Below are 144179 nucleotides of genomic sequence, written 5' to 3'. Positions count from 1 at the left end.
AAAAACAATAAAATAAAAACAAACAGACCAGAATAGGAAAAAAGAAACCCTGCAAAACAAGCAAACAAAAACACAAAAAACCTATAAGCACAGAGACACACACAATGGAAGGACAGACGTCTCCTAAAAACATAAAATTCCAGCCATATTACATGAGCAAAAACCCTGTAGGGTAACAAAAAAGAAAAATGGAAAAAAATCCACACAAAACATTATGATCCCTCCCATCCTCCCAAAAAATAACCCCCTAAAAATACTCTTGAGTTCATTTGTGCTGTTGGTATCCGCTGCTGACCATCAGACCTGGCGTTATGACTGTCTTGTTTACCCAGGGAGACTCTGTGGGTGAAAACTAATTTTTCGTTTGGAAGTGGTTATCGATTGGTGATAGCTTTTGTGTTCGGGCTGTTGGCTTGTGTCCACCTCTCTTCTGAGCCCTGCTGTGACCCGGTCTGGCACAGATCCCTGTGTGCTCTGTGCATGCTGCCTCTGTCTGAGTTCACAGGTGCATCAGTGTTCTGTGTTGACAAGGCTTTGTGTCCAATGTGTTCTTCATTCCCACCGGGTCCTCGTCTTTATGCCTCCTCTTCCACAGGGTTCCCTGAGTGAGGGGAGGGATTTGGTGGTGACAGACCATTTAGGACTGAGTGTTCTAAGGGCTCTCATTCTCTACATCATGTCCAGCTGTGGAGTTCCGTATTTATTCCACTCTATAGTAGAAAGATTCTGTATGATGGCTGAGTGAGACCTGATGTATGGGTATTGCAGGATCTCATTAGGAGTAATTTTGTTGCTATGTCCATTTAGAAAAACAGTAGCATTTTGTTTTACACTAGGTATCTGGCCTATCTAGTGTCAGGTTTCTCACTACCTGAGTGGTATCCAAAGTGAGTTTCATTTCATGGAGTACACCCTTGAGTAAAATCAGATATTGGTTGGTCAGTGCTACAGCCTTTGCACCACTATTGTATGAGTACATCTTGCATGCTGGTCTCCGTTGTAAATCGAAGGATCAGTAATTGGGCGGGTATTTACCATTTTCCTTTGGTATCCTGCAAAGTACCTTCCAGTAACATGAACACTGGTCAGTAGGCACCAGATCAGCTTCTCCATGTATAATAAAAGTTGCATAGATGTTGTCTTCAGCAATAGAGCCTTACCATTGGTTTTTTGTGGAGCAACCAATGGCCTTGGCAGCAGCCTGAGCTGTTGGGGGATTCCCATGTGACCCTTATGGCCAACTACTATATTGTATGCAATCCATAAAAACATAGGGAAATCTAAGTATAAAAATAGCAATTACAATATAACAAAAGCAATGCTAACATTCTGATATGCGTTTCCTGACCTTTGACACACAGTGGCAACATACCTAAATATTGTTGGTGGCTGGTATAGGTCTTGACATCTCCCCAAATTCCTGTGTGTTGAAATCTTGGACCACAATGGTGCTTTTGGAAGATGGTGGTGATCTTAGGAGGTAGACTCTAGTGAGACAAAGAGTGCTCTTGAAAGGATTGTGGGATCCCACTGCTTCCTTAGTTTTGCTCCATGGCTTGTGCTATAAGTGGTTTTATGACACCATATATCCCCACTTTTACCTCAGACCCAAGCTGTGATCAAAGCCTGAAATACTCAAAACTATGAGCCAGTTCTCTCCATCTAGAAGATGCTTATCTCAGATACTTGTTTATACTGAATGAGCTCTGACTAATAAACCTATAATCACCGGGTATATGTTCTCAGAAATGCCTCCTTCTGTAAATGAACAATTTTCCTAGAATGTTGTTCTTATGGATTCTTTGTAAATGCCACAAAAAGTTCCCTATGGCAAGGACTTTGTTTTCAGACTATGAGCACTGTGATTGTTATGAGATTTGATAGAATCAGTTAATTTTCATATTAATTTATTGCCCATAACCAAAACTCCTGGAAGGAAAATTTTAGGGTCAATTTTAATTTGCATTTTTGTAATTCCCACAGCAATCTCAGAGCTGCTTACGCAAGTTGCCTGTGCATTCACATCCAGCGCTCTACCCTGTAATGTGCAGCCACCCATGCTGTTCCAGGCTCATTTCCTTTGTGTCTTGTGATGGTGAACCTTCTCCCTAGATTATTCAGTCATATTTGTGAGTGTTGTATGATGTGCCTAAAATACATTAGCTTGGTACCTTAGTTCATTCTGTAAGAATACATCACTTTTTTCTTGAAATGATTTAAAGATTCTTGATGATGGGAAATTAATGCAAGATTTTGTTATATATCTATATAAAATGGACATATATTCATTCCATAATGGAAAATAATGAATATATTAATAATTATGCTATTAATGTTATTATCATTTTTGTCCTTATGATTTATTTTAGATTTTGTTTATTGAAAATAGATTACTTTAATACAATATATTCTGATTATGGTTGCCCCTCCCCCCAATTCCTCCCCAATCCTCCTCACAGCCCAGTCACCCAAACCCACATACTTTTTCTCCTTCATTTTCTTTCATTCCCATTTTATTTAAAATAGAATTTTTCTCATATAATATATCATTACTACAGTTGCCCTTCCTATATTCTTCCCAGTTCCCCCCAACATCCCCTCCCATCTGTGTCAGTTTACTTTCTGTCTCTCATTAGAAAACAATTATGCTTCCAAGGGATAAAAACAAAATAAAATAAACAAAATTCACACATCAGAACTGGACAAACCAACAGAAGGAAAAGAGCCCATGAGAAGGCACAAGAAACAGAGATCCACAGCTTTGCACATTCAGGAATCCTATAAAACACTAAATTGGGAGCCATAATATATCTATATCTATATATTGTGTGTGTAAAGGGTATATAGGAGAAAATGTGTATGGATAACATAAAATAAGAAACGATAAGATAAAATAAAATAAAAAACTAGAAAAGCCCTGATACATTGTGAGACAAGGAACCTCCAAAGATAAGTTTGAGTTTATTTTCTGTTGACCATCTACTGCTGGGCATGCAGCCCACCCTTAAGAGTAGTTCTGTTTTCCTCAGTGAGACTCCCTGGGAGAAAACTAAATTGTCAGTTACTAGTGGTTATCAACTGGAGATTGCATCTGGGTAATGCATGGAGACTTGTCTATCTGACGCAGACCCATGCAGTCCTTGTCTCAGTCTCTGTGTCGTCTTTGTCTTCTTGGTATAGTCCATCTCCTCTGGCTCTCACATTCTTTCCATCTCCTCTTACACAAAGTTCCCTGAGACTGTAGGGAGAGATTTGATGGATACTTTAAGGCTGGGTGTTCCAAGGTCTCTCACTGTCTGCGAGTTGACTGGCTGCGTGTCTTTGCATTTGTCCCATCTGCTGCAGCAGGAAGCTTCTCTGATGATGGCTGAAGAAGGCACTTGAACTATGAGTATAGCAGGATGTCATGAGTAGTCATCTTATTGCTACATTCTTTTAGAACGATAGTTTTTGGTTTTGCTTTAGGTCCATGGGCTATCTAGGATCAGGTTCTTGGTCACCCAAGCAGTGTCTAATATGGGTTCCATTATGTGGAATATTAAGTCTAATCATATTTTTGTTGGCCACTCCCACAAGTTTTGTGCCACCACCACACAAGCATATATTACAGGAAGGACTTCATTTCAGGTCAAAGGGTTTGTGGCTTCCTTGGTGTTTATATTTCTCATTAGGTAGCATGCAGAGTCCCTTCTTATAGTGAAGACACTGGAACATAGAGGTGAAGGCTCTATGTAAGCACCATCTCAGCTTCCCCATGTTCAGATAGTTGTCTTGGTGTCATCTTCCACAATGGAGCTGTATATTTGTAGAGAGCAACCTACAGTATGGTGACAGTCTTTTGTTAAAGGCTTTTTCTCTAATGGCATGATCCTGTGTGCTTTGTCTTTCAGTTTGTTTATATGGTGGGTTACATTTATCAATTTATGTATGTGAGTCATTCCTGCATCTCTGGGATGAAGACTCTTTTAGATGTTTTGAAAAGGTCTATCAAATTATCTATTTTCTCAGAGAACTAGCTGGTTTCATTGATTTAGTATTTTTGTTGTTGTTTCTGTTTTCGTCAATTTCAGCCCTGGGTTTGATTATTTCTTGCCCTCTATTCCTTAGATGTGATTTATTCTTTTTCTTCTAAAGCTTTCAGGTGTGGTGTTAAGTTACTAGTATGAGATCTCTACAATTTCTTTTTTTTTCCTTTCTTTTTTGGGGGGCGGTGGTTCAAGACAGGGTTTCTCTGTGTATCTCTGCTGTCCTGAAACTTGCTTTTGCAGACCAGGCTGGCTTGAACTCACTGAGATCCACTTGCCCTTGACTCCCCAGTGCTGGGATTAAAGGCTTGTGCCACCACACCTGGCCTACAATCTTTATGTAGGCATTTAATGTTATGAACTTGCTTCTTAGAACCAATTTTATTGTCTCATAAGTTTGAGTATGGTGTGGATTTACTTTCATTCAATTCTAGGAAAACTTTTTAAACTTTTTAAAATTTAATTTTACATTCCAATCACAGTTTTCTCTCCACCCTTCCTCCTGTATTCCTTCCCCTCCCCTCCAGCCCATCCCTATCTACTCTTCCCAAAGATTAAGGGCTCCTATGGAAAGTCAAGGCAGTCTGGCACATTAAATTGAGGCAGGACTAAGCCCTTCCCCACTGCGGGAAGGCTGAGCATGGCATCCCATCATAGGGAATGCACTCCCCAAGCTAGCTCATGCACCAGGGATAGATCCTGATCTTACTGTCAGGAGCCCCTCAGATAGTCCAAACTACACAACTGTCTCCCACAGGCAAAGGGCCTAGCTCAGTCCTATGTAGGCTCCAGAGCTGTTGATCTAGAGTTCCTGAGTTCCCACAAGATTGTTTTAGCTGTCACTAGAATTTTTTTCTTAATGATCTTGACCTCCATCACTCATATATTCCCTCCTCCCTCTCTTCAACTGGATTCCTGGAGGACAGCCTGATTGGTGCTTGTCTGTGGATCTCTGTACCTGGTTCCATCAGTAACTGGATAAAGGCTCTATGATGACAGTTGGGGTATTCACCAATCTGATTACAGGGGAAGGCCTGTTTAGGTACCCTTTCCACTATTGCCAGGAGTCTTAGTTGAGATAATCCTTGTGGATTCCTTGGAATTTCACTAGCATCAGGTTTCTCCCTAGCCCAATAATGACTCTCTCTATCAATATGTCTCTTTCATTGCGCTCCTACTCTGTCCCTCCCCAAACTCAATGGTCCCATTACCTCATGTTCTCATTCCCTATCCCCTCCCCTTTACCACCCCCAACATCCTTAATCATCAGGTAAATGATGCAAATCAAAAAGACTCTGAGATCTATCTTACACATACCAGAAAGGCTAAGATAAAAAATAATGACAGCTTATGTTGGAGAAGATGTGGAGTAAGGGGAACATTTCTCCACTGCTGGTGGGAATGCAAACTTGTACAGCCACTTTGGAAATCAGTATGGAGGTTCCTCAGAAAACTGGAAATCAACCTAATTCAAGATACAATGGCACATATCCAAAGGATGCTCAATCATACCACAAGGTCACTTGCTCAACTATGTTCATAGCAGCATTGTCTGTATTCACCAGGACCTGGAAACAACATAAATGCCCCTTCAGTGAAGAATGGATAAAGAAAATGTGATACATTACACAATGGAGTATGGCTCAGTAGTTAAAAAAACAATGACATTATAAAATTTGCAGGTAAATCTATGGAAGTAGAGACAACCATCCTGAGTGAGATAACCCAGACTCAGAAAGACAAATATGGTATGTACTCATCAGTGGATAGTAGATGTAAAGCAAAGGATAACCAGACTAAAATCCACAGCTCCAGAGAAGCCAGGTAACAAGGAGGACCCTAAGAGGGACAAATGGGCCGGGCGGTGGTGGCACACGCCTTTAATCCCAGCACTCGGGTGGCAGAGGTTAGGTGGATCTCTGTGAAAACATTCCAAGAATAGACTAGAATCTTGAGACCTCAGATTTTTAAAATATGAAATTGTACTTGAAATGTATTTTAGTGTTCCTACCATGTGTAGTAGATAGGAGCTTACTTCAGATTATTCATTACAACAGCTTTTTATTATTTCTTTATATGCTTTTATGCAAAAACATGTTTTTTTTTACTGCAAGTAGCTTTTCCTCCACATGAAGCTTGGGCTTGACGTCCATGTGTAGCTTTGCTACCACATGTGGCTTGCCTTTGTGGTTGTACACTCTCCTCATGGGACTCTTCTTCACGCTGAGAATATAAACTGATGCTCTGAATAAAGCTGGCTATTGAATGAGACCTTAGTCTGCCTCATTTATCATTTAAAGCTGGCTATTGAATGAGAACTTAGTCTGCCTCATTTATCATTTAAAGCTGGCTATTGAATGAGACCTTAGTCTGCCTCATTTATCATCTCCATTCCCCCAAGTCCCACTGTCCCTATAATGGTAAATAATTGGCGCTATGAATCAGGGACCTGAAGTTGGGGGCCCTCACAGAAAGTGGTCAGTGAGAATAACTGGACAGAGACCAGGGAAATCTTTGCATTATATGAAGCTTGAGTGTCATTTGTTTTAAAGAGAGGATGAGATCAAATGTTAAAATCACAATTCTTAAATTGCTTGCATGTTGTTTACGATTACAAATAATCACTGGTTTCCAGAAGGAACATTAGATGGAGAAGTATGGGACAGACTCTGAAAAATACTGAAATAGCATATAAACAAGGGGAAAAGAGCACCATTTTTGATAATTCAGATCATTATCAATCCTTACAGAAGATAATGAAGATATTAATCATGGGGAAAAGATGACTACTTTTTAAATAAATATAAACTGGATGGTCAAATCTTAAAACTGTTAAGAGGCATAAAAGGAGATTTTCCCCCATTCAGGCTAAATCAGATGTAAAAATAGCTCCAATAACTGTGCTGGTGATGACTCCCTCAGGTCCCTTCCTTTTGTTAAACACTATCCTTTATTGCCTGAAAATGACTCTGAAGCATGGGGTGAGGGATCTGATACACAATCTAAGCTTGAATTATCTCCACTTTTTGATGATGGTTTAGAAGAGCCTATGAAAACACTAACTTTACAACCTACGAAAGTTAGGGCACAGCAGGGCAAAAGGAATTAGTTTCCCAATTCTTCCCTGGCCTCATGAGCTGTACTTTGTATTTATAATTCACTAACCAATCTATTTAAACCTATAGAAAAAGGGGTGGCATTGGGTAATCCTCTTATACTATCTCTAGGGGCAAGAAAAGACTTACAGTGATTTGAATTCAGACTAAAAGCATTTGTGTATCATACAGATCCTTTACTTCCTTTAAACTTCTTTCCCCCACTAAATTGTCTCATATAGCTATTGTAGTACAAGAGGATAAACCTTTGGAATAGATTTAATTACATCATAAGGGCCATAAAGTACTAAGTACTTGCCTTCTTGCCCAATTAGTAAATCAGGAGAGGGCCTGATGTCAACAATTATATGGATTTGATGCTTGCCTTGTTACATTACCTTTAACAATCAATTTTTCAGAGAATAACAGAATTATGGATTTTCAAATTTCATTTTCAGATTACCATGGAAGATAAGAAATCATTATCCAGCTGGCAAGCTATCAGAGATTTTCTCATATGAACTGAATTTGTGATTACAAAAATTGTTTCACCTCCCATTCATCAATGCTTATAGGAGGACTCATGGTCCAAATATTCATCAGTGTATTAGTTCTTATTTTCCTCGGGTCAGCAAGTGGAAGTTGCTGTTGGGCTCAGAAACTTTTAAATACCATTTCAGATTCTCCTTACATTGTAGAATTATTTCCGGGAACAGATTCATATTCATGAAAACTCTAAATTCCCTGGTTTTATTGAAGAAGGAAATAAGCATTTACCTCCCTTACTTTTACTTTTCCAGAGGGAAGTTTGGAAGGAGTATGCATGTGACATTGCAGATGGACCACTGGATTCGTCTCCAGCCCTAAGCCATCAAGGACAATGGCAGAGTGTGAGGAGGCAATGGAACACATCAGAAAGAGAGCAAAACTACAGCTAAGGTCAAAAGTAGACGCTGACTATAAAATCAGAAGTCAACTCTGCCCACCTGGGACCAGTGCAGCAAGGGAGAAGTCATTCGATGAGACACACAGACAGCCCTATGTCACCTGAGAATATTTCTGGTGATGCTCGCTGCTTTGGCCTGTGCATCTACTGTGAGTGCCTCTGAGCAAATGTATTGGTGTTATGTTTCTCATCCTCCTCTGCTTCAGCTTGTAGACTGGATGGATCCGTCTCCTGATATCTTCACTAATGACTCTGTGTTTATGACTGGACCTTGGGAATGTAATAAACTCATTCATCCATATGAAGAAGGAACTGCATTTAATTGTTCCCTGGGATTTGAACCACTTCCTATTTGCATTGGCCATCATAACATCTGTGTTCTAATTAAAGGGGAAATAAGGGCTTATGTTCTAAAAGAGTCCAGGACTACTAATCCTATGAGTCTCTTTTCAACTATTCTCTAGATATTCCTGATCATTATCCCTGTTCTTAGTGGCAGAGCTTTTATGCACAGCTCTTTCACTGCTTTAATATTATGCTTATAATGGCTTGCTTATAGCATAGTCATGCATTAAATGACAATTAGATTTATCTACAACATCTCAGATCAAAGCCTCTCTGTAAGTCCTGTTATTGAAACATAAAGGTAGAAGATGTCGGGACACAGTCCAAGAATGAATCTGTGTGAGGAGAATTCTCAGTGCTTGTGAGAACACACCAAGAAGGAGACAAAAATCTTGTGACCTCAGTTTCCTCAAAACACAGAATTATTCCTAGAATATGTTTTAGTGTTCCTCCCAGGTGTAGCAGGTAGGAGTGAGTTTACCTCAGATTACTGCCTATATGGAAAAACATATTTTGCCATGAGTGGCTTGTCCTCTACATGCGGCTTGTCTGCCACATGTGGCTTTCCTTTGTGATTTTACACTTTTTACCCAAATGACTCATCTTAACCCTCCATATGTAAATTGTCAGGTGCTCTGAATTAAGCTGGCTATGCTATTTCACAAGACTTTAGTCTGCCTTATTTATCATCTCTATTATACTAGGTCCCACCTCCTCTAGAGCAGTAAACACACACACACACACACACACACACACACAGAGAGAGAGAGAGAGAGACTTAATTAGTTCTTGTGCGTGAGTATTTTGTCTATATGTGTGTCTGTGCACCGTATGTATTCAGTGCCCATGGAGGCCAGAAGAGGGCAGCAGATGCCCAGGAACTGGAGTTACAAATGTTTGTGAGCTGCCATGTGGCCACTGAGAACCAAACTCATATCTTTTGCAAGAGTAGCCATTGCTCTTCACCATTGAGCCATAGCTTCATCCCTGTGGGGGTGAAGTGTTCTATAAATATCTGTTAGGTCCACTTGGTTTATAACTTGTTACCTCCAGTATTTCTCTGTTCCGTTTCTTGTCTGGATGACTTGTCTATTGATAAAAATGAGACACCGAAATCTCCCACTGTCAGTGTGTGAAGGTCAATATGAAATTTAAGTTGCAGTAGTTGTTCTTTTATGAAAATTGGTGCTCCTGTGTTTGGGGCATAGGTGCTAAGAATTGCAATGTCCTCCTGATGGAGTTTTCCTTTGACGTGTATGTAGTGTCATTCCCTATCTCCTCTAATTAGTTTTGTTTTGAAGTTGGTTTTGTCAGATATTAAAATGACTACACCAGCTTGCTTCTTATATAATTTTTTCTTGGGAAACACTTTCCACCCTCCAGTTACCTTGAGGTGATGCCTACTCTTGATGTTAAGGTGCAAGAGAAGGATGGATCCTGTTTTCCCATTCATTCCATAAATCCGTGTCTTTTCACTGGGGAAATGAGACTGCTAATTTTGAGAGATAGCAATGTGCAGTGTTTGTTGATTCTTTTTATTTTGTTGTTGTGTTTGTTTTCCCTCTTTTGATTCACTGGTCTAGCAATATCTCTTCTCTGTATTTTTTGGGTGTGGCTAACCTCTTTAGGTTGGTTTTCCTTCTAGTGAAATCTGTAAGGCTGGATTTGTAGATAAATATTGCTTAAATTTGATTTAATTGTGATTTTTTTCCTCTTTTTTTGTGATGGAAAGTTTTGTTGTTTATAGTAATCTGGCTAGGCATCTGTTGTCTCTTAGAGTTTGTAGAACATCTGTTTAAATACTGGTTTTCTGGACTATTTATTGAGAAATCAAGCGTTATTCTAAATAGGCTGTCCTTGATATATTATTTGGTCTTTTCCACCTTGTATCTTTTAAGATATTTTCTTTGTTCTGTATATTTAGAGTTTTAATTATGTGCCAAATGGACTTTCTTTTCCTTCCCAGTCTGTTTGGTGTTCCATATGTTTCTTGTAACTTGATAGACATCTTTTTCTTTAGGTTAGGGAAGCTTCTAGTGTTTTGTTGAAATAGTGTTTATGCCTTTGACCTATGTTTCTTCTCCTTCCTCCATTCCTATTATTCTTAGAATTAATCTTTTCCTAGTGATAAAGATTTCCTGGATGTTTTATAACACAATTTCTTTAGATTTAACATTTACTTTGACTGAGCTATCCACTTCATCTGCCAGGTATTCAATGTCCGAGATTCTCTCTTCCATCTCTTGTATACTGTTGGCTTGTCTCTAAGGTTCCTGGTCAAGTTCCTAAAACTTTCATCTCCAGATTTACCTATATTTGGGTTTTCTTTATTGATTCTATTTTGACTTTTAGGTCTTGAACTGTTTTATTCATCTCCTTCCATTGTTTATATTTTCATAGATAAGTGGGGTATTCACCTCCTCTTTAAAGACCCTTATCATATTCATAAAGGCTAGCTATTTAAGGTTCTTTTCTTGTGTCTCAGCAATTTGCAATATTCGGGGCCCTGACTCCTTTGATTGGATCTTTATGCTGACAGCTAGGCATCTTGGTTTGGGAAAATTGTAATTCTGGGTGCTAGCATCTGGTCTTGTATTTGTTGGGTTGTTGTTTATTTTCACTTGGTTTTGGTTGCCCTCTTTAGTACTTAGTAGAGTGTTGGGGCTGTGTGTTGCTTGATAGAGAATTCTTCTGGTATCCTGAGAAGTGTGACCATTGGGGATTCCAGGTAAAATGTGTTTCTAGGAATTGGGAGCTGACACTTAGAAATGGGGATGAGCTGGATAGGTGTTGAGGGTGTCAACTGGAGGGAGGAAAGCTTGGTTTTCCACCAGGATCTACTTAGTTCCCTGGAACTGAGCATGGAGGGTGCATAGAGGCTGCATTATGTGGCTTGTTACAGAGTCGGGGAAGAGCCTGGGGACTGGACTTTTCTGTCAGGAGTACATGTTATTTTTTTAATTCTCTACTTTCTGGTTTTCTTGTTAATAGTTTATACATTTAAAAAATGAAATGCATATCATATTTTACTAAAAAGCATACTTTGGGGAAAAATTTAATTTTTATTTTTAATTGTGTCTAAATATACATATCTATGTATAGTTTGTGCATGTGACTGCAGTGTGCAGAGGCCATTGGATTCCCTAGAACTAGAGTTATTTCTATGGCATAGCAACAGGCATTCTGTCTTATAACTCTCTTTTCTACACAACTTTTTAAAAGTTACTTGAGAAAAGTGACTTAAGCCATAGTTACTTAACAGAGATCCAAGCTGGACACAGCCAACATATTGAGAATATGAGGAGAGATAACTAACACTAAGGGCCATATGAGGGAGCATATGGAAATCGACTACTGTAGAAACTTCTTAAAATATATGCATATATGAAAGAAGTATAAATGGAATCACCACGAAAAAGCTTCAATTGCCACCAAGTGGAACTTCCAATGCCAGGAATGGTTCACATCGAAATGAGTTGTTGGCAAAAGGAGCCTATGGAAGCACCCAAGTAACTCAGGCTATTGTTCCCTCTCCACACCCTGATGCTTAAGGTCCTATTGCTAAAGACGGCAGTTACATCTCTCATTGAACACAGAGAAGTGAGCTGGTGCCTACCTAGAGACATCACCCCTATTGGATTAGTGTTCATGGTACCTGGAGTACTCTTCATGTTACCAGAGGATAAAGGTAACCACCAACCTGACTATGTAACCACAAACAGACCCATGTTTGACACTGCGGGTGTAGCTAAGAAGCTGAGACTAGATAGGCCAGGGAACAAGAGGAAATCCACATGTTACTAGTATGCTAAGGGAATGGAGTGACAAGAGAAGCTTCCTCCTGCAATAGATGGGGACTAATACAGAGACCCACAACAGGACAATGTGCAGAGAGTGAGAGACTTTGGAGCACTCCATCCAAATGGAATGTCTTTGTCAAATCCCTCCCTTCAGGGCTATTCACAAGAGGAAGCAAAAAGATTCTAAGGGGATCCCAGCAGGAGTCATCCCACCCAGAGACTGCCAGTATTCTAGTCCCTTTTTCCTTCCACAGGACTAGGTAAGCCTGGACCTGTTTCCAGCCCTCCCTTCCATTGCCTTGTGTGCAACCAGTTGAGGTCTGGGGACTGTGAACAGTGGATCCCATCGTGATGGTTTCTAGCCCACCCTGAGACTGCCAAGGCCCTGATACTAGAACCGTCTCCATCCATGGGAAGAGGAGAGCCACCAGAGTAGAAGGGAACCCTGGTCCTGTACCCACCAGGAGATGAAGAGACTCCTTCTGTACCCACTGGAAGAAGGGATGGGAAGGAGACAATATAAAAATACACTCAGCAACAGAAAAACCAATATGATATGGCCAGAGTCTAGAGACTACACCAGCAAGACCTGAACATCCCAATGCAGATGAATAAATAGAGGCCCTCAAAGAGGATATGAGAAAATTCCTTAAAGAAACGGAAGAAAAACAAACAAAAATTCAAGAAATGGAGGAAAAAACAAAGCAAAATTTGCAAGAAACAATTCAAATAGTGCAAGGGCTGAAAGCTGAAAAACATAAAATAAAAAAAAAACAACACAGTCTGAGGGAATGCTGGAAATAGAAAAGCTAGGCAAACAGTCAGGGACTACAGATGCAAGCATAACCAACAGAATACACAAGATGGAAGACAGAGTATCAGGGAATGAAGACACACTAGGAGAAATAGATTCATCTACCAAAGAAAACCTTAGGTCCAACAAATCCCTAACACAAAATATCCAGGAAATGTGGGACACTGTGAAAAGACCAAACCTAAGAAAAATAGGTATAGTAGAAGGTCAAGAAACCCACCTCAAAGATGCAGAAAGCATATTCAACAAGACCATAGAGGAAAACTTACCCAACCTAAAGAAAGACATGCCAATGAAAGCACAAGAAGCACAGAGCAAGTCAGTCCCCTCCAGCCCCTGTCCTGTTCTTGAGGTGAGTGGGGGCTCTGTTCCAGGCCCCAACTCCTGACATCACCCTGCTTCCATCTCCCCGGGCCTGGTCCATACCTAGAGTGGTCCTGCCCCACCAAAAAGGACCACCCTGAGTCTGACCACACCTCAGTCTTCAGTCCCTTCCATCTCCTACCCTGTGTTTGAGGTGAGTGGGGGCTCTGTTCTGGGCCCCAACTCCCTACATCCCCCTTTTTCCTTCTTCCTGGGCCTGCTCAGGTGCTTAACTCTCAGAGTGGACCCGCCCCACCAGAAAGGACCACCCTTCAGTCTTCACTCCCCTCCTGTGCCTTCCCTGATCTTAAGTCTTCAGTACCCTCTGCCCTGTGCCTGAGAGTGTCTCAGACCCACCTGCACCCATTGTAAGACCCATCAGAGTATTGGACCTGCTTGAAAGCACCAGGAAAGAACCTTAGACCCGCACCCACCTGAAGAGGAAGAGACCCTACGAGCTCCCACTGAACAAAAGGGATGGGAGGACAACAATATAAAAACACAGTCAACAACAGAAAAACCAATATGACACCACAAGAGTCTACAGACTCTACACCAGCAAGACCTGAACATTCCAACCCAGATGAAACAGAAAAGAATGACCATCATAACAACTTCATGAAAAGGATAGAGGCTCTATAAAAGATATAATACCTTAAAGAAACAGAAGAAAAAACAAACCAAAAAATGCAAGAAATCATCAAATCCTTAAAAGAAAGCCAAGAACAATCAATTAAACAGATGAAGGAAGCAATTCAAACTGTTCAAGACATGAAAACTGAAATAGAGGCAATAAAAAAAACAAAAGCAGAAGAGCTGAGTGAACGATCAGGAACTACAGATGTAAGCATTACCAACAGAATACAAGAGATTGAAGACAGAATCTCAGGTGCTGAAGATAAACTAGAGGAAATGGATTCATCAACCAAAGATAATCTTAAATCCAAAAAATCCTTATCACAAAATATCCAGGAAATATGGGACACCGTGAAAAGACCAAACCTAAGAATAATAGGTGTAAAAGAAGGCAAAGAAGCCCAGCTCAATGGTGTAGAAAACATATTCAACAAAATCATAGAATAAAACTTCAGGTTCCAACCTGAAGAAGGAGATGCCTATGAAAGTACAGGAAGCCTATCGAATGCCAAATAGAGTGGATCAAAAACAAACAAACAAACAAAAACAAAAAACAAAGAAAAAACCCCTTGCCACATAATAATGAAAACACCAAACATACAGAAAAAAGAAGGAAAAAGGCCAAGTAACCTATACAAAGGCAAACCTATCAGAATTACACCTGACTTCTCCATGGAAACTCTGAAAGCCAGAAGGTACAGGATAGATGTTCGATGTTCTACAAACACTATGAGACCACAGAATCCAGCCCAGACTTCTGTACCCAGCAAAACTCTCAATCACTATAGATGGAGAAAGCAAGATATTCCATGACAAAATCAGATTTACACAATACATATCCACAAATCTAGCCCGACAGAAAGTTCTAGAAGGAAAACTTCAACCTAAGGAAACTAACTACACTCACAAAAGCATATGCAATAGGTAATCTCACTTAACCAAAAGCCAGAAATAGGGAAAAAAACTCACCCAATACCACCACCAAACACAAATCCAAAACAAACAAAAATCAACAATCTATGGTCATTAATATCCATCAATATCAATGGTCTTAACACACCTATAAAAAGACACAGGCTAACAGAATGGATATCAAGACAAAATCCATCCTTCTGCTGCATACAAGAAACACATCTCACCTTCAAAGACAGGCATTACCTCAAAGTTAAGGGCTGGGAAAAGATTTTCCAATCAAATGGACCTAAGAAGCAAGCAGGTGTAACTATCCTAATATCTAACAAAAGAGACTTCAAACCAAAGTTAATCAAAAGAGATGAAGAAGGTCATTTCATATTCATCACAGAAAAAAATAGATTAGGATAAAATCTCAATTCTAAATATCTATGCCCCAAATACAAATGCATCCACATTTGTGCTGGGCAGTGGTGGCACACACCTTTATTCCCAGCACTCAGGAGGCAGAGGCAGGCAGATCTCTGTGAGTTTGAGGCCAGGCTGGACGACAGCCTCCAAAACAATACAGAGAAACCCTGTCTCGTAAAACCAAAAAAAAAAAAAAGGCATCCACATTTGTAAAAGAAACATTACACACACTTATAGTGGTAGACTTCAACGCCCCACTCTCACCACTGGACAGGATCATCAGACAGAAACATGACAAAGAAACAAAGGAACTAACAGAAGTTATGAACCAATTGGGTATAAAAGACATTTATAGAACATTCTATCCAAACACAAAAGAATATACCTTCTTCTCAGCACCACATGGTGCCTTCTCTAAAACTGACCACATACTTGCCAATAAAGCAAACATCAATAGATACAAAATAATTGGAATAACCCCACATATCTTATCAGACCACCGTGGCTTAAAATTAGAATTCAACAACAACACAAATTGCAGAAACCCCACAAACTCATGGAAATTGAATAATGCTCAATTGCTTCACTCCTAGGTAAAGGAAGAAATAAAGAAAGAAGTAAAAGACTTCCTAGAATTCAATGAAAATTAAGGCACAACATACCCAAACCTATGGGACACTATGAAAGCAGTTCCAAGAGGAATGTTCATAGTACTAAATGCTCACTTGAAGAATAGCCACACTAGAGAATTAACAGAACACCTGAAAGCTCTAAAACAAAAGTATGCAAGCTCACCCAGTAGGAGTAGGCACCAGGAAATAATCAAAATTGATATCTGAAAACAATAAAATAGAAACAACAACAAAAACAAAAACAATTCAAAGAATCAATGAAGCCAAGAGTTGCTTCTTTGAGAAAATCAACAAGATAGACAAACCTTTATCCAACCTAATCAAAAGGCAGAGAGAGAACATGCAAATTAACAAAATCAGAAATGAAAAGGGGAACATAACAACAGACACTGCAAAAATCCTGAGACTTTGAAAACCTGTACTCCACAAAAGTGGAAAATTTTAAAGGAAATGGATGATTTTCTGGATAGATATCACTTACCAAAATTCATTCAAGAACAGATAAACAATTGAATAGACCTATAACCCCTAAAGAAATAGAAGCAGCTATCAAAAGTTTCCCAACTAAAAACAGTTCAGGGCCAGATGGTTTCAGGGCAGAAGTCTACCAGAAATTCAAAGCAGAGCTAATATCAATAATCTTAAAATTGTTCCACACAATAGAAGCAGAATGATCACTGCCAAACTCTTTTTATGAGGCTACAATCACGTTAGTACTCAAACCACACAAAGACACAGCTAAGCTAGGGAACTACTGACCAATCTACCTCATGAACATTGATGCAAAAATACTAAATAAAATACTGGCAAGTCAAATTCAAGAACACATCAGAAAAATCATTCATCATGATCAAGTAGGTTTCATCCCAGGCATACAGGGATATTTCAGAATACAAAAATCCATCATTGTAATCCACCATATAAACAATCTAAAAATTAAAAACAACATGATCAACTCCCTAGATGCTGAGAAAGCCTTTGACAAAATCCCCTTCATAATAAAGGTCTTGGAGAGATCAGGGATAACAGGAACATACCTAAACATAAAAAAGGCAATATACAGTCAACATCAAACTAAATGGAAAGGAAACTCAAGGCGATTCCTCTAAAGATCAGGGATAACAGGAACATACCTAAACATAAAAAAGGCAATATACACTCAACATCAAACTAAATGGAAAGGAAACTCAAGGCAATTCCTCTAAAGTCAGTAACAAGACAAGGTTGCCCACTCTCTCCATATCTCTTCAATATAGTACTCGAAGTTCTTGCTGGAGCAATAAGACAACACAAGTAGATCAAGGGGATACACACTGGAAAGTAAGAAGTCAAACATTCACTATTTGCTGATGATATGATCATCTAAGTAAGCAACATGAAGAATTACACCAGGGAACTCCTACAGTTCATACACACCTTCAGCATAGTGGCAGGATACAAGATTAACTAAAAGAAATCAGTAGCCCTAATATATCTAGACAAAGCTGTGCAGAGAAAGAAATCAGAGAAACATCACACTCTACAATAGCCACAAACAACATAAAATATCTTGGGGTAACTCTAACCAAACAAGGGAAAGACATGTATGACAAGAACTTTGAATCTTTAAAGAAAGAAATTAAAGAAGATACCAGAAAATGGAAAGAGCTCCCATGCTCTTGGATAGGTAGGATCAACATAGCAAAAATTACAGTCTTGCATAAAGCAATCTACAGATTCAATGCAATCCCAGAACAATTCTTCACAGACCTTGAAAGAACAATTTTCAACCTTACGTGGAATAACAAAAGACTCAGGATAGCCAAAACAAGCCTGTTCAACAAAGGACCGTCCGGAGGCATCACCATCCCTGACTTCAAGCTCTAATATAGAGTTATAGTTCTGAAAACAGCTTGGTATTGGCACAAAAATAGACAGGTAGACCAACGGAATAGAATTGAACATCCTAATATTAATCCACACATCTATAAACACCTGATTTTTGACAAAGAAGCTAAAATTATACAATGGAAAAAATAAAGTATCTTCAACAAATGGTGCTGGCATAACTGGATGCTAGCATGTAGAAGACTGCAGATAGATCCATGTCGATTGCCATGCACAAAACATAAGTGCAAATGGATCATAGATCAACATAAATCCAGCCACACTGAACCACTTAGTAGAGAAAGTGGGAGGTAGCCTTAAACAAATTGGTACAGGAGACTGCTTCCTGTACACAAGACCAGTAGCACAGACATTGAGATCAACAATTAATAAATGGGACCTCCTGAACCTGATTAGCTTTTGTAAGGCAACAAGACAAAAAGGCAGTCCACAGAATGGAAAAAGATCAGACCACCATGCATTAACATTAGAATTCAACAATAACACAAATCGCAGAAACCCTACAAACTCATGGAGATTGAACAATGCACAATTGCACCATCCCTGGGTAAAGGAACAAATAAAAAAAGAAATTAAAGACTTCCTCGATTTCAATGAGAATGAAGACACAACATACACAAACTTATGGGACACTTTGAAAGCAGTGCTGAGAGGAAAGTTTATAGCACTAAGTGCCCACATGAAAAAACTGGAGAACAGTCATACTAGAGAATTAATAGCACAGCTGAATGTTCTAGAACAAAAAGAAGCAAACTCCTCCAGGAGGAGAAGACGCCAGGAAATAATCAAATTGAGGGCTGAAATCAATCAAGTAGAAACCAGGAAAACACTGAGAAGAATCAATGAAACAAAGAGTTGGTTCTTTGAGAAAATCAACAAAATAGACAAACCTCTGTCCAAACTAACCAAAAGACAGAGAGAGAACATGCTAATTAACAAAATCAGGGATGAAAAAGGGGACATAACAACGGTCTCTGAGGAAATCAAGAGAATCATCAGGGCATACTTTGAAAATCTGTACTCCACAAAATTTGAAAATTTAAAGGAAATGGACAATTTCCTGGATAGATATCACTTGCCAAAACTAAATCAAGAGCAAATAAATAATCTAAATAGACCTATAACCCCTAATGAAATAGAAGCAGTCATCAAAAGTCTCCCAAACAAAAAAAGCCCAGGCCCAGATGGCTTCAGTGCAGAATTCTACCAGAAATTCAAAGAAGAGCTCATTCCAATACTCGTCAAAGTATTCCACACAATAGAAGCAGGAGGCTCACTGCCAAACTCTTTCTACAAGGCTACAATTACCTTGATACCCAAGCCACACAAGGACACAACTAAGACAGAGAACTATAGACCAATTTCCCTCATGAACATTGATGCAAAAATACTCAATAAAATACTCGCAAACCGGATTCAAGAACACATCAGAAAAATCATCCACCATGATCAAGTAGGCTTCATTCCAGGAATGCAGGGATGGTTCAACATTAGAAAATCTATCAATGTAATCCACCATATTAACAATCTGCGAAAGAAAAACCACATGATCATCTCACTAGATGCTGAAAAAGCCTTTGACAAAATCCAGCACCCCTTCATGATAAAGGTCCTAGAGAGATCAGGGATAACAGGAACGTACCTGAATATAATAAAAGCAATATACAGTAAACCAACAGCTAACATCAAACTAAATGGAGAGAAACTCAAAGCAATTCCTCTAAAATCAGGAACAAGACAAGGCTGTCCACTCTCTCCATATCTCTTCAATATTGTACTTGAAGTTCTAGCTACAGCAATAAGACAACAAAAGGAGATAAAGGGGATACAAATAGGAAAAGAAGAAGTCAAACTTTCACTATTTGCAGATGATATGATAGTTTACATAAGTGACCCAAAAAACTCCGCAAGGTTACTCCTAGAGCTGATAAACACCTTCAGCAATGTGGCAGGATACAAGGTAAACTCAAAAAAATCAGTGGCCCTATTATATACAGATGATGAAGTGACTGAGAAAGAAATCAGAGAAACATCACCTTTTACAATAGCCAAAAACAGCATCAAATATCTGGGGATAATGTTAACCTAGGAAGTGAAAGACCTGTATATCAAGAACTTTGTGTCTTTGAAGAAAGAAATCAAAGAAGATACCAGAAAATGGAAAGATCTCCCATGCTCTTGGATTGGTAGGATCAACACAATAAAAATGGCAATCTTGCCAAAAGCAGTCTATAGATTCAATGCAATCCCTATCAAAATTCCATCACAATTCTTCAAGGACCTGGAAAGAACATTAATCAACTTTATATGGAAAAACAAAAGGCCCAGGATAGCCAAAACATCCCTATACAATAAAGGAACTTCAGGAGGCATCACCATACCTGACTTCAAGCTCTATTATAGAGCTATAGTCCTGAAAACAGCTTGGTATTGGCACAAAAATAGGCAGGTAGACCAATGGAACTGAATCGAAAGCCCTAATTTTAACCCACACACCTATGAACACCTGATTTTTGACAAAGAAGCTAAAAGTGTACAGTGGAAAAAAGAAAGCATCTTCAACAAATGGTGCTGGCATAACTGGGTACTGGTATGCAGAAGACTGCAGATAGATCCATGTTTATCGCCTTGTACAAAACTTAAGTCCAAATGGATCAAAGATCTCAACATACATCCAGCCACACTGAAACTTTTAGAAGAGAAAGTGGGAGATACTCTTCAACTAGTTGGTACAGGAGACCACTTACTGAACATAACACCAGTGGCACAGGCACTGAGATCGACAATTAACAAATGGGACCTTCTGAAACTAAAAAGCTTCTGTAAGGCAAAGGACACAGTCAAAAAGACAAAAAGGCAGGCCACAGAATGGGAAAAGATATTCACTAACCCTACATCTGACAGAGGGCTAATCTCCAAAATTTACAAAGAACTCAAGAAACAAGTCTCCAAAACACCAAAGGATCCACTTGAAAGGTGGGGTACAGAGCTAAATAGAGAATTCTCAGTAGAGGAGGCTAAAATGGCCAAGAGACACTTGAGAAAGTGCTCAACATCCTTAGCCATCAGGGAAATGCAAATCAAAACAACTCTGAGATACCATCTTACTCCTGTCAGAATGGCTAGAATCAAAAACACTGAAGACAATTTATGCTGGAGAGGATGTGGAGAGAGAGGAACACTCCTCCACTGCTGGTGGGAATGCCGACTCATACAGCCTCTTTGGAAATCAGTATGGAGATTCCTCAGGAAAATGGGAATTAATCTACCACTAGACCCAGCAATTCCACTCTTAGGCATTTATCCAAATGAGGCAGGTTCATACAACAAGGGCATCTGCTCCACTATGTTCATAGCAGCATTGTTTGTAATAGCCAGAACCTGGAAGCAACCTAGATGCCCCTCAACTGAAGAGTGGATAGAGAAAATGTGGTACATTTACACAATGGAGTATTACTCAGCAGAAAAAAACAATGGAATCTTGAAATTCGCAGGGAAATGGATAGCACTGGAAAAACCATCCTGAGTGAGGTAACCCAGTCACAAAAAGGCAAACATGGTATGTACTCACTCATATATGGATTTTAGATTTGGATCAGGATAGTGCCAGTCTGCACTTCTACAGATAGAGAGTCTGGGAAACAGGAAAGAACCTAAAAGATATGCATATATGCATAGTACCCAAGAGAAGAGGATGGAGACAAGATCCTCTGAATGGACTGGGGAACATGGCGAGGGGTGGGGGAGTGGGACCTGGGAAGAATAGAGGGGTAAAGAGGAAGGGAGTTGGTCATGGGGGAACAGGAAGTTGAGGGGGTGGGGATAGAATAGGGGGAAGAGGGAATCATAGGATCGAAGACAGATCAGGCACCAGAGTGACCTCGAGTGATCTAAAGGTATAACATCAATTGGCAAGCTAAGCAATAGTGGAGGGACCACCTCGAATGCCCATTCCTGATAATGAACTTGATGTCTATAACCATCCGGGAGCCTTCATCCTGTGACTGATGGAAGCAGAGGCAAACACACAACTAATCACTGAACTGAACCCAAGGAACCCAGTGACAGAGAGAGAGGAGTGATGAGCAAATTGGCAAAGAATGGGCTGGCAAAACCAGCAGAGACAGCTGATCTGAACAGGGGAGAGCTCTTGGACCCCAGACCGACAGTGGGGAGGCCAGCATGGGACTGATCTGGACCCCCCAAATGTGAGTGTCAGTGAGAAGTCCTGGGCAACCTATGGGGCCCTGAGCTGTGGATCAGTGTCTATCCCTGGTATACAAACTGTCTTCATGTGCCTATAGCACAAAGAGAGATGCTCTCTCAGCCTGGACTCTTAGGGGAGTGCCTTGACCCTACCAAGAGTAAAATGACAGACTCTAGATATCCCCTATGTGGAAGGATTTGCCAATAGGGTAGGAGGGGGGAAGGGGAGTGCGGGAAGAGGGGAGGGAGAGGGAACTGGGATTGACATGTAAAACAAGCTATTTAAAATTAAAATAAAAAATGATAAAAAAAGATATTCATTAACAGAGGGCTGATCTCCAAAATTTACAAAGAACTCAAGAAGCAAGTCGCCAAAACACCAAAAGATCCAATTAAAAAGTTGGGTGCAGAACTAAATAGAGAATTCTCAATAGAGGATTCTAAAATGGCAGAGAGACACTTAAGAAAGTGCTCAACATCCTTAACCATTATGGAAATGCAAATCAAACAACTCTGAGATATCATCTTACTCCTGTCAGAATGGCTAAAATTAAAAACACCAATGACAGTTTATGCTGGAGAGGATGTGGAGAAAGGGGAACACTCGTCCATTGCTGGTGGGAGTGCAAACTCATACACCCACTTTGGAAATCAGTATGGAGATTCCTCAGGAAAATGGGAATCAGTCTACCACAAGATCCAGCAATCCCACTCTTGGGCTTATACTCAACAAATGCACATTCATACAACAAGGACATCTGTTACACTATGTTCATAGGCAGAAACTGGAAGCAATCTAGATGCCCCTCAACTGATGAGTGGATAGAGAAAATATGGTACATTTAAACAATGGTGTATTACTCAGCAGAAAAAAATCAATGGAATCTTGAAATTTGCATGCAAATGGATGGCACTAGTAGAAACCATCCTGAGGCAACCCAATCATAAAAAGACAAACATGGTACGTATTCACTCATATATATGGATTTTAGACATAGATCTGGGGAGTGCCAGGCTAAAATCCCACTGCCACCTAGTCTGGGAAACAGTGAGGACCCTAAGAGAGATAAGCATGGTATCCCAGAAAAGGGGAATGGGACAGGACCTCCTGAGTGGTTTGAGAGCATGAAGGGAGGGGAGAGGGAGCTGGGGAAATGGGAGGGGATGAAGAGCAGGGGAGAGGAGGACATGGGGGAGCAGAATGGTTGGGTTCAGGGAAGAATAGAGGAGAGCAGGATGAGAGATTAACAATAGAGGGAGTCATTATAGGTTTGAGAAGAGATCTGGCACTAGTGAGATTTCCAGAGGTCTACAAGGATGACACCAACTGACAAACTAAGTAATAGTGGAGAGGCTACCTTAAATGCCCTTCCCTGATAATGAGATTGACTGCTACCTTATATGCCATCCTAGAGCCTTCATCCAGTGGCTGATGGAAATAGATGCAGACACCCACAGCCAAACTCTGAACTGAACTCCTGGAACCCAGTTGCTGAGAGGGAGGAGTGGTGAGCAAAGGGGTCCAGATTGGGCTGGTGAAACCCACAGAAACTGCAATTCTGAACCAGGGGTAGCTCATAGACCCCAGACTGATGGCTGAGAAGCCAGTATGGAACTGACCCAGACCTCATAAATTTGGGTGTCAGTGAGGATGCTTCAACAATTTATGGAGCTTTGGGTAGTAGATCAATATTTATCCCTGACATACAAATGAACTTTGGGAGCCCATTCCACATCGAGGGATGTTCTCTCTGCCTGGGGGAGGGCCTAGGCCCTGACCCAGATGAAATGATAGACTTGGAGTTCCCCCATGGTGGACTTCACCCTCCCTGGGTGGCAGAGTGGGGATTGGCTATGGGGACTGGGGAGGGCTGCTGGTGTGTGTGGGAGGAGGAGAGAGAGCTGGGATTGACCTGTGAAGCAAGCTTGTTTCTAATTTAATAAAAAAATATTTAAAAAGATTCTAAAGGTCAGAGTTAACTTATAGATGTCCCCAAGAAAATAGTGTTTTTTTAGGCACAACAGGATTGATGTTCATTTAAACTCATACAGTCTCTGGCAGCATTTACAGGGCTTGCAGCTTGCAGAGGTTCAGGCTACATGGGTTCCCAGTGTGGACAGGGGAAGTGGACAGAAACTTTCATTTCCTAACTAAGAAGTTCTCTCCAATTGACTACAGTTTGCAAAGGTAAAGCCAGTTTTTTCCAATGATGTCTCGTTGTGTATATAAATCACACTTAATGCTCATGAACAACAGTAGGTGGCCAACATAAAACAGCCTTAGTGCTACTTTTCATTTGTAGAATTTTTGTCTCACATTGCTTTGCTGGGGCACTCTTATATCTTACTGGTCATTTGCTTGTATAGAATGGTTTTAGATGTTGTGTTTTTAGTTGTGTTTCTTGTTGTTGTTGGGTTTTGTTGCTCTTGTGTTGATGGCTTGTTTGCTTCTTATTGGTCTGTTTATTTTCTTAAGAAAGAGAGAAAGAATGCCTGAAGTTGGATGAGTGAAGAGGTGGAGAGATCTGGGAGAAGATAGAGGAGGGAAAACCTCAATTGGAATGTATTTTATCAATTATCATTTTTCAATTTTCAAAAGGGTTAATTAGACTTACAAAGAATTGTTTTATTTTGTTGAAGGAAAAGATCCGTGTGATTGCATTCTATCACCAGAAACATTCCATTAGCCATCATCTTGATAATAAACTTATTATGAGTAAAGATTCATTTTGGCTCATTGCATTGGAAATTTTAATCCATGGCCACTTAGTCCTGTTACTTTGGACCTGCGATAACACAGTGTGACATAGTGGATTAATGTAGTGAAGGAGGGATGTTCCCTTTACTGTAGATGGGAAATAAAAAGACATGGGGGAGAAGACAATATCTTAATAAACTTTTTATAAGGTTATTTTTGGTGGTTTGGATGACCTCTTAGGCTAATGCATTTGAATGTTTGTTTCACGGTTGGTAGACTATTTAGGAAGGATTGGGAGGTGTGATCTTGTTGGAGCAGGTAATTCACTGGGGTTGGACTTTGAGGTTTCAAAAGCCCACACTGGACCCAGTATCTCTTCTCTTTTCTCTCTCTGTCTCTCTCTGTCTCTGCCTCTCTGTCTCTCTGTCTCTCTCTCTCTCTGGTGATATTTTGTTTATTCTCTAAAAAAAAAGCTTGCCTGAAGACTGAAGACCAGACAGTAGAGCTAGCCACTAGTTAGCACACACATTTGATTCCGGGACTTGGGATCTCATGCCTTTGATCCCAACACTTAGGAGGTACATGTCTTAAGTCCAAGCACTAGGGAGGTGGAAACAGGAATGTAAGGTGGGAAGAGACAGGATCTCAACCCCTTGAGTCTGAGAATTCTGAAGAGGTTAGAAGTCCTTCTAATGGCTGGATCCTTTACTTCTGTGATCTCTCAGCATTTACCCTGGTAGCTGACTCTGAGATTTTAGTATTAAGGGCAATTAGAATTTGAGCTACCCCCTCCCCCATCAGCAACTTGCAGATTGTGGGTGATCTCAGCTACTGCTCCATCTCTACACCTGCTTGCCTGTTGCCATGCTCCCAGCCATAATGCATGTAGACTAATCTTCTGAAACTTTAAGCAAGCCCCCAACTACATGCTTCTTTTATAAGGTTCACTGGTCTTGATGCTACTTTTGTCTGCTTGCTTGTTTCATTGATTTTATGCTTATTAAGAGTTTCCATTTGATAATTTGTAATTCCGTTATTAATTAAATTTATTCATGTATTTTACATTCCCGCTGCAATTTCCCCTCTCTCCTCTCCTGCCATCTCCCTCCAGCACCCATCACAATCCACTCCTTCTTTGTTTCTGTTTAGAAAAGGTCAGGCCTCTCATGAGTATAGACAAAGCTTGGCATATGGAGTTGAGGCAGGATTAAGCTCCTTCCCTTGTACTAAAGCTGTGCAAGGCAACTCGTACAAGGAATAAGTTCCTGGAAGTCAGTCAGAGCAGCATCAAGGACACACTCTGCCTCCACAACTAGGAGTCCTACAAGTAGATTAAGCTACATAACTGTCCCACATATGTATAGGGCCTAGGTCAGTCCCATGCTGGCTCCTTAGCTGTTGGTCCAGAGTCTGTGAGCTCCTATGAGACAATGTTAGTTGTTTCTGTGGGTCACCTTATGATGACCTTGACACCCTTGCTTGTAAAAGCCTTTCTCTCTTCAACAGGATTCCCTGAGCTTGACCTAGTGCTTGTTTGTGAATCTCTGCATCTGTTTTCATTAATCACTGGATGAAGGTTCTCTGATGACAAATGGGGTGGTTGCCAATTTGGTTACAGGAGACAGTCAGTTGTCATGGTGTTTCTTAACAGCAGTGTAACAGTAACTAAGACAGCATGGCTCCAACAACTTTGCTCTCTTCTAAGAGGCATCACTACTTCTTACAGATTTCATTACAAGCTAGTCATACTAATAATACACAGGCTATACAGGAAGCTTGTAATGCATGGGCCTGTGAGGTATACTTACCTAACCATAGCAACAACATAGTTAACTGCCATTAGAAAAAACAGGAAATGTTTTCTGACCTCATATGCAATAGAAACCATCACAGATGGTAGAAGGCTAAAAGGATTCTCAGATATAGCTTTTTTTAAATCATTATGAGAGTTGAAAAACACAGCCTCATCAAGGAAATGACAAAATTAACATGTTTGATATTAATCCTTCAGAACTAATAGGGAACTATTGCCATTTAAGGCATGCATCTACAAAAGCACATTGTGCTCCAGTCTGTTGTAAGCTATTATGTGTGGCTCCCCAGAGGGCTGATGAAAATGAAGAATAATCAGAAAATGACAAGGAATGTATTTCATTACATCAGCTCCAGGAGGGAGGCAGCCTGGGCAAGAAATGGGCTAATTAAACTAAGAAGTTTCCAGTGTAATTTATACAAATCTTTTCTGATTAAAAATCAAGTCAGTAGTTTACTAGTGAGTTCTTTGCCACATAACCTGTGTCAACATTTCTAGAACTATTTTTATTTTGTAGAGCATTAATTGATAAATTTTATTATGCATTGAGATGGATTGGAAATACTTTGCTCTCCAATCGATTCATGGTGGAATCTCCTATTTTTTTCAGTTGTCCACTAAGTAATGTCAGGTCTCAAGTAGATCATTCATATTTGTTCTCTGGGCATCACTCTATACAGATAACTGAGGCAAAAGAGGGTTTTCTGCCTTGAGTTTGACTGTTAGGCAATACTTTTCTTTACATGGCAGCTCTATTTTCAGGAGGTTCTAATTCTTCCCATGATTGCTAATTGCTCAGATACTTGTATCAAAATATAATCTTCACCCCGTGATGGTGGGTTATTAACATGTAAAAAAATTAAGCTAAGTCATTAAGAAAGGGCCAAAGATTGTGAGAAACACACACACACAGAGAGAGAGAGAGAGAGAGAGAGAGAGAGAGAGAGAGAGAGAGGGAGGAGAGAGGGAGAGAGAGAGAGAGAGTTCTAAGTGGTCCTGAAGAAAATCCGGCTGTAAGTCACAAAGAAGTTTCAGATCTTGGACTTCAGAACTGTGTGTGTGGGGAACTAATTCCTGCTATTTAATCCACACAGTTGTTAATACTTTGTTATGGTAACCCTAGAAAATTAATAAACTCAGAATTTATTCTTAGTAAGAACTAAAAGGTGTCTTCAAGGCTAAAGTAAAAATGCGCTTAATCACAAAGCCTCTGTGAGATGCTGACTGTTCAAAGGGCATTTCTAATATCATGTGTAAAGGTAACAAGAAAATGAAGCAACCCACTCTAGTAAGGGATGTCTGCTCTTTAACTAACAGTTAAAGCAGATCCTGGTTTAAGGGACAGCTAAGGTAAAACCCTGGAAAGAAGGTGTTAATAACAGCGGAGTCTCAGCTCTGGCCCCAAGAAAACAAAACTCCCTTACCACCTCTGTCTTAGAGGGCAAAAGCAAGGGTGAGCACAGCCCCATGGGCACCAGAGAACACAGTGGGCACTGGCAGCCCCAGGACTAGTGGCGAGCACATCAGGCTCTCTGAAAGCACTTGGAAGGAACTGGAGGAACATCAAGTGTAGGATATGCAAACAGAGCTTTCTGGCCCGTTGATTTGCTACCGCTGAATGCCATTGGCCCTACAAAAATACATTTGTCTCCATATTAAAGCATTCTTATTCTTATCTCTAGACTGCAGCAAATATGCAATAGACTAGGGGACAAAGGGGCCTTTTGCACTAATATTCAAATTAAGAAAGGAGAAACTATAGTTGTATCAGAGAGGATTACCTGAATTTTAATTGATCTGGATCCTTTGGTGCTCAGTACATCCAGATTCCATTTTAAATAACGTTGTGTCCTTTTTCCCTTAAGGTTCCTTTTAGAGGTTGCTAGAGACAGCCCTCTGCAGTATGAATATCCCATCAATATCAAATGCAGCTGACTCATCAATATAAAATATCATTGCACAAATATAACTGATATAGCAAAATTCTGCCTTCTGTAAGAAAGCAGCCAACAATATTATTTAATAAAAAGAAAAGGCTAATTCAATACTTTTAAATAATAACCTTGAAATATCTGAGAAATGTTCTTTGATTTATAATTTCTTATTAAGACCTTTAACATTCCTGTCCTTGCCAAGGATTTCAAATCATGTATGAAGTGTTATTTCATACATTCTAATTCACATGTGAATCTCACTAGTGCCTTACTTTATGGCCACATGGGAACCCTTTCCTTATTGTTCCCATAGAATCTGAGACATAAACGACTGCAACTATCTGGTTGACAGTTTACAACCCGGGCAGAGAAATCGTTAAAGAAACGCAGGTCATCAGTAGAACAGAACAGGAACCCCATGCAGTGTGGCTCCTTGATTAAGGCTCGGGATCTGACAGCAAGGCACCCTCAACTTCCTGCTGTCCTGCACTTGGCTTTCTCCACTCCACACACGGAGACTTTCTTGCTGTTTATCACTTCCTGGGAACCCGTGTCTGGTGTTGGTGAACATTGTTTCTTTACCCAGCATCCTACTGTAAGTCTCTGTAGACCTTCCCTGGCACTTCATCTACAACAGCGATCCTCCCCAGCATTTCACTTCCCATTATTGTACCAATTCTACCTGTATTCAGCAATGCGAGTTTACAGATTTCATTGAAATCCTTTGAGAATAAGTGTGCTTCCAGAAAATGCAGTATTTATAATTTATATATGCACAATGCATATGTATATGTAATTTATAATGAACAATATATATATAATTTATAATGCACAATTATAGAAAGATGGTGTGTTTATTACTTTTCCTGTTATGAAAAAATATGGCAAACACTACTTAGGAAGAGATTATTCACCTTTTGAACGTATAAATGTTTGGGGGCCCAGTCCATCATGGAAAGAAAGTCATGGTGGCAGACCTTGAGGCAGCTGGCCACATCCATCTGTAGTCATGAATCAAAGAATGAATTCCTGTGTTCAGCTCACTTTCTCCATTTTATTCTGTCCAGGATCCCAGCTCAGAAAATGGTGCAGCCTACATTTAGGGTGTGTCTTCCCACCTCAGTTAACTAATCTGAGTAAATCTCTTGAAGAGATGCTCAGAGAATTCTCTTCTACACGAGTCCAGATTCTCTCATGTGGACAGTCTATATGAACCATCACAGATGGCGCCGGACATTTACCATACACAAATGTCACCAATGATCCTTGATGAAATAATTGTCATTAATTTCACATAAAGCTGTTAATTTTATGTCAGTTCAAAATGAGTTTTGCCATCAAAAAAGTTACACAAATTATCTTTGGTTTTTCAGAACTCCTTAGATTTTAGGGTGCAAGATATGAGATTTAGAGACTACACACACACACACACACACACACACACACACACACACACACACAGAGAGAGAGAGAGAGAGAGAGAGAGAGAATAAATGTTTGAAAACTTGTAAAATAAGTAAATAAATAAAAAAGAAGTCAGGAAAAACTTTTGAGACCATGAAAAGAAGTTTATAGTGTTTGTATCAAAAACATGATCTGAGGAAAAGTCAAGAAATGTTGCAAAACAGAAAAAAATTGACCTATGAAAAGCCCTATCATAGGAATGAAGGCCAAGGTCCACAGGTTGTAGAGATGTCTGTCAGTAAAGTGATTACTTTGCAAGCACAATAACATGTTTGATCCTGCAAACCAATGTAAGAAACTGGGTACGGTGACACTCTGAGCATTTGCTGGAAACAGTGGAATCCTGGGGTTCTGTAGTGAGCCTGCATAGCCCACTCTGTGACCTCAAGGCAAAGGAGAAGCTCTGATGCAAGGGGACAGAGTGCCTGGATTGAATTTGTCCTCTAGTCTCCACATGCAAATGTACTTAAAAAGAACAGAAACAAACAGCTCAACTATCAAACTTGAGCAAAGGGTGAAAGTGGACTCTTTGAAGAGCACACATGAATTCTAAAGGACTGCACGAAGGTGTTTGACATCACTAGCCATTAGGAAATGACAATTGTAACCTTCACTATGAGATAGCCCTACAGCTGTGAAAGTGACTAAATCAACTGGTGATGATACCAAATACTGGTGAGAATTATGAAGAAACTAAGTTATTCTTTATGATGTTTAACTTCTATTGGCAACTTGGTTAGATCAAGAAACACTCAGATATTTGATGAAGCATAACTGTGGCTGATTCCATGATGGTATTTGTAGAGAGAAGTAACTGAGAACTAAGAAGCTCCAAGGTGGCACCATCTATTGTCTTGGGTCCCAAACCGAATATAAAGAGGTAATAGAGAAACCCAGGTGAGACCCAGTATTCATGACTCGGTGCTTCCTGACTCAGGATGCAATGTGACCAGCTACCTCCTGTTTCTGTCTCCACTTTCTACCGTCACTAATACAACTATATATCACTCATAGTTACAAAATGCAGTACAGCTACCCCAAAAAAAGACTTTTGGTAGTTTCTTGAGTATTTTTATGGAAACTTCACCCAAACTAGAGTTATCTGAAAGGAGAGAAAGTCAACTGAGAAAATGCCTCCATAAGAGATGACTCTAGGGCATTTTTGTAATTAATGATTGATGGAAAAGGGCCCAGCCCATTGTGTTTGGTGTCTTCCCTGGGGTCGTGTTCTTGGGTTCTATAAGAAAGCAGGCTAAGCAAGCCAGGAAGCAGCACCCTCCCATGACCTCTGCATTAACTCCTGCCTCTAAACTCATGCTCCATTTGAGTTCCTGTGCTGTCATTTTCCAACCATGAACCACAATATGGAAGAATAAGCTTAGTAAATCCTTCCCTCCTTAAATTGCTTTTGGTCAAGGTTTTTCATTATAGCAATAGTAACCCTAACCAAGACAGGCAGTGTTTTCTAAAATGAAGTTCCAACTTAGTATACAATCCAAGAATTTTCTCATGATACATTTGTGCTAGAGAAATGAAAATTCATTTTCATTTCATGTTCACCTTAAACATTTATATATAACAATACGTGCTACTAGTAATCAAGAATTAGAAGCATAGATACAATTCATTTAAACATTCTTGTCATGAGACATTACTCGATGATAAAGAGGAGAACAGATGGGCCAGTATGAAGGGGACTCAAGTAAATTATGCATGCTGGGTAGGGACCTAAGTACCCAGTAATAATTCTATTTTTTTCATCTTTCCTGAGATTTTTTTATATAGGTAATCAGATGCTAGCAAGCTTGTGGGACACTGGGCATGGACCTCTTCCCTGTAGTCAACTGTTTATAAAAGCAGTGAGAAGAACAGAGGAACCTGAATTACTCCTCAGCACAGAACCTGAGTCGTGTCTACAGCCCTGGATGAGAAATGGCATCATGAACTACTTTAAGGGTCACCAGGGTACAACTATCCTAAACTTTCTTAAACTGCATGAGGCTAACCCTTACAGGATTTCTATGTAGCAGGAGGCTTTCCACGAACAAAAATACATCAACAGCTCCTTCTGTGGACTCAAAAACAGGCCTGCTAGTACAAAGTCCCTCAGGAAAAGTCACTTGTTCTAGACATTTCATAAAGCAGCACAAAGTTTGCCTAGAATGGAGATAACTGTGTGGTCTCTTTGTCCATTGTCTACTCTCACCCTGTCAGAGTGTACTTTCCACCACCCTTCAATAAATTCTCTCTCCTCCATACTATGGTGCATCTAGATCAAATACTTTCAAGTAATGTAAGAAGGACCAGACAGACAGAAGGAATCTTGAGATGCTGGTGACAAGATGACTATTACGGTAAAAATAGAAAAATAAAAAATAAAATAGAAACAATAGTTACTAGGAATTGAGGAAGAGAAGAAGACAGCAGGTAGCAGATGGAGGAGACTATAATGCAATAGGGTTTATTGCATTACTTGAATATAGTGATCATTGAAGTAATGTGTAGCTATGACAAAGTTTACTAGAATTAGGTACATGGACACACAACATAAGTATACAAAATTTATGTAAATCTGGGTGGGGTTGCTGGTTTTAATACTGTTCTTCTGGTGCTATTCTTTTATACACAGTAGTCATATAAAATGGTATCATTGAGGAAAATCAAATTATTCCCAGATTTATCATTCTCTATTTTAAAGCATCATGTGATGGAATAAACTAAATAAAAATATTTAATTAAAATAATGTGTGCACTTTACTGTTTTTACTTTGGGGATGAACTAAGAAGTGATTCTACACAATTTCATGCTGTTCTGTTCTTTTAACTGCCTGCTTTTTTCTCCATCACTCTGATATATGATTTGTATGCAAGAACAAGAGAGCAAATGGAATTCATTAAAGTTATAAACATGAATCAACTTGAAATGGAAACATTTACTCTTTGTGGTTGGAATGTTTACATTTCTATTTCAACCAGAAATTGGCTCTAAAATGTGAATTTCATAACCAGGTTAAAGTAAAAATTTCAAGAACCTTGACACCATACACCATAATTTCACACACACAAAAAAGAACTTCAGAAATATCAAACCTGTTGTAGTTCTTATTTTTCTATAGGATGTGTAAGCAACAATAAGTGCCATGACAGCTAGAGATTATTTTCTTGCCTCTCATAGATAAACATGACTTTAAAACAGAATCTAGGGACTCTAGAGATGGCTCAGCTCTTGGGAGTGAGTGTTTCTGTTCCAGAACACCTAAACTGAACTTTCCCCATAGACACCACTCATGACTGCCTTCAGCGGGTCCCAGGGATTCCAGTGCCTTTTCTTGGCTTCTGTGGGCATGAGGCACACAAACGGTGTACATAATATACATCCAGGCAAATGTTCACACAAATAAAAATACGTAAATCTTTAAAAATAATTTATTTTTAGCAGTTTAGATTCACAGTAAAGTTGAGTGAAGACACAGAAAAGCCCCATATGTCACATGCCCCTCCATGCTCAGCCTCTCCACTATAAAGAGCTCTACCACTGAGTAGATTACTTGAAGTAAGTAATCAAGTCACTGGATTACTTGAAGCACCACTATCATTCAGAGTTAAGAGTTAATTTGATTTGTATGTTTATTCTTGTTTGTTCATTTTTGTTTTTTTTTTCAATGCAGACCTGGCTGTCCTGGAACTGACTCTGTAGACAAAACTGGCCTCTAACTCAGATATATACCTGCCTCTGCCTCCCGAGTTTTGGGATCAATGGCATGTGCTACCACTGCCCAGCTGTAGGCTTATTCATAATGCCGTACATTTTTTACAGGTTTAGAAGATAAATAAGCAGGGGCTTATGTCACTAGCAGCAGGGAAACTACCTAAGGATTTGATGGAGATGCCTGTGAAACTGCCCTCAGTAACTCACAGGATTCTATTCAGGTGTAGCTGGAATTCTGAACAGCACTGCAAATAATTTCAGGACACATCAGTGTAAAGCAAAGAAAACAAGTTTATTGGTGAAGAGAAAGCACAGATGCACTTGAAAGGCAAACATAGGGGTTAGAAGAAAACTCATTTAACGGCTTCAATAGCAGCCACAGAACTTTTAGAGTTAATTTCTTACAAGAGGAAATCTTCAGGATTAAGAGGAGAAAAAGTGAACGTGCCTCACTCTACTAATTTCTTATCAAAAGAATACCATTTCGAATACAAGCATGGAATTACAAAGTGGTATGTGAGGGTACCAGGCAAGATTACACGTGAAGCAGAAATGTGATTAAGGCAAAGACATAATTCAAATCGAAAGTTTCAAAGTAACTATCACTGTGTGGAGACAGAGGGGTGTGCGCAGAATCCAGCATATGTGGGAGGAGAGAGGACAGCTTTCTGGAGTACGTTCTCTTCTCCACCTGTGTGGGATGGAACCAACTGGAGTCACCAGGTTTATGCTTTGAGTATTGTCATCTCCTGAGCCATCTCATTCAGCCCAAAGCAATATTATGTATAGGTTGGGCAAAGAGGCAAAGAGATATTTTTAACCTAAGTATGGTGTACTAATCTTAATAACTTTTGGGAGGGTATTTTGAGGAAGGGAATATAGTTTTGTGCAGAACAGTCTGCAGTCTGCTATGTGAAAACTCGACTTACCAAGAGGTTGAAGTCAGACCTATGTGGATGAGGACAAGGAACTCTTCTTTTTCTATGTCTCTTTAACCTCATCCTGTCCTTTCATCTTGCCTCGGTACATATCCATGTTACAGTGTCATAGAGCGCAGTTCACTGCACTGAAAGTTCTCTGTGTTCTGCCTATTCACTTGAGAGCTACTGGTCTTTTCCTGTCTCCATTGTGTTGTGATTCTGGAATGTTCTGTCACTAGAACCGTACTGTATGTATACAGTCTAGAAGGGCATTTCTGCTGAGTAACACTCATTTACCATCCCTCCATGTCTTTCCTTGGCATGCCAACATTTAGTTTTCATAATCAGTAGAGTTCCACTATCTATATGGAATCAGATATCTATTCATTTGCCTGCTGAACACCATTTGGTAATTGCAAGTCTGCTAAAAGAATGCGTGTATGTGTTTTCTTGTGAAATAATTTTGTACCACTTTAAGTAGATACTAAGGAAAATAATGGGGGATTCATAGTTTTAGAAGAAACTGAAAAAAAAACTCTTCCAAAATAGTTATACTGCTTTGCATTCTCACTAGTAGCAAAAGGTAATGGTTTCTGTTCCATCTTATTTGCATTTGGCATTGCAGGGAACAACAATGCTGAAAAGAGGAGTCTGTGTATAGACATCCTAAATCAAGGAGTGCTGTAATACAGTGCAGAGCACACACTCTTTGCCTAGAGGGAACTTTACCAGTGTTCAGTCAAGAATTTAGATCAAACAATGAAAATGAACCTTCCTCCACTGGCTTGGGTTTTCTATTGATGTGCTAAAACACTATGACCAACAACTACTTGGGTAGGAAATGGTATACTTTGACTTCCACTTCCACACCACAAGTCATCACTGAAGTAAGTCAGGGCATGCACCTGCAGGCCAGAACTCTAACAAAGATGATGGAGGAATGCTGATTAGTGGCTTACTCCTCCAGACTTTCTCAACCTGCTTTCTTGTACAATCCAGGACCACTTCCCCAGACATGGCACCACCTATAGCGCCAGGCACCAGGCACTCCCACGACAATAAATAATGAAGAAACTGTCCCCCTGGCCTTCTTACAGGCTAATCTTATGGAGTCATTTTCTCAGTCGGGGCCCTCTCTTCTCGGATAACTCTAGCTTGTGAGCAGTTGGCAGAAAAGCCAGCCAGAACATAGCAAGCACTCTTCTGCTTCTTCGCCACAGCATCACAAATTCATGTCAGAGTCAGTGCTATCCCTCAGTCACTATAGGTCTAGGGGAAAGTGGTCTAACTAAACTTAAGTTCTAACAATACCAAATGTAATAATACATATTTCAGCTGAAACAGAGAAAATAGAAGCAAAATTGCTTAGAAATAATGTAGCTTTAACATGTTGTGGACTGATTTTATGTTTTAAAGAGTATTATTACTTACATTTATGTTTTACTGTGTATGTATGGGGAGCTATGTGAGTTTGTGTGTACCAAGTGTATCCAAGTGCGTTCGGAACCCAGAAGAGGGCATTGGATCCCAAGGTACTGTAGTCATAGGCAGTTGTGAAGAGCCCATCTGGGTGTTGGGATCTAAGCCTACCTTTGCAAGAGCAGTAAGTGCTCCTAAACACTGGGCCAGTTATTTATCGTTGCTTTTAATTAATTCTTCCTGTCCCTACTTTTTGTAGTGTTCCCAAATCACCAAAAAGATAGCAGGTCAAGAGAAATTCAAAGAAACAGGCACAATTGACCTATGTGTATGTGTGTGAGTATTGAGTGTTCTGCCATACTGTACTATTTCACTGTCCCTTGCTCACACAGCTCTCAACCTGCTAGGATTTAAGAGTCTTCATCTCTGTGTACACGGTCATCGATAGCAGCAGATGTAGATCAGGCAGACTGCCCAGATTCCTGCAATGTTCAGGTCATTTTACAAATACAGGTGTCGTAATCTAATGGAAAAGTAAATACATCAGTTTGGCTCTTGTGGAAAACTGCTATACTAAGGCTCCAAAAAAATGCTTCCTGACATTTAGAAAAAAGCGCAGGTGGGAGAAAGGACTACTGACAGCAGACATGGACTTCTATGGTTTGGATAGGCAAACTACCAATCCAAGGGTATCCGCTACACTTGGTTTGTGAACTGGCATTTGTAACTAAATAAGTAATTTGCACCAGGACAGTTTGTGCATGCCCGTGTGTGTATGTGCAAATGCGTATTTGTGTGTGTGTGTGTGTGCGTGCATGCGTGTGTGTGTGTGCGTGTGTGTGTAAATAGGGTTTCAAGTGTCTTCATGTAACCCAGCAAGGCCTCACACTCACTACACAGCTATAGATTACTTTGAGCTTCTAATCCTCCAGCCTCCACCTTCTTGGGTTCTAGGATTATAAACATGCACTAACCTGCTAGTTTATGTGATGCTAGGGATTGGACCCAGAGCTTCATGAATATTAGGTGGATATTCTAACAACTATGCTACCTCCCTGAGCCCTACCTTCTTGTTGAAAGGACCCTTGCCAGTAAGAGCTAACTAATGTTCGGCAAAATAACTCAGAGTTATGGCAGAAAATTTTCTGCTTTATGGATTCAGCTCTTCCTCTATATTGTTAAACGCTTATTAGTTCAAGCTGATCATTTGACCTAGAACTCCATATGGATTCCCACTCTTCACAAAGGTACACATTTTTCTTCTCAAGGTGAATGAAAACATAAGTATGCTGCACAAAGTTAAATACATGTCTATCCTGTTCACCTCTGAGCTCTCCCACTCTCGGGAATTTCATGAATGATGCTTCAATAGTGCATAGGATGTTTAAAATTAATCTTAAAAGTCAGGAATCTGGATGTCATTCCTGTGTTCCTCTTCCTTAGTATAAAACACAGCAGTATCAATAGTGGTAAAAATTAAGCCAGGCATGGTAATAGATGCCTGTTCCCAGAGCTAGGAAGATGGAGACAGGATAACTGTGAGTTTAGGACCATCTGAGGCTACACAGCAAAACCCTACCTCAGAAAATGGAAAACCCAGTATTGAACTGTCAAAATTACTCATTAAATGATACAACCATCTTCTATGTTTGCTTCTCTCTGTGAAGTATGGCTTAGAACGTGTTCTGAGACCTTTTGCACAGAAAATACTAAAATCCACACTAATACACAGCGTTTGTGTCCCAAGTTCTGCCCACAAGGAGAGGAGAAAATAAAATCTTTCAGTGCTCAGTGTGCTTCTTCCCCCTTCTCTTCCCATGGTAATAAAATGCCTTGTCCTAAGACTAAGAAATGCTTTAGGGTTAAAGGAATAGATTGGAAAATGGTGCTAACAACAACAACAACAACAAACCCAACCCGTTAATTCCTTGGAGAATTGCATTAGAAGGCAAAGAAAATACAAACAGGAGTGCCAGCTTACAATCCCACAGCCAGAGAGTCTGGGGAACAGAATCTTCATCCAATGGCTGATGGGAGCAGAGGCAGACTCCCACAGCTAAGCACTGAGCTGAACTCAAGGAACTCAGTGACAGAGAGGGAGGACTGATGAGCAAAGGGGCTAAGACTGGGCTAGTTTAACCTCCAGAAACAGCTGACCTGACAAGGGCTAGCTCTTAAATCCCAGGCTGATGCCTGAGAATCCAGCATGGGATTGATCAAGACCCCCTGAATGTGGGTGTCAGTGAGGAGGCCTAGGGAATCTATTGGGCCTTGAGTAGTAGATCAGTATTTATCCATGGCATACAAATGGACTTTGGGTGCACATCCAACAATGAGAGATACACTCTCATCCTGGACTCTCGGGGGAGGGTCTAGGCCCTGCCCTGGATGAAATGACAGATTATAGACACCCCCATGGAGGGCCTCACCCTCCCTGGGGAAATGAGGGAGTGTTGGGGGCGTTGGTGGGAAGGCATGGGAGGAGGGGAGGGGAAGGGAGAGGGACCTGGGATTGACATGTGAAGCAACCTTGCTTCTAATTTAAATTTAAAAATAAAAATGAAAAAATAAATAAGAAAATCAGCAATAATTCGCAAATATATCCTATCACAGTACATGTTAATGACTAATTGTCGTTAAATATGTTTCAGCTATTTTTCTTATATTACAAACTTGTTTTCAGATGCCATACAGCGCTTCATTACATCCCTGCATACCTGATCTGGAACCACCACCCTGCCCTTTTCCATGAGCACATGGCGTTGTCTTTGGAATGGTCTGTGTTCTACATATATCTGATTTGTTTCATTGTAATTTTACTAACTGAATCAAAGCACAAACAAAAACTCAATTAAAATATTTGGGAGCTTTCAACAAAAAAGAAAAACACTGATTACGGCTGATGTTGTCTGACAGAAAACGAGTCAGCTTCCTCCCCCTCATCCCCACAACTGTCCTTCGGGGACTTCTGAATGATAGGGTTGTGCTAGTCATCTCTGCTACCTGGGGTCTGTCAGCCACCTAAAGAATTAAGTAACCCTGAAAACTAACTAGCATTCCCAAATGTTAGTTCCAGTTTCAGTGTGCACAGAGTCATAGCCCACAGAAAAGAAGCATAGTTAGGAAACATGCATTTTATTAAACCAGCATCTGATTATTCATGCCTGCTCAGTTAATCATGCCTGCTCAACTAATCATGCCTGCTCAGCTAATCATGCCTGCTCAGCTGTAAGTCTCATGCTCATACCTTTCTCTCCTTTCTCTGCCACACATCTTGCACCTCCGGCTTGTTCTCCCAACTCTGATTTTTTTCTCCAGCTCATCAATTATATGCTCTCTCATTTCCAACATTCTAGACAAATAAAGAAGCATCTCAGGTTGCTTACACTGCAAAGCACTGAAGTGTGTGGGTTTCAGAGATATTAACTCAAGATCCCCCAAATAAACAGCCACATGTGTGGTGAAGATTCTCAGTGACTGATCATAACCCCATGATTGTGGAGAATTAGAATGTCATAGATTATATCAGGGCTATCTTTAGTTCCCTTAATAGGCATCCATTGCTCCTATGTCTGACATGCCTTCTTTTTGATTAACAGGCATAACTTTTAAAAGTTCAAAAGAGCAGGACGTGTTTGGAGATAAGTTGCCACCTGATACTCTAATTGGTTTTGTGTTTGGTAATTATGGTAATTCATCCTACAAATTTTTGGGAAAATGGGGAAATCTAACTAAAGTTTTCTGTTTCCCTCAATTGGGAACATTTGATATTCTTAAATTGCTTTCCCCCATGCCAAATGAGAAGTTCTAGGCAAAAAAGCAAGAGATAATGAATGCACACTAAATGAAGATCCTATTTATTCAGACATTTGAAGCATCTAAGATAAGAAATGATAAAATTGCTAAAAGATTCTTTTTTAAGTTTTAGAAATAATATCAGAACTGAACAAAGATCTTGAGGAAATGGAGATTAATAAATTGAACTTTGCTGGGTGCAGGCACCCTGACACACACACACACACACACACACACACACACACACACACACACACACACACGTGTATGGGGATGTGATGCAGCATGGTACATGTGGTCTGAGAGGAAATATTGGTGCTTACTATTTCAATCAGAAAATCTTCATTTGCCTTGACTAAGGCTATCAAGGAGAGTGGAAATATCTGCCAAACATCAGTGCCTTGTGAATTTACTGTTATTACATACATTCTGGTATTACGGAGAGATAAAAATGTTTCTGATATAGAATTCTTCCAACACAAATAAATATGATTATACCAAAATAATAGATGTACTACTCTTCCTAAAAGAGGCATGCTGGAAACATTCTTTGAAAATCAGAATTAATTTTATTCACTTACAGTTCTTGGCTATGAGGTTAATTTCTTTAAAAAAAAAAAAAACATTTCGCCGGGCGGTGGTGGCGCACGCCTTTAATCCCAGCACTTGGGAGGCAGAGGCAGGCGGATCTCTGTGAGTTCGAGGCCAGGCTGGACCGACAGCCTCCAAAACAATACAGAGAAACCTTGTCTTGTAAAAACCAAAAAAAAAATTTCAGGAAGGCTATGAAGTTCCTTCTACTCTCGGGATAACTAGGCGTGCTTGAGATGAAAACCTTAGCCCTAACCAGGGCATGCTGTTTAGCACAAAACAAAACAGCTAACATTGACAAATAGTCACTGTAATTTTGAAGAGCCCCAACATACATGTCAATGCTGTGTGAAGGTGGCAGCCCACTTGTACTACCATCAGTTGGAGAAAATGATGGGGTATCCCTGGGATAATTTGATTAGTAAAATGAAAGAGCTGAAGCTCATGTGGAAGACCCTCCTTTAATATGCAATGTTGGAAACTGATACCTGATGTTAATCTCTGAGCTCCACACACATACACACATGGATCCCCACATTTTTACCTCCCCACACACATGAATATATATATGTACCAACACATGTACAAACATAAGAAAGAATATGTGCAAAAAATGAGCCTAATAGGAAGTCTACAAAATCAAAATCAAGTCTCAGAATTATCAGATCTTATACATTTATCAAATCAATAATCCATTTTAAATTCCCAGAACATTCTAAAACAAATAATAACATGGCAAAGATAATAGTTTGGATGCTGGAGCAGAATTAAGGGGCCATGAAAGGAGTTGTCCTGTGAGTATGCCAGTGTTACCTATGAATTCAGACTCAACAAGATAAGGACACCTGGTAACACAAGGGTTGTAGATTCAGCCCCAAGGCAATCTGGTTGGGGCCTAAATCTTAGCCGCCTATAATGCTTCTAACTGTGCAATGGTCTCTTCTGAAATACATACATAACTTTAATATTTTGCAGATCCCACGACAACAGCAGCACATGCAGCTTGCTAAAAATGTTTTATTTTTTCCAAAATAGTTCTGGCAAGCTGATTCATGGAATAAAAGGACATCTCCCTTTACTGAATGGGCAACTTGATGAAGAGATTTTATCCAAATTACTTCGATTCATACATCTTAGCTCTTTTTAGTTTACGGCAGCTGCCACACCGCATGCACCTCCAGGAGGCAGAGAGATGAACGCTGGTGTTCAGCTTGTCTTCTTTGATTCATTGCAGCATCCCAGCTCGTATATTTAGGGTAGATTTTCTTGCCTCAGTTAGCTCAATCTAGAAATTTCCTCATATATATGTCTAGAAGTGTGTATCCTAGGTGGTTCTAGAACTTATAAAATTGATAATATTAATCATTACAATTGCCAAAAGTTGGGGGCTGACTCCACAGAAGTAATGATCAATGACGCCACCATTCATGGTAGATTCATCAAAACTGATCCAACTCAAATTCCAAAAGAGATCTGGCTGAGAATTTGTGGACAAGAATTAGCTACAAATATAGGAAGACATTCCTCAGTAAAGGATTCACTTTCAGTATCGGACTTTTAGAGGTACCATTTTATATTTAGCTAGATGACTAACTCACTGAGCATCAACACAGATGTGCTGAGGTAAAGAAAAAAAAGTCTCATTAATATGATGCTACATTCATTTGAGTAGAACCAATATGATCTTTTAACTCTTAATCTTCATTCCAAGGCACTCCTAAGCTAACTCAATTTAACTTTCAAAACTGAGTCCTGAGTTCTAACAGTCTTGCACATCTTAATGCAGATTTAATGTTCTTCTGACACATCTGATCATCACAACCTAATTACTACACAGTATCTTGCTTCTAAAGCATGACACATTTGGATGATTTTTAGCATCTCTGTAGGATGTAGTCATAACCAAACTTTCTTAGCAATGGAAGCTCTTACTTGTCTCTGCTTTAGAAATCATACCATAATTATAAAGCCTAAATCTAAATTTAGCAGTATATATCCAATTAAGCCTACTGGAAGTAGGATGTGTGAAACCTTAGGTTACATGCTGTTTTATGTAATTTCAATTATATTCTAGGGCTCATATTGCATGATATGATACCCAGCTTCCCAATTGTCCCATGTGTTCTTGGCTTGTAAAATAAACTTTTTAATTAAAATCATTATTTGGATTGCCATTATCAGCAAATTAGTTACTTATCTTTTCTTATATCTTCAATCACAGCCACCAACTAGAAGTAAGGCTAAAGTACTTTCAAATTCTAGGTAAAGAAAATGACTGCTTGATGCTTAGTGAGTGAATATGGATATGCTTAACAAGTCAGGAAAAATTGCCTAGTGGTTAATGACTTTTTCTGAAGTTTGAGGACTTGAGTTCTGCTCCCAGAGGATGATAACTCTGATATTGTACCCTGTGACCTCCACATGTACACTGTGATGAATACACATACACAATGCACATGACCCCCTTCAATGAATTTCAAAATATAAAGAAAGATATGCTAAGTAGAGGAAGACAGATCATCATGGACTTACACCCTCTTGTTCTAAGAGAAAAACTCTTGAAGCCACTACCAATAATGAATCTAGATGCTATCTACAAGGACTCCTCAATTTGAAAGAGAGAAGGGAGTAGAGACGGGGCAATTGATAGAAAAAAACAGAAAGGGAAAAAGAAACAAAGGAAACAATGATATAAGGAAGTAATGGAGGTAGAAATGTCTTACTGTGAGCAGAAAAGTAGCTAAGGTGGAGACACTGTGTCCCTTATTAATTCATCCTAATTGGATGCCAATCAATTTCAGAATTGTAAGGCTGAGACTGTTGGCTCCTTCATTTCAAGATTCTTCCATATTTTGATAGAGAAGAGATGGCTAGATGACGGACTCCAGTGTTGGATGCGTTCAGGTAGTTTGGTGATGTCTTGAAACAGAACCTTTGATTTTCAGTGGCTTAGTACCATCCATGCATAGACCACAAGGCGTGTACCCATCATGTCCAGTACAGAAACTTTTTTGTGATCACTTAGAGTCCCCAGCTGATGAAGCAGCTTATGGAATACTGAATCCTGAACAGAGTTGTAAATTGCACAAAATTCTTGGTTTTCCATCTGAAATGACATATACCCATTTATTTTCATGTTAACATGAAATGCAAAAAAAATGATCTCACCTAATTTTAAGAAGATGGAGAAAGACCAACTAACATAGGAGGCACTGTAGGAGGATCACATGCATCTAAGTAACAGTAATATGTGATACTTCCATTGTCCCTGTCAGAAAGCGAAGACCATACCAGGCAGAGGGCACTGTGCATCCATGTTAGCTTGGTTAATTATTAAGTAACATTGTTCTTGGGAATGGTACTCAACAGGACTCATTTCCCACATAATACAGTAGGCCCGTCAGTGAAATAATGAGTTGAATGCAAAAGGATTATTTACAAAGCAGCCAAGTAATAAGATGAGATGGCAAGTCTTAAATCTACCTTCAAAACCAGAGCAGAGGGTTATTGTGTGCAATTTTCCTGGGAAGACACATGCAAACATCTACTAACCGTAGAGGGGAAATCAAGACAGACAATACTAAATAGTTCTTATCAAAGTTCAAGGTGATAACTTAGTTTGTCAATAAACTTATTGGGGTTGCTTATAAGTTTGTGGGTAGAAGTGACAGGTTAGATAACCTATGCCACTTTTAGTGATGAGACATAGAACCTTCATCCCTGAAACTCCCCTCATGACATGTTGGCAACTCAACATGTCATGAAGAGTATCCTCTGGGCAGCTTAGTATCTAATAATCTGAGAGCATTTCTGCCTGCTCTCTTCTGTCCATCAATTGCTTATTGCTTCCCTAACCTGGAGGATTCTGTATCACATCAAATTCAGGACCTTCTTGAGAATTGTGAAGTGTTTATTTGCTGAATCTCATGAGCTTCCCCTTTTTCCTGGAAGGGATGTCTCAACTTAGAAATTCTGATTCTTAAGGAGCCTACTTCCAAGAGACATTGTTTCAAATCTTAGGAAATTGATGTACAACAGTTGTTTAATGTCATTTGAAGAAGGATGCTCTAAGTCAGTGGAAAATGTGTTTGGACATAAGGAGAAGTGATCTGGGCATGGACACAACCATATCTTTCCATGAGACATTTGAATAAAAAAAACAATGATACAAGCATTATCTGAGGACAATGTGTTATTTTTCTCATTGAGGTTGCAAAGTACCTTACAGAAGCAACTCAAGGAAGGAGAAGCACCTCAGGGGGTTAGTCCATCATGACAAGGAAGCCATGGTAACTGAAACTGCGTGCTGTGGTCAGTGGTGGTAGAAGTTTGCCATATATATAGTTTGCTCTCATTCCATGGGCCCAGTAGCAGAGAACTCAGAACAGGATCTCTGAGCAGATACTACTTTCAAGCCCAGTCCCACTTATATGCAAAGGTCCTACAAGTTCCACAAGCTGTCAAAATAACCCTCTGGAGATACAGTGCTCAAGCACATGAGCTCATGTGTGGTATTTAATATGCAATGCAAACTATAAAAATAGTTTTCAACTCTCCTGTCAGAGCAATCAGCCATCAGAAAGGCTGCAGTGAAACATCTGTAAACTCAGCCAGTTTGAACTAGACAAAAGTGACCTCCACATTCCTGAGAAACAGCTAGGCAACAGTTACCATCATAAACCCACAAGTTATTACCTACAAGGAGGTTAGTGGTAGGCTAATAACATGTTGCCTAGTTACCTGATTTCCAAAACTAGTGACTTTTTATTTATATATGATTAAATTGTTACTTTCTGTATATGAATGTTTTGCCTGCATGCATGTTTGTAAACCATGTCTGTGGTGTGTAGTGCCCATGAAGAACAGTAAAAAGACATCTGGTCCAGTGGAACTGGAGTTACAGATAGTTGATGACCACAATCTTGGTAATAGAAAAGGAATCTCTACAGAGGAGTAAGTTTTCTTAACACTGTAAAGAGCCATCACACACACATAACACTGATCATCTCTACAGTCTTTAAAATTAGTAATTCCAAAAGCACATAACTAAAAGCATATGCAGAAAACTACGTTTGGAGGATGTGTTGGATTTCCCTTCACTCTGAATAGCTAAGACCTGTATTTTCCATTTTCCTTCATAGGTAATGGGAGCTTTGGACATAGTTCCTGCTGCCAACATTAGAAGAAGATATTAGGAGAGCTTCAAAGAATGCTCTATAATGTCGTCACAGGCTCATGCCTTTCCTCACCCCTCTTAGAAAGTCTTTATGATGCTGCATGCTACAAAAGAGCCATTCTACAGCTGAGGGTCATGGTAAGCCTAAAATAGCCATGAGTCTGTGGTGCTTACTCACTAGTCCTGGCTCACCCACATTGCCAATATTCATTGCATGAGAAAAGCAAATATCAGGCCCAGTGAAATGGCTCTTCAGATAAAGACACCTGCTGCCAAGCCTTCAGCCTAAAGATCCAAGTTCAATTCCCAGGACCATCAAGGTGAAAGGAGAAAATGGACTCTTGCAAGCTGCCCTCTGACTTTAGACCGACAGTTTGGGACCTGTTAATTTTTCTCACCTGATGACCCCCCCCTTAGCACTGTAGTCAAAGAACATTGTTTTCCTCCTGTGACTGACTTGACTTACTTTCCATATTTTCCAGTTTTATTGTGATTTAGGCTTCCAAGTGTTGCTCTTTTAAGGTCTGTAAAGAACTGTGATAGACTTTTGATGGGAATTTCATAAGATGGCCAATTTTACTATGTCAATCCTGCTGATACACAAGTATAGAAGATAGTCCCATCTTCTGATATCTTCTCCAATGTCTTTCTTCAACAACTTGAAATTCTTGTCACACAGGTTTTTAACTTGCTTAGAGATACCCCAAAATATTTTATAACATTTGTGGCTATTGTGAAGAGTATTGTTTCCCTAATTTCTTTCTCAGCCCACTTATTGTTTGCATATAGGTGGGCTACTGATTTTTTTAGTTAATTTTATACCCAGCCACTTCTCCGAAGGTGTTTATCAACTGTAAGGAGTTCTCTGGTAGAAATTTTGGGGTCATATATATATATTGATTTCTTACTTTACAATTTTCATTACCTTGATTGCCTTACATTATCTTACTGCTCTAGCTAAAACTTCAGATACTATGCCAAATAGATATGGAGAAAGTAGGCAGCCTTGTCTTGTGTCTGATTTCAGTAGAATTGCTTTAAGTTTCTCTCCACTTATATATAGTGTTTTGGTATGCCTCTTGTATCCCTGCCCTCTCTGAGAATTTTATAATGAAAGGATGTTGGATTTTGTCAAAGGCTTTTCCAGCATCTTATAGAATGATCAAGTTTTTTTTTCTTTCATTTTGTTTTATAGTGGATTAAACCGACAGATTTTCATATGGTGACACATCCCTGCATCTGTGGAATTAAGCCTATTTGACCATGGTGGATGATCTTTTTGGTGTGTTCTTGGATTTGATTTGCAAGATAGCCAAAACAATACTGTATAAGAAAAGAACTTCTGGAGGTATCACCAACCCTGATTTCAAACAGTACTATAGAGCAATAGTAAAAAAAAATGCATGGTATTGTCATAAAAAGACAGGTTGATTAATGGAATTGAAGGCACAGAAGTAAATCCACACACCTATGGACACTTGGCTTTTTTTTTACAAAGAAGCCAAAATTAGACAATGGAAAATAGCATCTTCAACAAATGGTGATGTTCTAACTGGATGTCTACATGTAGATGAACACAAATAGATCTGTATCTATCATCCTGCACAAAACTCAAGTCCAAGTGGATCAAAGACCTCAAAATAAATCCAGATACACTGAGAAAATTGGGGAATAGCCTTATACACATTGGTACAGTAGAAAATTTCCTGAACAGAACACAGTGGAATAGACACTATGATCAATAACTAACAAATGATGCTTCAGGAAACTGAAAAGCTTCCATATGGCAAAGGACATTGTCACAATAACAAAATGACATCCCACAAAATGGGAAAAGACTTTCACCAACCCCACATCCAACAGAGGTCTAATATCCAAAATATAAAGAACTCAAGAAATAAACATAAAAAAAACAAATAAGCCAATTAAAAAATGGGACACAGATCTAAACAGAGAATTCTCAACAGAGGAATCTCAAATGGTCAAGAATCACTTAAAGAAATACAACATCCTTAGCTTTCAGGGAAATGTAAATCAACATGACACAGAGATTCCATCTTATACCGGTCAGAATGCCTAAACTCAAAAACACAGTGACAGCTCATGCTCGAGAGGATGTGGAGCAAGGGAAGCACTCCTCCATTGCTGGTGGGAAGTCAAACTTGTACAGCCACTTTGAAATCAACATGGTGGTTTCTGAGAAAATTGGGAATCTATCTACCTTAAGACCCAGCTACACCATTCCTGGGCATATACCCAAAAGACACTCAACCATACCACAAGAACAGCAAGACAACTATGACCATAGCAGCTTTATTAATAATATCCAGAAACTGGAAACAACCTTGATATCCATCAACCAAGGAACAAGCAAAGAAAATGTGGTGCATTTACACAATGGGAACATTACTCAATTATTAAAACCAATGACATCAGGAAATTGTTGGAAAATGAATGGAACTAGAAAAGATCATCCTCTGTGGGGTGACCAGACCTAGAAAGACAAAGAAGGATGGCTCAAGGAGAGATACATGAATTTCACTGTCAATTGGAAGTATAGTGGACATTGCCAGTAGAAGAGGGAAGGGGCCTAGAAGGAGAAATGGGGGTGGAAACAGGAGAGATCAGGTGTATGGAGGATAGAGGGGCAGAGTACTGAGAGAGATGACTGGAATCTGGGTGCACTGAGCTAGAAACCTAAAGCAATGAAAACTTCCAGAGATCTATGAGGGTAACCCTAGCAATAGGAGATATAGAAATTGAACAGGCCATCTCCTGAACCAGGCAAGATTTCCAGTGGAGGGTCTGAGACACCAAGCCAGTCACAAACCCTTTGACCTACGATTCATCCTGTCTACAAGATGTACAGGATAAAGATGATTCAGGGATTGTGGGAGGGACCAACTAATGACTAGCACAGGTGGAGACCCATACCCTGAGAGGGTGCTTACCCAGAGAGTAAGAGAGGGACAGGACCCAGAGGCAGGATATCCCAGAAACCTAGGATAGAACCAAAAGGAATGCCAAAATGTCAGTAAAATTATCCTAATATTTTTTCTATACTTACAGATTGATACCTAACCAGAGAGGCTTCACCCAGTCACTGATGGAAACAGATGAAGCCAACAGTCAACAATTAGGCAAATCTCAGGAAGAGGGGGAGGGAAGAGTGTAGGACCCGGTAGTAGCAAGGGAACCACAGAAAACCCACAGAACCATCTAACCTGGGCTTACAGGTGCTCATAGAGACTGAACTGATAACCAGGAAGCCTGCACGGGACTGCCCTAGGCCCTCTGCATACATGTTACAGTTGTGTAGCTTGGTCTTAATACGAAACTCCTAACAGGGAGAGCAGGGGCTCTCTCTGACTCTGGTGCCTGCTGTTGGGATTGTTTCCTTCTACCAGATTGCCTCATCCAGCCTTAATAGAAGAGGAGGTACCTAGTCTCACTGCATGGATATCAGCAGCCATGGGAGGCCTGCCTGTATCTGAAGAGAAACAGTGGAGGAGGAGAGGATGGGGTGAGGTGGGGGAAGCAGGAAGTGTGAGGGGGGCTGGGAAGAGGTGAGGGAGGGGAAATTTTGGGACATAAATACAAACATGAAACAAACAAAAATCCAATGAAAAATCTGAGCATTGCATCCACTTTCCAGTGTGCTCATGATTCTGAGCCAGCTTCCTCGTTAGGATGATTGTAGTTTGTCACAGGATTTTACATATCATCCTCTAAGCACCTTCCCTCTTGTCACCTCAGATGCCACCTCATGTACACCTGTCTTCACTGCACAACTTCTGCAAAAGCCACTGATACATAAGGCAGATATGGACCTCTGACACTGGGTGGATTTCTGAAAACACAGGTGAATTCTTAAAACAGGAAGGATCAATGAAGAAGCCCACGGTAGTCAGGCAAAGATGAGCTTCTGAAGCTAACAGCAGGGGAAATAGCTGACTGCAACGAGAATCCATCTGCTTTTGTGTGTTCAGTACTTTCAAATGTGCCGATGACTTTTTTCCCCTGCTTGTGCGTCTCCACATTGAATCCCTTTTTAAAACACATGTGAAGTCTGGTCCAACCCCAATGCTTCGAGAACAGCAGCAGCTGCACACTTTCTTCCAAGTACAGAACCATTACCCTATCTCCATCTTGTTTTGCTTTGTTTTAGTTTAGTTTGGGTGTTTTTAGTTTCTGGGGTTTTTCTTAGTTTGTTTTTATGCTGAAGATAGAATTGCGGGCCTCATATTCCACCAAGCCGTGTGCCCAGCCCATTTTTTTTTCTAATGCTTCCCATCTACTTTTCTTTTCTTGTTGGTGGCAGAGTCCTCCACAAAGGAAATGCCTGAATTACTTCTGAGTGAAGGGGTGGGAAATGGAAGAATAAAAATGTCCAGCAATAATAGCTGTGTTTCTGAAAGCATGTGTGCACAGAGGATGAGAGAGGAAGCCAGCGCACTAGGAGATAAAGGCTTCTAATGGAAGCCAGAAAGGCTGAGAAAGGGGAACACAGCAAGACAGGGGCTATGTCTTCAACGTTTGTCACATACTAGCATGAAAATGTAGCCGCATGTCCTGTCTGTTTTAAGAAAAGAAAAATAAAAGCTGATTTCAGTGTTTTCCTGGGGGAAAGAAAGAGGTACAGTCATGTTCTCTCCCTGATGACCTTGGTGGCTTTATTGTTGCTATGTGCATATTACAGGCATAACCAATCAAAATAGATCCTACTCAAAATAATATGGGTTGCTACTAATAAAATCTTGAGTTGAAATTGTCTCAGAAAAGGTGTCTCATATAAGGTGAGTGGGCACTTTTGTACCTCAAAATTTCATTCCCAGAAGTGAAGCCCAGTTACATCAATTCTAGAAAGATCCAAGTGTCCAGAATTCATTTTGCTTTTGTATAGTGAAGAGAGGACTTTATTTCAACAACACTGTGCTTTGTTTTATTTTATTTTTATTATATGGAATTCTGTGAGGAAGCAAGTATGTGATGCTCGGGGTATTGTCTAAAGCTGCAGAAGGCAAGTGCTCACTGTGACAGCAATAGCAGTTTAAGATTCGTTTCGGATCAGGGAACAGGGAGAGGGCTCCATGGGCAGAGCGCTTATAATAAGATGAGGACCTAAATTCTAATCCTAAAGTCCGAGTAAATGCTCCAATCTCAGTGTAAGAGCCTACCTCAAAAAATGCACGGGATGATAAAGGAAGCCACACACTGTTAACTTCCAGCCTCCCTCTGGGTACACACGGTCAAATGCACCTGCATAGTCTGTACGAATATCAATCAGTTTGAGCCCAAAGAAGAGGCATGAACTTAGTTTGATTAAGTCTTCGGTGTGGTGGAGAAAACCACATCATATAATTTTAATCTAATGGTCCCAGGAGAGTGGCACTCCTGGGTTACCATAAGAAGGTGCAAATTGTCTCTGTAGAAGGTTATTTTCATCCTAGGCCTCAACAGACTGCACAGAGAGAATTTCAATAGTCTGCTGCTACTTATGATAAATTGCAAGGGAGCATGATTCTAAGGAGAAGAGAAACTCATGGAGATAACAATACATGAGTCTATCTTCCTCTTCCGTATGGAAAAGCCTGTTTGAAGCTGACTGAGGCTCTGAGCATCCTCCCAGAACTGAGACCAAAGAAAATAGAATGCTAGAAGCTACTCTATGCTTTCCCTAGAGATTAGGGAGGACTGAACAGCAAGAATAAAAGTCAATTATTCAAACACTGTAGAAATAGATCAGATCTATCCTCTATTAACCTGCCTGCCCTGTTTTTCACTGTCTGGCAAAAAGACAGTGGGCATCCTCTGGAGGGAAATGATGTCATGGAGACTACCAGTTAATTCTGTAACTTTTTTAGCACAATCTAATGAAAAGATGTACAAGAAGACAAAAGCTGGGCAATAACGAAGACAAATAAATTATATGAGGGGATTCACAGAGAAAAAGAGCAAGAAAAGAAGAGTAAAGGACAGCATAGGACATAAAAAAGCAAATAAATGTAGATGAATGTCAATCAAGACTCCAGGTTAGGACACCCAGCTAGCAAACTAATGATACAATAGGAGATGTGTAAGCTAATTTAGTGATCAACAGAATCTCTGCAGTAGGCCTTCCAGCCAGAAACCTCTCTCTGCTCTACCCTGAGGCAGGGGGCATTTTGTAGATACAAGCAGGTTTAGAAAGACTACACACATTCCATATCAGAATTTGTAGGACTAGTCCTCCCAAACTGCACATTTTTGTACCAAGGCACTCTGTTGCAGACTGGTACTTAAGACAAACTGTTGAGCCCAGGGAGGCACTGGTACTGTGAAAGTGTTTGCTATACAAATAGGAAGACCAGGGTTCAGGTCCCCAGCACCTGAGGAAAAAGCCAAGAGAGACAGTGCATGTCTTTTGCCCCATTGTTAGGGGGTGGGTTTAGGTGGATCACTGAAGCTCTTGGGCAAGCATACCTCAAAGTATGGTGATAATTAAATGAATTCATACGCATGTGTCACCTCGTGATAGGAAAAATAGTAAATGTCTTATGAATAGCATTTTATGAGGAACAAATGCTAATATTTACTAAAAAAGAAAGTTGGAGTTTTAAACATGAATTTCTACCACAGACACTTTAATCATCACTAATTTCAATAATGAAAATTACCTCTAAGTCAAGTTCTATGTCAACTCCCAGAGCAGAAAACTTTCTCCTGACTCACACTCATTCTTAGTAGAGTACAGCTTCTTGGATTCCCTGTAAAGGTTTCTTTGTATAACAAATGTACTTAATAGTGCTAATAGCTATCCTTATTCCCTCTGGCAATTAAACACCTAGGTATAAAGTAGCTCACTGTGGCCAATGAGATTGCACATCATGAAGACTTGCTAGTGTGACTCACTGTAGTGATTGCGAAGAGAAGAGTTCTACACAGCCGTCGTAGATCTGCACCCAGCTCCATTTCCAGCTGTCACAGCACCTTGGCTTGGGGTGCATTGCATCTGTTAGGAGCTTCATTTCCTAGAGCTCTCTTGTGCTAACTTCCTTTCTCTGGTTAGCATTTGCCAGTAAGAGTGCCACTGCACAACCATACAGAAGTAGGTTAGAGAAGGAAATTCTATTCTGGGACGGCAGGCAGACATCATAGCCTCACAGTTTTCTCCATAAATTCCCACATGACAGTTTGTCACGTCCTTGGCCTTTTCTGGAAACTCAACAGTTACAACCACTTTCTGGCCCATTCAGGGACATCCTTGAAGGAAGGGATTTAGACTGAACCATCAGTAGCAGTTCTTATGACCTCCCGAGAGCTGTCCCACCTGATCTCCACTCACAGAGGACTGTCAGTATCCATGCTCTTCTTCCTTTATTGCTACAATAAGATTGACTCTCTTTTATTGACTAGGCCAAGACAAAATAGCTTAAAATTAGAAAACTAGGAATAGTAGGGCTGTCCCGGTTCTGACAAAAGATTAATAAAATGTATAAATGTCTTTAAACAAATTTATTACTTTAAGCTCTTTCATTTTAAGATCAGAAACAAGATAACAATGTGTGTTATTACTGATACCATTTTTAAAATTGGCCAAGAAATTAAATGATTTAGAGAGATTACAGGTGAAGAGAAAAAGTAATAATGACGTCCAATGATAAAAACATTTATATTAAAAATGGTAACCTAAAAATTGTATGAAGTGATAAAAGTGATAGACTGCATTTATGAATGAAAACTCATATTGCCTTAAACCACCAGTAACCAGCTAGAAGCTGTAATTTTAATATGATGCATCATTCAAACAGAAACAACTTACTCTCCATACGTGAAAGCATAATCAAAAATAGTATATAACTGGTGTAATGCCCTTGGGATAAAAGGGTGGAAATGGTGTCTGGCTCTGCTGACTTGAGTTGTCATCCTAGCTCAGCTACTCTCATAGAAGAGAGCAGGAATTCGAGGACCGAAGTAGGGTGAAAAATGCCTACTTGGTTTCTTTCCAGCATTAGATAGGCCTTGTCTACTTGTAGCCTATTGTGTGAACATCATCAAAAGGCTGGTGCTGTGCACTCTAGCCACAAGCAAACATGGCGGGTTCCAACGGTTCCCTGGACAGATGGAAGATGGGAGGTTTCTTGCCAGGGACCATGAGTACTTGTTACATTTTGTCTTCTATTTTCATTTGGATATTTTTATTTATTTTTTATTTTTAAATTTAAATTAGAAACAAGGTTGCTTCACATGTCAAGCCCAGGTCCCTCTCCTCCCTTTCCCTCCCCTCCTCCCACCAACCCCCCCCAACACCCTCTCTTTTCCCCAGGGAGGGTGAGGCCCTCCATGGGGTGTCCATAGTCTGTCATTTCATCCAGGGCAGGGCCTAGACCCTCCCCAATGGACTTTGTGTGCCCATCCCACAATGAGGGATATTTTTATTTTTAAAATGGAAATGGAGTTACGCCAGTTCCCCTTCATTTCAATTTTCTTTAATTACTACAAAGACCTTGGGTAATCTGCATTATAGTCTCAGAAGAACCAAATAACTTGCTTAAGGTTGTGAAAATGGAGCTGTAAGGGTAAAGCCCATTCTGACACCATAGAAACAGTGTTTTCTTTCTTTCTTTTTTATTCTATTTACTTATTATGTACACAGTGTTCCTTATGCATGTATGTCTGCATGCCAGAAGAGGGCATCAGATCTCATTATAGATGGTTGTGAGCCACCATGTGGTTTCTGGGAATTGAACTCAGGACCCCTGGAGGAACCAGTGCTCTTAACCTCTGAGCATCTCTCCAGTCATTGGTGAATAGTTATAGACAACACCATTACAAAAATCTAATAAAAGGTGTTTTTCTTATAGCCATGCACTAATGATCAGAGAGACGTGGTCGTGGGGTCGATTCATGTCCTGAGATATAAACTTCAGTGTTGCGTAGGAAAGTTTGTACCTTAAAGGAGCCCAGCCAGGGAAATTTCTATGGGTTATTAATCCTTCCCAAAGTCTACCCTTCCAACATTTATTCTATAATTAGAGCAGAAAAGTGACAAATAGTTAATGAAACCCTCCTACATGAAAAGAATAAGGGAATAAACTAAATAGTACTCTGAGTCAAAATTTAGTTTCCAATTTCATACTGAGGAGAATATTTTCTGTTCAGTCAAGAGTAAAGTCTACTCTAACATCTAATTACCCATTAAGCTATCTTGTTAAGGACATAAATTAACATTTGCACTCAAAATGTTTATGGAATTGAAGAGTATGATTAAAGAGTGCACTTTTCTTTCAGGGACTCTCTAACTTCATACCTTACTGGCACCCTGACCTTGGTTTTCCATCCTCCAGAACTACAAAAGAACAAATGCTTGCTCCTTAGTCATGGGCTGGTTTCATTATGACCGCTGGCTGAGATAAATGAAAAGCAGCTGACTGAGAGACTGAAGCTTCTATGCACCTGCTAAGGGATTGCTTGCTTGTTTGTTTGCCTGCTTGATCAATTGATTAGAAGGCAAGGGTAAGAGAATGATAAATAACGAGGCATCCGTCCTCATTAAACTTAAGTTACAGTCTAATAGAATTTCAAGTTTCTGCATACAAAACAAATGAAGCAGCTCTTGTGACGTCTTGAGGGACATCTCTAGGTGTTTTTCTTGACAGTTGACCCTGCAATTGTAGGAGTCAAAAGTCTGTGCAGACTTAAGTCTTTCTTTATTCTTTCCTCCATTAACTCACCAATTTGTATGTTCATTCATTAGTTCATTCATTCACTCATTCATTAATTCACCAAGAATTATTCATTGCTATCTTAGATGTGCCAATTACTTTGTCAGCAAAGTGAAGCTGAAAAGAACACAGCAATCCAGCTCATCTGCCCAGGCTCTCATAGGACCAGTTTCATTTATCGTTTGTAAACAGATTAGTAACAGTGTCTTGCCTGTTTGTTAAGGTCAAGTGTAGTGTCTATTAATATCGGCTTAACTAACAGACTAATCATTAATCTTGCGGAGAGCTTGCTATTGACTGAAACATGAGTGTCTTCAAAAATCTTGGATATAGATTCATTTTCCTAAGGTTTAAACACTAAGTAATTGAATAGATTCTATCTGACTTCTCTAGATGTTAGAAGGATGGATGGACACAGACATTTTGGTAAAGTCATTAGTCCTCGCATCTTTTTCACAGAAAGTTCCAAACACCCTTGACTCCTTCAGTGACTTCATCTTTCCTGGGAAAGCTGTGTGTTTCCACCAGACACTTCAAATCCATTGTAGCTTAGTATAAATAGTAAATTCTCTAGTGTGTCTCCTGAAAGATACAGTGAACACAACTATTCCTGTAGATCGTATGTAGTTGCTTTAGTAACTTCCTTTTCTTGATTTTAGTTTCAAATGTAAATCTACGGGTTTGACTATATTAAATCCTCCATATGAGCTGGAATTCACACATTTGATTCATCTTTCTGTGACTGGAAGATTTAACCCAGCCAGGATATTCGCAGACTCTGTCCCACTGCAAGACACATCATTTTAGCTTGCCCATATTTGTCCCTTATGACCCTTTCTTGTCTCCCACCTCCCACTGGTTTCTCCTGAAACAGTCTTCCCTCTATTTTCATGTAAAACATTTTTCTTAAAGTCTAGATTCTACATACAAATTGCTCCTCCTCTATTTTATTCTCTTGCTGTGCCCTGCATGATGATCAATGTGTCTTAAACATATAAGTGCCAGGAGTGATGTGAAGGGCAGGATGGATGTTAGTAATGAAAGGCTTGGTTCAAATTCAAGTTTTTTATACAATTTCTTTGCCTTTGTATTTTATTTTTGTAAAATGTATTATAAAAATTAACACATACACACACACACACACACACACACACACACACCAAAAAGTGAATAGACTCACACACATCTATATATCTCAACAAACTTCTACACAGTTAGAATAGGTATTTGGAACAGAAACTGTGGGGCTTTGAACTATAAAGATAGTTGTTTTTCTAGGTGTAACCTGGTCCCAAATTTGAGATTTTTATTTTCATTTTTTCTTGAATAAAATCTCAGAATGATGCTGCTGGTTCAGAGGTAGTTCTACCCTTAATTTATTGTGGCATCTCCACATGGTTTCCATAGTGACTGAACCATCTTTCTCCTCTCTCGGCAGCATATCAAGACTCCAGTTTCTCTTCATCCTCACCAACATTCATTAATTTTTCCTATTCTGAAAAATAATCACCCTACAAAGCATAATATGATGTCTCATTGTACTTCTACTCATGTTTTCCCTGACAATTGATGAAACGGATTTTACATGAAATTCTAAGATATTGGCTTCTTGATAGTTAGGTCTTCTCGCTTACCAAATAACTTTGGTATCTGATATATGGATAGAATAGGGTTTGTGTAAAGACAACTGAACCATTACAAAGCCATTTAGAACTTATCTGTTGATCTGATTGGCAGAGTTGGAAAATGATCCGAACATATGTGACACTGTGTCTTTAATGATGACACTACTGGATTGTATTGCAAAGTGCTTAAAGGTGTCACAGAAAACATGCTTGGATGGTGTATGAAGATCTTCTGGAGAGGACTGATATGGGAGACAGTAAACTAAGAAGGTAAGTTCACCCCGAATATTGCATTGGACCCAGAACGAGGCCCTAAAAGCACTTCTCTAAGCCACCGTGCTGCTGCTGCTACAACCACACATGGATGTACTAGCTTCCTGAGCCTTTCAACATGGACTCACTCCGGTGGTTCCTAGGGAGGGACCTGGGCCTTTAGCCTCTGACTAAGGCTACATCATTGATCCCTCCTCCTCTGAGGACTCCAATATAATAGTCTGAGCAGTTAACAGTTTCTCTAACTGTTGGCCCTTGTGGGCCTATCTAGGTTCCAAACCCATCCAGCAACTCTCTTCTTTAAGTACGTCATGTTAAATGTAAGCACTGAGTCCTCGAGAATCCTGAGAATCCTCTCAGCATTACATGAATCAACTGATACATTTGTAGATTAGTCTAAAAATAGGGAGAAGATGCCTCAAAGCCAGCCATGGTGGCATGCTCCTTTGATCCCTGTACTCGGGGTGGGGTGAGGGTTGCTGAAGCAAGGTGATTACTCTGAATTCAGGGCCATTCTGGAATATAGAGCAACACAGTGAGTTCAAAGCCAGCATTTCAAAACACAAAGAAAAAGCATGCCACTTGAATCCCATCTATCAGATTCTCTTAAGTTTCACGACATTGTTGAGAAGGGCAAGGCATACACTGGTTGTTTATGTCACTCACTGGAGGTAAACTCTAGGATGACTGCACTGAGCCATGATGTCCCTGGGGCTAATCTGGCATGATTATTCATGAACTCAACAGAAGTTTCTGGTTTTTCTGAAAAATTATTTTGAATTGTGCCTTCTGGGAACCTGGCATGTGGGAGGAAGCAACCGATTGCGAATAGCCTAGCATGTGTTGCAAAGAAACATGGCCATTGAAATGTCTTTCCTTCGTGATAGCCAAGGGCAACATGTAAAAATATTAAAGCCAAACATCTCTGCAGAAGGTGGTGATCACATGGCTGTATATTGCATATCTATTGATTTAGAAATCTCTGGATTTGATGGATTTTTCTTTATTTTCTGTCCTTCTTTCCTTTCTTTGCTTTAAAATCGTTTGAGTGTGAGTGTGTGTGTGTGTGTGTGTGTGTGTGTGTGTGTGTGTGTGTGTATTTGTGGAGGTGACAGGACAAAGACTTGCATGAGTCACTTGTCTTGGTTCCACCAGATGGATCCTGGGGATTGAGCTAAGGTGATACAAGAAACAAAGAGCCATCATTCATCTCAATGGCTCCCTTGTAACTAAGGTGGCTTAGCAATGGGGAAATCTAGAAGGTTGCATTCAAACTGCACAGATGGTGTTTATTAGTAAGGCTGCTAAAGATCATTGGAGGCTCCCGATTTGGAGAAAAAAACTGAGAACCTAAGGCTGTGATGTGTGATCAGTTTGGCACAGGACATCAAAAACGCCTGCCCAGAACATATCTCACATCTTTCCTTGAAATGTTGCACTTAATAGGGGCCATGGTGCCTCACTTTCAAATTTGTAGCAATGCCTGCCAAGAAAACCTCATAAACTTGTGAGTAATGTGTGAGAGCAGAGAGGAAGACTTGGCCCTCAGCATGCCCTTTGTGAGTAGGAAATCAGTCCATCGGCATTCATAAATGGCTGTGGAAGAGCAAAAGTAGCCACTTGGAAAAGATGGACTGAGGTTCCATAGCCAAGACCCACCATTAGGATTAATTCAATGGCCATGTGACTTCCAGAACCCCTAAATGGATCTAAAGCAAACCCAGTGTTGCCAAGTGTTCATTTACTGCTGCTCTCAACAAGGAATTTTAAATGACCTGCAATCCCTGAACTGTTCAGCTCTGGAATGTCACCCAGCTTAATCATCATTCACTTTACAAAAAAAAAGAATGTAATAAAAGCCAGGGGTGAAAGCAATGTAGACTGCATAGTTTTTGACTACTGCTGCTAGAGTAATTAGAGGAGGTTTCAGTCCCCTTCTGCAAGCACCTCTGACAAGAGGATACACTCACAGTTGCAAGTTCCTGGACCACAGACAGCTCTTGTGATTTAGCTACACCTTGATCCTCAAGTGCATTAAAACGAGTAATTTCCAAGTAAATCAGAAGGGGGGGGGGATTCCATCCCTTTTGGTGATTTAAGAATGTAAATTTGGAGGCCGGTACTTTAATGTTCTCTTACTTTACCTGACAGGCAGATGAAGGATCAAAAAAAAATCTCACTAGTTTGTAATGAACCAGTAACATAAAAGTATGTTGAGGAGAAACATAGGTCTTACTATAAAATTATCGAACTTCAAATTTTAGCATAGCTACCATTTATCTAAAACAGAAAATACTTTTCTGCCTTTATTTTTGTTTTATACTAGGATAATGAATAAAATTCATTGTCACTAATGGCTTTCTGGCTTTTATTTAATTTCTAGGGTAAATTATTCATTGTGCAAAGAAATACAGAGAAAATAGATGTATTCTATTACACCTAATTTTGAACTGCTATTTTTTGCCAAGAGGGATATACAATTCTTTTGAAAATGTTAGTCTCAAAACATGTAGCTATAAAGCAAATTATTTTAAATGAATTGGGTACATTATACAAGTTTAACTATTTTTAAAAAATTAACAGATACATCGCTCTGAACTGAAGTAGGGAAACCAACACTTCTGAGTGGCTACTACTGTATGCTTTTTAGACAGACTTCTGCTCGCATATCAACTGTGTAACCAGTAAAGTTAAGACAGCTAAGTCTGGGTTTCCTCATCTTAAAAATCAAGCAATAGTTCTTTCTTAGAAGGTTTGTAAGCACATTTTTAAAAGAATGCTGCGCAGAGAATTTTCCACATGGTAATTTTCCAATATTGGCCTTCTATGGATTGGAAATCACTAAGAGCAGAAATGCAGAAGATAATCAGGAAGCCGGACCAGTTCAGTCAGGAGCTGGGGTTGGCCTGAGATGGGGAAAGAGTGGAAGTGAGGAAATATGGGTGTGCTTGAGAGAGATGCATGAATTAACATTACAGGGCTCAGTGCTTGAGAGAGATGTCTGAATAGACATTACAGGCTCAAAGCTTAGTTGGATATGGGCTTCATTACTAAGGATCTGAAATACCATAAAACAATTCTTGGAAGGCTGGGCGCACAGGGAAGTAGCTGTCCCTCTGGCATAATCAGGTAAACAGGCCAGCTTCCCAGCCTGTGTTCCAGAGCCTGCAGATCACCTGGGAACTGTACAGAGCTCCCAATCCCGGCGGGAGCATCAGGTAAACAGGCCAGCTTCCCGGCCTGTGTTCCAGAGCCTGCAGATCGCCTGGGAACTGCACAGAGCTCCCAATCCCGGCGGGAGCCAAGCACCCCAGACTCCAGATCTTCTCTCCCACCAACGAGTCCAGGAAACTAGAGAAGGCTGGGAGCATAGGGAAGTAGCTGTCCCTCTGGCATCATCAGGTAAACAGGCCAGCTTCCTGGTCTGTGTTCCAGAGCCTGCAGATCGCCTGGGAACTGCACAGAGCTCCCAATCCCGGTGGGAGCATCAGGTAAACAGGCCAGCTTCCTGGCCTGTGTTCCAGAGCCTGCAGATCGCCTGGGAACTGCACAGAGTTCCCAATCCCGGCGGGAGCCAAGCGCCCCAGACTCCAGATCTTCTCTTCCACCAAAGAGACCAGGAAACTACAGGAGCCAGGGAGACCAGGGGAGTAGCAGTTCCGGATCAGGTACAACAGGACCCAGCATAGGGTCCAGGGGACCAGGTAGGAGGCTAAGCGCCCCAGATTCCTGTTCTTCTTCTCTACCCACGGACCAGCATTTGGACAAGGCATAGAAGAACCACCAGATTACTGGACTTACTAGCACCCACCAAAAGGGAACTCTGGTCCCCAGACCAGGAAGGGGCTCTTTCTGCACCCACTAGAAGAAGAGATGGGAAAGAGACAATACAAAAATACAGTCAGCAACAGAAAAACAAATATGACACCGCCAGATTCTAGAGACTCCACACCAGCAAGACCCCAATATTCCAACGCGAAGGAAGCAGAAGAGAACGACCTTAAAAGCACTTTCATGAAAATGATAGAGGCCCTAAAAGAGGATATTGGAAAATCCCTCAAAGAAATGGAAGAAAAAACAAACCAAAAAATGCAAGAATTGGAAGAAAAAAGAAACCAAAAAAGGCACGAAATGGAAGAAGAAATGAAGCAAAAAATGCAAGAAATGGAAGAAAAAGCAAAGCAAAAAATGCAAGAATTAGAAGAAGAAACATACCAAATAAGGCAGGAAATGGAAGAAGAAACAAAGCAAAAAATGCAAGAAATGGTAGAAAAAACAAAGCAAAAAATGAAAAAATGGAGGAAGAAACAAACCAAAAAAGGCAGGAAATGGAAGAAGAAACAAAGCACAAAATCCAAGAAATGGAACAAAAAGCAAACCAAAAAATGCAAGAAATGGAAGAAAGAACAAACCAAAAAATTCATAAAAGGCAACAAACGGACGAACAGATAAACAGAAAATTGCAAGAAGCAATGCAAACGCTGCAAGGGTTGAAAACTGAAATAGAGACACTAAAAAAAACACAATCTGTAGAAAGGCAGAAAATAGAAAAGCTGGACAAACAGTCAGGCACTACCAATACAAGCATTACCAACAGAATAGAAGAGATGGAAGAGAGAATCTCAAGTGTTGAAGATACATTAGGAGAAATGGATTTATCAACCAAAGAAAACCTTAAATCCAACAAATCCTTAACACAAAACATCCAGGAATTATGGGACACCATGAAAAGACCAAACCTAAGAATAATAGGCATAGAAGAAGGAGAAGAAATCCACCTCAAAGGGGCAGAAGGCATATTCAACAAAATCATAGAAGAAAACTTTCCCAACCTTAAGAAAGACATGCCAATGAAGGTATAAGAAGCCTACAGAACACCAAATAGAGTGGACCACAAAAAAAAATCCCCTCGCCACATAATAATCAAGACCCCAAACATACAGAATAAAGAAAGAATATTAAGAGCAGCTAAGGAAAAAGGTCAAGTAACATATAAAGGCAGACCTATCAGAATTACACCTGATTTCTCCATGGAAACTCTGAAAGCCAGAAGGTCCTGGATAGATATTCTACCTACACTAAGAGACCATGGATGCCAGCCCAGACTACTATACCCGGCAAAGCTCTCAATCACTATAGACGGAGAAAACAAGATATTCCATGACAAAACTAGATTCAACCAATATGTGTCCACTAACCCAGCCCTACAGAAAATTTTGGAAGGAAAACTCCAACCCAAGGAAGCTAACTACAACCAGAAAAACATAAGCATTAGAGAATCCCCTCTCTACCAACAGCCAAAAGAACAAAGGGGTGAAATTCCACCCATAATTCCACCACCACCAACCACCGCAAATCGAAGAAGGATGAGCAATCAATGGTCATTAATATCCCTCAATATTAACGGCCTTAACTCACCCATAAAAAGACACAGACTAGCAGAATGGATTCGAAGACAGAACCCTTCCTTCTGCTGCATACAAGAAACACACCTCACCCTCAAAGACAGACATTACTTGAGAGTTAAAGGTTGGGAAAAAATTTTTCAATCAAATGGACCCAAGAAACAAGCAGGGGTAGCAATCCTAATATCTAACAAACTAGACTTTAAAATAAAATCAATCAAAAGAGATGAAGGAGGTCATTACATACTCATCACAGGTGAAACCCACCAAGATGAAGTGTCTATCCTGAACATCTATGCCCCCAATACAAAGGCATCCACATTCGTTAAAGAAACATTATTAGAACTTAAATCTCATCTAAAGCCCCACACAGTTATAGTGGGAGATTTCAACACACCACTCTCACCACTAGACAAGAATACCAGACAGAAACTCAACAAAGAAGCAAAGGGTCTAATAGAAGTAATGACCCAACTGGGATTAACAGATATCTATAGAACATTTCATCCACATAAAAAAGAATATACCTTCTTCTCACCACCACATGGAACCTTCTCAAAAATCGACCACATACTTGGCAACATATCAAACCTCAGCAGCTACAAAAAAATTGGAATAACTCCATGCATCTTATCAGACCACCATGCCTTAAAATTAGAATTCAACAACAACACAAATTGCAGAAAACCTACAAACTCATGGAAATTGAATAATGCTCAACTGCACCATCCCTGGGTCAAAGAGGAAATAAAAAAAGAAATTAAAGACTTCCTCGAATTGAATGAGAATGAAGACACAACATACCCAAACCTATGGGACACTTTGAAAGCAGTGCTACGGGGGAAGTTCATAGCACTAAGTGCTCACATGAAGAAACAGGAAAACAGTTATACCAGAGAATTAACATCACAGCTAAAAGCTCTAGAACACAAAGAAGCAAACTCCCCCAGGAGGAGTAGACGCCAGGAAATAATCAAATTGAGGGCTGAAATCAACAAAGTAGAAACCAGGAAAACAATACAAAGAATCAATGCAATGAAGAGTTGGTTCTTTGAGAAAATCAACAAGATAGACAAACCTTTGTCCAAACTTACCAAACAGCAGAGAGTGAACACGCAAATTAACAAAATCAGAAATGAAAAGGGGGACATAACAACAGACTCTGAGGAAATCCAGAGAATCATTAGGTCATACTTTGAAAACCTGTACTCCACAAAATTCGAAAATTTAAAGGAAATGGATGACTTCCTGGACAGCTATCATTTGCCAAAACTAAATCAAGAACAGATAAGCAATTTAAATAGACCTATAACCCCTATGGAAATAGAAGCTGTCATCAAAAGTCTCCCAACCAAAAAAACTCCAGGTCCAGATGGCCTCAGTGCAGAATTCTACCACAAATTCAAAGAACAGCTTATACCAATTCTTCTCAAAGTGTTCCACACAATAGAAGCAGAAGGGTCTTTGCCAAACTCTTTCTATGAGGCTTCAATAACCTTGATCCCCAAGCCACACAAAGATATAACCAAGAAAGAGAACTTCAGACCAATATCCCTCATGAACATTGATGCAAAAATACTCAATAAAATGCTGGCAAATCGGATCCAAGAACACATCAAAACAATCATTCACCACGATCAAGTAGGTTTCATCCCAGGGATGCAGGGATGGTTCAACATACGAAAATCCATCAACGTAATCCACCATATAAACAAGCTGAAAAACAAAAATCACATGATCATCTCACTAGATGCTGAAAAAGCCTTTGACAAAATCCAACACCCCTTCATGATAAAGGTCTTGGAGAGATCTGGGATAACAGGGACATACTTAAACATAATAAAAGCCATATACAGTAAACCAACAGCCAACATCAAACTAAATGGACAGAAACAATGCAATTCCTCTAAAATCAGGAACAAAACAAGGCTGTCCACTCTCTCCATACCTTTTCAACATGGTACTTGAAGTTCTAGCTATAGCCATACGACAACAAAGGGGGATCAAGGGGATACAAATTGGGAAGGAAGAAGTCAAACTTTCACTGTTTGCAGACAATATGATAGTTTACATCAATGACCCAAAGAACTCTACCAGGGAACTCTTACAGCTGATTAACACCTTCAGCAAAGTGGCAGGTTACAAGATCAACTCAAGAAAGTCAGTAGCCCTACTATATACAGATGATAAAGGGCTGAAAGAGAAATCAGAGAAACATCACCCTTTACAATTGCCACAAACAACATAAAATACCTTGGGGTAACGCTAACCAAACAAGTGAAAGACCTGTATCGTAAGAACTTTGAATCTTTAAAGAAAGAAATTAAAGAAGCCCTCAGAAAATGGAAAGATCTCCCATGCTCTTGGATAGGTAGGATCAATGTAGTAAAAATGGCAATCCTGCCAAAAGCAATCTACAGATTCAATGCTATCCCCATTAAAATCCCAGCACAATTCTTCACAGACCTTGAAAGAACAATAATCAATTTTGTATGGAAAAACAAAAGACCCAGGATAGCCAAAACAACCCTGTTCAACAAGGCAACGTCCGGAGGCATCACTATCCCTGACCTCAAGCTCTATTATAGAGCTATAGTCCTGAAAACAGCTTGGTATTGGCACAAAAATAGACAGGCAGACCAATGGAATCGAATTGAAAATCCGGGTATTAACCCACACACGTACGAACATCTGATCTTTGACAAAGAAGCTAAAAATATACAATGGAATAAAGAAAGCATCTTCAACAAATGGTGCTGGCATAATTGGAGACTGGCATGTAGAAAAATGCGGATCGATCCATGTTTATCGCCATGCACAAAACTTAAGTCCAAATGGATCAAAGACCTCAACATAAATCCAGCCACACTGAACCTCTTAGAAGAGAAAGTGGGTGGTACCCTTGAACGAATTGGTACAGGAGACAGCTTCCTGAACATAACACCAGTAGCACAGACAGTGAGATCAACAATTAATAAATGGGACCTACTGAAACTGAGAAGCTTCTGTAAGGCAAAGGACACAGTCAGCAAGACAAAAAGGCAGCCCACAGAATGGGAAAAAATATTCACTAATCCCACATCTGACAGAGGTATGATCTCCAAAATTTACAAAGAACTCAAGAAGCAAGTCTCCAAAACAGCAAAGGACCCAATTAAGAAGTGGGCTGCAGAACTAAATAGAGAGTTTTCAATAGAGGAGTCTAAAATGGCTGAGAGGCACTTGAGAAAGTGCTCAACATCCTTAGCCATCCGGGAAATGCAAATCAAAGCAACTCTGAGATACCATCTCACTCCTGTCAGAATGGCTAAAATCAAAAACACCAATGACAATTTATGCTGGAGAGGATGTGGTGAAAGGGGGACACTCCTCCATTGCTGGTGGGAGTGCCAACTGGTTCAGCCACTTTGGAAAGCATATGGAGATTCCTCAGAAAAATGGGAATAAACCTACCACAAGACCCAGCAACTGCACTCTTAGGCATATATCCAAAAGATGCCCATTCATATAACAAAGATGTCTGTTCCACTATGTTCATAGCAGCTTTATTTGTAATAGCCAGAACTTGGAAGCAACCTAGATGTCCCTCACCCGAAGAATGGATAGAGAAAATGTGGTACATCTACACAATGGAGTACTATTCAGCAGAAAAAAATAATGGAATCATGAGATTCGCAGGCAAATGGATGACACTAGAAGAAACCATCCTGAGTGAGGTAACCCAGTCACAAAAAGAGAAACATGGCATGTACTCTCTCATATATGGATTTTAGACATAGATCTGGGGAGTGCCAGCCTACAATCCTATTGCCAGAGAGTCTGGGAAACAGAAACTTCATTTACTGGCTGGTTAAGTACTGAGCTGAACTCAAGAAAGCCAGTATCAGAGAGGGAGGACTGATGATCAAAGGGATTAAGACTGGGCTGGTTGAACCCCCAGAAACAGCTGACCAGACAAAGGTTAACTCTTGAATCCCAGGCATCAGCCTGGGAATCCAGCATGGGACTGATCAAGACCCCCTGAATCTGGGTGTCAGTGAGGAGGCCTAGGTAATCTATTGAGCCTTGGACAGCAGATCAGTACCCATCCCAAGTATACACACGGTCTCTGGACTCCCATAGAACAATGTGAGGTGCACTCTCACCCTGAACTCTTGGGGAAGGGTCTAGGCCCTGCCCTATATGAAATGACAGACTATGGACACCCCCATGGAGGGCCTCACCCTCCCTGGGGGAATGAGGGGATAACGGGGGGGGATGGGGGGAGGGCACGGGAGGAGGGGAGGGAAAGGGAGAGGGACCTCATACTGACTTGTGAAGCAACCTTGCTTCTTATCTAAATTTAAAATGGAAAATAAAAAAAATATTAATAAAAAAAACAAAAAAAACAATTCTTGGTGCCCTTATTTTTCATCATTTTAGATATCTATTTCGTGTTTTACTTTTAGCTGAAGACCTTGTTGCTGAGTCACTAAGAAAATAGAAGCAATCATAAAAAAGACTGAACTGCTCAAACTACACCTGCCTACTCACCCCCTTCATCCATCCACACCCACATTCTCCATCATCCTGCTGTTGCTGTGGTGACTACACAGGCCATCTCCAGCTAGGCTTTCAATATGTGCACTTCCCTCCTCCCTGTCAATTAGCACCCTCATTCTCATTAGTATGCAAAGATGTTATTTATTTTGTCTACCTAAAAAAACAACAAACACATACACATACCACACACACACACCACACACACACATACACACACACAAACCACACACACGAACAACAACAAAAACCTTGTGGTCTCATTTTTCCTCATAGTTAACATTCTACACTGTGATTTCCTTGGTTTTAAATGAAACTCTCCAGTAGTATTCATCTAGTACATCTACTCCAATCAGACATGCACCAAACTATAAAACACCATAATGAGAAAGGTTGCTTATACACAGATGTGGATGTCAGGCTGAGAACCTGAGAGAGAACCTTAAAGAAATGTGAAACCATTAGTCATAGTAGATCACACAAAATGCTGTTACAAAAAAAGGCAATCTAATCTTTCCAGGCAGATGGGCTCTGATTGACTTGCTATATAATAAAGTTGCTAGCAATTTATTGGGGAGATGAGCATCATTGGTGTGAAAATTATAAGCACTACTGTTTTCATTATGTCAGGCTTATGAGTCTTTATGATTCATAACCATCTCAGAAAGCCAAAACTATGTTGCATCAGTATTATTTGCAAAGGAAACATACATGCCCCTATCCTTTTAGAATCAGCACAAATATAAAAAACAATAAATATAGCATCAGTCATTTTAAAAGGAAAATTCAGAACCTATGGATGGAGGATTGAAGGGAAGGGAGGGGAGAGGGGTTTAGAACAACCGATTTCCTGTAACTATCTGTCCTAGTAAGACTGTGTCTCACCTCAAACAGATGAAGGCAGACCATATCACAGTATATGAAGTAAAATGAAAAGAGATTGATTAAGCTAAGTAAGTTTGAGACCAGAGTTATAAATGTCACATAAATAAATGTGCTGGAAGAACACATTTTATCTGAGAAAATAATGATTTTAATAAGACAACCTGTAAAACACTTGTTTGTGGTTATAGACCCCATGAAGAGATACACTTTGATTTTACTAGGGATTGAAATACCTGTTTATAAATCAAATATGTGTCGAAAATGATGACTTTGTTAAATGAATTGGAGTGCATTATCCTTCAAGAAAATGAATTTATTCATAATATATCACAACTGCTGTATTTAGAGAAGTATTGTTATCTGGGTTTGAATGATATCAAGGACCTCATTGTGAGAAAATGGAAATGTTCATATATCTTTTAAAAATAATATTTAATACAGCGAGCCTGATTTTAGAAGAAGCAACAAATATGTGCTAGAACGTGTTCTATTAAAATAATAACAAATTTTACTCTGAACTCTACAGTGACAGTACCAGTATTGTCAGCCTTTCAAACCAGTAGTTAATATATTATCTTGGGTTGATAAAACATTTTCTTCTGTGTTCAGATTATATGGGCACAGAGAACACACTAAGAACAGTAATGAAAATCATCCAAAATAGTGAATTTAAAATTTTCTGTTCCTCATGGAACAGCCCAATAATATTTGCTTCCTGTCATCTCAATATTTGTCTCTTCCTCCAACAACCACATCACTTAAACATTGAGACTCGCATCCACAAAATGATGGTTTTTGGGATGGGACTATCTGAAATAGGACTAGGTCTTCAGGTACAGACCTCAAGTCCTTCTGACAGTCACAGTGTTCTGAAGGAGCCTGAGGGAGCTTGTTCACTCCTTTGAGAAAGGAGTGAAAAGATATGTAGACACCTGTCCAGACACCAGAGTTGTGGGTGCTTTGGGTGCCGCCTTCCAGCCCATAGGACTGTGATATATCAATATTCACTGGGTATACATCACTAACTCATGATATTTTGGGATAATAACCCTTGAAGTCTAAAACAATGTGCATACCATGACCCCTATGTGCACACTATTCATCTGCTGTCTGTTTAGGGCTGCATCATCTCATACTGAATAAATTAATACTCTGTGTCTGTCCAGCACTAGAACAGAGCTAATGTAAGCTGAGATACACTGTGAAAAAAATCAGCCACACCAAATTTTGAAGACATTATTGTATTGTAAGGAGAATGCAAAATATCTCACTAAGGATTTCTGGAGTTCTAACCAGACTGGAGAGAGCAGGAAAGAACATCCCTCCCACTACTAGAACAAAAAGGGTGTTGGAATAAGTTCAAATAGATGAGTCATTTTATGGTCAGGGAACTGAGGCTGCAGAGCCTAAATAATGAGAAGAAAGAGCCTGCATGGACAGAAAGGACTGAGCTCTCCCTCAGAAGATGCCCCAACAAGAAGCAGTCAGCTGACTTAACTGGAGAGTAGGAAGAAGGTTCTACGTTGGCTGGCAGGACAATTCAGAATTCATGAGAGCTTCAGAAATATTACAGTCCCCGGGTTATCCATGAAAGGACCACAGAGCAAGAAGAAAATGCTGATTTAAGTATAAACCTAAGAAGAGGAGAGCAATGCCCCTGAAGGAAGACCAGGGAGCAAGTACCACTTGAGCCCTCTTTCCTCTAAGGTTTCAGTTAGAAAAGTAGCATGTGGCAGAAAGGGACACCAACACTTCCTTCCTTAGAAGTGCTGATGAGGGAGGAAAACTGACTCCCGAAGAAGGAACAGGCATAAGTGGTGGGATCACACAGTCGGGAAATGGACAGAAGAGCTGGGAGGGCCTCATCTGACAGCCAGAAATGTGTTACCTGCCTAGGCTGGTACCTGTCTTCACCAACATGATGCTGGGGGAAAGGAATTTCCCCTGGACATCATGTGGCTGTTGGCCATCATGGTACAGGTTGCTATGATGACCTAAGGAATGTTTGATCCCTTGTTCATGACAAGAACAAGTAAAAAGAACAATTTAATGATATGTAAGTCTGTGATGATGGCAATTGGGCTGCTAACACTCTCTATTTGAAGGGAGAGCTAGGGGACTCTCACCTGGGATTGTAGCTACTTCTTCCTCTTAGCCACGGAGCTGCATATATGAGGTACTGAATGGACTATGTAGGAGGCAGAATGTTAACTGGAGGCAGGGTTCTGTGATACAGCTTTTATGATGTCGTCACTCATTATGAGAGGCAGAGTAGGTACTTTCAGTGGTTCACTGTGGGGACAACAGACCTTGGGCAGAGACCCACTTCCCCATCAGCCTGGGATTAGGCAGCTGTAAGACAATGTTTACTAAAAACATGTTTACTAAATACAATACAATGCCTGGGGCAGCAAGTTCCTGAAAAGGGCTTACCCACGGGAACCGTCCTGTCCTCGACCTTTTCCAAAGACTAACTGCCTCTTCAGACCCACCCACCTCCACCTCTGGTGTCAGGGTATATAATAACCAGCCAGAGTAGGAATAAAAGAGAGCCTTCTTGAGGAGCCTTCTGGTCTCTGTGTCATCAATCCCAGACACCCTCACCACATCCTCAGATACAGGCTGCACAGCAGATGCAGCAATTGGAGGTCCCACTGAGATGTCAAAGCAAGGTAAGTGGACGGGGTCGTCCCTTTTGCCAGCCAGGGATGGATGGGGGAAAATAGAAAAAGGTATGGTGGGAAGTAGACCCTGGAAGTTTAAATTACAGTATCAAGTTAAAAAAAAGTTATTTGAAGAACAGGGGACTACAGTCCAGGCTAAAACCATGGAAGGCTTTTTAAAATGGATTGAACGAGCGAGTCCATGGTTCATTACTGGGGGAGGCTTAAATGTCCCAGATTGGGAGGATGTTTGCTATGATATTCAGAGAGCTGGGTGTTGGTGGCACACTCCTTTAATCCCAACACTCTGGAGGCAGAGGTAGGTAGGATCGGGCCATCCTGGTCAATAGAGCAAGTTCCAGGACAGCCTCCAAAATGATAGAGAGAAATCCTATCTTGGAAAAAAAAGGTAAAATAAAAAATAAAATAAAAAATCTCCAGCCTTTGGCCTGATCCACTGAGGTCAGGAAAGTAAAGGGGAACTGAGATGAGAGATCTAAAAGGTTGGCCAACAAGTAAGGCTATGAGGATGTATTAAAAAGGGGTACCAAGCTAAGGGTACCAGATTAAATCTCTAGGCCTTCACCCGATAAAGTTTGGGAAAGACAGGGGAACCTGAGTGATCGCCCTCAGTTGGAGGGTGGATTGGATTAAATCTCCAGTAAGAAAGAAAAATTGAGAGGTTGCCCTCAGTTGGAGGGTGGATTACATTAAATCTCTAGGCCTTAGCCTGACACCAAGGTCGGGAAAGAGGGGAACCCGAGATATTGCCCTCAGTTGGAGGGTGGATTGTGTAAATCTTAAGGCTTTTTTGCCTAAGGGAACATCCTCAGTTGGAGGATGGATTGAAAATGGGTGAATATCCAGGCGTTGGTGGCACACGCCTTTAATCCCAGCATGCCTTTTATCCCAGTACTGGGGAGGCACAAGCAGGCAGATCTCTTGGGTTCAAGGCCAGCCTGGTCTACAGAGTGAGTTCCGGACAACCTCCAAACAATACAGAGAAACCCTGTCTTGAAAAAAAAATGGGTGAATCAAAAGAAATTGGTAACAGTAAAGAGGTACTGGTATTAAGAAAAGAAAAAGACAAAGGTATATGGAATGGAAAAAGTTTGTTTGCATTTAAGGTCAATTTTGTGAGTCATCTCTAAAAACTTTTGGCCAAAAGCCTGGCCTCACCACCTTGCATCTACAGAGTTAGCCTACCTAAGCCAGTTTGAGTGAGATCTCCTAAATCACTGTTACTGACCCTTGATGTCATCGATTCTACACCCCAAGAAAGAAAGAAAACAGTCGGTTCGAGATTTCCAGTTTCTCAACAGGCCTGCTGCATCAACCTCCCGGACCCGTGAGTTTTCATCCCGAAGCCAACAGAGAACTGGAAAGACTAACTGTCTGCCCTTGACACACCTCGAAACAAGAGAATTCATTTTGCCAGTTTTTCCCTTTGGGGAAAAAAGGACCCATTTAAAACATTTGGACATTGGTATGGACTGTGAGTGGCAAAGCCTCTTTTCAGTATTTGAACAGGACATGGTCACTTGAAATATCAGACTTGGTAGTTCCTGTTTCTGGAATCCCGCCTATGCCAGTGTATATTTCTGGAGAAATGCAACTTGTCCTAATGCGACAAAAAGGAGACTTTGGCTCAAGTTGCATATTCAGCTGAGGCTATTGATGTTAAGTTAACAAACTGCATCACCACAGGAACAAATTGATACTCTATGGATAGTGCAAAAAGCCTCTTGTTCATAGTTTTTATAATGTTACATGTGTAATATCAATAATTGTACCTAGTGTATCTGTGCAAGTGCACTTTCTAAATGCTTTCCTGAGTAGATCTTGGAACGATCGTAAACTTTATCACTGTTTTGACCATCAAATTGAAACTGTAAATCCCATGCAGGTTACCCTTGTAACAGAGGAAGTCGGGTAGGATGTTATGGCCCAGATCTGGTGATGGGTACGGTGATGGAGTTCCTGAAAATGGCTTGCCCACGGGAACCGTCCTGTCCTCGACCTTTTCCAAAGACTAACTGCCTCTTCAGACCCACCCACCTCCACCTCTGGTGTCAGGGTTTATAATAACCAGCCAGAGTAGGAATAAAAGAGAGCCTTCTTGAGGAGCCTTCTGGTCTCTGTGTCATCAATCCCGACACCCTCGCCACATCCTCGGATACAGGCTGCACAGCGGGCACAGCAGTTCACCTATAAATTATAGCTTCTTTTGTTTACAGGCCAATAAACTCATTGACACATCAAGATAATATCAATGGAATCATTACTTTCATCTGTCTTTGATGTCCTATTTAAGATAAACAGACATTTTTTCACATATCCCTAGGAAAAAGTAATACAACAAACAAGCTAACAAGCTTTAGGTAACAATAGTATTCACAGTGATATTCTCTGTGGCATAATTTAGGACGAAACACCCAAGACTGAGGGCACAAAAACATTAATGTGGTATGTAAGTCAATCCCTTCTAAGTAAAAGATATCACTATAAAAATTCAAAGAGGGTACTGAACTCAATCATAAAAACAGGTTCCAGTTTCCAGCAGCTCCACAGTGATTCATAATCATCCATAATTACAGTTCATGTAGATGAGATCCAGTGTTCTGTTCTGGCCTCCATAGGCTCTGCTCACACATGGTACACTCACAAGCATACAGACAACACGTGCATATAAAATAAATCTTTCTAAAAAATTGATGAATACTCACAAATGTCCACAAGTAAATTCAACACATCCAAAGAAGTAAATGGACCTAACCTGAAATTGATCTGTATGCACTGGGGCACAATCAAGTACCATACACACACAATTAGACCCGAAAGGAAAAAAGAGGTCTTTTCAGAAAAAGTCATTTTAAAATAACATAAAAGGAAGAGCTACCTTTTTAAAAAGTTAAGGACCCATATCAAAGAACAGGTCTCCATACTCCAGAAAACAAGCAGAAAGTTATCAAAGACAAAAACAGGAGAAAATAGATTTACCTCCACAAGTACACCATCATCAATACTGGTGAAAGTAAAACTCCAAAAGAAAAACTCAGGGACACACAGATGTCACAACCAATTCACACTCAGAACAGCAAAACTAAAAGCTGGAACAGATTTTCATGTCTCATGAAAACCCACAGGGCTAAGACTATTCCTCTGACACACCTCTGACATGTAACACCACATATATTGCTGCACGACCACATTTATTGCAGTGCTACTCGCAATTCACAGTGGCAGCTGTCTAGATCTCAGATGAGAGATGGGTGGCTGTAAAACAGGGGACATAGACACAACAGACTTTCATGCAGCCACAAAGAAACATTAAATCATGACATTTGCAGGAAAATAGATGGAGAAGGGAATCATGTTAAACGCAACAATCCAAACTCGGAAAGAAAAAGCATACATGTTTTCCTCTCGTGTGTGGAACCTAGATTCTAGAGTTAAAATTCTATGTGTGCATTTATATGCATATATGTATAGGTCAGGAACAAAGGGGATCATGAGAAAGAAGAAACTGCTCAAAGGAGCAAGGACGAGAGGTTAAATAGATACAGGCGATATAAAAGCAGATGAGGGAAAGCCATGATATTGGGGGTGCCAGGCAGAGGGAGGTGGAGGGATATGGCTTAGGGACAAATAAGAATGGAGTATATTGACACACATGTTGAAAGAGGGTCTGCCTATCATAAATTAACTCTCAGGTTTGTACTCCAGCACCATACAAACCCAGTATGAAGACACACACCTATAATCTTAGAGCTGGAGGGGCAGAGTTAAGAGGATCAGAGTTCAAGGTCATACTTTGCTACAAAGTGATTCTAAGGCCAGTCCAACTTGCCAGAAAACTTAGATCAAAATGAAATAATACATTTTAAAAATGTCATAATGAATCCCATTACTTTGCATAACAACCTTTAAAAATCAATTAAAATATATAAAAATGAATTTTTAAATCAAAAATTATAAGGAAATTAATTCAACTACAATCTGTAATTTATTATATATCCTATAAATAATTTAAAGAAGAGTTTAAAAACAAGAGTTAATGACAAAAGAATGTCTAATATTCTGAAGCAAAGCCAGCATAGGAAATACAGATGAAAACACCTTCAAAAACAAAACAAAAAGGGGGGGAGAGAATTCATTGCCAGCAAACATACAAGACATTAATTAGTTAACTGTCTCTCTGTCTGTCCATCTGATTAAAAAATCTTTTATTATAAGAAATTTTTTTCTAAAAGAGATCCTTCCTAGATGTAAAACACGAAAAAGCAGTTATTAAGTACACTGCTGTCACTTTTCTTGAATGACAATTTTCTTTGTTTTTGTTTTTACACTACCACTGAAGTTTTCCCTCTCACCAAACTTGCCAGTTCCACCCCCCCCACTGATGGGGAAGTCCTGTGTACATGTCAATAAAGCACTGTTGGCCAGGCATGCAAGACATTTTTAGTATACTTCTCTGACCATACTTATGAGAGAGAAACCTGAAATGATACAAAAGAATATACAGGAGTATAACAGAATGAAATTAAATATTTTTCTTAGATTAAACAAATCTGAAAAACAACAGGCAATGTATGGAAAAAGTCATAGCAACACAGCTTGAACTTGCAACCATGTTAGGTGAGTGGCATCATACCACACATGGACAGGAAGAGTTGCTTTATGATGCTTATGCTGTCTGGTACTGTAGGTGATTCCTGGTTGTTCAGGGAAGACTGTCATGAATTTCAGAACATAAAGAATGAAACAGTAAAGAAAACAAAATAAACAATTCTCAGTTAAAAATAAAACCAAACCAAAAAAAAAAGGTAACAAGGAACAGAGAACAGATTGAGAGTTGGCAAGGTGGCGCAGAGGGCAACAGCGTGCACACTGCCTTTACAGATGACCCGGGTTCAGTTTCCAGCATCCGTGCAAACAGCTCCAAACAGCCTGTACCGTAGCTTCAGCAACGGTTAGGGGTGTCAGTCTCAGAGCATGGGATGGGGACCCCAAGCTCTGGGGATGGAAGAAGTAGGTCACTTTGCTTGTGTCCTGTTCGAGTTTCCATTGCTTGAAATCATTGTTCAGGAATTAAAGTATACATAGCTTCATAGTAGAGCACTTGCCTAGCAGGTACAAGACCCTAGGCTTTGATCGCCAGAACCACAAGAAGCAGACAAATGAACAAATTGTTTGGCCATAATTTATTACATAGTAAAACATATTTCAAGTATTTGGTTTTTATTAAGTTTAAATAAACAGAAAGAAACGCTGTAGAAATTTAAAGTACTGAAAAATCTACTTCAGATAAGGCTATAGGAATGCGTGGGTCGCCTTAGGCACACTGAAGAGGTCAGCGGAATGGTATGGTTGCTTGCACCCCTATCTTCTCCTAACTAGGTCCTTGTATTGTATGAGTGAATAAATGGGATGCAAATCACACTGACAGAGTCTGACTGCTTTGGTGAAGACTAAGTGTGAAAAGATAATGAGGCAGGCTTGATTTATGTGAGGATATAGGAGTGACTCAGGAGCTCTACCTCAGAACAGCTGTTGTGAAGAAAGGCTTCGGGGTCAGGCAGACTGACTCTTTCCCAGTCACTCTAATTTCTCACTGCCAGACACGTTTCTTCCTCTTGCTAAGACGGTGTCTCCCTGTGTGCACCTGGGACAATATAATTACACAAATACGTTATACGAATGTAAAGAATCAAAGGAAGTGAAGCCAGTAAGGCTGCCCTGATTTTCAAGGAAGCTGTCATTTTAGAACATTCATGGGACCACTTTAGTTAGTTATCTAGCAAGACACAAAAGTAATATGAGTGAGTTTTAAGGAAAATGAGAGGCGGTACAAAACCTATGAGGTATGAGTGACATTTCATTGAAAATAGACAATAGGTAATCCAGTCCAGAGGTATGAAGTGAACAAAGGAAATTTTTCTTGCTGTAGCCAGTTTTTCTCCACGTAGTACTAATAGATACAGTGGTTTGAATGGGACTCGATACCTGTGACTGGGTAATTGATAAAGGACACAGGTTTGCTTTGACTCTCAGCCCTGCAAATCCAAACGTGGCACCAGTATTAGCTGAGATTCTGTGAAGGCATCACAGCAAAACAGTAGAAGGGACGGTGGTAAGTGCAGAGGGGACAGTAAAGCAGAAAAGGAAGCCAGAAATTGAGCCCTGGAAGACAAAACCACTCCTCACAGCCTGGCTCTCCCAGTAGCCAGACCACAGTCTGCTTTCCCAGGAGTCAGCACAGTCCCTGTAGAATAGGAGCTTCACAGGGAAAGACCTGACTCCTCAGTGACACAGCTACCCTTCAGAGGCGGCATAGCCTCCCACCATATCATAGACCAAGTTCAAACGTGATTTTTTGGGAGGAGACAGGCCATATTCATCCATGGCAATGAGACCATAGCAAGTTTCTGACAGCATTTGAATCTCAAAGTAAACCCTTGAGGTAGTTAGAAGACACTGGGAGTTTCTGATCAGGAAAATGAATTCTGCTGTTCAGAAGAATGTGCTCTCTATAAAAGTCACTGGTCCTCATGGAACGCTCTAGTACAGACACTACTCTAAGGCTGAATTAAGATTTATTATTAAGAAAATCACATGCTAGAATTTTACATTGTTCTACTTTGTGCTTTTCAATCACAAGGTAATAAAAAGTGATGTGTCAGTATGTCATTTAGTAAATATTTAGTAAATGAGGACGAGAGAGAGAGAGAGAGAGAGAGAGAGAGAGAGAGAGAGAGAGAGAGAGAGTTTGGTGAGAAGTGTCAAAGCTTCGTTAGGAGTTTTATTCAGGGACTGTGTGGAGATGGATCTTAGATGTCATCAAGGTGACAATTGAGAATAGCCATCACATTCTGTGTGGAGTTTAGAAGTCAGTGCAGGGGGGTGATGCAAAGGTCCTGATGGTCCTACAACCCACACATCTCATGAGGCAGCAGCTGTGCTGCCTGCCCCGCCACAGGGTGGCCACCAAACTCTAAGCAGCAGCTTTCATGAGGTCAGGTTGGGAGGAAAGTATGGCACGTTACTGATATTCAGGACATGGTTCGTGCTCATGTGAGCCTCAACTGGCCTTGGAGTTGTAATGTGATAATGCAATTGCCCTGCATAGACATCCAAATAAGCTTTGATATGGTTACAGAAGATGAAAATCACAGAAAGATGGGCAGGTGGTTGTCTTATTATACCACACTGAATAAGGATGACAATATAGACTTATATACCTGTAAGTATCGTCGTTTATGAAATAAAAGCGAGGAAGTCACAGCGGACTCCTTTCCAGATGAGGATGTTTTTGATAGAGAGTAACTTTTGAATAACCAATAGGAGGTCAGAATAACAGGATTTGAATCTAATACAGGAAGTAACCAGAGATCTAGGCTCTGGTAACTGCAAACATTCCAAGCATGGCTAAGGAACAAGGCACATCACTTTTCATTCCCAATATGAGAAGTGACAGACACAGAATTGCTCCTCTATCTTCCTGCTATACAACATTCTATTGGAGGGTAAATACGACATACGATATTGTTGATTATTCTGTGAACTTACTTTTCAAGAATATGGCATGCATTGGATGCTATGCTGATCATGAGAAATGCATTCATAAGCTGTAGTTCCTGTAAAGGAGTTGTGATGGCTATTCTCAATTGTCACCTTGATGACATCTAAAATGAACTATAATCCAGCAGTGGAGGGCACAGCTGTGAGATATTTTACTTGGGTGAATATGGCTCTAGTCTGGACCTTAAGGTAGAAAGACATACATCTTTATTTCATATTTCAAAACAACAAGACACAGCTTTAATATGGGCCACACCTTCTGCTAGAAGCCTATATAAGGGCATGGAAGAAGGTGGCTTTGGGTTTTTTGCTCTATAGCTTGCCTTACTAGCATAGCCACTCTTTCCTGAGCATTGAGGCCTACTTCTTTAGGATTCTAGCATGTACTGAAGACCAGCCTTATGGACTGAGAAACTACAGGATTATTATTACTGGACTTTTTCTTTCAGCTAGGCATTGATAGATTCAGTGGATTGTAAGTTATTATGACAGAGAGAGAGAGAGAGAGGATTCAATAAGTTCTGTTATTCTATATTGAGTTGATTCTCAATATTCCTAATGTTGTAACCATTTTCATGTTGTAGTAACCTCCCAATCATAAATTTATTTTCATTGCTACTTCATAACTTTAATTTTCCTGCAGTTATGAAACATAATGTAAATATTTTAGTTTAGAGGTAGAGGCTACCCTAAAGGAGTCATGACCCACATGTTGAGAACCCCTGACCTATAGAACCCCAACTAATACAGAAGGCATTTCCATTCTGGTTGAATTAAGATGTTGAGAAGTCCTGTATACAAAAGTGAAAAAAAATAAAAATGAGAGCAAAAGAAATGCTATATCAAGTACTATGGTAATGTCAGTAGTTCAGTGAATAAATCACGACAAAAGTTAGAGAAGTGAGTTGCAGACATGAGCAGAAACTTCTAGAAAGGGGCCTATGTGGTGTATAAACAGATATTAAGGAGGGCATGGAGACTATTAAAATTTCAAAGGGAAAGTAATTTTGGATTCCAGGGATTTAGGAGTTAGATCATTCAAAAAGCTTTAAGCTGTGAGTAACAGGAAATAAAAGTGACTAAATGGAGCTTAAACAATAAGTGATTTGTTATATTGTGTGACAAGCAATGAGAAGTTAGATGTGCCCAGGGTTAGTTAACCCAACTGCTCAATCCAATTGTGATTCAGACAAATACTTTTATCTCCCCTCCATTTTTTCTCTCTCTTCAAGATATTTAGTATCCAGTAAAGTGATCATTATTTACTCTTTGGGGCAGAAGTCACCTTGGCTAAATATATGTCTCCAGAAGATCAATGTCAAGACAAAAAGGACACTGGTGATAAAATGTGAGGCAGCCTAGAGTAGTAAAGGGTGGATCTACCATTGATGCCTGAAGTATGAGGCAAGGTAAGAAAAAATACTCCCTTGTTGAATGGCTGTAGAATTGAGAAGACATTGGTAGTGTACTGTTTAAAATCTTGACAGCAGTCAGGTCATATAAGCATTTTGAATCTACAGTGATAATAGAAAGCAGTTGGTGGATTTCAACAGCAGGTGGAGTGATTATGAGGTGATTATGGCAAATTAAGGTAGCACTGGAGTGGGCAAAGTTGGAAACCTAGGTGCAGTTCAGAAGGAGTTACAGGGCTTCTGATCAAGGTGGGAACTGGAGCAGTTATGGATAGGACCGCAGTAGGTGGCCTTTTGAATGGAATCAGGGTAGAGATGGTGAGACTTCATGATAACTCCTTCACAAAGTCTATAGGCTGGAAGACAGTATGTCAAGGCAGTAAAGACAACCAAGACAAAATGGCTTGTGATGAAAGATGGGTTTGGGGATTTGTTAAAGACAAGAAGAAAAGGAACAGTCAGAAGGTGGACATTTTCTAGGACCAGGACTGAGCAGCACACCAATTTGTCACTGATGCCTATCACAGATCATTATGCACGGCTGTGTTGATTAATGGCTCTATATAGTCTGACATACTGCTTATTTGAAACTGAACTGTCATTAATTATAGGCCACTAGAAAATGCTTAATTTTGAAGGAATGGTTTTTCACTATTCATGATAGTTTAATCCTTTATATGATTCTGCAAATTTATGGATCTTGTTGAAGTAAAATCAGTCGTGCTGTTGATATGATAACTGATAAAATGCTTTGTGACACAGTGGCACCCTGAGTTTGTGTTAGTCACATGAGAAAACCACAAATCTGAACAAGAACAACACATATGGGTGCCGAGTTCATTGTTCAGCCTATACAACATGGAGCCACAGACGGCTTGAAAAACTCCATGGACCCAGGAGGCCCAAAGTCCTCCATGAAACACTTCTTTGTCTGATGGATCTATTACATCATACAAAGAAAAACATGAAATATTAGGAAACCACAGAATTATCTTGTCTAAACACTGAAATGCTGTATACATTTCCATATTCTGTCAAACTAAGACATTTAATAGATGATATTTTGGTCTTCCATGGATGAATGTTCTATCCATGTGTGGGTCTCTGTGAGAGCTAGGTAGTGGCTATTGTCACACCATTGAGAATACTGTTATGGATCTCCATAATCAATGATCCTCCTGGAGACCCAGAGCCCTTTCTCTCAAGGTTACATCTCTCTTGCAGTAATTGCCTCTGTATTCTTGAAGTTATTTATTCCTGTGGTTGTTGCTGCTATGATTTGGATGTGGTTTTCACCCAAAGGTTCTTATACTGAAATGTGGGGTCAATTGATAAGAACTTCTAGCCTCTCAAATTATGACCTAAATAAGCCTCTTTTCTATATACTACCAAGTTTCAGTTATGTTATTTTTGCTATGGTTATTGAAGTAATAAACCAATTTTCAATGCTTTATACTGGAAAAAGATGTTTGATTTCCATGAACTTTAATTTTTTTCTGAATGTTAAAATTAAAGTAATCCTTAAACAATTTAGGGCAGTCTAACATTCTTGTCACTAACATTCTTATCATAAAAGCCTAATTCTACAACCTGACATTGACACTTATTTAGTACATAAAACATTCATTATCTACTTTAATAATTAATGCAAGCTTCCCACAGTGTGTTCACAGATATAAAGGGTTATAATGCAGCAGAACTAAGAGCAAAAATGTTTTCAAATTGTTACACATTTAATACCCTTTCCTAATGTTAAAACTAAGTGCTTTGAATTAAATTGTCAATTAAATCCATCTCAAAATCTTACTTATTTGAAAAGCAACGCCTCAGTTATTTTTCCTTGACATGTGAAAGTGGAGCATACAGGACAAACTGTAATGCTATGGGTTTTTATAGACAAGGTTTTTCTAATAGTCACAATTGAATTAGTTGCATTTATAATGCTCCATGCACTTTCCAAATGGAGTGAATTGCTTTTAATTTATGCTTTTAATATTATCCATGGACTCCCTATTGACTAGAGTACATGGAGTGTAATTTAGGTAATAATACTTTTACATTTTCACAAATCTCCATATAGAAAACTAAGTGAAGACAGATCACAGTCTATCACTTACACCTGTAGAGCATAAGAATCATCTAGATAAAGGTACATTGAATTTTTCCAAGAAATTTTGGCACATGGAGAGAAGTATTAATCTAGTAATGTCCTAACAAGAGGGAGTAAATAGTGATCACAAGACACCGAAACCGGAGCCAGTGTAGCTGAACCAACCACTTTTGGTTCTATGGTTTCTTACCCTGCTTATGGAGGTCAAGATGCAAAGACCCACAGAAAGTTTCCAAATACTCTTTGTCAGCAGAGTTCATTTGCCCTGAATTTCTGAAGCTGTGGCAGGTTATAAAGAGAAGAAACTAGGAATCTGGGCCTGGAGAGATAGCTCAGTAGTTAGGAGCACTTCCATGGGGTTAGGGTTAGGGTTAGCTACCCACAAGGCAGCTAACACTGTCCACCAACTCCAGTTCTGGGGGATGACACCCTCTCTATTATCTGTAGATACTGCATGCTTAGATATAGACATACATGCAGAAAAGATATCCACACATATAAAATACAAATAGGTAAATCCTTCTATGAAAGCTTAAAAAACAGAAACAATGAAGTTGGAAGAAAATAGGTTGACAAATACAACACGGTCCTACATGATGATTTCAACCATGGCCATGGAGTCTTCATGAGCTGGAGCCTCAGCTTGACGCCTAATTACACCGCATGCTGGGCTGCTATTTCATGGCTTAAGTAGGCACCTACATATCTGGTTAGTTTCAAGGAGCTAAAAGGTCCCTAATAACAATTACAAAAATTTACAATTCTCGTGGCAACATTGATACCCAAAATTATACCATCCCATCATGTTAATACTTACTCTACCAAAGTGGAAAAACCACGATGAGGGGTGCCACATCAGTACGGCCATTTATTGCCCATCAACACTACACCAGCTTTACCTTTTCTTGTGCGGCAATCACTGGAAAGCAAAAGCAAATCCTCCGAGGGAAGTGGGTATTAGAAATCAATGTTTCCCAGTGTTTCATGGTTTACTGGGAGGAAATATCCCAGTGCCAGTAGGCAAAGCAGGATTGCAGCCAAGTAAAGATGTCCAACACAGAGATAAAAATTCAGAGATGTTGAGAGTGGACGAAAGATGAAAGTGGGGATAGCTCAGGTGTATGAACACTTTAAATTATGTCCTTTCCCTGAATATATAAACTCACTACATTCATCCATTAGTATTAGGAAGTATAATAAAATGAAGTTTTACATGACAGAAACAAGCACTGTTAATACCTTGAGCCATTTCTCTTCTAGAGCTAGGAGTCTAACAGTGAAACAGCTTTCATTTTGTGTGTGTGTATGTGTGTGTGTGTGTATGTGTGTGCGTGTATGTTAGATGACTATGTACATGTGTGTCTGTGGGTCCACATGTGCATGTCCATATATGGGCATAGAAGCAGGTGGTAGATGATAATGGGTACCTTCTGCTATAGATCTTCACCAATTTTTGTTACTGTTACTATTGCTGTTGTTGCAGAGTCTATCACTGACTCTGAACAGACTGTTTTGACTATAATAGTTGGCCACCATGCCCCTGGGACCCTCCCTTCCCTATGCTTACAGCAAGTGGTTGTACACACAGGGTGCCATGCTGTGAATTCGAGGTCAGATCTTCCTACTTGCACAGAAGCATTCCTTTTTAAGCCAACTCCCCCAGCCTGCATTGCATGTTAATTAAAAATAAAATATTTGGGCAATAACACATCATGAAGCAAAAACCATGAAACCTTTCCCATTAAAGTCATTTTCTGACGTGGTAAACCATCACTTAAGTTCCAAGCCACACAAAATGTGAGGGTAAGGGATTGAGCTTAGCTGACCAAACACATTTCAACTATAAAGAGGAAAACATGAACTAACTCATATATCTCTAAAGATCTGTGTGGTGATTTGCCATGGAATGAGTCAGTGAAAAGAAAGAAAAATAAAAGGCTTGAAAAGTCACTCTTGAAACCAGAACTCACAGGGCAACATTTGTGGACTTCAAAATGTGGGCCTTAGTGAAACAGTCCACACCATCTGGTAGAGATAAAGGCAGCATATCTCAGATAATGAACAAAGGGCACCTGCACTTAACACCCTAAGAAGCACATGAATCTCACAGTGAGAGAACAGAGAAGCACAAAACCTAGTGCAAAGAGGTGGCACAGTCTAGAATTATTGAGTGAGAGCTATTAAGTAAAGTTATTTGGCATATACATAAAGATATAGGAGACAATCTATAAAGACACAAGCAAAGTTTGGGGAACTAAAAACTACCTAGCAGACAGACCAGCATTGATACATGGAGCAGGCCTTAACTATGGGGCGAGGAGTGGTTGGTTACTCCCACAACATCTGTGGCATGACTGTACCAGTTGCACACAGGTGGTTAGTATAGCTCACAGGGTTTGTAGCTGGGTGAGACTGATGGTTGCTTTTCTGTTCAGTAGTGTGTATACCAACTTACAGTACTATGAACACTAGCCAGGAGGATAGAAGCTTCCAGTGAGGACCACAAGCATTGCTTCTTCAGCAAAAGTACTTTCCAAGCAAGTTGTAGAGGGTAACGGATAGCATTGGTACCAACTTTCAGTGTTTGAGAGGTCTATGGGACTGTTATTGGCCAACAACTCAAAAGGACATAACCCATTTAAACTCATTTTACACATGTTTGTATTGTAGGAAGCTTCTACAGAAGTAAATTTCCATATGGCTGTTCAAAAGGCCTTTAGTGTTAGTTGTCCCTCCCTGTTCCTGCCTCTACCTTGTCCCCCACCCATTTAATCCTCCTGTTCTAATTTCTCTAAATTATTTTTATTACCTAACAAGTGTAAAAACAGTAGTTGCAATTTAAATTGAAAAGTTTATTTTCACAATGTTTTGATAGAGCTGAAGAAAGAATTGTAATTTTGAAGATAAAATACCAAAGCCCACGAGGCCAGCTCTCAGGTCTGCACCGAGCGTTGCAGAAAGAATGCCTTCAGAGCAGCAGGACTTAGAAAAAATTCTTCTCTGTCTGAGGACTGGACTTTTGTGTCTGAGGGTAGATAGAGAAACACATGCTTTCTGATGATAACTTTCTCTTTTATTCCATCTTGAATAATCTCTCTTCCTTGAAAATCTCTCCACACAGTTACCTTTCTTCGCATACAGTTACATATCCCTCTTTACATACATATATATCCTCTCCTATGTTACTCTGAGTAATGAAAAATGTCCTAGTATGATTTCTGTTCATCAGAATTATATACATTAAGCAGGGATCATCTTCCTGACCCTTCACAGCTATATGTGTGCTCAGTAGATGAAATACACACACACACACACACACACACACACACACACACGAGATAAACACATGAACAGTGGGAAAATACCAATAGCTGATATTAGGGAAGGAATATATGCATATGAGAATGATTACAGACAGAAACAATCAGTCATTTACAGTCAGTAATCTCATTGTCTTTGCTAAGTGTGGCTCCCCATTAGAGAGTTATTCAACCTATAGGTCAACCTGTTAAATACTAGTTGTCACCTGTTGTATACTTCCACAGTCTCTGTCAATATAACAGAAGAAATCATGAAAATATAGCATAATGGAAAGGGTTAAAATTTGTAAGTATTTGGGAAAGAGAGAAAAGACTCAACAGCAGGACTGGGTGAGTTCACAGTATTTTGAAATGTATATTATTTCTGAGGAAGAGGTTGGAGGTAATGAATAAACTGAAACTTCAGTAGCTTAACCAGGAATGGGATTGTAGGATAAACACTTGAAAGGGTGAACCCCAGAAAACAAGGATACAAGAAAAAAAATTTAGTTATCAGAAAGAAGGTCATAGTCAATGATGTAAAAAAGCAATTGAAAAGTAAATTCTACACTTTTGAAACCCATATGACACTGTCATTATGTAAGTCAGTCACTCATTTGTGAAACTAAGTAACAATAAGTTCAAAAAGTATTGTAACCATAAAAATATAGTATTTCACAGAAATCAACACATCTGGACCATCCCTTGAATTGGTATGATAGTACAAATAAAACAACACAGATTGCAAATTCATTTTTGGAATTATAACGTCCTTATATGGTGACTATGGGGGTTGGTCTTGATGTAACTTGCCATTAATTATAATTATCTGAGTAGGAAGCCTCAATCATGCAATTGTCTTAATTCCCTTAGTGCCTGTGCGAAGACCTGTCTTTCCGGGAGCAGCTCAGATAAACAGAAGCATGGCAGAAGTAAGATTATTTGTTTCTGCTCACTTAGCCTTCTCTCTCAACACTTGGTTAATTTATCCTGTTGCTGTTACTGCTGCTGATTCCTTCACTACCATCAGGACCAGTTGTTTCCAGATTTCCATTCTTGACTGAAGACCGGCTGTTCTCTAAGCACCCTACAGATTTACGGTGCCAGACTGGGTCTGCTAAGGTACCTACACCCATACACTGGGCAACTACCAGGTTGTTGGCCTCCCCAGCGTGAGTCACTGACAATGGAACATCCCCAACTGCCAAGTCACCTAGCCTAAAGGACCAAACAACTACTGTGTTCTGTGTTCTCAGGCTCTCAGTTGTGATTCCTTTCTGCTATTGTTACTAATCTAAGTAAGCTGATTTCATAAACACACACACACACACACACACACACGGGGTCTGAACCTCTAAAGAACCCTGGTTAATACAATGGTGTACACCTGTAGTAGCAACACTGAGGAAGCCAGGATAGAGGATAAGTTCAAGTCAGACAGGGTAATACAATGACATCCTGCCTCAAATAAAACAAAAACGAAACAAATCTCAGGTTTCCTTGATTCTTTCAATAAAGTATTATCTATTCTATCACAGTCTAAGACAGTGATATTCAAGTTTTTATCATTCAAAGTTCAAAGGGTTAAACCCTGAGCTATTTAGTCAAGTAACAAAATTCTTAACTCATAAACAAGGAAAACTTATGAATGCCATGAATGACTTCATTGCCATAAAGCGTTCTAAGAAATAAAGGATCACAAAGACAATTTACCATAAAATTGAAGATTACAATAGCACAAGGATTTTCAGTTTGAAGGGACCTTTCTTGGCCCAGTTGTACTTGAACCAAGGACCAGACACTCACAGTCATCAGAAATTGACCTTGGATGGTGACTCTGGTTCTTATTGTCTCATGCCAATGAAGGCTAAACACACATACACCCATGGCACTTCAAAGAAGAAGACTTCTTTTTAAATAGAATTGCAGAAATATGAGAAATTAAGGCAAAGTAAGAGACACTCCCAAGAGATAGAGGAGTTTCCAAGAAAGGAAAAAGCACTGAACTACCCAGTCTTAGTTTTTACAGGGCCATGGTAAAGTTTAGACAAAGGCAATATTTCTTAAATCAGTGAGCTATCATAAGCTCAGTCAATGGAGGAGGGCCTCCATGTTCTATATGTGTCCCTTGGCTCAGTGCAGGAGGTGGCATGCACTGTTTGTGTCCTGACCACACAGTTAGGTGTGGTAGAAACTCCCTCCTCTCCATCTCTGGCTTACACTATGTTGCTGATGGTCGTTTCCAGCCCTGACTAGCATTGCCATCCCTGACCTTGACAGCTGTCTTCTTGGTATCTAATTAGACTGCATTTACTTTCTTCTGACATTATATGCTCATCCTGTAGCATTTCGGCAGTAGAAAGTTGATTCTTTTGAGGCTACTGACATATAGTTGCAGTCTTTCTTGGTTACCTATTACTTTGCTCATCAAAGGGCAGGAGTGCAGGTGTCCTAGGTGGAAGCTTCTTGTTAGAAGCCTTCCTTACTTAACATTTATTCCTTCATTAGAAGCAAGGATAGATGAATAGGAACAGATTGTCATGCCTTGCCTTACATATATTCCTCAAGGGCTTCATGAGAGAAACGTATAGTAAAGCAGCTGGACTGCTTGCTGTCATTGGATGTCCCTTTTCTTATCTATTTACTGTGATAATCTCATACCTATTCAACCTCCTTAATGCTCCAGACTTTGCTTAAGCCCTAATTCTAGCATCTCTTCTCCTTACACTATATGTGAGCAGCTTGCCATGTTCTCCATGGCCTCTTTTTCCTTACTATCTATAGAGAGCTATCTCCTGAGTCAAAAACATTTCAGGGAATCGTTATCTCTTTAACTTGCATCATTTACTTAAAACAGGTTAAACTACATAACATGTTGAATATGAAGTTTTAGTACCCAAAGTGTTAAGTTGCTAAAAGTCTAAGCCTGTCTGTCCCAAAGGCACTGCCCCAGTAGACTCCACTACCTTCTGGATAACAGTGTTTAAGACAGTGAAATTTCATTCACTATGAAAAGCATTCAATTGTTCTCCAAGTGAATTTTAGTATCTCATTAGAAATATGAATTCTCATTTAATAGTGTTTAAATGAGCATCCATGACTGAGAAAAAGTAATACAACATAATCAAAAGAACCTTTCCTCGTGGGGTTCTTTTTTTTGACACATTAAAATAATGCTAGGAAATTTGTGCTTCAGTTAATGCTGATACATTGTTTTTGCAATTTTTCTGGTGTTTGTTTGAGACAAGGCATTATGTATCCCAGGCTGAGTTTGAATCCTGGTTCTCCTGCCTTTACCTCCCATGCATGAGGTCATAGCATGCACCACATCTGTTTTAAAGATATTATTTTGATATTTTACTTTTACACTTTTAAATCTTTGGTTATTATACTAAGAAAAATATATACAGTTACTACAAGTTTTCTTATGTTGTATATATTGCTTATGCATAATATACAAACACCAAGCAATCAAATACTGTATTAGATGGTATACGGACTTAATGAAAATAAAAGACAAAGTAGTTAGTCCTCACATGGCCATCTTTATACATTCAAAAACATTTTGAAAAGCATCAAGTTATCTACTTTAATAAAATCTGAGAAATAAGAATAATTTAGCATCTTGAAAACAAAACACTTTCAAATATTTGGCTTTAATATGTAACATTATAATTGCTTTGTTAATCTCTTCCTTATTTTTCAGGAAAGAAATATTTCACACAAAAAGATGACAGGTCATTTCACCAAACAACAATGGGGAAGTAAATAGCAGCCCCTGTGGAAGAAAGATGGGAGACAGGAAAATAAGCAGGCAATCACGCCCAGCCAGAGGGAAGCAAAGCTTCAGCACCAAAAACCACTAATCTCCCAAACTCCACATAAAAGACTCTTTGCTACTGGAAGAAAAAAGTGACAAATAAAATGAACTTTTTTTTTCAGACCTTAAAATTGCCAAATGATATTGGAAAATACCAAAATCAAGAAATATTGATACAATCAAGCCAACTTAATTTTGCTCAAAATTTGTTTCTAAAACAGTTAGTAGGTGAGTTAAATAATGCAAAAATATCTACAGTGCCATAAGGGTTTACGATACTTAAATATAATGATTATTTTGACAGAAGTTAGGAAAAGATTTAGCACATTAACCAGTGCCACTGTTAGTTATGAAAATATCTCTCCGTCCTTATAATTCTTTACTTTAATTGACTCAGGAAAATTTAGAAATTAAAAGTGGTTTTGACAAGCCAATATTCTTGAAAGTCACCTATAAACTACTATATTACACACAAAATTTATGCCAAAACAATCTAACAAATTTTAGAATCTTGTAACATTTGTTACATAATGTAGTCTATAAACGGTATCTTTATAATTTTTTTCTGGTTTAATATCTAACAAAAGATTATCAGGAATTTGAATGTATATATTAATTCATAATACTTGTACATTATATTAGCAAATGTCATATGCTATTTGAGCTCTAGAAATGAGGTTCACTTTACAAATTTCAGATCCAACTTTATTTGCCTCAAAGGGTCCTTCAGGGCCTCTTTTCTGGGAATGCATTGAACCCTCTCACACTGTGACAGAAAAGAACAGCAGAATAGCCTGAGAATCAAATTCTGGGTTCTCAATGGCAGCAGATGTGCCTTCCCACAGAGCTCACTAATATTTTCCCCTGGACTCATAGTGCCCAGAGTGGAAGCATGAAGCTGGAAATTCATCTTTGGGAAGCTCTTCTATGGGAAGAAAGCTCATCTGGAAGCTCAAGATGGCTGCTTCAGTTTCTGACAGATGCTTTCAGCACCCAATGTGACGATATTTTGCTGTCTACTTGCACATCTATAGGTCATCTATCTCTTGGCATCTGTTCTTTTACTTTGGCTTGGTATATTCTTAATAGAGTCAACTCATTCAAAACCAGAAGACCATACAAAACAATACTGTTGATAAACATTACCCAAACATTGCTATACCACATGAGAGAATCCTCCTGACCACAGGCAAACATAGGCTATCAACACTGTCTAAATGTCAACATTAATGTTACTAACAAGCTGATTTAAAACTCACTTGCTTCTATTTGACATCTTTTATTATTGTATCTCTAAATAAATTATCCTTGGCAAATCTCGTAGCAGGGCATGCGCTTAGAGAAATTCAGGTTTCCTGCTTCTGTTTCCCATGTGTCATTAGTACTACCAGCACCAGACGTAATAACGAAACAGACAGCCTTCCATCTCAATTGCAACTGCTGCACATTTTTTTTCAAGAGGTCATGTTAAGAAGAGTACCATGAGGGTTGCCACCAGTAAATTCCACTCTCCCCTAAAGCAGACAGGTCACAGTATTGGAATACTACTCCAGAGTATTGCAACACTGCACACCTAAAGACTGACAAGCTTCCAAAGTGAGGAAGGCCAAAGTGGATACCAGGGTTCCAAGAGAAAATTGACTCTGAACATTGTTCCTCTTAAATCAAAACACACAATCTTTTGGGAATATATATGATATCCTTAGCTGGAGCTATACATCATATAATAAAAAATATGTGCAAAAAGCCCCATGTTCATCAACCAGTGCTTCATAAACTAGATAAAGTGCCTGCCTATAACCTAGCTCTTGGGAGGACTGGACATTCCAAGTCTTCTTAGAGGTCAGTCTGGGTTACATGAGACTCTGTCTCACAAACCCAATAACAACAAGAAACAAAACTAAGCCGTAAGACAACTTACTTATTCAGAAGTCTCAGTGGGTATAAAACACAAAGTCCTGTGTGTATGTGTGTGCTTTCAAATAGCTCAGTCTGTTTTTTTATAACTATCTTTTAAACGAATCTTGTCTGTACTCTAAATTCCCTAATACTGCAGTTGCATCAATTAAATTAATGAAGTGCTTTTACTATAAGCATAAGTGAACACGAGAGATCTCTGCTTTCATGTCTTACTGCCCATATTCCAGATAATTGCAAGGCCATTTCTGAAATGATTGCAGGTGCCCAGGGACATGCATTTCACTTTCATTTCAATAATCCTTTTTTTCTTTTGTGTTCTTCTCAAGTCCTGGGATGCTACTATAACCTGACGTGTACCTGTTTGCCGCATGCTTTCCTGAAGGCTTGTGGAGAACCCAGCAAAGAAGAATGTGATTTCAGTAGCTAAAACCTGAATCCTTAGACATCTCCATTCTTCATTTTGTTTTTAAAAGCATGAAGTTCTCCTTCACTGTGCTTTGCTGGCTTCTTCTCTGTGACCTTCCATTTGCTCTTGGTCTTCTTCCATCTTTCATTATCCATCAGTTAATGTGTTACAATGTATGATAATTGACATATAATGTATGCACATAAGTACTAAAAAGGGTTGTATAATTAATCTTAGATTCCCTCTCCAAAACACAGAGTGATTTCCCAGAAGGATTTAATTAAACACGACTTTATTCATCCTCATAGATATACCTCTCTCTCTCTCTCTAGATATATATATATGTATATATATACAGATGTGTGTATTATAACCAATAATTATTAGTAAAATAATGAAATGATACTAGGAATTCTCCTTTATCTTTTATTATATGTGCAGAAATCTAATTTTCCTTAAATTAACATATATAGTCTGCAGTGATTTGAATGAGAATGGCTCCCATTTCTCATATATGTAAATACTTAGCTACTGAGTTGTAGAACTGTTTGGAAAGGTTTAGGAGGCATAGCATTGTTGGAGGAGATGTGCCACTGGAGATGAGCTTTGAGTTTCCCAAGTCCCTTAGCATTCCTTGTTTACTCTCTGCCTTCTAATTGTGAGTTGTGCCATGCCTAATTACGCTAGTGTCAGGTATGCCTGACTAACATCATGCTCTCCACCATGACATTCATTGATTCATTCATTATTGGAAAACTGCAATCCTCAATAAACTCTTTTGTAAGATGCCTTGGTCATGGTGTCTTATCACAATAATAAAAAGGTAGCAAAATCATACACTTCTACCATATTTTTTGCTCCCCGCCTCTCTTTTATAGAATCTTACCATGTAGCCTAGCCTTGCTCAAACTCAAAATCCTCTTGGCTTAGCTTTCCAAGTACTGCAGGGGTTGCAGGTACATGCAGCCATTAACTTTGTGGGTTGTAGTGGGAATCCAGAACTGATGTAAGCATCAAAGAGTTAGTGAAATCAGAGGCTGCCCCTGATGGCCCTTGGGGCTGGCATTCATTTGAGAAATCCACTGAAAATGTTCACCTACAAAGGAGGGGAAAGTATCGATCTTACAAAAGTATTAGATGTATAATTTTACAGTCTTCTTCATATGGTTATATGCACATATTTAATAGCAATTATGTACAAACTTGCTCTTTAGGACTCATTGATCTTGAATTTCTGATTCTGCTGACTCCACCAGATTAATACCAGGATTTTCTAGTATGTACCATCACACCTGCCCTAAAATATGCTTCAACATAAGATGTGCAAGAGAAATTTAATATTATTTTTCATAAACCTCACTTGTCTAGGTAGTCATTTTCAGGAGCTTCTACAGTGATAGATTTACATATGAGTTTTGTGAAAGGTCTTTCTTTAGCGTCTGTTGTCCCTGTCCATATTTCCTCCTCACATTACTGAACTTGATGGCTGTCTGCTGTCTAAAATGACGACACAAAGTTCAACGGATAGGGAAAGGAGGATGGGTTTGGGAGGAGTTAGGGAAGGGTGAATGGGACCAAAATTGTATGAAATTCTCAACTAAAACTTAAAACAATTTTTGAAAGATTACTCTTTTAAAATGTGAGCTTTCTGGAGGTTGTGGGGGGAAGACAAAAGGCATAATTTTTGCATAACACATTATGGAAAACATGTTAGTTCATAGAAACAAACAGTTATATAATATACCATTGTCGGACTGTACTATAAGCATTTCAATCATACTGTTTGTTTGTTTCTGTTTTTGAGACAGGGTTTCTCTGTGTAACAGCCCTGACTGTCCTAGAACTCACTTTGTAGATCAGGCTGCCCTTGAAATCACAGAGATCCACCTGCCTCTGCCTCCTGAGTGCTGAGATAAAGGTGTGTGCCAACACTGCCCAGCTGAATCTTTTTTTCTAATAATGATATTGATGTTGTTTTCAGTCTTTTACTTTATCAAACATTTTCCTTTATGGATATTTTATGCTGTTAGATATTTTTCATGAAATAGATTCATAGAGGTAGGTAGTTATAAATGTGTAATAAACATTAACAATATGAATACACCCATATCAGAAAGGAAACCATTCAAAGTATTCTAGAAACCTACCTGTGGTAGGTGGTAAACTACCTTCCAACAAAGGTGGATAACGTATCCGGTCTTCCAGCAACATGTGTTCATTTTTACAATTTGTTAACTTTATTTAGAAGTCCGGTGCAGTGAGGGGCACCAGCAGTCCATCCTTCTTGTGGTCAGAAGGCTGAGAGAGGGGGGCCATTGAGGCCAGGAGTCAGAGATCAGCTTGTGCAACTACAAACTCCTGACTCAGAACACAAACTCACTTCCAGAGAATGTTAAGTCTGTGTGTGGTTTCTTACGCCCATCAAGACCTTTGAAAGATCCATTTCTACTGCTTCATATATGCAATAGTTTATACTTGCCAGTTGCTCTGGACCACTAAATTCTGTAAATATGTAACAATGTATCTAGTAGATTACAAATTCCTACCAAAGTTTGATCCCAATTTTCAGCAGCTGTGAATTATGGAGTAATTAACACCCCTGGCACACTTTCACAATTATAAACATGCATTTCATTAGTCATGTATCAAAAAAATGAAGTGACTTGGTAGCAGGGCAGGGTCACTCATGTGTTTTAGACACTTTCAAGCAGCGTTTAAATTAGAGAAATCTCTTTCTACATTCACTTTGTAATAATATAAAAACGTAGCAACTATCTGAGGGCTAACTTGTAGTGGCAGAAAGGAATAGAATAGATTCGGCTTTTTACTTCATAGTGAGAACCAAAGAACTTTTTTCTTTTTCTTAATTTAAATTAGAAACAAGCTTGTTTTACATATCATTCCCAGTTCCCTCTCCCTCTCCTCCTCCCCTGCCCCCGCAACCCCCTATCCCATCCCGTTTTTATTCCCCAGGGAGGGTGAGGCCTTCCATGAGGGATCTTCAAAGTCTATCATATCATTTGGAGCAGGGCCTAGGCCCTCCCCCATGTGTCTAGGCTGAGAGAGTAGCCCTCTATGTGGAATGGGCTCCCAAAATCCATTCATATACTAAAGATAAATACCGATCCACTACCAGAGTCCACAAAGATTGCCCACATACAGAGGGTCTGAATCACTTCCATGTCGGTTTCCCAGCAATCAGTCTGGGTCCATGAGTTGCCCTTGTTCAGGTAAGCTGTTTCTGGGGGTTTCTCCAGCCTGGTCTTAACCCCTTTGCTCATCACTCATTGTTCTCTGAAACTGCATTCTAGGAGATCAGCTCAGTGTTTAGCTATGGGTGTCTCTCTCTGCTTCCATCAGCTACTGGATGAAGGTTCTAGGATGGCATAATAGGTAGTCATCAATCTCATTACCGGGGAGGGGGAGTTTAAGGTAGCCTCTCCACTATTACTTAGATTTTTAGTTGGTGTCATCCTTGTATGACATTTCCCTAGTGCCAGATTTCTCTTTAAATGTACAATGGCTCCCTCTATTATGGTATATCTTTTCTTGCTCTCTACTATTCTTCCCCTGACTCAATCTTCCTTCTCTCCCATGTTCTCCTCTCTCCCCTCCTCTTCTCTCCTTCTCTTTCTCCTAACTCCCTCTCCCCCCCCCATCCCCATGCTCCCAATTAGCTCAGGAGATCTTGTCCCTTTTCACTTCTCTGGGGGACAATTTATGTATCTCTTGGGGTTCTCCTTGTTTCTGAGCTTCTCTGGCAGTATGTATTGTAGGCTGGTTAATCCTTTGCTCTATGTAAAAAAATCCATATATGAGTGAGTACATACCATATTTGTCTTTTTGTGACTGGGTTACCTCACTCAGCATGGTTTCTTCTAGTTCCATCCATTTGCTTGCAAATTTCAAGATTCCATTGTTTCCTCCCCGCCCCCCCAAGTAGTACTCCATTGTGTAAATGTACCACATTTTCTTTATCCATTCTTCAGTTGAGGGGCATCTAGGTTGCTTCCAGGTTCTGGCTATTACAAATAATGCTGCTATGAAATAGTTGAACAGATGTCCTTGCTGTATGAATGTGCATCTTTTGGGTACATGTCTAAGAACGGAATTGCTGGATCTTGTGGTAGACTGATTCCAATTTCCCTGAGGAACCGTCATACTGATTTCCAAATTAGCTGTATGAGTTTGCACTCCCACCAGCAGTGGAGGAGTGTTCCCCTTTCTCCACATCCTCTTCAGCATAAACTGTCATTGTTGATTTTGATTTTAGCCATTATGAAAGGAGCAAGATGGTATCTCAGAGTTGTTTTGATTTTTATTTCCCTGATGGCTAAGGATATTGAGCACTTTCATAAGTGTCTCTCAACCATCTTAGACTTCACTATTGATAATTCTCTATTTAGTTCTTTACCCCAATTTTTAATTGGATTATTTGGTTCTTGAGTTCTTTGTATATTTTGGAAATCAGATGTGGGTTGGTGAATATCTTTTCCCATTCTGTGGGCTGCCATTTTGTCTTGTTGACTTTGTCCTTTGTCTTACAGAAGCTTCTCAGCTTCAGGATGGAACTTCTACAGCTGGTAAGTACCTTCAGCAAAATGGCAGGTTGCAAGGTTAAAAAATCAGTAGTCCTACTTTATATGGGCTGAGAAAGAAATCAGAGAAACTTCACCCTTTACAATTGCCACAAACAACATAAAAATACCTTGGTATAATGCTAACCAAACAAGTAAAAGACCTGTATAACAAGAGTCTTTAAAGAAATTAAAGAAGACACCAAAGAATGGAAAGATCTCCCATGCTCTTGGATAGATAGGATCAACAGTAAAAATGGCGATCTTGCCAAAAGCAATCTACAGAGTCAATGCAACCCCCATAAAAATCTCAGCACAATTCTTTACAGATCTTGAAAGAACAATAATCAACTTTATATGGAAAAACAAAAGACCCACAATAGCCAAAACAACCCTGTAAAGTAAAGGAACTTCCAGAGGCATCAACATCTCTGACTTCAAGCTCTTTCATTGAACTATAGTGCTGAAAACAGTTTGGCATTGGCAGAAAAATAGGCAGGTAGACTAATGGAATCAAATTGAAAACCCTGATATGGACCCACACACCTATGAACACCCAATTTTGACAAAGAAGCTAAAATTATACAACAAATGGTGTTGGCATAACTGGATGCTGGTGTGTAGAAGAGTGCAGATAGATCCATATCTATCGCAATGCACAAAACTTAAGTTCAAACACTGAACCTCTTAGAAGAGAAAGTGGGAGGTACCCTGGAAAGAATCATTACAGGCGACAACTTCCTGAACATAACACCAGTAGCATAGACACTGAGATCGACAATTAATAATTGAGACCTCCTGAAACCAAAAACTTCTTCTTTTATCATTTTTTATTTTAATTTTAAATAGCTTGTTTTACATGTCAATCCCAGTTCCCTCTCCCTCCCCTCCTCCCTTCTTAAGGAAAATAGTCTATATTGTAATAGTCTACTAAGCTATTTAACTGAAAAGGGTAAGTTCAAAAATCAATAGATAATTTGGTGTCTGAAAATGGTTTACATAAGAGACAATGAGAGATTGTTTTTACACTTATTTAGTCAGATAAGAGAACCTATATCTTAGATTTTTTCCTTATTATAAAAACAGTCAACAATGATAGAACATAGTAATGGAAATCCAATGGGAAAATCAAGTTTCGGTTTACTACCACATCCCCTAATGAGTCAGTTAAGATCCACAGAATATCTAGGCTCTTTATTCACACATGAACATAAATATATGTTCCCTGCTCAATTGCTAAGTTGCTGAATATCCCAAGTAAAACTGTTTGAAAAATATGCTTAAAATGTTATGTGAGACATGATCTTAACCACTTTTTCCCGTGTTGTCTGTTCCCAACTTTGAGCATGTTATCAGATCCCTTCTAGTTTAATTTCTAGTAAATGATGAATACAGACAGTGATGAAGCAAATTCACATTGTTTGCAGGAGAATGAATGAAGCTGTAGATAGTTGTGTGAAGCACAGTGAGCCAGACTCGCAAAGACAAGAAACATAAATTCTCTCTCATCTGAAGAATCTAGACTTTTTTAAGACTTGGAAACACAGGGGCACTTTTGAAAGACTCACAGAAAAAGGGAGAAGGATAATAATATTGAATAAATACGTTAAAATAAATTTATGAATTTATGAAAAGGCCATAGACAACTAATATGTAATAATCCTTTTTTAAAAGGAGGTAAATATGTAAGAAAGGATGGATATTGCTAGGGCATCATAATCCATAATTTATCAATAGGTAACTGTAATCTCAGCCGTTACACCAATGTGCTTTCCCATAAACATGTACAAGGCAGTATTAAAAATTATCTGAAGATACAAAGACCTAAGAAAATCCAACGTGGTATCATGAAAGAACAAGTTTGGATGATGACTAATAAATTATCAGATATACAGTAATCATGGGAGTGTTACATTACCATAGCAGATCAACAAATAGTCTAGAAATTTTCTCAATAAATATAGTCAGTTGATTTCTAACAAAGATGCCAGGAAACTTGTTGCTGATGACAGGAGAACTGTATTCAAGTAAGGAAAGTAAATAAGTACAGAGATTAATCAGAGACACACATGTAAAAGTTTGAACTATGAATTTGTGAGAAAAGCAATGTTTCCTGCCTTGAAATAGGCAACAACTTCTTATAACTAATATAATATTGAGGTAATATTAAAATAAAAATGATGAAGTGGACTTCAACAGAACTAAATAGAAAAAAACTTCAGTTACCACTTGAGTAACATAATATGCTATTATGCTATACATTACACATACATCTATTTTAACATACATGTGTTTACATGCATATATATCTAGACTTTTAAAAGACCTATCACAACTCTTAAGAAACATAACAGACAATACAAAACCAATTTAAAACTAGGCAGTGCAAGGAAATAGCCATTCGTGGGAAATACATGAATTATGGATAAGCACTTTAGAAGTGATTGTTTGTTACTGGGGAAATGCAAATCAGAAGCAAGAGGAGAATTCCACAACGTTAAATCCAAACCCACAGACAACCTCTAATGTGCAAAGGCAGAAGCGAGCTGCATCTCACACATATCAGGTGGGAAAGTAATAATTTTGGAAATGCTATAGACATGTACCTCTTACAAACATATGCCTCATGCTTATTTGATAACTTAGAAACTTAACTGCTAGGTGTTCCCTGATGGTCATGAAGATATATGTCCAGAGAAGACTTGAGAAATCTTCACAACCAATTTCGTTTTAGTGCTTCTGGAATGAAAATGGCTGGATACCTGCTTTTGTTCTTCTTGATTCTTTCTCTAACTTGAAACTTTTAGGTCAGCTGTCTTCAAGTCTGTACATACATAGGGGAGAATACTGTCTCCCAGGGACTTCCAGGCTCATGTCCCCAGGTAGATCTCAAGGCATGAGGCATCCAAATACCAGGCCATCTTCTATACCGGGAGAGGGGTATGGAACCAACCTTGAGGAGTAGGGCAGCTGATGGGAACTGGTTCACCAATCCATAGGGAGGCAGAAAGGGGAAGCTTGCCAGAGTTTAAGGCTCCTAGTAGCCTGGGAGACAATGGACTCTTATGCTTTGGGCTGAATTCCTCTCTGTCTTTAACTTTTTCATAGACAGAATTACCCTACATCCTAGATGGTAACAATAATAACCCCAAACTTGTATTACCGAATGTCTACCAAGAGCAAAATGACATAAATATGGTATTCTAATACAGCTGAATAGGACTCAGCAATTAAAATAATAAAAGAAACACTTTTACTAGACTCAAGAATATGGATGAATCTCCAAATGTAAAGAAAGCCAGTGAAATAAAACAAGTCTATCATTTCATATGAATCTGTGTGCATGTCTCTGTAAGTTTCCTTTCAACAGAAAGATAAGGAGAAAATTTTTATTCTGAGTCTGTGGTGACTGCACTTTTAGCCATGCTGCAAAATCTGAGAGAACCTCCTAGTGACTATGCACTCCTTTGGCCTATCCAATCTTGTTGAAATGTCATTTATCTTACATGCATTCCTTCCCTTCCGTGCCTTCCTTCATACAGAAAACAAGTACTCTCTTAAAAGACCTTTCTCACAATCCTTCTTCTTCTTAAAGAGTAAGAGCCAATTATCAGAGAAAATAGTCATATGAGATCAATAGACTCATTATGAAAATAATTATTAAAATAATGATGTTCTAGCTATAAATACCAATAACGTCATTAAAACGTTCTAGTGTGGAGACTTTTGAAAGCTTTCTGGGTGGTGTTAACTACAAAGTGTGAGCATTGTTGTCACTGATCTTGCATGAGGAGATCTCCACCTGAGTCAAGGAAGTTGTGCCTGACCTTAGACACCTATGCTCAAGTGGCCATTACCCAAATCCTGCCCTTTTCCTTCACCTCTTTCTGGCATGAACCAGTTCATACTCAGATTCTGACCCTTATCTTCTATGACTTCTTTGAGACTGCTGCCTTGGACTTGTCTATCTGAGCACACAACTTCAGTTTTAGGCTTTACCAGGTGTATATTCTCCTTCTAGGTCTCCACCAGTGGGAATGTTTATTTGTTTAAAGCCATGAATTTTCAGCTAGGCGGTGGTGACACACGCCTTTAATTCCAGCACTTGGGAGGCAGAGACAGGCAGATCTCTGTGAGTTTGAGACCAGCCCAATCTACAAGAACTAGTTCCAGGACAGGCTCCAGAGCTACACAGAGAAACCCTCTCTTGAAAAACCAGGAAAAAAAGGCCACGAGTTTTCAGTGAGCTTAGCCCAACTTTGTTTCTGAGTATGGTAGTGTGTAATAGCACTTGGGAGGTTGAGGCAGTAGGGACCGGAGTTAAGGTAGTAATCCTTGGCTAGATACAAAATTTCCAGTGGACTGTTGGCCAAGTTGATCTCAAACTTGAAATAATTCCTGCCTCCTGAATACTGAAATTACAGGTGTGTACCACTATTCTTACATAAATCTTTGGCATTTATACAGAAAAAAAGCATTTGTCAAAATTCTGAAGACTGAAACAATGGAAATCAACACCAACAGGTCTTGGTCTAGAGAGGACTGATCTTTGAATATAAAATGGCAAATTTTCACTCACTACATTGTCACAAGGGTGGAAGAATACTGTGTCCTTGTGAAGCCCCTTTCATAATAGCAGAAACCCTCATGACCCAATCACCTATCATAGTGCTACATTGGCCATTAAATTTCAACACCTGAAGCTTGGTGAGAACACATTCAATGATAGCAAATGGTAACAACACAACTACAAATAATCGCTATGATTAGTAAAATTGTTTAAAGAATAGTCTTAAGTTTTGTGCAGAAATATTTTCTTTCATATACTCACTTTGTAGGTTGGTTTTGTCCACTTAACACAAACATAGACATATCTGGAAAGAAAGGGATTCTTAATTGAGAAAATGCCTTGATAAGACTGGCCTGTGAGCAAGTGTGTGGGGGCATTGTCTTGATTAATGATTGACGTGGGAGTACTTATCCTACAGGGGACAATGCCACACCTGGGCAGGAGGCTAACATTTGTATAGGATAATGAGCAGAGCAAGCAATGAGTAGCAAGCTCAATAAGTAAGCAGCAATTTGCCATGGCCTTTGCCTCAGTTCCTGCCTCCAGGGCCCTGCCTTGAGTTCCTGCCCTGACTTCCCTGCATAATGAACTACAAGCTGTGAAATGAAACAAACACTTCTCTCTAGAAGTTTCATTTAGTCATGGTATTTTATCGAAACAATAGAAGCTAACTAAGACACTATTCTTGTTTCTTAAAGATACACTTTGAATAAGTGACTCCCAGAGGTGCATCCTTTAAGAAAAATGTATGTGTGACAAAACATTTAGGGCAGAAATTATTTACCTAGATTTGCAGTACAGTAGCAATTATAACTTATGCTTACTAGGGTCTTCATGGATGTTCCTACATCTAATTCTGAACTGCAAAGCAAAACACTGAAAAGTAAATATACAATTCTTACTGACAAACCAGATTTATTGGAGCCTTGTGGAGCATCTGAGATTAGAAACAAATAAGTACACCATCTGTACATTTGTGAGACTCTCTGTGCCTTTGACAAAAAATATTGAGGTGATTGTTTAAACAGGGTTGTCTTTTCAGGGCAAAAGTTTTTATTTCTAATGTGTTTTGTTTTTTGGAACAAATGGCAGAAACAACCCTTGAGTAGCAAACCTCTCTTTCTAATCAGATGAGTTTGCAATTATGTATCTCTGTTCATCTACATCTAGCTGTTACATCTCCACATGTGGTTATGTCCCTTAGCATCCAAATTCCACTGCACAGTTTTGATTGATGATCTGATTCCATTTCAATATGCACCATGCATTCAACAGTCGTAACCCTTAGTGTGTCTTTTGTTTCTACTCCTTGACTGCATTACAAACAGGAGAATGACTTCCTTAGACAAAACAGAAATGATTGAATAGTAAGTGCTTCTCCCAGATCAGACATGACCTCAGAGTGAAGTCATAGCTTATTCTAGCCTAATAAATACGATTTTTTATATCTAGGAGTTTTATAACTAGCTGCCACCTTTATTTACCAATTGACTAGATGAAATAGGCTACACTCACCAAGAAACATTTTTAAAATGCAGATATTCAAATTATTTTGTTCATATTCCAAAGTACAGTCTCTTCTCTCCACATTCCACCCCATGCACAGTCTAGGGGCAGTCACTTCTGTAGGGACAATGATGGAGGTGGGTATGCCATTTGTAAAGGACTTATTTGTATCTTTAGATGCTTAATGCTCCATGGGCAGAGACTTTGTGGTATTGGGTGAGAGATCATATGGAATATGTGTACATGTGTTTGTATCTAATTTAGTGTTTTTAGATCATTCATGTTACTTTCTGTGAGAAGCCAAAAGTAAAGAGTTACATTGTTTTTATGTAGTTTTATGAAGATAACACAGTACTTTTTTATTTTAGTGACATAGCACATTCCTATATCATGAAAAGCTATGTGCTGCTTAGCAAATGATTTGATGAAGTGTTGAAAGTTGCCAATGTTTTAATTACAAAGGAGTAGATTCTAGACTGGGCCTTTCCACTTCTGTTCAGTTACTAGTCTGACACTGACAAGGAAATGCTGGAATTACAAATAAAAGTATCAACTGTCTTAATCTTCTGACTTCTAATACTGTGAGCTCCTCTGATTCCCTGAGGACTTATGGAGTCTAGACAGTCCAATAATTTATACTTATCTAGTTCCCTCAAATCAATCTTTATCCACCCTTTGCCTAAAATTCCTACCTTTGTGTATATTGGGTGAATTTGTCTGAAGAGATGTAGAAATACAGCTATACAACTCACATAGGGCACTAACAACAAACCAAAGGAACAATTCTACCTAATTCTAGCTAGGGAAACAGATACTGTAGTGGGGCTACTCACAGAAGTGTGAATTGAGAGAGATACTTACTGTGTAGCATGGATGACATAAAGGCACTTGCATCACTAAAGCTCTTGCACCAGCGTGGGTGACTGTTCTGAAAACTGCATGCCAGAAATTTTAGCAGCCCAGCCAGTGGAATGGTCTTCTTTCTTCATAACTGTTATTGTTTAGTGTACTGATTGCTTTTTTTCAATTTAATCCAAGCTAGAGTTATCTGTAAGGAGTTATCAGTTGCAGAGAGGGAGGAGTGATGAGCAAAGAGGTCAAGACCAGGCTGGTGAAACACACAGAAACAGCTGTCCTGAACAACAGGGAAGCTCATGGACCCCAGACTGATGGCTGAGAGGTCAGCATGGGACTGATCCAGACCCCCTAAGTTTGGGTGTCATTGAGGAGGTCTTGGCAATCTATGGGGTCTCTGGTAGTGGATCAGTATTTATCCCTAGCATATGATTGGACTTTGGGAGCCTAGTCCACATAGAGGGATACTCTTTCAGCCTAGACACATGGGGGGGAGGGCCTAGACCCTGATCAAAATGATATGACAGACTTTTAAGATCCCCCATGGAAGGCCTCACCCTCCCTGGGGAGCAGAAAGAGGATGAGATAGGGAGTTAGTGGGGGGAAGGGTAGGAGGGGAGGGAGAGGGAACTGGGATTGACATGTAAAACAATCTTGTTTCTAATTTAAATAGAAAATAGAAAAAAAGATAATGCCTCTATCATCAGATTGTCTGTAGGTAAGTCTGTATGCATATTCTTGATCAGTGATTGACCTGGGAGGGTCTAGCACTGGTCCACTGGGGTCAATCCTCTTGTGTGGTATAAGAAAGTAGGCTAAGCAATCCATGTAGAAAAAGCCAGTGACCATCATTATTCTATATCATCTGGTTCAGTTCCTACCTCCCGTTTCATGCCTTGAGTTCTTGCCCAATGATGGGAATGAGATATAAGATGGAAGATTCCCGCCAAGTGGCTTTTGTTCATGGTCTTTATCACAGCAAAAGAAACCAAACTAAGACTCTTACACAAACTAGAGGAGGGGCCCTGTGAATCTTCTAACTTTCAGGAGCATCCTGAGCCCTGTAACTGTATATTATTCACCTCCTGGACCTCACATGTTTTAATTATTTCCTGAGTCTGATAAGCCTCCCTCCAGGAAAGAATGTTTAATAGGAAGCATCTATACAACACCCCGGTCTTTCTTCAGTGTTTATTTTTTCCAACAGGGCTTATGAACTCCCTAGTCACTGACTTTGGTTTGGTTAAGTGTATCAAATGTGAGTTCCTACTGTATAATGAGCATTAAATCTAACCAGAAAGCAGTTAGTTGCATCTGTAACAGCTAAGTCACTATTTTACTAGTAGACATAGCTTGCCTGCCTGGCATGATATTCATCTATTACCCAGGAGTATAACTTGTCAGGTTTTTTAAAGGCAATTATCCCCCATCAACAGGAATTGTGTCTTTCAGTACCATGAACACATTAATCAGGGAGAAAACCTCAAGTTCAGCCCTAGCCCAATTTCTCTCTACAGTAGTAAAGGCTCACCATTTGTTTCTAGTATGCAACAAGTAGCAGTGTCAAGAACCTGAGATTTGTGGAACCTCAAGGTCCTCCCACCTGATAACTTATGGGGAGGTTTCCCACCCTTGGCCATAGGATTTTCATTCAACCATCTCTAGGAGTGCCTTTTCCAACTTTATGCCCATACAGAATCTTTCATTCAAACTCTTGGGGTCATTCAAGCTATTAAAGGATGTTATGGAGTCTTCTCCTAGACACTTTAGCAAATCTGTAAGATACTCAAAGGTTAGCATTATGTCATGGAACATTTTAACACAGTGAGCAGGATATCTGTTGGTATCCATCACCCATCGCAAGTAAGTGCCATTGGACTTGGGTGGCTGGGGCATTGTAAAAAGGAAATATTTGCAAGGTTGAATATTGTATGAGAAGATCTCTTATCAATTATTTAAGAAGAAAAGCAATAATGTGAGCCTGGATAAATGGCTTACTAGTTAATAACACTTGCTGCTCTTACAGAGCACCCAGATTTAGATTTTAGCATCCACATGATTACTGACAACCATCTGTAACTCCAGTTCCAGGTGACCTGGCAACTTCTTTTGGCCTCCATGAGCACCAGACATGCACAAGATAAATGTATACTAATGCCTGAAAACACTCACTCATGCACAAAAAAAACAATTAAGAAAAAAGCAGTATTTGTACATGGAGAGATGACTCAGTCAGCAAAGAACAAGCATGAGGACCCAAGTTCAATTCCCCTAAACCCATGTTTAAAAAGGAAAGCTGAATGTGGAAGCTTGTGCCTTTAATACCAGAGCCACGGAGGCAGATATCACCATCTACAGTATACCTTCTGGCATGTGTAGTGAGTATTTTAGAGAGTGACTACCTTGCCCTAGATTAAGTTTATTGATTTTTATTTGGATTCTTAATTTGTGCTTCTATGAATTGTTTGGGCTTAAAGCCTTTTGGAACTTCAGTAGTGCAACATTTAGCTTTCTCTCCCCCCATCTCTCACCCCACTTACTGAGTCCAGATCGACACACATTGTGTCACATTTTCCTTCCAGGGACTGAGACGGATCTTGTTTCTGCTTTGTCTTCTTTGCATCCCCTCCCAGTTCATAAACATCCCATCACTGGGCTCAGGAAAGCCACGAATGCCCCACATCAGTCCAGAGGTGGGTTAACTCATGGGCCTGAATTAATTTCTTTCTTAGTCCTCCTGTGTACACAGCCCTGTCAGATCCAGTGAGCTGGCCATCAACTATTGGCTCTTGTATGCTCAACTCCCTTAGGGATACACGTCCTTCCTCTGCTGTCTGCTGGTCTCTAGTATTAATGGGGCTCTCATTCAGTGATAGCCAAGTTCTCTAATACCTCATGTGAGCCAGTTTATATGACTGTGAGAGATGAAAAACCAACACCTCCCCTTTATCCATCATTGTTTCCATTTCTCTGTCAAATCAGCTCTAGTATAGCAGATAGTACCTGCATGTCTATTTTCCTGTTGCACATGTCGCATGTCTTATACCCACAGAATAGGCCATGGAGTGGCTATCATTGTGTATATACATTACAATCCATTCCTAATTTCCTTAATGCTAGCAGAGACTTTCTGGGCTCCTTCTCCAGCATTCCCAGTGGTTCTCCTGGCCTTCATTTTCTGTATTTACAGTAGTTACAATGATTTCTCTAGATTGCTGAATCATGACTGCCACATTTTGTTGCATCTTCCAATTTTCCTTGATGATGAAGTTTCAAACAGGTTTGCTTGCCTGAGCTATAAACAAAAATCTCTGCAACACAATCTTTTCTAAATATGTTAATATTGGTATATAGTTACTTGAAAAAGAATAGCAATTGCCTATCATGAGAAATGCACCAGACTTGGTGCATAGTTAAAACATTAATTTGTCAATTAAATAAGACAAGGCAAACAAACAACAAACCCTGATGCTGTCCTGAACTAGGAAACGTCTTTCTTAGACTCCTGGATAGGAAACCTTGCTTGCCTCAACAGACTATAACCAAACAGGATAAGTTACAGCTTAGTACTTCATGGATATAGTTTTGAATATTGACTTTAATATTTACTCCAAAAATGAGTTTCAGGGAGGATTCAGTGGGACACATGTATAACCCAGCACTTAGGAAATTAAGGCAAAAGAGTCAGGAGTTCAATGTCATCTTCAGCTCTTAGGTAAATTCAATGCCAGCCTGGCTACAGGAAAGGGATCTTTTCTCAAACAAATGGCAAAGCAATCTACTATCTTTGACGAATCTGATTAATATTTATTGAATACCAATTTGATGACAACAACTACAAGTACTGTAACTCCACCTGATTAAGACATCACCTGTTCTGTCTTCAGGTCCTTAAAGTCTAGCAGCTGGATTAAAGGAGAATTTGCACGAGGTAAAACAAATAGAAACAGCCAGATGCTGCAAAAGTTAATCTTGATTGACTACTTGAAGCGATTGAGAGGTGCCTGGGAGATCAGTAAAGCACTTCTCGGTGTGTCTGTGAGGGCATGTGCAGAGAGGATTAGCTAACTTACCTTGAATGTGAGCAGGACCAGACAAGAGGACAGAGGTTCCGATCAAATAAAAACGGAAGACAGGAAAGCCAGCCTGCATACACAATGGCCACTCTTCCTCAGTGAGACCATCTACAGCTGCTGTCACCCAGGGACGTCAGCCTCCAGCTTCCTCAGCTGTTCCTGTGGTATCATACCAGTGACTCTCCGGGGAGCTTCCAGCCTCATACTGCGGCTCACACTGGGGCTACATCATCAATCCCCCTGTCTCAGAGATTTCAGCTTCTTGCCCTGAGCAGCTACTGGCTTCCCTTGAACTCCACTCTGCAGATGGCCGTCACAAGATTTTCTAGCCTCTGATGATTTGAAACAATCTAATAAATCCCCATTACAATTATACATGGATTCTATTGGTTCTGTTCCTACAGAGAATCTTAATACAGATGGTAAACAACCTTTTGAGTCATTAAACTTATTTTCAATAAGATTTATGAAGATACAACTGAAGACTTTTAATCAGAAGAATGATTTAATAAAACCTGAGTTCATAAAAACTGCCTTGGCTAGTAGATAAATATTGGATTTTATGTGAAAATCGCAAGATATAGAGAACACAAATAGGAATATACTATGTTAACCTAGATAGGAAATAATACAGGTCTTAGAAACAGTAGTAGCATACATGATGAGGACTGAGAAAAGTGAATTGATTCAAGAAACAGGAATCATAGTAACATTCAGGAATTGACTGCATATAGATAAAAATGAGAGGAGTATTGGGACTCACTGCAGAGAGTAAAGTCTTGGGAAATAGTGTACAGTAGATGGGTGACTAGCTAGTAGTGGGATCTGGATGGTTGTACTTAACTGGCTGGTTCTTTGTGGGACACACTAGTTATCTGTTGATGGGACCAATGCAAATACATTTCATTAACTGATGGAAATGTAGGCTTGATGTTCAAGAGAAAGGTCTGGCCTGAAAATGAAAAGTGAAACATTCTCATTGGTCACTCACAAGTATGCTTACAGGACACTCACTCACAGGCATGCTCACAGAGTGCTCCCTCACAGGCATGCTCACAGAGTGCTCCCTCACAGGCATGCTCACAGAGTGCTCCCTCACAGGCATGCTCACAGAGTGCTCCCTCACAGGCATGCTCACAGAGTGCTCACTCACAGGCATGCTCACAGAGTGCTCACTCACAGGCATGCTCACAGGGTAGACAGGGACTGGATTTCATCCAGAAGTTAGATAAAGAGCTACACAGAACCCTTTCACAATTTCTCAAATTCTTTTTATTTTAACATTAAAATCACTCCACAACAGGTAATGTATTAATGATTTTAACATATTAACTTAATCATAAACATGTTAATTGAATCATCAGGTGGATTTCAATAATTTCCCATCACAACAGGAGTCACAGTAACGGGCAGGCGTTGTGCAGGGTACGAATTCTGCAAGAGGCATAAAATCTTCACAGCAACCTTTTAACATCTTAAGTATTTCTGCATAAAATATAAAAAGCTTATCTTCAGATGGCAACAGAAAAACCATGGTTTATAGTTGTGTGATACACTTCAGATAGCAGTGTATTTCATTGACTTCTTTGCCTGCCTCACAAGTATTTTTACTTTTGTTTATTCCTTTCCAGTATTCCAAAAGTATGGTTAATTTCCAATCCAAACTTTCATTTCCACCCTGAAAGGGATCTGATAACAGCTATAGTCTGAATTTTAAATGTATACACAACACTAATATCATAACCAAGTATAAGACTATATTGAATATTTCTAAAATGTAAAGAATATACTCACAAATTCTGTCATATTTACAAAAATACACCTACACTGGAACTTCAGCATCCAGGGAAGTGCAACTATTTTAACATCTCATTTTCTTATTTTTTGTGTGTGAACAAAATAGAGTCTTACTCATCTTTGGTTGGGTAATATTGAAATAAAAGCTAATTTTATAAAAGCATTAAATAAAATTTGTTAATTCTCCTCTCTTTATAGATATGCTTTTATTTTGTGTACATACTTATGTTACCCAAAAATTGAGTCTTTTTGAAGAGAGAAAACTCATGTGAAAATTAGTTGAAAACCAAAGATTTGCAAAGTGGGATGAACTCAGTTTTTGAGGTTTCTTACCAAATGGATCCATTGTAATGAAGTTATATTTTTACTTAACCTGTTTACTTGACCTGTTGATGATGAGCTCCAAAAAACACAATTCTTCGGTGGGTGTCTGTAAACATATTAGAGCTATGAGTAGTGTGTTCTGTTAGGAGGAACCGCTTACAACTGGGGGAGGGGAGGAATTGCTTACAACTAAACTCAAGTTGCTACAAAATAATTTTCTAGTCTGATTTAGCTTTTAGTGAGAACTTTGCTCCCATGCAGGAATGGTAACAGGAGTTGTATAGGTCCAAAGGACTTTAACAATTAGCAATAAGCAAAAGGAGTGAGTTGCTTACTTGCTATCTGAACAGTAGCTACATAAACAGGGATGTCTCAAAACAAGAAATCAAATGATGTCTTTCATTCTTTTAAGTCTCAAAATTTCAGATTGTGATCCTGAAATTTCAAAACGTTCAACAATTGCACACTTGATTTTAATAACAGTTCATTGCTCACTGGGTATATATGGATTTCCCCATCATTGCCAAAATATTAATCATATAGAAAAATTGCTTATTCTCCTGAAGTTCTCTTGAAGTCATCTCCTTAGTTACAAGCAATGTTTACCTATAGCAATCTCATTTAGATTTCATCTTAGGAAGGGCAATAAAACCAAAATACCATAACAGAGAGCCTATGGCTCCCTAGGAGAATCTGAGTTTGTTCAGCTGCTTTTCATTAGGTGATGAGGGATCAGTGGAGTCCACGGCATCACCAATGCAGATCCTACTGGGCTTTCAGGGTTAACACTTACCTCTCCCTGATACCAATTCCTTATCCAGGGTTCCTTCACTCTGGGAAAACAGTCAAAAGTATTTCCCTCTTGTACTCATAATTCAACCTACCATCTAAGCATCAGTAATCAAACCATTGTAGCACAGCAAATTGCTCATTTTCACCTCTGCTCCGCCAGCCAGTTTTCCAAGAACGAGACTGCCCATGTTTTTCAGTCAATGCAGCAGGAGGTCAGCATGCACTGGTCAGAACACCTTCCCTAACCAGACTGGCAGCTCCGCTCCCAATCCGTGCGCTTTCACCCCTATTTTCTTAGACATTGGTAGCCTCTGAAAAAGAGTCAGCGGGGCCATTGTTCTTTTTGACTTCCAGGTTCTTTTTAGCCTTGACGGTCATGGACACCTCCGAGTGGATGGCATCCAACCGCTGCTCACACTGGAAGGCGGAGAGGAAAGCCTTTCTGTAGTTGCTGTTCATCCAGCCGTAGAGAAGGGGGTTGGCAAAGGTGGAGCACATGGCAATAATGTGGAACACTGTGAAGATGAGTTTATATTCCTTCAAGTCCAGGACGTGGCTGTCAATGTCCACAGCGAGCTGGAAGGCGTGGAGCGGCAGCCAGCTGACTGCAAACACCACCACCACACACACCAGCATTTTGGTTGTTTTGTGCCTTCGCTGGTGGTAATGGTCACTTGCAGCTCCTGGGCTGACATGGTTCTTCAGCTTACTCCAGATCCGGGCGTAGGAGAAAGATATGATGCCCAGCGGCAGAACGTACAGGATTAGTAAGGTGGAAAGGCTGTAGACGGTGCCATATATACTCTTCTCCTCACCAGGCCATTTCTCAGTACAGGCCACGATCTCGAAGTCAGGAATGATCTCAATCAGCGAGTACTCTCGGAAGATAGCCAGGGGACTTGCCAGCAGGGCACTGATGGCCCAGGCTAGACCAATAATCAAAAAGCTGATTTGCTTGGAGATCTTGCTCTCCAGGTGGTAGACAATACAGCGATGGCGGTCCAGAGCGATGACTGTCAAAGTTATTGTGGACACTTGTACTGCCAGGCCCTGAGCATAGGGTACCAAATGGCACAGGACTGGACCCATTTTCCACTCTCCCATTAAGGTGTATGTAAGAGTGAATGGTAGACACAGGGTGTTCACCAAAAGATCTGCCACAGCTAGGTTGGCAATGAAAAAGTTGGTTACTGTGCGCATGCTCTTGAATTTGATTATCACATGGATTACCAGGGAGTTGCCAACTACACCCAGCAAGATGATGGAGCAATAGGCCAATATGAGGACCACCTGCACCTCAACCAGCTTGGTGCTGTCTATGAGCTCCGGCTCAGGATCAGGGGGCAGTCCGCCTTTAGGAGTGGTGTCCCCTGGCCCGTAGGGCTCCACCTTTGCTTCTGCGGTCTGGTTCTCGTCCACCTCGGCGCCCACTGGACCCATCTTCAGCACTGCGCCTCCCAATGGCACCAGAATCTATAATAAAAATAACGTAGGAAATCACTAGTGAAACAGCCACCCTAGAGGGATTGCTTTCATTTAGGCTCTGGCCCTCTAGACAGCTGTGCTGCGATTCATAACACTGCAGACCACGTAACAGCTCGATAAAGCAAGTCCTCTGCATAAGTCTATCCGCACCTATGGATGGATGAAATCGTGTCTTTAACTGCAATCAGGCTGGAGAGATGGCTCAGCCGTTAAAGGCTAGGCTCACAACCAAAAATATAAAATAACTGCAATCGTGATAAGAAGGCATTTTTCTATAGGAAGGAACCAGTTCCACCATGAATGAGATCCAATAGATTCCATTTTAAAGCAAGATGAATTCAGTAAAATTTATCAATTTTTCAATTGTTATGACATCAACAAATTAGCTCAAAGGAAAGTTTTGCCCCCTTTGCTGTTTGAAACTTATAAGCATATACCAGTACACGGTATAGAAAAGGGACAGATGACCCCCTCTGTGCTGAGTGCCTGAACTTTGCCAGAATAAAATAAGACAAAATAAATGGATTCTCACGTAGACACTTTTTCACTTATGCGCATGTGTCCACCCCATCATGTGTTGGGGCAGGGGGTGCAAAAGTAAAGATATATATAAATGATGTGTTGCTTCTCTGCCCCTTGGGTAAGAATTCATTCAGGCATAATTTCTCAGGTGTCATCCATGTTGGTTTTTGAGAAAGGGCTTCCCATTGGCCTGGAATTCACAAACCAGGCTGGTCCTTCTGACCAATGAAACCCACAGATCCAACTTTCCACCTCCCCAGCACTAGTCTTACAAGCACACCCACATTGCTGTTTTGGATTTCACTGAGCCACCTGGTGTTTAATGTGGAATGCTGTACAACTGTTGCTATGTCTAGGGGTCTGAAAGTAACTCCCCACACAACAAAGAACAGCATCCTACAAAAGTACTCCATTAAAAATATGTCCAAGTCCTACTCTCCACACTTCTAAATAGAGAAGTTTGGGCACTTTTCTTTCTTTCCTATCCTGCACTCCAGAATTTCCCCACGTGTGTGATCTGCTACACTCAATACATTAATTAAAGCCATTAAAGCTTAAAAAAGTGATTGACATTCTAGATTTTCTTGTTTCCTTCATGCCTTAAAGATGCCCTCATGCTTTAAAGATCCCCAAGACTGGTCTCCTTCCTCTTTCTCCCACATATCTCTTATCATCATTTCTACTGCATTGGTTTTGTTTGGTTCAGTTTCTTGCCATAATTATTCTTTTAGCCATGTACCTTATTTCTAATTTTCCATTTTTTGGTTTCTGTTGCTTTCCTTCATTGACTCACCAGCTTAATAGATAAAGTCATGCACAATTCACAATGTTGTTTCTGACATTTACAGGGACGTGTATTCAACAAGTCATTGCAAACCTGTCTCCTGAAAGGAGAATCCTACTGGGTGTTAAAACACTATATTGCTTAAAATACATATTTGCTTTTACTATAAATTTATTATTAAGTGTATAAAAGCACTCAGTCTCAATATCCTAGTGGTAATACTTGTGAATATACACATAATCACAAAAGGCTTCTGCTGTTAATTTAGGAGAGCTTTGAATGATTTTTATTAATCATAACAGCATCTACTACTGTTGGCAGATGAATCCTGTTTGTTGAGCTCACAAACAATGCTGGCTGGCCCTGTGTGCCCCCACTCCACTGCCCATCTTTTCTGCTGTCTTGCTCTGTACCAGTGACCTGCACAGAGCCCTCACTTTCAGGCTCCCAAGTTATCAGGATGCTGGTTGGGTTGAATCAGTGGGAAGCACTTGAAGGTAATTAATTAAAAAGCAGGAGGGGTTAGCAGAGCCGGCTCAGTGAATAAAGTGCTTGCCATGCAAATGTGGAGATGAAGAGAACACATTAAAGCTAGATGCTTAAGGCACATCCATAAAGCCAGTTCCTTTGCAAGATGGGAGATGGAGACAGGAGAATTCTCAGAAGCTTAGTGGTCAGGTATGCTGGTGAATTTATTTGTGAAGAAGATACCTGTCTCAAAAATAATCAAGGTGGAAAGTGGGGACGCACACCTGATATTGGGTTCTGTCCCCCACACGTGTGCAATGGCACACCTGCACTCACACACACTCACACATACAAAAGCATACATACACACATAGCACTAAACACACACATCGCATATGCCATACACACATGCATACATACAATACATACACATCATCCATGCATACCCTACACACATACATGTATAACCTACATACATGCAACACCTGCACTCACACACACTTATGCATATGAACTTGTATGCATACGCACATAACTATACACACATAATACATAGTTACATACATCATAAACACCTACCCCCCCACACACATCATACTCACATAAGTAGATTTTTTAAAAGAAAACTGCATGTTAAAAATCAGGAAGAAGGAAGACACCAACACTTGCTTTCTCCTTCTTCCCTCTGTGCTCTTCTAAGGCCCTGATTTCCACCCTGTAGACCCAGTGTGGTTGTTTCCTGTGGGTGGGCCTCTTTCTAAGGTCCATCACGCTGCCACTTCTGTAGGTTCCTTCGGCTTGAGGTAGTAAGGAGGCACTGTTTTTGCAATCCCCAGATAGACCTTACTTTCAGTTTTCATCTCTCCACACTTATATAACCAGTTCTCTGCACAGATTCTTTCTCTTTTATGTCCCTGGCTGGATTTTGTTTGTTTGTCTCATGATCTTTTCAAAGCACACTTTAATTTGTTCTCCCACTAAAATAAGGCTTTGCTCCTTAGTATGGCATTCAAGTCTATGACATCACTGAAGAGGTGCTGGCCTAAGCTCCCCTGACATCCCAACAGACACCTGATGCTCCATGATACTGAATGGCTACCAAATCTAGAACACCTCAGGCTTCCCTGTGCCTCTCCACCCTCCCTGTGGTTAACTAGAGCTTTTCCCTATCTAGGTTAGCCAAAAGGTTCATGCTCATGTCTGCCACTGCCTACAACACAGGGCACACTGTAATTGTTCCAGTTGTCCAACCTAGGACAGCAATCTCTTTGAAGAAAGAAACTGGAACTTCTTGATCCATTGTTTAATTTGGAGGTGCACCATGTAATACATTAAAGACACTCAACAATTAGACAACACCAGTATAAATACAAACAATAATACAATTTGACTAATAACTAATACCAACTGTTTAACACAAAATATAGCTCCATTCAATCCTGTTCTTTACTGAATGTAACAACACACAGGATTCATTGTGTGCTCCAGAAGCCTCATATTAATGAGGTACTTGCTTCTATAAGAAATTTGGCCTAAGACACTCTTAATTCAGTTCTTGAATTACAACCTTTTAAATTGCCTAACAGTATACTCCACACAGAAAATTTCTCAAGTGCTTATATCTATTTCTCTCATCCCCCTACACATGCACACACATGCACACATACACACACACACATACACACACACACACGCACATACACACACACACATACACACACACACACACACACACACACACACACACACACACCCTCCCAGTGGCCTGAGAACTTTCTGTGTACTTGTATTTGCTATACTGGTACACTCTGCATAGGTCTACATACATTTCAGGCAGAACATTCCAAAGATACCAGGCCCCCAGTCATTTACTGAAACAAGGAATTCAAATGATGGCCTGTTTGATAGGCTGTACCCTTTTCCTCAGACTAAGAGGTTGACTTTTTAGAGCACAGTGACTCAAACCATGCAAGTCAACCAGAGTCGAGCAGAACCCCGAAAGTTGGAGCCTGAGGGCTGCACACATGGAACAGGGTATAAGCACCAGGTTGATGGGCACTGGCAAGAGGAGCTGTTTGATTTATTGACTATTTCCCTCTTTCTTTTCAATTCTGTTTTCTTCACTCCGAAGTCCTTTTATTTACAGCTCCTCTGCAGGAATGGTTATTGATCTACAAACTATTAGCATGCCATCATTATGAGCTGTACTTAGGGACAGTTCTAGCCTTGGGCTGGGGCAAAGTGCTACCTGAACACAGAATTTAATCATTCACAGCAGCACTTCTGGAAAAGTAGAAGAAAAAAAAAAACAGAGCACAAGAGGATATTGCCACGTGCGATACTGCTGCTTCGAGCTACAAGCAGGCAGGGGAAGAGCCTTCCCATGAAATAAGGCAAAATGATACATTCAGGTTATTCAAGATACTCAAAACTATGCATAGCGCTGTTTTCTTGAGCAGGTGAACCTTAATTTGTTAAGAGGAAATGAACGTTTTTTTTTTCTTCTGAGCCCTGAGGTGTTTTAATGAGTCGGAGAGCTTTGACTGCTTGTTGAAATCTGTGGGTTTGCAAGTTATTTCTGAAACAGAATCACTTCGGGTCTGTGAAGCTTGGCATCCTATCAAAGCACCTTTCCAGGAATGGTTTCCCAAGGAAGAACCCCAGACACGATGCTAAACACCTGTTAGTCCTTCTATGAGGGGAGATGGGACTTTAACAATGCTAAGCAAGGCATGAGTCTCTGCCTAAGTGGTTCAAAAAAAGTCTGCGAACGCTTCTCTTTTCTGTATCTGTACTTCCTTTCTGTGACAGTAATGCTATCTGCTATCTTCCATGAACGCCGCTGAGATTTTAACGACTGTCGCTTCCTGCCCCACAGTAGAAACTGTGGGTGATCCCATCTTAGAGAAATGGATGGAAGCCTAACTAAACGTCTGTTTTTGAACAGGTTTGGAGAATCCAACATGATCTTACACTTTAGAAGGTGCTTGTTTCATTGTTTTTTTTTTTTTTTAAGAGGCAGCAGAATTGTATCTTACTGTCTCAGACTGTAGTGCTTGATCAAGGAACAGTCAAGGACCTTCAGTAGAAAAGGAAAAGTGTAGCAAAAGAAGAAAGCAAGCATAGTACTGACCCCTCTAGGTTCCCTGTTCCTTCTAAACTCCGGGCAGGGTGGGAGGCTCCCCTGAGAAACACTTCCTTCCCCATGCCCTGTTCCCAGGACAGGACCCCGTTCATGGTCTCACAGGGGGAACTGGAATTTGAACTTACTGTGCTGCCGGTCCTTGTGTTTCCTTTGAGCCGAGGAAGCCAGGAGTGTGCAGCCAAGGGGTTGACGGCCCTGGGAAGCGCCCAAAGCAGACCGGATTCTGTGCTGGACAGAGGTGAGCAGGCGAGTAGAAACCAGAGCTCCCAGCGAACCGGAGCTGCTACAACGTTGTAGCCGTCAGGCTTATCCTTGGAACTCTATGGCCACTGGATCGGAGACCGCTCTGCACAGCGCAGAGCCCAGGGTATGAGGGGATGGGGGACGGAGGAGGTGCAGGCAAACCCAACCATGGAAGGAAAGGTCACAGGTACCAGGACTGGAGAGAGATGGTCTCGCTGGAGGAGTGAGCCAGCTAAGTTCCGTGGCCAGAGGTGCAGAGAGAGTGTCCTCCACACCCAGGTAGCCCGCGCAGTTGCACCCTACGCAGCACAGCGTCCCATCGCACGTGGCCACCACTCCCAGCTGCTGCCGCTGCTACCCTCACTCCGCTTAAGAGTTCTTCAAATCTGCAAAGGAAATCAGGGGGCAGGAGCGATCCCCCGCTGCAAGGAGGGAGCTGTGGTCCCCTGCTAAGTGAACAAGGGGCAGATGCCAGGAGATTACCGAAGATGAGCTGGAGAGAGGCTCCGCACTTCAACGCCCCCAGAGGAATGCAACTCTGGGCAACTGAGTTTCCTGGTGGAGGAGAGCGAAGGTGGAAAGCCAGCCGCTAGCAGGAGCTGCATCCCAAGGACAAACAGCGCAGCATGCCTGGCCAGAGCGCGGGCGCGCCAGTCCCGGGAAGGTAAAACAAGTCCAGAACGAACGTGGTGGTCAGGATGCAGCAAAGCCCTTAACAGGTGCTGATGGAATCGCGCGGATTCGAATCACAAACTCAAGGTGTCCCCTAGGTTGACCGCCGAGAGCTGTCTTTCAGAAGGCAAGCAGAGGACGGCGGTGGGTCTTCAATAGGGCAGTCTTTCTTCTATTCTTTGTCCAGTTAGTCGATTTGAAAATTCTTCACCCTTGGATCTATCACTGCCCAAAATTGCTGGAAGAGCAAGGAGTTTCTGGCAGTGTTCCTCTGGTTGGAACCCGCTCAAATTCCCTCCTAGTAGTAAAACAGGACAGACTGGATGGACTTCTAGTCAACAGCCCTGGGGGGGCAAGGGAAGGGCTGCTTCAGGTTACCCTGCAAAACTCTTAATTCAAAGGCCATCCTTCCAGGGTTTGCTGTAGGTCTTTTCCTTCATCAGTTTTAAAGGGGGAAGTAGAGTCTTCAAGTGAGGAAACATGCAAATGGAAGCCAGGATTGCCTCACCTACCCTGTCTCCCAGCCTTACACAAGTCACCTCATTGCTTCGATTAAAAAAGAATTCCGAAATGAAGATAGCCATACTAGTTGTTGGAATTTCTCTCGACTGTACAAAAAGATGATTTTGTTTAGATTAGATTTCTCTACCTAAAATAAAAAGTTATACTTAGCTAATTTTAAAAGATAATAAATACTCCCCCCTCCACATTAATTACTCCTCTCATGTGGAAAGGGTTTTCAGTCCCGTGACCCCTGAAAGTCACACACACACAGTCATACTTCGTTTATAAGACATGCAGTCTAAAATCGATCTTCAGTTCATGCGTCATCACGCTAGGGAAGCTCTCTTTGGACTTTTCAATTACCAATACATAAAAGTTAATAGGCCTGGAAACAGACATGATGTTTTACAAGCTCTGCTTAAAGTCCTTTTGTGGGTAACTTTTGGTTTAGGGAAATACCTCTTGCTCACACATCCGCTTTAACTGAACAGATTTCCCACTGTTTTGTGGGTTTTGCTTGGTTTTACTTGTGAACCTGCTGTGTGACAGCTCTGCTGCTGAACTCCAGCTTCATATGCTCTCTGGTTTTGTTGTTGTTGTTGTTGATGTTGTTTGGTTGGTTGGTTGGTTTTTATTGCTTGCTTTTTGGTTTATTGATGTTGTTTGCTTGCTTTTTTTATTTGAGGACAGTGTCTTACTAAGTTTCCCAGGCTGGCCCATTCTTCTCTCTGTAGCCCAGGCCAGGCTTGAACCTGCCTAGGAAATGGGTAGTATGTGGTTCCATCAGAGCCAGCTTTTCATGCATCTGAATATTGGGAAGGTGAAGAATGAACTTCATGTGTTTAACAAGTTAAATTTCAAAAGAGCAACACGGGTTTACACAATGACCACAGAAGCAAATAGCCAAGAAAAGCTGGTGAGCAGCGTTGCTGAAGGTAATTGTTTCTAAGACTTTTATCACATTTCTCTGGTAGTGATTGCACAACGTACTCTTCTCTCTTATATTATTGGCTTTCAAACCTTGGAAGCAAGTGTCTGTATATGAACACTGAACTCACTGCCTTACAGCCACACTGATATCTGAAAAGATTAATGTGGTTCCATACACTCTGATCTGCAACTCCACTGATAACAAAAGACCTCCATGACTCATGCCTTTTAGTGAAGTTTAGAATTGGAGCTGATCCACTGCACAATCTAACATATTATCAGCATAGTTGTTCCACTGGTGGCACTGCACATTCAGGTTCTGAGTAAAGTCCTTTAAGGCATATACGTTACAAAACATTAAGAACACTGAACCACTCTGAGCAAAAGCCACACACCTGTGGAATTGGTGAACTAGTGATTAGTAAAAACAGAAACAGGGACAGATTATCGGATCTAATTTCTCTTTTGTTGAGTAGTTTAATTCTTCGGGTGATTACATACCTTTCCAAAAGAGGTGTAGACTCTTTTTCAAACCGTGAGAAGATAGAACCCCAAATGCCTACATACCTAGGGCCAACAGCATCTGTGTGCTCTTGGTTAGGTTGTGGGAGACAGCAAAAGTTGGTAAGAATTTACACATCCCAAGAAACACACAAAGCACACACAAGAGGTGAAGGCAGATGCCTGTTCTTATGCTCCAATGAGCTGCCCTGCAAAAATCTGTATTCAATAGGGTCAGATCTAATTTTTAAAAATCCATATTCTTAAAAATCTTAGACCAGTGAGATGGCTCAAAGTATTATGTAAGTGTCACGAAGTGTGACAAGCTAGGTTCCCTCATAGTGGAAGCAGAGAATCTGTTCCTACACTTTGTCATCTGAAGTCAAGTCATACCAGTATGCATGTGTGCTCACGCACGCGTGCACACACACACACACACACACGCACAACTAGTCTTTCTCTTTCTCACAAACCAGCTCCCAAGTAAATGACACAGAGTCTTATTAAAGTTGAGCCAATAGCTTAGGCTTGTTTCTAACTAGCTCTTACAACTTAGTTTAGCCCATTTTCATTCATCTGCGTGTTGCCACATGACTGGTGGCTTTTCTATTTTCTCTTGCATGCCTGCCTCCTCTGTATCAGATGGCAACTCTGCCCTTCCTCTTCCCAGAGTTATCTCGCCCCCAAATCCTGCCTAGCTATTGACCATTTAGCTTTTTATTAAGTTAATCCAAGTGAAATTTCCTCACAGTGTACAGAAAGATTATTTCACAACACATACCTACCTATACACACCACAGAGGCAGACATACACCTACACATACACACTACACGTATCTGTGTATGTGTAATAAAACATCTTTTGAAATGAAATGGTCCAAACGGATTTTTTTAAAGTAAAAAATCTCAAGTTTTTACTAAAGTAAATGAGATGATACGTAGACAGACAGACAGGTAAAAGAAAGAAACAGAGGACAGAGAGGAAAGACCAGTTCCATGTACCCATGAGGAATCTGCTTGGAGACCTCTGGGAGATGTTCGAAACCATGACAATTTGTTAAAAGTGTGACAGAGAAGATATTAATAAAAATAGTTAATAATGAAATAGAACGATTACAATGATAGAATGTGATAAAAAGTTTTATAAATACATCTCTCTTTAGTATCATACTGTAGTTAACTTGTCCTTTTCCTTGAGACGAGGAGTTATTGTCTCTCTTGGGCTTATCTGAGTCGCATCACTATTCCACTTGGGGGCCATTGCTATAAAGCAAAGGGTGCTTGTCCACAGGAACTTCAACACTCCACAGTCACCTCCATCGCAGAGGTGGCTGCTAATGAAACACAGACTGGTAGCATATGTATTATGGATCCACTAGACATAAAAATAATTTATACCCCGGGCAGGATAGATAAAGATAGTACAAAATTTCATCATATTCCTTAGAATGGCATGCAGTTTAAACTTAAGAACTGTTAGTTTCTGGAGCATTCTATGTAGTGGGTAGAAAAGGGAAATTGTAAAAAGTAAAAGGAAGGACTACCTAGAGAGATATTTGCAGTCTAGACCATGAGCCTCTAGTCTTATAGCCTCTGGCGTTATTTGCTATCTGATATACCTCCCCAAATATTTGAAGCACAGATCCACCAAAATTTCCTCTGCCCCCCTGACTACTTCCCGGCACATAAAAGGCTAAGAGTCGCAGAACGACTGCCAAATGTACCAGCTTTGCACTGCTACAGCTCACACGGGAGAAAATTAGCCATGGATGTGCAGATGTGTTTAGGCTCATGGTTTTGTTCCTTTGCCCTAGGTGGGACAGCAAGTTAGTGTGGAACATGTACAGCATCAAAGCTATTGACCAGCACTCCTTACAGCAGGAGAGAGCAAGCAAGAAGGAAGAGGAGAAAGGGACCGAGGGAGAGAGAGGGCCAGAGAAGGTAAGGATGAACAGCAGTAGGTGAGTCCTCACAGTCCCTTCAGGCCATGCCCCATGTCCAGAAGACTGGCAGACTCGCCTGCATCTCAGTTTCCTTGCCTTTCCACTAGTGCAAGCCACGGGACATCCCTTCAACATATGGTCTATGGATCTCCAACACCAAATAAGTCATTTCTTTTTTGTTTCTGGTTGAATTGGTATCTACAGTCAAACTACGGCAAAAGACCTTTTGGTTAATGGAATAATTTGGATGTTTTAGACAGCTGAGGTGAACAAATTTGAGAACAGTTTGTCATTTAAAGAGAAAAGTTCAGTAGTGTTATCACAGAGCCTCAGCTATCTGCACAAAGTAAACCATGGGATGAGTTACTCCAGTCTAATATTCATACAGAGAGTAAAGGCCTCTTCTGTATAGAAATAATTTCATTTTTATTTTTTCCAGGAGAGTAACTTATAACCATGCTAAGGAAGTCAGCAGTGACAAAACCAGAAAATACAACATCCTCTGTTGAGTAGATATTTTTGCAATAACAATGATATTTATCTGTGCTCTTCAATACAGTAGCTACATACAAGTGGCTATTGAGCACTTGAACTGAGCCACTTTGGGACTGAATTTTAATTTAATCTTAATTTGCAAACGAAAGTAAATAGCCATGTAGAGACAGTGTAAACTGTGGACATTGTAAGGCTAAGATTTTGTCATCTAGGATCCCCATCTTTGGAATATGGGTATAAATTCTCATGGCTAAGATGATCCCTACTTCTATGTAAACTTCATAACCTTAAAAATATGTTACAGATATTATCTCATTTCTGTACATGTAAACATACATTCCTTTAATGGTTGCCTGGTCTTAAACTATATAAATATATTCTGATTATTTATCTCTGTTAAAGAGGGACTGCTCAGTTATCTTATTTATGTTTATAGTACACTTATCTGGTACTTTTGAGACAGGAAAGTTCAGGGTATGTTTGAGTTCAATAGAATTTTTTTCTCTTTGTGACTTTGGCTTGGGATGCTAAGGTCCCAAGAAAATAGACAGCCACTGAAGTTTCTCTGAACCAGTGATCTTCAGGGAATTGTCTCATGAATGTAAAAACTGAAATTCATGGACCATAGAGGGTGAGTTTTAGAAAGAAGTTTATTCTAGATTATAGGTGGGAACTAGAGGGAAAGGAAGAAAGAAAGAAAGAACATAAATAATAGATAAATGAAAGTTAGATAAATGATAGATTTGTGACAGATAATAGATACATGAAAGATATAGATAGATGATAGATCAAACACAGATAAATGATAAATAAATGAAAGATAGATGGTAGATAATAGATGATAGATAAATGAGAGAGAGAGGAGAGAGAGAGAGAGAGAGAGAGAGAGAGAGAGAGAGAGAGAGAGAGAGAGAGAGAGAGATAAGGAGAGATAGAATAGCTCCTGTATATCAAGAGAGAGCTCAGCAGACAGGCTATCATCAAACTGCTAGTGAGTAGTCTAGCAGGATTTTTGTTTTTTGTTTTTTGAGGGTTATTTTTTTAGGACTTATGGCAGAAGCAGGGGTGAGGAGGTCCATTCTGTCGGAATAGCCATCAGCTATCCAAGTGCATCTTCTCAACTTCAGTTACAGGGTCATGAAGAGCTTCCTGGAAAGAGAAGAAAATGACAAGGAAGAGGAAAAAGAACTCCCTGGGGCTCCTGGCCTTCAGCAAGAAGATTCTGGGAACTGCTACTCCGGGGTCCCTGTCCTACCACACTCAACCCTGCAATATACATTGAACAGGCAGTGAAAGGGATACTTTAAATGATCTCTTTAGCCAAGTTCATGCTGCATCAAGCAGACCAAAAGAAGCTTACATGCTGAATCTGACAGTCTGAGCACCTCTAAACTGAAACATTTACCCAACCACAAAGGAGCTTCTTGGCTTTCTTTTTGCTCATATAAACCTCTTCTGGTCCAGTTGATGGTGTTCAGTATAGAATTTCAGTGCTCTCAGGAGAGCATGAGTGAAGTGCTAAGTTTGTAGCTGAAGGGAAACTAAAGTAAAGGGATAAAAGGCACAAGGGAATCAGTTTGCTTGGATTCCTCCGAGAAAGGCCTTCTGGCTTCACTGCCTGAAAAGTAGTTTTCTAAAAGCTCACTTTAATGTCAAGGTTTCCTGAGAGATCATTAAATAACCTCCAAGCTGAGCCAGCCCGACTTAAATCACAGGCAGAACAAAGTCGACATGGAATGGGGGAGCTGCTTCCAGAAATAGGAAAGAAGTAAACGGCATAAATCACCACACCCCAGACAGGAAAAGGAAGAGCAAGAGACACCAGAGAGAGGGCAGCTGGGACACAGCTCGGGAGCTCCAGCCAGTCAGTCAAAGGAGCAGCTCCTAAGGCAGCACTTCCCTTCTGGGGGGGAAGGGCCCAAGTCCCCAGATGGAAAGGGCGCTTAGCAATGGTGCCTAATGTATATGACACTGGCTGTGAATATTCAGTGATTATCTCTGAGTGCTTCTAGAAAATCTGCTTAAAGTTTCAGTAACACTCCCCCAGTAGCAAACCTACAGCACTTGGTCATCCTTATGGACTTTGACTAAAATACAGATCTCTAGCCAGTCATTGATGTATTTCTGCCTGGATCTGGCTCTGCTGTAGACGTGAGGAGGAGTGACAACAGCCCGTGGCAAATATCAGAACAGCCTGGATTAGGTTGTATCAGAGACATTTAAAACTGATCATTCCATGGAAACGTATTGTTTATAAGTAATCTTTCTTTTTGAAAACTCATTGAAAGGCTAGGAGATGGCTCATTGGGTAAACCCATTGCTGCTCAAATACAAAGATCCCTAGAGTCAATATGAAGTCAGACACACTATCCAGCATCTGTATTCCTAGCACTTCTACAGAGAGAAGGGAGGCAGGGACAGAAGAATGCCTGGAAGTCCATGGGTCAGGTAGCCGGGTGTGCACAGTCAGGTATGCACAGGCAGATGTGCACAGCCACAAACATCAAGAGACTCTGTTTTAGACAAGGAGGAAGTAGAGCCTACCTCCCAGGCTGTGCTCTGACCTCTACACACATGTGATGTGTGTACGTATGTGTGCCTGCATGCATGCATGAGTGTGTGAGGTATATGGACATGTGTGTGTGGATGTGGGGAGGTATTTACACACATACCATATATATGCACACTCATAAAAGATTTTTTAAAACTTAATACAAATAGTCAATTGTTCTGATGAAAAGATAATAGGTTTATCTCCTTTCTAACATGAAATTGGATCATTTTGCAGTGAAAGGTGAAAGGTGAATGGGCCAGAGATGGATCTCACAAACGCCATAAACAGTTTCTACATTATTTTTGCCTATTTACTTTAAAGTCTTGTTTTGCATGAATGTAAGTTCTGAAGACAGGTGTCTCATTCATGAAAAGGGAAAACATCTAGTCATTCAAAGTAAAATGCTAAGTCTTAAATTGGGCATTAAGTATAACTTGCTGTGATTTTTTGTTTCTATAGATTTGAAGTTTTTATTTCTGTTTTGAGTTTTTAATTACAGATTCAAAGTAATTAAGCCGGATTGTAAGCAACATATGCACATTTTGCTGAGTTTTTTTTAATCTCTCACTTATCAAGCAAACGGATCTGAAATGTTGAAAGACTAAATCTAAATGAGTATTTAAATGTAAATGATCTGTAGTTCAAATTTAAATGAAGGGACACATTTGTATAGAATTCAAAATTTAATCAATGCAAATTTTCATCTGATTATCTGAAACACAGAGAAGACCAGTGGATGAAGAAACACACACCCTTTTAGGAATTTCAATTATTCACAATAAGTACTTATCTTTTTAAAGCACATGGAGACAAAATTTGTTATATATTTTCAACCATATATTAAAAACAAAATTTAATTTTAATTTTTGGAAAGAGTGAATTCAAAGAGCTCCCATACTAGCTTTTGTCCAAAGGATGAAAACAGGAGAGTTTAACGAAATCTATCACAGTGAAATGGAGAATTCGCTAACTCAAGGTAAAACTTGCAAAGCTCAAGTAAGGCAAACCAGATGTGCTTTATGACCCACTACTTTTTAAGAAAACAATCATATAAAACTCACACAAGCGTTTCCCTGACCATAGCTCCTGTAAATAAATCTTCACTTAGTGTTCACTGGAGGATTATGCTACAGAAGGTCCACAGAACACTGATCACACTGCCAAATGTCCTAAGACCTACAAAGGGTATATTTGTATATTAGTCAGAGTTCTCTAGAGGAACAGAACTTAGAGAATGAATCTTCCTATATACATATGGGGTGTATTGGAGAGACTTACAGTACAGTCCATGGTCCAGATACTCTAACAACAGCTGTCTACCAACGAAAAGTTCAAGAATACAGTAGTTGTTCAGTCCACAGGGCTGGATGACTCAGCTGGTCTTCAGTATATCCCAGAATCCCCAAAAGTAGGCTGTAATGCCAGAGAAGGAATGAACGTGCCAGTGAGATTGATAACAGCAGACTAAAGGAACACACATCCTTCTTTATATGAGCAGCCTCCACAAGGGCTGGCCCAGATTAAAGGCAGATTCTCCCACCTCAAAAGATCTGGATTAAAGGCTTATCTTCCCACATCAGAGATCCAGATTAAAAGCAGATCTTCCTACTTCACATAGTTTAATTAAGAAAAAAATCTCTCACGGCTGTACCCAACCTTTAATTCTAGATGTAGTCAAGTTGACAACCAAGAATAGCCATCACAATATATGTGTCACTTAGCTTTCTATTGCTCTAAAACTTTACCAGCTAAACAATCTAAAAAGGGGAAATGGTTATATGAGCTCCTCGTTTCTGAGACTTCAATCTGTGCTGATTGGCCAGATTGCTCTGGGTAGAGCATCATAGCAGGAACACATGATCATGCAGAGCTGTCCAGTCATGGTGACTCTAGGCCTAAATAATATAAAGAGAAAAGAGAGGCCAGGGTCCAATAAGCCTTTCAAGCCATGCCCTCGAAGCCCTAATTTTCTCTCATGAGGCTCTATCCCCTAGAAACTCTACTACCCCCCAGTAGTGCCACAAGGGGCACTTTGTGTCTTCAGTATATGGACATTGGAGGACATTAACATTCCAAGCTGTAGTGTTAGACTTTTGAATAAAGATATACATAAACCAATGGTAATTCCTCATTCCTTATAGTCTGACACAGCAGATTTGCACGTCCTATTTAAAAATGGAGAGTTTTGTTTGTTTGTCTTTCTAATGTATATTGTATGTGAGAAGAACCAGAGAAATGCTTTCTGGAGGAGATAACCATATTCAATATTTCTAGATAGAAGCTTATTGTGGTTCTAGAAAGCACTTTGATTCCATTCCCAACTGGAAACATTTACCTCTACTGCACTTTGACTGAGTGGTGTTATAGGAGAGAAAGTAATCCTCACTGTGAGTTACAGTGAATTACACAATTTTCAACATTGCAGACACTAATTAAAATAAGGTATATTACATAGCGAGTCTATCTTAAAGATTTTAAAAGTTAATAGAAGGCACTAGCAATGCCGTCAGTGAAGGAAAGAGTTCTGGATAAGACTGATATATTACACTGAAAATCAGGAAATTTCCTGCTGTGGAATAAAGTCACAAGTTGCAGGCTTGCTTATGTTTTCAACTAGTCTGAAATCATTTGCATCCATATGTTGTATGGAACTTTAGAGAGGCTAGGTTCTAATCAATAGTAAATAATAAGCTAAACTCATAATCTTTGATTGGCAAGTGGACTAAATTTGGGGTTCCCACGGTTAGGTCCATGAAAGACTGAGAGAACACATGACCACTCCACCTCCCTTGCTGTCTTGCCTGGCAATGCCTTCTAAGTTCAGTGACAATTATTTTGTGCTGCTTATCACGGGTCAGAAATTCAGGGAGGCCTGAGCTGAATGGTTCATTTCCGTTTCTGTGGCAGCGAGTGGAGAAAGGGACCTGTGGGGTTCTCTGAGGTGGCAGCTTCCCTAGGGCCTAGCCTGGCTGGGATTGAATAAAGAGCTGGAGACTGACCCATTACTCACATTTCTGTCTCTCCAAATGTATCACTATCCTAAGAGTCAGGTTTCCATGGCCTTTGGTTTCCCAAGGAAAGAGCCTTCTATAGGAGAGTGCTCAAAAAGCCCAAGTAGAAACTTCCAGGTGCCTTAAAACCTCCTAGATACCAGATCACCTCTTCTCCCCATTCATTGGTGAAACTGATATCTATGAGAAGAAAGAGGAAATACAATCTGTCCCTCTGAATGGGAGAATATGTGTGTCCATGGAGGGAAGGCAATTTAAGTAGCCTGAGGCATGTCAGCATAAATCTTTGTCTTTCACCGTATTTCAGATTCAGTTCACTTGATTAATACATCTATTAAACAGGACCAAGAAGAGGGAACAATCATAGTTCCTGCAATTCTAATGTTCTTCTCCTACACTGATTTTCTTAAACATTCTCCTTGGTGAAAGAATAGAATATGGCTCCTTGATTGCCAAATCCCATGCATAATTGGTACCTTCTCAACATTGCTCTCACTGAGTAGCATCAGTGAGGAAGAAATGATATTGGGTACTCTATTCACCAACTTACTGAGCAATGCATAGCATTTAGTATTGAAGGACACACAGCCTAAGATGTCACTTAATCTCGCTGAGTCTTAATTTTCTCAACTATATAATAGAGGTACATATTAATATTAGACAGGGCACCTGATGCTGGAAGTCTATCAAGTCACCTAGCTTTCCTAGACCCCAAAGAAGAGCGTATCTAATACTTCATATGAGAGGATCATTGTTTAAAATAGCATATATTCCATCATAAATTAACATTTTGTTTGATACCATTGACAAAACAGCTGCCTATCCATGTTGATAGTGCTTGATGCTTACTTTAAGTGTATGCTACTGAATGTGTGGAGCAAATGCATTTTCAGAAAATTTTAAACCCATCATCCTCAGTTTTTGTTATGAAGAACACTAGATCCTCACAGCAACTTCATATGAGTACTTTATGTGACAGTAGATATTTTAGGATAAAGCAGAGCTCCACTGGACACCTACAGGGTAGCAATTCCTGGCATATATTTGCTGGAACACAATGCAGAAAAATAAATCAGCAATAACTCATACTACATGCCTTGTGATTATGTTGTACCCTTAGGTAACTCAGTTTGTAGCGATGTCTGTGATTAAAAACGTTAGTTTGTTAATAACTGGTGAGGGATAGGAAGTAAGAGTTGGTCTGTGTATAGGTTTCCAGGTATGAGGAATTACACAAAGTCTGGCTGCTCATCAGCATAAGCCATGCTTACTTTGGAATATTATATCCTGTGCCAAAGTGGAAAACCTAGAAGACATAGATAATTTCCTAGATATATTTGACCACCAAGATTAAATCAAGAAGATGTAAACGGTTTAAATATGTCCATCACTCATAGAGATTAAGACAGAAATAAATATCCCTCAATTCAAAAAGGCCAATACTAGACAAATTAACTGCCAAATCATACCAAATATTAAAAGAATAGCTAACATCAATATTTCTCAAAATGTTGCATAAAATAGGAGGGGAAGGGACACTAAGGAATACTTTCTATGAAGCCAGCATTAGTCTGGTACTCAAAGTGGATAAATACAACAAAAAAAGAAAACTATAGTCAGTTTCCATGAAGAATACAGACTGAAATTTTTTACATAAAATCCTGGCAAATTGAACTATTAATACATTAAGTTGAGCAAAACCCAGAGACAAACAGACTTCATTCCAGTGATGCAGGGATGGTGTAAAACATATAAATCAATAAATTTTATGCAGTACATAATTAAACATAAACACAGAAATCATATGTTCATCTCAACATCTGCAGAAAAGGGTCAACATCCCTTCATGGCAGCCATCCCATAGACAGTAGGTGTAAAAAGAACACGCAGCAGCATAACAAATGCTATGTGCAGCAAACCTATGGATAACATTATACTAGATGGAGGAAATTAGAGCATTTTCTCTGAAACCTCAAAGGACACAATGGATTTGTATTTACTCCACTCAGTAAATATAGTGCTGAAAATCTTAGCTAGAGCAATAAAGTAGAAGGAATAAAATGAATTTAAACAAATAAAAAAAGCCAAATTATACCTATTTGCATGAAATGATCTTCAGTAAAAACCAGAACGACTCTACCAAAGGCCCTAGGTCTGGTAAACAGTTTCAGCAAAGTGACAGATACAAAATAAACACACAAAACCATTAGTTTCTCTACAAATCAGTGACAAAATTGCTTAGGAAAAATACCTATTATTTAAGGTCTCCCACCAAAATAATAATATCTTCAAATAAACCTAGCCAAGGAGGTGAAAGACTTGCACAGTGAAAATCCTAAGATATTGAAGAAAGAAACCAAAGAGGACATCTAAGTTGTAAAGGCCTCTCATGTTCAAGGATTGGCAGAATTAGAGTTGTGTTATGACAACATTACCAATGCTATCTATTGATTTAATACAATTTTCCCCTCAAAACTCTCGATGATGTTCCTCAGAACTAGCAAAATAATCCTAAAATTCATATGAAATCACAAAAGACCACGAATGGCCAAAGGAATGTTATACAGAAAGAACAATCCTGGAGGTGTAACACCTCATCTGAAAATTATACTACAGGCCATGGTAATATAAACAGTTTGGCTTTAGTGAAAAGACAAAGACAGGTGTGTATGACAGTGGCATATAACACAGGACCCAGAAGTAATCCCACACAGCTGGCAGCAGCCACCTACTTTTTGAAAAAGGATCAAGCTGTCTACAAACTGTGAGACCAAAAGGATGTTTGCACATATGAATAAATGAACGAGATTTATGTATCCCATTCTGCATAAACACACAAATCAATTCGAAGGGGACCACAGAGTTTCACGTAAGGCTCAAAAGTTTGAAACTGCTATGGGAAAAACAGAACATGTCAAGATGCAGGCACAGGCAAGAATTCTCTTCAAAAGACCTCCAGCAGCACAGCAGCACATATTCCCAGGAATGAAGAAATGATATTACATAAATTTATAACCTCCTGCACAGCAAAGAGAAATTAATCAGAAGAGTGGAAGACACAGTCAGTAGAATGGGGAAATATCTTCACCAGCTACCCGGAAGACAGGACATTAGTGTCCAGGATTAATAAAAAAACTACTGAATGCTAAAAGGGCAAATCATGCAACCCATAAATTGTCTAATGAACCAAACAGACAATTCTCAAAGGAAGAAATACAAATAACCATCACATATTTTTAAAAAGTGCACAACAGGCTCAGGGGCGTGTGGACCATCAGTTTAAGCTCCTCCAGAGCGCCTAAGATTGGTTCACAGACCTATGTCAGGTGACTCACAACTGCCTGGATCTCCAGCACCAGGGAGCCCTCTAGCCCTATGAACCTGTGTACTCAAATGCACACACACACACACACACACACACACACACACACACAGTAAAATATATCTTTCAAATTTTCTTTTCAAAGTATTCAGCACCCTTAGCCATCATGAAAGGAAAATTTTAAACTTTTTTTTGAGATTCCATCTCACCCCCATTACAATGGCTGTCAGCCAGGAAGTGAATTGTGACAATATTCTCTGCTGGTGGACACATAAACTTGTGCAGCCACCGTGCAAACTCCAAAACTTAAAACAAAACCACTTGTTCACCAGCTACACCATTCAGTTACAAACATGAAAGACCTTAGGTCAACATATACCAGGGATACTTGCATTTACATCCACATTTAGTGCTGCACTATGCACGGTAACCAGGGAATGGAACCTGTCTTCATGGCCATCAAGAGAGAAGTGAGGAAAGACATTGTGGTGGTGCATACACACAATGCAATTGTATGAATCCATAAAAATTGAAATTATGAAACTTGTAGGAAAAATGGGTAGATCTATAAATCAATTTGCTGAGTCAAATAAGCTGGGTACAGGAAGGTGATACTGCATGTTTGATCTTACACAAGGAAACAAGATTCCAAATTATATATACATGCTTATATATGTGTAAATGTATATACATGTGTGCTTCTGTATGTCATGAGACTTGAAAGGAGATAAGATGGAAGGAAGAGATTTTTAGGGGGGAGAGGAACAGAGGAATAATGTAATATATGTAAGAGCAGAGATAGGGATGGGAAGCAGACAGAGGAATCAGAGGCTGGCAAATGAGAGGAAAGTGTAATGACACCCATGAATAATGAATATCATTATTGTGTATATTAACCTAAACTTTTTTGAGTAGCTAAAAATGATACAAAAAAGAGAAAGAAGAAGAGGGGTGGAGGAGGGAGGGTGGGGGAAGAGAGAGAGAGGGGGGGAGGAGAGAAGAAGAGAAATGTAGCCACATAAAGGGAAGTAGGAAGGGCACAGTAACCCAAGTTATATGTAGTATTTTAGCTTCAACACGCAATCCCAGGTTTGTTTAACGTTATGATACTTACAAATAATAGTTACTTAAATATTGCATTATTAATTACTAGGAAATACATATAATAACATGGAAATGTTTTTAATAAAATAAAACTCATTTTAAAATCAAGACATGAATCTGTGTCTATATAATAATCATATATGCTTAAACGTCACAATGAAAAAAAGCCAGGAACAAGTGTTATCAGCAAATTAACTAACAATATTTATATTGTATAAACAATATTTGTTTTTTTCTTCATCATTTTTCAGGTTTCTTAAACATTATTTTAAGCAGCATGTGTATCTTATAAAGTTTATTTCAACAGAAATAGTCCTGAGAAATTAAAAAATAGAACTCAATCCATTACCCATCTAGTTCCTATTATTACTCAAAATAAAAATTTCTATGTATCTTCCATGTAAATCTTCCCCGATATTTCTCAACCTACAAGAGTTGTTAGGAACTTGGAATGAGTGTGTAAATAAGGTACAGCATCTTGTAAATTTGCACATGAAGGGTTACCTTTCACAGCAGATGCTCTCCTTAGTAGATCCCACAGTCTCAGGTCTTATGACATTCTGCCACTTCACTCTTACTGTTTTGTTTTGTTGACTCAAGCACTCGTCTTGAAAATTGAACCATATAAGAAAGCTTTTGGGTTTCTTTGTCCTTTGATACAAATTACTAAAAATAACAACAGAGAACTCAAATTCACATTTAAAAAGGCTCATGCCACACAAGTGTGAAGACTTGAGTCTGATTCCTCAGAACTCACTTAACGCGTTGCATTATCTGTAATTTATCTGTGAAATGGAGTACCGCCTGTAATCCAGAACACACATCGTAATCTAGAGCACACACCTGTAATCCACAGCACCTATCTGCAATCTGGAACATCCATCTGCAATTCAAAGCACACATCTGTAATCCAGAGCACACACCTGTAATCTGGAGCATACATCCGTAATCCAGAGAACACACCTGTTAATCCAGATCACACATCTGTATCCAGAGCACCCATCTGTAATTCAGAGAACACACCTGTAATCTGCAGCACCCATCTGCAATCCAGAGCACACCTCTGCAATTTAGAGAACACTTTTGTAATCCAGTATTCTTTTCCAGACAGACATGAAGCAATTTATTAGACAGAAAAGTTGTTCTGCTCATGGTTTTCAGGGGGATTTAAGTTCACTGTAGTGATAAGAATAGTAGATAGAAATTTATTGGACAAACAAGAGTGAAAATTCTAAGGTAAAAAGACACCCTAAAGTGAACAGTTTTTCCCTTGGTTTTGGAAATGAAGCCTAGTTATTGCTAGAGGCCAGGGTTGCCAGAAGAGTTTAAAATACTATATCTCTGGTTCTGCCATGGCCAGAGGGTATCTGGGAAGGTTTAGTTTCTCCTTTACCTCTTTTTCCCTAAAGGAATACCCTTGTCCTGCAAACCATGTTGATGACGTGACTGAAGCCACAAGACACCTTAACACCTGGGGTGGGAATAGATGAACCAGCTGATCCATGAATGCCATCCTCCATCCAGGAGACTATTATATCAGCTCAAAGACAGTGATTGTGAGCTTTGATGGCATCCTTTCCAACCAAGTTAGTTCTGCTGCCCATGGTCTCCTCTCTCTCTCTCTCTCTCTCTCTCTCTCTCTCTCTCTCTCTCTCTCTCTCTCTCTCTCTCTCTCTCTCTCTCTCTCTCTCTCTTTCTCTTCTCTCGGCGTCCCCATAAGAAGATGCTTTTTTTCTGAAACTTCCCACGAATTTCATTGTTCAGATTCACAAGTCAAGGCCTGAGAGTCAGTGGTTTAGGGTAACTTTGGTGGTAATTGATTTTCCATGATCCTAGTCACTCAGACTAAAATAACACAAGGACTGAACAGCCTGGCTGCTTTCAAAGACACACAAGTATTTTTATATCAACACTGGGATAGGCAATGTGCAACAGCTCTGTCCGTGGCAGCAGGAACATGCAGTCAGACTCTTCACACAATGGGGACCAGAAAGAAGAGACAGATGAAATTTGGAACCAAACTGTCACCCCTTGAAGGCTCACCCTGAGTAACCTACTACCAGGCAAGTACCATCCCCTAAAGAGTCCATAGCTTTCAAAACAAGTCCTAAGGCTGGGATCTCATATTCTAATTACTATCTCCTGTGGGAGACATTTCACATTCAAACTATAACATTTAGTTCTACTTTGGTTTTACTACCAGAACTTACTAATTTTGAAAGTTCTATCATGGTGCATGAGAAATGCACTAACAGTTTTGAATTCCTAAAAGCAATCATCAAAACTTTCAAAACTTTACTCATTTACCATCTAGATAAGAATTAGATGGAAAACTCTTTTACTAATTTTTTCACACATTCCTTATAGTCATTCAGTTATTTAACACTGTTAACTAAGAGCAAAAATTCACAATCTTCTGGCAACTCTGTCATCTGAAGTCTTTTTCTTTGTGGTTGTTACTTTTTTTCTATTCTGCAGCAGCATAAAACAACAGCTGCATTAAGGCTTTTGACTGGTTCATTCATCTTGCTCCTGGTCAGCCAGTACGCATCCAAATCTGATAGGGAAATAGCTCAGTTTGCAGATGCCACTTCCTTAATTAAGTTGGCCTGAAAGAGAAAAAGGATAGAGAAGATATAAACATGTCCTTCCCTTAAAGTTGCATTATATATTACCACATGTATCATAGTAGCTGCCAGTGGTGGGAGCCTGAGCCAGGTGTTTCCAGGTTCTTGGCCTCTTGACCAAAGAATGGAAAATAAGGACTCATAAGCATCTGCAAAAGAAGTAAGAAGCCTTTATTCAGCGTGATGCAATGCTATAGATTACAAAGGGACACACTATAAGGATTGACCCCCGGCCACAATTCAATATCCCCAATTAATTGTTCATGGCTTTTTAAAAATGGGATTCATGAGGAGTTTGATAATTAAGGGGTATGGTATGAACAGGTTTTTTTTTATTTCAAATGATATAGTAGGTCATGCATTTATTTTTTTCATATTACACATTTCCCTTTCTAAATATGCCTGTTTTTAATCACATGCACACCCAGAGAGTAACCAGGGGATTCTCCTTACAAGTGTGCTAATGAAAGCATCTGTACCTTATAGCACAGGCACACAAAACCAATTCAAGCCAGATCTGTCCCTCTATTTCTCATAACCAAATAGACTCGGAATACATTTGATAAGAAATGGTCTAAATTGTATTGCTACCCAGGACAGGGAAGCCTATCCTATTGCTCAGAGACTGTAATATGTGTAGCCTAATACAAGGTTCCAAAGTTGCTAGGAGTGATGTTTGGAGAGGGGTGTGTGTGCATAGTGCATGCAGGAGAAGAAATGAGGCTACCAAGAGTGTTATCACAAGAGGGAGGTGTACATAATCCAAAAAAGAGTGGGAGATATGGAGTACTAAATTCTCTTCTATGCTTGCCTGCTTGATAATATATTAATATTAATGAGTACAATAACATAGTATAACCTGCTTTATCACTAAGAATATAGTTATAGTCATTAGGAATATAGCATTTGTATTAAATAGGCTGTGTTTGCAAATTGTGGTGCTAGGGATTCCCCATCGGAATCATTTCAGGCCCTTAATTTCAATGCAGGTTTCCATGGATTTTGGGAGCCCATTCCTTGTGGAGGGTTACTCTCTCAGCCTAGCTATATGGAGGAGGGCCTAGGCCCTGCCCCAAATGATGCCACAGACTTTGATGAACCCCCTGGGGAGTGGATAGTGGGGAAGGATGGGGGTAGGGGAATATGGGAGGGCAGGAGGGAATTTGGATTGTTATTTAAAATAAGAATGTTGTTAATTTAAATAAAAAATAAACAAACAGAAAACAATGCATTTTCCAAGATTCACCTTGGATACCAAGGACAAAGAACCCCTTTGGGGTGATTGATAAAATTAGCAATATTTAAGTTCCCTGCAGTTGTATATAAGCCTACATCTGATAAACACCTACACAGATGAACATTCTGCTAATATGTCAATGCCTGGAATAATGAAAACTAAGAGGGAGGCAGGAAGGGGAAGGAGAAGAGAGAGAAACTTTTGTTCTCTGCAAATGAGTAGGAAGTTCATCCAACAAACGATATATATTTGATTTTTTTAATACACTCACTTCCCATGGATAAAATTCTTTGAAGACAGGAAATGTCACAAGTAAGTTACTAGAAAATCTTATGACTGTCTTCATTAGACTCAACCTATATCAGGCATAGGCTTGTCTACTGCTTTTCTTATAAAAATCTCAAATAGAATTACCAGACTGTGAGACTCAAGGAATGTTCTCAAATACGCAAACTCTCCAATCCTCTGAGTCTTCCATCAATAGACTGCATTACCAAGCAAAGACAGTGAATTCCTCTCCAGGAACTAACTTTATTATTATAATAACCTTGGTTTAAAAAGTATGACTCGTGATCCAAAATTACAGTATCCAGAAATAGAAGTAAGACAGAACCGGCATCCCTACTCACAGAGATGCTAGATGAAATTCATTAAATGTCACTACAACTTTCACTCATAGAATGCTTGGCAAACTACTACGTGCACACAGTCGTGACTTCAAAATGTAAACGATTATCAGAAAAATATTACTCTAAAATAACCAAACAACCTTTTCATTAGCAGAATATGCTGATATCTAGTAGTGCAAGCTAGTTTTGTTGTCTTGAGTTACAGATTCACCTCTTAGCTCTGACTGATCTAGAGCTTGCTATGTAGACAAGACTGACTACAAATCTGTGACAATCCCCCTTTATCCTTTTCCCAAGTGTTTGGATTGTAGGCAATGACTCTAACCAGAGCCAGCTATTTTTTTTTACTACAGGAAGAAGAATGATGGGTCTTATCTCAAAGACTTCAAACCTCACTATGCACAAACTTGAAAAGTAATTTAGTTGTAATTTTGTAAGTATACTATAACATGGATCTACAAACCATACCTTTAGTCCAGAGGTATGCAAGTACATGCAAGTTCCTTCAGAAAGGGGAGACAGAGATGCAAGGATCTGAAAGATAGAAAAGTTGACCAGGAAGGTAGTCATAGAAGAAAATGTTATCTCACTCTGATGAATGTTATTTTCTCATTGAAAAGATGTAGACACCCACATTTCTGTTGTTTCAATTTATGTCACATTGAACACTAGGGGTCTGAAAATGCAAGAGTTTGCATATAAATTTGAAGAAGTAAAAAGAAAAAGAAAAACCTCCCAATTAGACCCCGTTTATAGGATGATGGGTGAGGGTTACTTAAAGTGAAGAATTGTAACAATTCTTTGAATAGCAGGGAACTCCTGTATGCTATTGAACAGGTCGCCATCTATGGGCCATCCCATCACGTCTTCACATGGAGATGAGATGTAGTGTCAGAGCAACAATGACTGACTGGTGATGTGCTTAGTAAGGTTTAAAAGCAAGTGCTTTGTTTTCACCCCCCCACACACACTGGTAACAGCCTCTGACTCCTTCTTCTCCCTCCTCTTTGCTGTCTTATTTTAGGAGTCCCCATGGACACAGAGGGTTTCCTTTCTTCCCAGTCAAATATGTGGTGCTTTTCCTTTCCATTGTGGTTAGGTGCTGTCAGAAACAGGTAAAAAGAGGGACATTTGCTTTGCCCCACAGCCGTGAAGTTTCCAGTCCATGTCCATTTGGCCTGATTTCCTCAGGTCTGTAATGAGGCACCACAGCACCGAAGAGGAAGTTTCAAGGTGGATGAGACTCAAAGAGAAAGAATATCCAAGCTGCGAACCCAGGCTCAATGGCGCACCCCCGAAGATCTGACCTCCCATTAGCCCTGACCCATTAGGGCTGCATCCCATGAAATGGCTGATGATTAAGCCTTTTAATCATTGGCTTCTGAGAGATGTTTTTCTGAACCACAGAGCATAGTTATCTAGTTAAGAAATTATGAAACAGATAGCTTTAAAACAGATTTATAGCAATCTACTTCTGTGGTAATTAAAAGATAATTGTCCCCTTTTAAGACATAAAATTTAAATTCTAAAATACTTCAGTCAAGTTCACAAATTGAAAATATAGAACAAGAAACAAATTGAACAGTAGCAACTACGGTTTTTGTGTAACAGTGAGAATAATTTTTAAAGAAAAGAAAACTACCATTCTTTCCCTTAGTAAAAGACTGGAATTTCAGCCACTGCCTCTTCAGGGGACACCTGCAGATGGAACTCCTGTGTTAAAGCTCTGGAAGAGGGATAGGGATGTATCTCAGTTGATAGAGGGCCTGCCTAGATGCCTGAAACTTTGCTGTGAATCAGACTCTTAGCTTTGCATAAGCAGACAAAGAAGCAATGGGGTAGGGAGATCAAGGTCACCCTTTGTTACACACTGCCAGTTTCAGGTCACCTTGGGCTATGTGAGACCCAGTGTAAAAAGCTTAGTAGTTAAATTACCATTGACATTTGTCATTGCCAGCCTTGATCACTGAATACATGTCATCGTTAATACTATTTCTTTTTGCATGTCCTCCATTCTTAAAGTTTATTTACTCTTTTATAGAAATAATACACTTGTCAAGTGTTTACACTGCAGTGCAGCACTACAGAAAGAATGGAATGCAGGGAAAAAGGTTTCCTGTGCTTGGTGTGGTCTATTCCCTCTCTACCAACACAGAGTGTAAAGGGGGAAGCATGGAAGACAGCAGTGATGGTGTGTTACTGCCCTTGAGTGGTCCATCATTTATAAGCTGTTATCTCAGGACTTTCTCAGAGTTTATCAACCAACATCTCTTTGTGACTCTGTGACTCAAACAAGTTTCAAGATAATAAACTAGAGACTTCAGATTGCAGAAAATTATCAAGGATGAAGCCTAAATGGTAGACCTGGAAAACACTGAGGAGATGTTACTTATGAAAGTTAAATGATGGGATGGTTTACATGAGGGCAAAAAGGGTGCGGAGAGTCACCTTCACTACAAGCTTTGCAGCTGGTGAAGTGCAAAGTCTTGCCAACATCTGAAACAGGGAGCAAAACATAAAAAAATAGTGCTTAAAAAAAGGATAATGTGTAAAGAGAAGCCTTCCCACCAGCCTGGTTCCAGAGCCGCATCAGTCCCAAATAAACACACAGGAGGCTGTATTAATTATGAAGCTGTCGGCCTTGCTTGTTTCTTACTGGCCAGCTCTGACTTAAGTATTTACCCCATAATTGTTAATCTGACTATTTCTCTTACCGGAGCAAAGTTTCCGGGCTTCTTACCCCTATGACAGTTACATCTTGACTCCCTGTGTTTATCCTTCCCAGAGTCCTCCTGGACTCCTAGTCCCACCTATCTTGCTTCCCTATTGGCGAACAGTGCTTTATTGACATATACACAGGACTTCCCTCATCATCTCCTCTTTTCTGTCTAAACAAAAAGAAAGGTCTTAACTTTAACATAGTCAGATTATATATAACAGAACAGTTATCAAATAAGAACACAGTTACAACATTTTATCTATCAACATTTAACAAGATTTAAAGAAAATATCATCTATTCCATTCTTGTGAGTCCAAAGACCTATATGTAGCTCATCTTTTATCATAACTAAGGAAAACTATAATTAAGACTATCTGCCTTCAACTCTATCAAAGACCACAGAAGGATAATATATAAACACTAGGATTGACAGACATCTTGCTGCCTGGACAGCCACCTGAAGTTCCTCTGTAATATTGGGGCATCCATCTTCAGCCCATAGGCCACAGTGTGTCTGGAAGACTTCTCAGCAAAGCAGGAAATTTCAAACTGTCCATCTGCATCAGCAGTCTGTCAGTCATTTTTCTGTGTCCTGCAGAAAGTCTCGTAGACTCTTCCATGAAGCAGGCACCCTGAAGGACTGTTTGAGTTCAGCAGTCACTTTCCTGTGGGTCCTGCATGTCCAGTTTATACAGCAACAGTCAAACAGTCTAGGCAAGAGCGGTTTCTTGCCCAAATGGCTAATCTTGCCACGTTGAAAGCAAACTCCATAATGAGTCTCTTCGATGCCCATCTTCCTCTCAGACGTAATTGGTGATGCCAGGAGCAGACATTTCTCATTGTCAATAAGAACCCTAAACCATTTTAAATGGCATTTTCTGAAGGTCTTTGAAAGGTTTTAAGACTATCTATCTATCTCAAGTATATCTCTGTATATCCTGAAAACCTAATGTACCTAACTATAAGTTCTGACTATTATAAGTAACTATCTGTAATCTGTAATCTGTATTTAATTATGCATTACATTTTAAAAGATCAGTGTAAGCACAATACTTAATCAAGAGGAGAAATATATGCATCACAAAATTGACCTTGAATTTGTATCAATAAATGAAAAACCATACCAATACAAAGTACTCATTTCCATACCATAATCCCCTTTTTCCTTTAAGAAGAGATTGGTTGTGATCATTAACCAATTATAAACAATCCCATTTAAATGAAAACAAAGATTTATAAACAAGATGGAAATTAGGATGTCGCTCATTCCAAACTGCTTCATTCTGGAAGGGGGCATTGTTCATACCATGTGGATCATGACAAAACTCAGAAACCCATATAAATCATTATTTTCGGGGCCTGTAAAGCTGTATCATCTTAGCTGTTTCAACTGTTGAATCACCTGGCCCACTGCTTCTGGGGGTCTTGGTTCATCAAACCACAGAAGCCTGGAAAGAATCCTCAGCTTTTTATTTTCTGTGGAAATATAAACAAAACCTCTTTTGCAAAGTAACATATTCTTATACTTAAATTTTGAAGTCAAGGCATTTTCAAAAGATATAAGTTGAATTAATTTAGTAGTATTTATAATCAAGTGTATGTTAGCAGTTGTTCCTTCCTGAGCAATCAAAAAACTGAAAAACACAATAGCATACAGTATCCAGACTCGCTGTGTATTTTCCATCTTTACATGGCTTATTTATCTATTATTATTATTCTGTTTCTTTTACTTTTTTATTTATTTTTCTCTGAGACAGGGTTTCTTTCCTTAGTTATGATAAGAGATAAGCTACATATAGGTCTTTGGACTCACAAGAATGGAATAGATGATATTTTCTTTAAATCTTGCTAAATGTTGATAGACAAAATGTTGTAACTGTGTTCTTATTTGATAACTGTTCTGTTATATATAATTTGACTATGTAAAAGTTAAGACCTTTCTTTTTGTTTAGACAGAAAAGAGGAGATGATGAGGGAAGTCCTGTGTATATGTCAATAAAGCACTGTTGGCCAATAGGGAAGCAAGATAGGTGGGACGAGGAGTCCAGGAGGACTCTGAGTAGGAGAAACACAGGGAGTCAAGATGTAACTGTCATAGGGATAAGAAGCCCGGAAACTTTGCTCCAGTAAGAGAAATAGTCAGATTAACAATTATGAGGTAAATACTTAAGTCAGAGCTAGCCAGTAAGAAACAAGCAAGGCCAACAGCTTCATAATTAATACAACCTCCTGTGTGTTTATTTGGGACTGATGTGGCTCTGGAACCAGGCTGGCGGGAAAGTTTTCCTTTACATAATGGTGATCAGGAGTGGGATCATAAATTTCCACGCAGAATGACAAAAGCTTTAAAGGAATTTTGGAAACAAAAGAACAGAGAAAAGCATGGGTTTTTGGTAGCAGAATTTTCTCAGGTGGGCTCTGTTTTGCTAGCAACAAGCAGAGACTCATGCGATTCGCTTAAGGGAGTCTTCCTGACTCAGCATAAAAAAAAAACCAACAAAGTTCTTTTAAGAGGCTCTGCTAATGATTTATTTTCTGATCTTTTGATTTTAGGATGTTTATGAAATGTGCTCTACTAACTGGACAAGCAAGACACAAAGGAAAAGATTGCCCAACTTTGCCCAAACAAGGCTGTAAAGTCCTTCAAAATTTCTGCTTCATAGAAAAGTCTACCAGATGGTCTAGGCCTGTAGGTCAAAGATGGATGTCCCAATGTTGTCAAGGAAACTTGGGTGACTTTACAGGAAATCAGATGTCTCTGTCATTTGTACAGCTTTGAAAGGTGCTTTCTCCACACTTTCAGATGATATTATATCTTTCTGGAGTTCTCTGATGGAGTTGAATACTAGATAGTATTACAAGTGCAGTTTTCCTTAGTTATGATAGGAGGTAAATTAGGTACAGCGCTTTGGACTCATCAAGATGGAAGAGATAATAGAATGATTTCTCTTTATTTGCCAAATGCAAAAAGACTGGATATTGCAAGTGTAATTCTTACTTGATGACTGTTCTTTTTGCATATGGTTTTACTATGTTAAAGTTAAAACCCTTTGTTTTATTTAGACAAAAAGGGGAAATATTGTGGAACATTTGTTTAAGTAGGTATTACATTTGTTTATGCTCCATTTGTTTGGTGATAAAAAGATGTGATGCTTTTGCCTGCCTATGGTATCTAACTGGTCTAATAAAAAGCTGAATGGCCAGTAGCTAGGCAGGAGAGAGATAATCCAGGCTGGTGGGCAGAGAGAATAAGTAGGTGGAGGAATCTAGGGTACAGAGGAGAAAATGAGAAGAGAGAGAAAATGAGGAGGAAAGACAGGGAGACACTCAGGCCAGGCAGGCAGCTGCCAGCCAGAAAGACATGTAGTAAAATATACAGAATAAAAGAAAATTAAATAACCTGAAGCAAAATGTAGATGAGGAGAAACAGGATAAATTAAGTAATAAGACCTAGGGGGACTAGCATAAGATAAGGCTGAGCATTCATAACCAAGAATAAGTCTGCATGTCATGATTTGGGAGTTTACCTAAAAAGAGAAAGCCTGCTACAGAAGTGTTATGAAAAGTATTTGGTATACTGCACTAATCTAAAAGCCATAAAGAAAGATGGAAGTGCAAACTTATATGGTCACTTTGAAAATCAGCATGGCAGTTTCTTAGGAAAATTAATTCAATCTACCTCAAGATCCAGCAAGTCTACTCTTGGGCATATACCCAAAAGATGCACATTCATACAACAAGGACTTATGTTCAATTATGTTCATAGGAGTGTTGTTTGTAGTAGCCAGAATGTGGAAGCAACCTAGATGCCCTTCCACCAAAGAATAGATGGAGAAAATGTGGTACATTTACACAATGTAGTATTACTCAGTGTGGAAAAACAAAAAGCAAAACAATGAAATCTTGAAATCCACAGGCAAATAGATGGAACTGGAAGAAACCTTACTGAATGAGGTAACCCAGTCAGAGAAAGACAAGCATGAGCCTTCATCTAGTAACTGACAGAAGCAGACATAGGCACCCACAGCTATACACTGAGACATACTCCTGGAATCCAGTTGTAGAAAGGAAGGAGGGATGAGCAAAGGAGTTAAGAACATTCTAGAGAAACCTAAAGAAGCAGCTAGTGAGAGCAAGGGACTCCAGTTGTAAAGATGGGGAACCAGCATTAGACCAAACCAAGCCCACTGAATGTGGGTGCCAGTTGGGAGGCCTGGGCAGTCTATGGGAACTTTATCAGTGGAACCAGCATTTATCCCTAGTGCAAAAATGGACTTTGGGAGACCATTCCCTATGGAGGGATACTATTTCAGCCCAGATACACGGAGTAGGGCCTAGGCCCTCCCACAAATGATGTGACAGAATCTGATGGTCCCCCATGGAAGGCCTCACTATCCTTGGGAAGTGTGTGTGTGATGGGTTGGTAGGGGGCATGGGAGGATGGGAGGGATAGAGAACAGGGAGATTTATAGGTAAAATGATTGTTTCTAAATAAAAAAGAAATAAAGTAGCATTTTTCATCTCTTCAATGACATGTAGGGGCAGAGTTTACCAGGCCTACTAAGATTTACATTTATATTATTCTTGTCTTGAGTACTTGCTCCCTAACTGATGTGCTGCTATAGGAGGCTTTAGAACCTTTGGACTACAGGACCGAGGGGGAAGAAGTAGGTCCATTAGGGATGGGCTTTGAAGGTCATTCCTGTCCTTATTTCCAGTCCATTGCTCTATTCCCACTCTGGCACATGTAACTTCTCTAAGTCTGGGAACTTAGTCAATTGTTCATAGTGATTGAACAATGAGCATGAGTTACTTTTCTCCCCTCTACGACCAAAGGCTTATTTTGGCTCATGGTTTTGTTGAATACAGTCTGTCACAGTGGGCAAGGTACTCAGAATGTCTCCTACTTATGCTGGTTCCAACTTGTGGCCGCTGCTTCTTCACATGGTGGCAGAACCAGAATTGAGCAGAGGACCCATAGAGTAAAAAGGACAGACAGCTAAATAAGCAATCTCTTCCTTTCCAGCTACACTACAAAAGCCTAGATCCTTAGATGCTCTCTCTGAACTTACCTTGCCCTTCCTGTATTAATGCGTTAGTGTCTAGCAACTTCAGGAATGTATTTGACACTGGCCATGTGGAGTGATATTTTGTAAACTCATTTTCAGTCTATGAAAATTGAATGTTAGAGGTTTTGATGTTATGGCCAAGATATCTAAGTCAACCGATCAAACTCCCTTCTTCTCTGCTCTTCCTTTCTTCCTGTCTTTCTCTCTCCCTCTACCCCTCTTCTCTCCTCCTCCCCTCTTTCCTTGTCCCCCTCTTCTTTCTCTCTTATCCTCTTTCTTCCTTTTTTTCCTATGCTATTTGTTCCTAGTCATTGTCTTTCTAGGGATCTGGTTCCTATCTTCATATAGAATGTATAAATTATCTCATTCCTCAACAATGGTAACAATGACTAGAAAGATAATTTTGTGACATAACCCTTATAATTTTGCTGATTCCTAACAAGATGATATAGACCTATTGTCTTCTGCACAATACATGATGGCA

At 39.8% G+C, this 144179-nt stretch overlaps 1 protein-coding gene and 2 long non-coding RNA genes across 6 annotated transcripts; 1 reads left to right on the top strand and 2 right to left on the bottom strand.

The window, feature by feature from the left end:
- Positions 1-43086: 43086 nt before the first annotated feature.
- Positions 43087-70216, bottom strand: LOC121142233. Its single transcript, XR_005879215.1, has 3 exons — positions 70149-70216; positions 48543-48591; positions 43087-43521 (listed from the first exon to the last, which is right to left on the bottom strand). It is a non-coding gene; the product is annotated as an uncharacterized LOC121142233 (long non-coding RNA).
- Positions 70217-70653: 437 nt separating this feature from the next.
- LOC121142232 lies at positions 70654-107174 on the top strand. Of its 4 annotated transcripts, none has more exons than XR_005879212.1 (4): positions 70654-70694; positions 85961-86019; positions 95781-95816; positions 106629-107174. It is a non-coding gene; the product is annotated as an uncharacterized LOC121142232 (long non-coding RNA). The 4 variants fall into 4 exon arrangements; XR_005879211.1 differs by lacking the exon at positions 70654-70694 and adding an exon at positions 79514-79675; XR_005879214.1 differs by lacking the exons at positions 70654-70694; positions 95781-95816; positions 106629-107174 and adding exons at positions 79514-79675; positions 88794-89125.
- An 892-nt stretch (positions 107175-108066) lies between these two features.
- Positions 108067-117148, bottom strand: Npy2r (neuropeptide Y receptor Y2). The gene is made up of 2 exons (XM_013117771.3): positions 116260-117148; positions 108067-111203 (listed from the first exon to the last, which is right to left on the bottom strand). The coding sequence occupies exon 2, from the start codon at positions 111168-111170 to the stop codon at positions 110025-110027; it is 1146 nt and encodes a 381-aa protein (XP_012973225.1). The 5' UTR covers positions 111171-111203; positions 116260-117148; the 3' UTR covers positions 108067-110024.
- Between the last annotated feature and the right edge of the window lie 27031 nt (positions 117149-144179).

Source organism: Mesocricetus auratus, unplaced genomic scaffold (assembly GCF_017639785.1).
Source record: "Mesocricetus auratus isolate SY011 unplaced genomic scaffold, BCM_Maur_2.0 Super-Scaffold_100009, whole genome shotgun sequence".
Taxonomy (NCBI): domain Eukaryota; kingdom Metazoa; phylum Chordata; class Mammalia; order Rodentia; family Cricetidae; genus Mesocricetus; species Mesocricetus auratus.
The sequence above is the reverse complement of the archived record's forward strand: the minus strand, read 5'-3'. Positions and strand labels throughout refer to the sequence as shown.

Bases quoted from the DNA above. Each gene is read 5' to 3' on its own strand.
- Npy2r (XM_013117771.3), bottom strand. From the start codon at position 111,170: ATGGGTCCAGTGGGCGCCGAGGTGGACGAGAACCAGACCGCAGAAGCA.